Here is a 131,897-nt window from a genome sequence, read left to right as displayed (position 1 = left end):
GTATACTGTTAACTTTTCTTGCATATGCACACCCTCCGTTACCTGGTGATTAGTTCCATCACCTCTGCTGCCATTGTTGCCTCCGGCTGCCATAGAGTCTTATGACAATAAACTACCAACAATAAGTGTAGGATTTATACTTCTTACTCCATTGCTAATTATCTTAGCTTTAGGTTTTGCCTACCTACTGAAGTATAAGTTTTACAACAAGATCACACTTATATCTGATACATATAATACAATCTCACAACCCACAGTTTTTATGAGAAATTCTTGCCAGCTGTGACATTATTACCAAGCCTCATTATGAACCCAGTGGAATTAGTTGCACATGTGCAAACCCTCACAGAGAAGGTAGAAACCATCACATTAGCTCTAAATAACCTTCAGCAAGAAAACATTTCTCTTAAAGCTTACATTAAAGACATAGCAGACAAACAAAAATCTGACTCCCAGCCAGAACCATCTATCAGCCCCCCTCATAAGTTCAATGGGGAACGTAGGCTTTTCAGAGAGTTCAGGAATGCTTGCTATTTATTGTTTACTTTAAAACCAAAAACCTTCCCCACAGACCATGTCAAGGTCCTTACTATTTCTTACCTCAGTGGTGAGCCACGTATTTGGGCTAACTCCTTCTTCGAAACCAATGACCCTGTACTTTATTCTCTAGATGCATTTCTAGATGCAAATCTCACTAGGAAACAGATGATACCAAACCTGTTACACAATTGCACATTGGTCCAGATAACCTACTTTATCAAAATGATCTCCTTTATTTTCCGCACTCCTTACGAGACAAAGTACTACACGCCAACCATGACAGTCCCTTAGCAGGACACCCTGGTTGTCAAAAGACCATTGACTTAATACTAGATCATACTGGTGGCCACATATGTCTCAGTCTATCAAACAATACGTACTTTCCTGCAAAACCTGTATTGTATCAAAACACAGTACCCACCTACCATGTGGACAAGTTACTTCCCTTACTAACACCTTCAAGACCTTGGACCGACATAGCACTTGACTACATTGTAGAACTACCAAAGACCGGTAAAAACACCACTATCCTAGTAGTAGTGGATTTGTTTAGTAAAATGGCACACTTCATACCTACTATAAAGTTGCCAACTGCCTCTGAAACCATTCAACTTCTCATACAAAATGTCATATGTTACCATGGTACACCCCAATCCATAACTTCAGATAGAGGGTCCCAGTTCACCAGCAAATTCTGGACGGAGCTCTGCAAGTCCCTAAATATACAACAAAGGCTTAGCACATCTTTCCATCCCCAGACAAATGGGCAGACAGAACCAACCAGTGGTTAGAAACTTACTTGCACTGCTTTACTAACTCCGATAAAAATAACTGGTCATCCATGCTGCCCTATGCCGAATTTGCATATAATAACACCATACATACCACCACTAAACTGTCACCATTCTACATCAACTTCGGATTCCACCCAACCTTTCACTATGATACTAAGGTAGATACTCTCTGCCCCCTAGTCGATGATCTCATAAATACAGTATCCCAGACTTTCACGCAAGTCAAGGATAACATCGACAGGACTAAGCTTCATCACAAATTCTACTATGACAAAAAGAGGTCTCCACCACCCTCTTATGTTGTAGGGGATAGAGTATGGTTGTCCACACGCAACCTGAAACTACATTTACCCTCTCGAAAGCTTGGTTCTTTATTTATCGGACCATACGAGATCAAATCTATAGTTAACCCTAATGCCGTAACTCTGGTCTTGCCTTCCGAGATGTCCATCCATCCTACCTTCCATGTCTCCCTTCTGAAGCCGTATATTTCCATCCGGGATGTGGAACCCGCTCAGATTGTACCTATGAACCTCACCCAACTGACCGTGGATTATGAGGTACATTCCATTAAGGACTCCAGATGCCGCAGGGGTGTTCTTCAGTATCTCGTCCATTGGAAGGATTATCCGGATGAGGATGACTCCTGGGAACCCGCTTGTAACTTGTCAGCACCTGTTTCACAGGCGCCATCCTGATAGACCCCGACCATGATCCCTGGAGTGGATCTTTTGGAGGGGGCGTTCTGTCACATATGTTAGTTAATTTTAGGTTGGGCAGCTATACCTTTAAGGGGCGGTTACTTAACTTGTCATATTGCTATTTTAATCTCCACCTACCGCTACTCATTACTTGGTAATCCTAAAGTACTCCCTAAGCTTGCTTTGTATGCTGGTTACTTTGCCTCCCTTCCTGAGTTTCGTAGCCTGTAACACTGTTGCCTGTCCTAAACGTTCCGTTGCTACTTTCAGACAAGTGAGTACTGTGTGCTGGATCTAGTGGATCGTCACACGCCGAAGATTGTCAGAACTCAACACTCTCTTTCACCTCGTCTCTGCTAGCAGCACTGCATCGTTACCGGAGGGTTCAGACTTGTACCAGAGACTATCTATAATCACTCAGCTACTGTACAGTAAGTCGCTTACCTCCTTAAAGTATACTGTTAACTTTTCTTGCATATGCACACCCTCTGTTACCTGGTGATTAGTTCCATCACCTCTGCTGCCATTGTTGCCTCCGGCTGCCATAGAGGCTTATGACACTAAACCACCAACAATAAGTGTAGGATTTATACTTCTTACTCCATTGCTAATTATCTTAGCTTTAGGTTTTGCCTACCTACTGAAGTATAAGTCTTACAACAAGATCACACTTATATCTGATACATATAATAAAATCTCACAACCCACAGTTGGGTTCTATAAATAATAAACTTAATCTCCCTCTCTTGTAGGGATTTATGAGAAATTCTTGCCAGCTGTGACACATATACATGCAGACAGATACATACAGGGATAGATACACATACATGCAGACAGATACATACAGGGATAGATACACATACATGCAGACAGACACCTACAGGGATAGGCATACATAGACATGCAGACAGACACCTACAGGGATAGGCATAAATATAGATGAAGACAGACACCTACAGGGATAGGCATACATATACATGCAGACAGCCACCTACATGGATAGGCATACAAATACATTCAGATAGACACATACAGGGATAGAGAGGCAAACACATGCAGAAACACACATACAGGTATGGGCATACATACACTTGCAGACAGACACAAACCGAGATAGGCATACATATAGATGAAGACAGACACCTACAGGGATATGTATTGCACACATATACATGCAGATAGACACATACAGGGATAGAGAGACAAACACATTCAAAAACACACATACAGGGATAAGCATACATATACATGCAGAAGACACAAACAGGGATAGATAGACAAACACATGCAGAAACACACATACAGGATAGGCATACATATATATGCAGACAGACAAATACTGGGATAGGCATACATATACATGCAGACAGACACAGGGATATATAGACAAACACATGCAGAAACACACATACAGGGATAGGCATACATATACATGCAGACAGACACATATAGGGACAGATACACATACAGGCAGACACACAAACATACATAGCTACACACACTTGCATGGAAATGCACACACACATGCAGACAGATAACCAAAGGGATAGGCACACACATATACACGCTGTCAGGGTGCCAGGAATCAGACTGAGACGAGAAGTGCAAAAATAATCACACCTTTATTAATATCAAAAAATAATAAAAAGTCCACAAGTCAAATAACAAGCCAGGAGTCAAAACCAGAGCTGGTAGTCAGACAAGCCGAGTCAGGAGCCAAAGCGAATAGTCAGACGAGCCAGAATCAGGAACAAGGAAAACAGCAGAGTCAGGGACAAGCCAGGGATCAGCAACCAGGAAGTACGTCAGGCAGCCAGGTAATACAAAGGAACTCACACAAACAGGTCTGAGACAACGCAAAGGCAAAGCATACTAAACAGAGGCCCTTTAAATAATAAGTGATGACATCACAATTCTGAGACTGCATCCTGTCTCACATGGATGATGCACACCAGTCTGGCCATAAAAGGAAGTGCAGGAAATGAGCAGCATACCCCACAATGCACCATAGTCAGGAAGAGAGGTGAGTAAAATGGCTGCCAGCAGCACATGGCAAACAAACAGGGAAAAAACCCTGACAGTACCCTTCCCTCAACGACCCCTCCCCCGCAGGAGGACAAAAGGCTTATTGGGGAAACGGGCATGGAAGGCACGGAGGAGGGCAGGAGCATGAACATCAGAGGAGGGAACCCAAGAACGCTCCTCTGGACCGTAGCCCCTCCAGTGAACCAAATACTGTACACGGCCCCTGGACATACGAGAGTCAATAATACTGCTGACCTCATACTCCTCATGGTTGTCAACAAAGATAGGATGGGGACGAGGCAACACAGTGGTAAACCGATTACAAACCAATGGTTTCAAGAGGGAGACATGAAAAACATTGGAGATGCGCATAGCAGGAGGAAGGTCATGAGCGTAGGCCACAGGATTAACCCGTCGGAGTATTCGAAAAGGACCAACATAACGGGGAGCCAATTTATTGGAAGGCACACGAAGGTTCAAGTTGCGGGAGGACAGTCAAACTCTCTCACCAACCTGGTAGGAAGGTGCGGGCAGACGCCTACGATCAGCCTGGAACTTTTGGCGCTGCATAGAATGATGAGGGCAATCCTGAATCTGAACCCACGTGGAACGGAGTTGCCGGAGATGCTCCTCCAAAGCCGGAATACTCTGAGACATGAATGAATCGGGCAACAAGGATGGTTGAAACCCATAATTCGCCATGAACGGGGATAACTTGGAGGAAGCATTAATAGCACTATTACGAGCAAACTCTGCCCAAGATAACAGTTCAGACCAATTATTGTGGTGCTCTGAGACATAGCAACGGAGGAACTGTTCCAGAGCTTGATTAGACCATTCCGCAGCCCCATTGGATTGAGGGTGAAATTCCGAGGAGAAGGAAAGCTGGATCCCCATTTGAGCACAAAAGGAATGCCAAAATCTGGAGACAAACTGGCTACCCTGGTCTGACACTATCTCCTTGGGTAATCCATGTAAACGGAAGACCTCCCGGGCAAAAATTGAAGCAAGCTCCTGAGCGGTAGGCAGCTTCATCAAGGGAATGCAATGTGACATTTTAGAAAAACGGTCAACCACCATAAGGATAACAGTATTGCCATTGGAAACAGGGAGCTCGACAATGAAGTCCATGGAAAGATGTGTCCAAGGATGCTCACCATTAGCAATAGGTTGAAGAAGACACACAGGAAGACGTTGAGGAGTCTTATTCTGTTCACAAACTGAGCAGGAGGCAAGATACGCAGCAACATCAGAACGAAGACCTGGCCCCCAGAATTGTTGAGTGACAGACCAAATCATTTGGTTCTTGCCTGGGTGACCTGCGGCTTTAGGATAGTGGTAAGTGTGCAAAAGTTTAGTTCGAAGATTCTCAGGAACAAAACACTTATCACTGCATTGGTTTGTGCAGCCAGGATCTCCTCTCCCAAGGGAGAAGTCAAATTAGTACGTATGGTAGCCAAAATATGGTCAGGAGGTATAACAGGAGTAGGTACAGACTCCTCCTTGGACAAAGGCGAAAATTGTCGAGAGAGGGCATCAGCCCTAACATTCTTACTACCAGGCAGGTAGGAGACCACATAATTAAACCGAGACAAAAATAGCTCCCATCTGGCCTGTCGGGGCGACAAACGTTTTGCTTCAGATAGATAAGTTAAATTCTTTTGGTCAGTAAGAATGAGCACTGGCACGCTAGTACCCTCGAGAAGATGCATCCATTCCTTGAGTGCCAAAATTATGGCCAGTAATTCCCTGTCACCAATTTCATAATTGCACTCCGCTGGAGACAATTTCTTAGAGAAGAAACCACATGGATGCAAGGAACCGTCAGGCGTAGGACGTTGAGACAAGAGGGCACCTACTCCAGTCTCAGATGCATCGACCTCAAGAACGAAAGGCAGGACAGGTCAGTAGGTGACCAATGGAGTGGATCATTCTCTTTACGGGTCATGTCTGCGATAGGTTTGACCAAGGAAGAAAAGTTTTTAATAAACTTTCTATAGTAATTGGCTAACCCCAAAAAACGTTGAATAGACCGAAGACCAACTGGGCGAGGCCACTGCAGAACTGCAGATAACTTGTCAGGATCCATGGAGAACCCTGCAACGGAGATAACATAACCTAGGAAGGTTACTTGAGTCTGATGGATCTCGCATTTCTCGAGTTTACAAAGCAGGCCGTTCTCACGTAGTCTCTGAAGAACCCGTGTAACATCAGAACAATGAGCCTCAAGTGTGGGTGAGTGTATGAGGATGTACACCACAACACACTGTAGCAACATATCTCATAGGACATCATTAATAAATTCCTGAAAAACAGCAGGAGCATTACATAGGCCAAAGGGCATTACAAGATACTCATAATGCCTGCTCCTGGTGTTAAATGCTGTTTTCCATTTGTGGCCCTCCTTAATCCTAACGAGATTGCACGCTCCTCTCAAATCAAGTTTAGTAAAGACCGTAGCTCCCTTGAAGCGGTCAAAGAGTTCCGTAATGAGCGGAATAGGGTAAGCATTCTTAATGGTAAGACGATTAAGATCCCTATAATCGATGCATGGTCTTAACTCGCTACCCTTTTTCTTCACAAAGAAGAAGCCAGCCCCTGCAGGAGAGCAGGATTTGCGGATGATCCCCCGTGACAGAGCATCAGCAACATACTCCTCCATAGCACAATTCTCTGCAACAGACAGAGGGTACACGTGGCCCCGAGGAGGAATGGCTCCGGGTTGCAGGTCTATGGCACAATCGTAAGACCGGTGAGGAGGCAACGTACTGGCACGCACCTTGTCAAAAACGTCTAGGAACTTTTGGTACTCCTCTGGCAATTGAGATACAGAAGAAGTACACAAGACTTTAACTGGTTTCTAAAGACAAGTGGAAATACATTGCGGGGACCACATCAAAATTTCGGACCTGCGCCAGTCGAGACTGGGATTGTGCTTTTTGGAGCCAGGGATAACCCAGAACAACCATAAAATGCGGAGAGTTTATTACCTGGAACTGGAGGGTTTCAAAATGGAGAGCCCCAACAGCCATGGACAATGGAGCAGTTTCGTAACGAGTGCGGGCTGAAGGGGCCTGCCATCAATGGCCTCAATAAAAAGCGGAACGGACCGAGGCAAAACAGGAATGGAGTGCTTTGATACGAACACGTAGGAGACAACGGAACAGGAGGCTTCTGCAAGCGCTCCTTTAAAGAGGGCCTCTCTCTGAGTCTGATGTCAATTAGGATAAAAAAAGACACCAATGCCTCGAGATCCTCTGGTAAATCTCTGGCAGCAACTTCGTCTTTAATCGCATCAGAGAGCCCATGAAAGAAGGCGGCAACAAGGGCTTCATTGTTCCAACCTACCTCTGTGGCAAGCGTACGGAACTCAATAGCATACTGAGCAACAGATCTTGTACCTTGCTGAATGGTCATGAGCAGCAGAGGAGGAGCGAGCCGGAACATCAAATACCCTTCGAAAGGAGGCCACAAATTCAGGGTAATTTGAAATCACAGGTTTATTAGTCTCCCACAAGGGATTAGCCCAGGCAAGAGCTGTGTCAGAGAGTAATGAGATGAGAAATCCCACCTTAGCTCTGTCAGAGGGAAACGCCTGAGGTAACATCTCAAAGTAAATTCCCACCTGGTTCAAAAACCCTCTGTACTGAATAGGATCGCCTCCATATCGCTGAGGTAGAGGTGCAGAACCGGACATGCTCCTGGTAGGCATAGGTGCAGCAGCGGAAACAGGAGCAGCCATAACTTGCGGGACACTTTGGTCCAAATGTGCAGTGCGAGTCAGCAGGGTTTGCAGGGCTAGTGCAAATTGATCCAGTGAAGCGGTGATCCTGTACATCCATCCTGGAAATGATGGCAGGTAAAGGTGGATAATTAGCACCATCCGGATTCATGGCCTTTGCGTAATATCAGGGTACCAGGAATCAGACTGAGACGAGAAGTGTAAAAATAATCACACCTTTATTAATATCAAAAAATAATAAAAAGTCCACAAGTCAAACAACAAGCCAGGAGTCAAAACCAGAGCTGGTAGTCAGACGAGCCGAGTCAGGAGCCAAAGCAAATAGTCAGACGAGCCGGAATCAGGAACATGGAAAACAGCAGAGTCAGGGACAAGCCAGGGATCAGGAACCAGGAAGGATGTCAGGCAGCCAGGTAATACACAGGAACTCTCACAACCAGGTCTGAGACAACGCAAAGGCAAAGCATACTGAACAGAGGCCCTTTAAATAATAAGTGATGACATCACAATTCTGAGACTGCATCCTGTCTCACATGGATGATGCACACCAGTCTGGCCATAAAAGGAAGTGCAGGGAATGAGCAGCATCGCCCAAAATGCACAATAGTCAGGAAGAGAGGTGAGTAAAATGACTGCCAGCAGAACATTGCAAACAAACAGGGAAAAAATCCTGACACACGCATACAGACACAAAAGGGAAAGATATTGATACACATACATGCAAACACATTTTCAGGGATAGGCATATATAAACATGCAGACAGACACATACAGGGATAGGCATTCATATACATGCAGACAGATACATACAGGGTTTTATATATATATATATATATATATATATATATATATATATATATAGAGTTGAGTTTTTTTTTTCCTTCACATTCCATTTGATGATAGTGGAATATTCAGAAACTAGCTGCCATTGAAATATATCAGGAGGAACTTATTAGAGCAAAATAACCATTTGCAACATACACAGCGCAGATCAAGAAACACCCAAGCAACACTATATATATATATATATATATATATATATATATATATACATACATACATACAGACACATACAGGGATAGGCATATATATACATGCAGACAGACACATACAGGGATAGGCACATACATACATGCAGACAGACACATACAGGGATAGGCACATACATACATGCAGACAGACACATACAGGGATAGGCACATACATACATGCAGACAGACACATACAGGGATAGGCACATACATACATGCAGACAGACACATACAGGGATAGGCATATATATATACATGCAGACAGACACATACAGGGATAGGCATATATATATATACATGCAGACAGACACATACAGGGATAGGCATATATATACATGCAGACAGACACATACAGGGATAGGCATATATATACATGCAGACAGACACATACAGGGATAGGCATATATATATACATGCAGACAGACACATACAGGGATAGGCATATATATATACATGCAGACAGACACATACAGGGATAGGCATACATATACATGCAGACAGACACATACAGGGATAGGCATACATATACATGCAGACAGACACATACAGGAATGGGCCTACATATACATGTAGACAGACACCTACAGGGATAGGCCTACATATACATGTAGACAGACACCTACAGGGATAGGCCTACATATACATGCAGACAGACACCTACAGGGATATGCATACAGATACATGCAGACAGACTCCTACAGGGATAGGCATACATACACATACATATACATGCAGACAGACACATAGGGATAGGCATACATATACATGCAGACAGACACCTACAGGGATAGGCATACATATACATGCAGACACCTACAGGGATAGGCCTAAATATATATGCAGACAGACACCTACAGGGATAGGCCTACATATACATGCAGACAGACACCTACAGAGATAGGCCTACATATACATGCAGACACACACCTACAGGGATATGCATACAGATACATGCAGACAGACACCTACAGGGATAGGCATACATACACATACATATACATGCAGATAGACACATAGGGATAGGCATACATATACATGCAGATAGACACATACAGGGATATATAGACAAACACATGCAGAAACACACATACAGGGATAGGCATACATATACATGCAAACAGACACATACAGGGACAGATACACATACATGCAGACACACAAACATACAGAGATACACACACTTACATGGAAATGCGCACACACACATGAAGGGATAGGCACACCCACATACATGCTGATAGACACAAAAAGGTATAGATATAAGATGAAGTTGAAAATCTTGCGCTCCCTTAAACTATAAATTCTACCCACACAGAAAACCCTTACTCAAAACAGTATACATACCTGACAGTAAAGAATTATCTAAAACCGCTACCACTGACACTAAATAAAGCAATTAACTCCTAAACCCACATAGCCAACACTACCTAAACCTATTAACCCCTAAACCGCAGTTCCCTGACACTAAATAAACCTATTAACCCCTAAACCGCCGTCCCCAGACATCGCTGACACTAACTAAATACTAAATAAACCTATTAACCCCTAAACCGCAGTTCCCCAACATTGCCAAAACTAAATAAACCTATTAACCCTTAAACCGCCGTTCTCAAACATCGCCAACACTAACTAAACCTATTAACCCCAAACCGCAGTTCCCAAACATCGCCGACACTAACTAAACCTATTAATCCCAAACCGCAGTTCCCAAACATCGCCGACACTAACTAAACCTATTAATCCCTAAACTGCAGTTCCCTGACATTGTCGACACTAACTAAACCTATAAACCCCTAAACCGCCACCCCCACATCGCAACAACATACATTAAACTATATTAACCCCTAAACCTAACACCCCCTAACTTTAAAATAGACCTAAATTAAAGTTACAATTATTAACTATATTTTTAAAAATAAATACAAACTTACCTGTGAAATAAAAATAAAACCTAAGCTTACACTAATAAAACCTAACATTACAAAAAAAACTAACATTTCAAAAATAAAAAAACGAACATTACAAAAAAATTTCAAACTACAATTAGAAAAAATAAGAAACATAAAAATTACAAAAAAATGAAAAAACTACCATTACAAAAAATAACAAACAAAATTATCCAAAACTATAAAAATTATTCCTATTCTGAGGGCGTGTCCAGGCGGCGGCCATAACAGGTCGCAATATTTGAGGCTCTAGAGGAGAATCTAGTAATCCGCCGATTATATTTGAAAATTCTCAGTATTATATGCTTTTGACAGCTTGGTTGGAAGGTTCAACATAAGCTCATTAACTCGATACCATCCCCGCTGAGTTTATGATCATCTAGCCCAGATCTGGGCCGATGGAACTGTAGGCGGTAGCCTATCACGAGTTTTATCCCCCCCCCCACTCCGGTAACACGGGGTAATAGCTGAAGGATGGCTTACAATAATATGGAGAACTTCACCACTGCATTACAATCCCTTCTAGCAGATATGGAGCAGAAAATGGATCGCAACTTTGATGACCTCATAACACTCGTACAGAAGGGAGACCATGAGAGCTCTTTGGAGAGAGAAGATGGAATTATCCGTCATACACTGGCAAGCACCCAGATAACAGGGAGTCCACCCGAGCGAGAGTTTCCGCTGGCAGAGACTCCGATTACTGTGCTGATCAACTAGCCATGGAATGGGAAACAGAAAGGGACCGAATCCTGGTGAAAGATTTACCTTTGGCGGTTTCCTGGAGTGGTGCGGCCGGCCCTCCAGATATTTGCTGAAGCTTCTCCCCTAAATCAATCACAGTCTCCTGTTCACCCACTACTGGCTCGTGACTCGTAGAGGCTCAATAACGGGATGGAGAAGTCCCCATTTTGATCTCTCCCTTTGTTTACGGGACTGTTTTGACGTTCCAGTGGTCGAGCTTGTTGGACTCCGTAGAGGCCCCTCTGTTACTGCTACAACATACTTACAGCTCAATGGATAACCATTTTGTTTTAATCGGCTAGCTTACAAGGCTCTTTTGCTTTGTGTGGAGTGAGGTGAAGAGGGGACTTTGCAGCTCTTCTGTTTATTATAGAGCACAGAATGACTTCACTGAGGAAATGTTTGAACTGTTAGATGTGACATTTGTTTTCTCCATATATAATTTTTTGTTAGCTTTACCAGCTTGTACTTAGGGGTAACGGATATGGTGATGCTTAAGTGAGATTCCCAATATCTATGTGTTGTTAATACATCCAGTTTGTTCCTTACCCTTATTCCCAATTATATTCCCCATTATATTTCAGCTCCAACACTTGTACTATGTTTGATTCTCGCATATATCTAAGCAATGTGTTTCTTAAGATATGTTTATCAAAATCGTGAGTTTGGTTTTAATGTAGAAATATTTGGTTGTCTTACTATATTGCTATAGATCCCTGCTGAGCACGTAGTAGATATGTTTTCATGACACTAAGGAACAGGATTGTCGTAGCACTTATCTAATAGTTAACTAGCACTTCCTTTATTTATGATATCTCTCTCCCTATTGCCATATATGATTACTGATACTCTTAGTAGGTCAGAAACTACTTGCCCCCCGTCATACAAATGCCCTCATAGAGCTTCTTCAATGTTCAGCTAAATTTCCACACATGGTTTATTTGTTAGATCAGCTTTATAGAAGGAATTAATATTTGAGCATACATAAGATAAGTGAACCTCCTCCATCAGGTAAATCTAACCTTGATAACTTCTGCTATATATTAGTACACTACTTTTTAAGCTACTTACTAATTATGTTGTCTTTTGAATCTGACATATTTTAAGATACCATAGGTCCAAGAATGACCGTATGTATCATTCTCATTCTTCACTGAATGTATTAATCAATTAAGAACCTCCCTTGTGTCACATTTTCTTAATCTAGGTACAAGAGTGACCATATTTACCTTAGGAGGTTTCCTAGATTTTTCGAAACATAATAAACAAAGACATATCATAATTTTATGTCCATACTTATTATTATAGTTGATTTATATTCATAGACACTTGCTGGAATGATATACTAGTACTAGATACATGTGAGTCTGTTGTTCCAGATAGCACTTTCAAGCTCTAATTAGGCTTGAATGTAGTTTATTTTTGGATTAACCTTCAAATCTATGTTACTCTAATTCTATATAATTATAAATGATCAATGTGAATTCATTTAGAAATATATTTATAGGGGAAGTGCATCTGTATTGGTAATATATGTGAATTTTATAACAACATACCTAAAGCAGATTCATCCCTCCTCAATTGTACCAATTAGTACAGCATCTGTATTTTGTACATTATCCTGTTTCGAGTCTTGCTTGCACTTGTATATGGACATATGTTTGTGTTTTGTATTGTTAATTATCTAAATAAAAAATATTGAAATATAAAAAAAAATGATTCCTATTCTGGGGGGGTGTCCGGGGGCTCCCATAACGGGGGGCTAAACTGGAGGTTCCTGTTGTTTCAAGGGATAATCTGCCAATTATCTATGTAAAAATCAAGAATCCACATATATAGCATATTGGCACCACCTCATGAAGTGTTGCTGCACCTACAGAAGTAAATATTTCAGCAATTGCACTATTTGGAGCTCTAGACCGGACAGTTAAAGAGGTGGCGGCCTAGTAACATCCACCCTAACCCCCCCCAGTTCACCGGGTTGTGCAGGTCTGTCTCATTGCAGAAATAAGATGGTGGAGAGCTACAAGATGCTATGTGCCTTACTCACAAAATTCGAAAGTCAGATGGACAATCGATTCAATGTCCTTATTCAGACAGTAAAATGTGTCTCCACAGCAACTGAAACCAAATGATCTTCTAACCTGGGGTTTGATAATAGTCGCCTATCTAATGGTCGATCTGAAACATTGCAGCTCTACTCTCAAACAGAAAGGCCAAGAGGATTTCTAAAACCTACCTCAAGCGTGGAGAGCATTGACACACCTACGTCATCAGTCAGCACATCAGACAGCGGTGCGATGTAGTCCGAGAGAGAGGAACTGACCCTAGGAAGTGGCAGGGAGCCATGCCTTGATGTACGTCACTAACATCCCAATTTATGCTCGCCAATGTGGAAGAGAAAAGTAACAGCTTACATCTGGCTTCTCATTGGGAAGGTACGGACGACTTCCATGATTGAGCAACAGAGCCTCTACGTCTCTTCGCACATAAGGATCCCGTGGCACAGGAGCTGATTGACAGGAGGTCAAGGGCACGGATTATAATTTCTGTGAGGGACTCATTTGCATCTCCAGATAGATGAATTAATTTGGATCCCAGTCACAAAAGTACGAAGTCTGTTAAGCAGGACTCCCTCTTTCATTTCCCTGTCCTTGAGGGAGAGAGCAGCACGGCTGTCTGGTTGTTTTCCTCTTCCCTTCATATGCCTCTGCGAGAGAGCACTGCTAACGGCTCTAGAGGGCTTCAGATGGAGGCTTGTGAGGTGACCCGTGGTTATGGAAAACTGGAGTGGGCTGATTTATTGGACACAATTTATAGTTTAGACTGCTCTCACTCTTAGCAGTAGTGCCTGAAACCCCCTCCCTTCCCATCTTCCTCAGCTACTTATGAGAACTATTATGTTGGATGTGTTTGACTGAGCACTATTATATGTGATAAAACATGCTTCTATGCTAACAGCATTTACCCTGTCTATAGTATATGCATACTGTGTGAGGGTTCAGCTTATATTTTAGGATTATACCTTTGTTTAAGATGTACATTTGAATCCCATAAGATAGCATTATACCATATCAGCCCTGATACTAAATCATTGCTAAATGGGGTTGCTGTAAACTTATGCTTATGACTTCATACCCTGCATATTATGGCTTATATTGCTTCTGAGTTACTGTCCCTGATCCATAATAAAACTAAAGTGAGCTCATTCTTGCATATCAACAGTGCTGAAAGCTAACAGATATCATAACTATTAAAGATCAGTTTTACCTTCGAATTTTAGACACTCTGGGGGGTAGTTATCAAGCCGTCAACCTCAAATACGCTGGAATTCCGCAGCGTATTTGTGGCGAGGCTGATTCGCCTTAGTTATCAAAGGCTAGAGACCGGCAAAAGTAGAATTTAGTGACGTAAGCTTCGATCCGCCGGACTCAGTCCGACACAGATCGATTCTTACGTCACTCCAGATGTTCCGCACACAAGTGCGGCACAATCTGACTACTTTTGCTAGTTATCAAAAAACTAGCAGGTACGCTCGGCACTTTTACGGCCCAGCGTACCTGATTTTCAAATAGCCAGCCTGGAGGCGGCGGATCCCATAGGAATCAATGGGAGTCTGACCATAGCGAAAGTACAAGTTCGCTGCTGACAGACATCCCATTCATTCCTATGGGAGCTGTCTGCACCTAACACCCTAACATGTACCCCGAGTCTAAACACCTCTAATCTGTCCCCCCTACACCGCCGCAACTAAATAAAGTTATTACCCCCTAAACCGCCGCTCCCGGAGCCCACCGACACTATAATAAATATGTAAACCCCTAAACCGCCGCTCCCGGAGCCCACCGCAAGCTACTCTATACATATTAACCCTTAAACCGCCGCTCCCAGAGCCCACCGCCACCTACATTATACCTAGTAACCCCTATCTTGCCCCCCCTATACCGCCGCCCTCTATAATAAATTTATTAACCCCTATCCTGCCCCCCTACACCGTCGCCACCTATAATAAATTTATTAACCCCTATCCTGTCCCCTTCTACACCGTCGCCACCTATAATAAATTTATTAACCCCTAATCTGCCCCCCTACACCGTCGCCACCTATAATAAATTTATTAACCCCTATCCTGCCCCCTTCTACACCGTCGCCACCTATAATAAATTTATTAACCCCTAATCTGCCCCCCCTAACACTAATCCCCTGAAGATCTCCCTACCTTGTCTTCACTCAGCCGAGCCACCGATGGAACTGAAGAGGAGACCCGGACCGGCAGAAGTTATCCTCCAAGCTTCGCTGAAGAAATCTTCCATCCGGGCGAGGTCATCTTCCAAGAGGCACTGAAGAAGTCTTCTATCCGGGCAAGGTCATCTTCCAAGAGGCGCTGAAGAAGTCTTCTATCCGGGCGAGGTCATCTTCCAAGAGGCGCTGAACAAGTCTTCTATCCGGGCGAGGTCATCTTCGAAGCCGGGTCTTGAATCTTCATCCCGCCGACGCGGAACATCCTTCTTTCCCGACGGACTACCGACGAATGAAGGCTTCTTTAAGGGACGTCATCCAAGATGGCGTCCCTTCAATTCCGATTGGCTGATAGGATTCTATCAGCCAATCGGAATTAAGGTAGAAAAAATCTGATTGGCTGATTGAATCAGCCAATCAGATTCAAGTTCAATCCGATTGGCTGATCCAGTCAGCCAATCAGATTGAGCTCGCATTCTATTGGCTGATCGGAGTAGTCCGTCGGGAAAGAAGGATGTTCCGCGTCGGCGGGATGAAGATTCAAGACCCGGCTTCGAAGATGACCTCGTCCGTATAGAAGACTTGTTCAGCGCCTCTTGGAAGATGACCTCGCCCGGATAGAAGACTTCTTCAGCGCCTCTTGGAAGATGACCTCGCTCGGATAGAAGACTTCTTCAGCGCCTCTTGGAAGATGACCTCGCCCGGATGGAAGATTTCTTCAGCGCCGCTTGGAGGATAACTTCTGCCGGTCCGGGTCTCCTCTTCAGTTCCATCAGTGGCTCGGCTGAGTGAAGACAAGGTAGGGAGATCTTCAGGGGATTAGTGTTAGGTTATTTTAAGGGGGGTTTGGGTTAGATTAGGGGTATGTGGGTGGTGGGTTTTAATGTTGGGGGGGGTTGTATTTTTCTTTTACAGGCAAAAGAGCTGAATTCTTTGGGGCATGCCCCCACAAAAGGCCCTTTTAAGGTCTGGTAAGGTAAAAGAGCTTTGAACTTTTTTAATGTAGAATAGGGTAGGGCATTTTTTTTATTTTGGGGGGGTTTGTTATTTTATTAGGGGGCTTAGATTAGGTGTAAGTAGCTTAAAATTGTTGTAATATTTTTTTAAATGTTTGTAACTTAGTTTTTTTATTTTTTGTAACTTAGCTTTTTTTATTTTTTGTACTTTAGTTAGTTTATGTAATTGTATTTAATTGTAGTTATTTGTAGTTAATTTATTTAATTAATTAATGTAATGATAGTGTAGTGTTAGGTTTAATTGTAACTTAGGTTAGGATTTATTTTACAGGTAATTTTGTATTTCTTTTAGCTAGGTAGTTATTAAATAGTTAATAACTATTTAATAACTATTCTAACTAGCTAAAATAAATACAAAGTTACCTGTAAAATAAATATAAATCCTAAAATAGCTACAATGTAATTATTAATTATATTGTAGCTATCTTAGGGTTTATTTTGCAGGTAAGTATTTAGTTTTAAATAGGAATAATTTATTAAAGTATAGTGTAGTGTTAGTTGTAATTGTAACTTAGGTTAGTGTTTAGTTTACAGGTACATTTCTCTTAATTACTATTTAATAGCTATTGTACCTAGTTAAAATAAATTGAAAGGTACCTGTAAAATAAAAATAAATCCTAAGATAGCTACAATATAATTATTATTTATATTGTAGCTATATTAGGGTTTATTTTAAAGGTAAGTATTTATTTTTAAATAGGATTCATTTAGTTCATAATAGAAATATGATTTAGATTTATTTAATTAATATTTAAGTTAGGGGGTGTTAGGGTTAGTGTTAGACTTAGGTTTAGGGGTTAATAATTTTATTACAGTGGTGGCGGTGTAGTGGGGTGCAGATTAGGGGTTAATAAATTTATTATAGGTGGCGACGGTGTAGAAGGGGGCAGGATAGGGGTTAATAAATATATTATAGGTGGCGACGGTGTAGGGGGGCAGGATAGGGGTTAATAAATTTAATATAGGTTCCGGGGGTCCGGGAGCGGCGGTTTAGGGGTTAAACTATTTATTTAGTTGCGGCGAGGTGCGGGATCGGCAGGATAGGGGTTAATAAATTTATTATAGAGGGCGGCGGTATAGGGGGGGCAGGATAGGGGTTACTAGGTATAATGTAGGTGGCAGCGGTGTCCGGGAGCGGCGGTTTAGGGGTTAATACATGTATAAGACTTGCGGCGGGGTCTAGGAGCGGCGGGTTAGGGGTTACTAACTTTATTTAGTTGCGGGGGGCTCCTGGGGCGCCGGTATAGGGGGTAGAACAGTGTAGTTTAGTGTGAGTGCTTAGTGACAGGCTAGCAAGAAAGATGTCAAACAGCCGAAGAGCAGCGAGATCGGATGTGTGATAACACAGTCCGCTGCTCATCGCCCCGCAGCTTTTTGACAGCTTTACTTGATAACTTAGACACATTTTTTCAGGTCCGCGGCGATGTGAGGCGAGCTTAGGCGGGCGTATTGGGCCGGCGAAGGCAGGAAAGTTGACACGTTGATAACTACCCCCCTCTGCATGAAGCTTCTGGGTGGCTGGTTATCCTTCCTTGAAGCAGAGTCTAACATTATTACGTTCACTTTAGAGACTATGCCACATATGAGAACTTTTTCGTTTAATATTCCTATATAGTTAAAATGTTTATTTTGCATACAGAGTCTTGTGACAGTGGGCATATAATCCAGACGAACCAGCACTGCCCCTAACCTAATACTTTATATATTTGGCTCACTTTTACTATTAGATTTGTTACCAATGCTTTCACTGTACTTATGTAATGTATGTGGTACAAGTACTACTTCCAAGATGGTGAGTCAAGTTATATCACTATGTTTGTTTTTGTACTGCTTTGTTTATTTTGCATAAAGAGTCTTGTGACAGTGGGAATGTAATCCAGACGAACCAGCACTGCCCCTAACCTAATACTTTATATATTTGGCTCACTTTTACTATTAGATTTGTTACCAATGCTTTCACTGTACTTATGTAATGTATGTGGTACAAGTACTACTTCCAAGATGGTGAGTTAAGTTATATAACTATGTTTGTTTTTGTACTGCTTTGTTTAAAATATTTGGGAAAAGCTCACATGAGTAATACTCTATATATACCAAGCTAAACAAGGGTTATAGTTCCACTGAGTCCTTTACATACTACCTATGTTTAAAGGATAACTTGTTGGTAAAAAACATTTCTCTAAACTAGCAACTTTTGCTTTTAGTATACTACACACAATCCCACAATCCCCACCCTATTAAGGCATTTACACTTGACTTATGTTGTATGGGTCTTGCAGAGTTTCATATTGTTTTTTGTAGTCCTACAATATTTAAGGAAATGTTTTATTAGAGCCGACTAATGAGCATGTTAATGGGCTAAGGGAAAAATGAATCCTTGTTCCAGAAATGATATATATTAGATACTAGTCCCTTCACCATTATGTTATCAACCACCTATTTATTCCCTATTTAAATAATACACTTGGTCTTAGTTATAAGTGGAGCTCATATTTCATAGCATTTGCCTACGCAGTGCACATTTTGATAAACTATGGCGAGATCTATTTTGTGAAAGCCCATTTAAACACAGCGCCAAGCGGAGAAAACCCAATTCAATCACCACCATTATATAAGCTTACTTACACTCCAGTATTCACTGTTAACCGCTATAGTGTGCTAAGCCTGGTTCTTGTATCTATAACAATCAATGGGGATAGCTATACTGCTCTCTTTAGTTGAGAGATCTCTCCACTACCTGTCATCCGGGTATAAGGCCCGTACCAGGGTGGCAGGGTTCAAATACTCAAGTTCTCAGAGAGTTACTTTCTTATATTCTACTTCTAGTATAGCTAAAACCTAGATCTAAGCCCACAGGCATCACATTATTTTATTGTCACACAAGTATGCTTAGCTTCTTTATTTACTATGTGACTTCTCATATGTTTCTGCAGTTGCTACCAACTGGCCATTTATACTCTAGACAATAATTCAGATCACTACATATTGTAGATATATGTTCCATAATGGAAATAACAGTTGATGGTTCTATATATCCTTTATAATCCTAAATTTCTATACGGCGAGTTTGCTAAATACTTGTTTGCCCTCTTATTTTACTTTTCATTTGTCTTATGATAAGCCCGAGAGACCTTATTGCTCCCGAGCCTCTTGATAATAACAATGTTACATCATTAATTGCCCGGACGCGTCGTCCCTTGCCAACATCCTGGTTATTGAGGTGTCATACTTTTTGGCTTGTTTATATCATTCCAAGCTATTGAAAGGATGTACGTAACATACCCAGCTCTTTGGCTGGGATTCAGCAAGAGCGGCTTTGGCCCGCTATTCCCCATACAATTACACTGGAATAAATTAAAAATATATTCTTTTAAGATTCCTATTTGCAATTACAAAATCTATCATTTATATGCGTGGCTTACATCCTCAACATTTGATATAACAGCTAACATGTAAGTGGTAAGAAATTCTACCTCTCAAATAAGATAGTATGCTTTTGCTTATGGTAGGTTAGCATAAAGTATCATCCTATTAGGCAGCAAAACATGATACAGAGGTTCTATTGAAAGACGTGTATATAAGGTAAAAATTTAAAGTATCAACGTCAGTCCTGTACCGTTCTGGTTTGTGACATAATTGTCCAATATGAAGATACTACATTTTTCAGTGAAGCACACAGAAGATGTTTATTGATTTATTCTTTTATATGTATGTCAAAATGTGTAACATACTGATGTAACGACATGTATTGTGTGCCTTATCAGTACCTTAACAAAAATTATTGATATAAAAAAAAAAATATTCCTATTCTAATACCCCGTTTTAAAAAAATAAAAAACACTCCAAAATAAAAAAACCTAATCTATAATAAACTACCAAGGGCCCTTAAAAACAAACACCCCCTTACATTACAAACCCCCACCCCCCCAAACCCACAAAATAAAAATAAACCTAATCTACCCATTTCCCTGAAAAGGGCATTTGTATGGGTATTGCCATTAAATGGGTATTCAGCTCTTTTTTGCCCATTAAAAATAAAAAATGCCTAATCTAAAAACAAAAAAAACCCACCCCAAAAATAAAAAAAATCCCATTACAAAAAATAACAAACAAAATTATCCAAAATAATAAAAATTATTTCTATTCTAATACCCCGTTTTAAAAAAAAAAAACACCCCAAAATAAAAAAAAAAACAATCTATAATAAACTACCAATAGCCCTTAAAAGGGCCTTATATAGGGCATTGCCCTAAAATTAAACAGCTTCAATGCAAGATATATATATAAGGGGTACATTGCATTGAATCCTCAGTGTGCGGCGGACGAACGCATGAAGAGGACCTCCACGTCGGACCGATGGACCTCCGCCTCCGCTCATCAACCGCTACGCCTCCGCAGGGATGAAGAAGATGCCGGAACTACGGTTTAGTGGTCAATAGGTTTAGTTTGTGTTGGCGATGTTTGGGAACTGCGGTTTAGGGGTTAATAGGTTTAGTTAGTGTTGTCGATGTCGGGGAACTGCGGTTTAGTGGTTAATAGGTTTAGTTTGTGTTGGCTTTGTTTGGTTACTGCGGTTTAGGGGTTAATAGGTTTCGTTTGTGTCGGCAATGTCAGGGAATGGCAGTATAGGTGTTAATAGGATTATTTAGTGATTTAGTTAGGGTCGGGGAACTGCGGTTAGATGAGAACAATGAAAAATTCCAAATATGAATCAAGAATGCATCTGAAAATTCGGAAACTGATTTATTCATTTTCAGGATTTTAGTTATGGTGCTGATTTGGAAATTTGGATGCATTAGAATATCCAAATCGGGCAAAATTCATCCGAAAACTAAATTCGGCCGAAACGAAATGCACATGTCTAATTTTAAAGAGAGTTTATGAATTTACTTGGGTTGGAAATAGTAGGTACTTTTGATCAGAAAACATTTGATGGTTTATTTATGAGTAAACCAGTTCTGCCTATATTCCACATCTAACTAAAGTGCATAAGGGCCTAAAAGATGTAAAGGGTCGCCCAATAGTTTCAGGTATAGGCTCTTTATTAGAGCTGCTTTTGGATTGTCTAGATTCTTTTCTACAGCCGTTGGTATTAACCCAGTTATATCAGGGATACCACCCATGTTTCAACACTTGTGGAGGATTTCAGTTGGAGAGAGAGGTACAGTGGATATGGTCTCGTTGTACTCCTCTATACCCCATGATTTGGGTGTAAGAGCTATTTCCTTTTTTTTTTACTCTGAGGGGTAATTTATCAACTGTGGAGCAGACATGATCTGCTGTAGCGGATAATGTCCGCCCAACATTGCTAAATGCCGACAGCATACGATGTCGGCATTTATCATTGCACAACCATGTCTTGTGAAATGCTTGCGCAATGCCGCCCCCTGCATATTTACGGCCAATCGCCCGCTAGCAGGGGGTGTCAATCATCAGATGTGGCGGGTGTCAATCATCAGAGGTGGCGGATGGTTTAAGGAAGAGTTAACTTTGCTCGGAAACTGCTGCATTCGGAGCATTATAAATTGGCCCCTGAGACTAGTCTTCCACAAAAGGTCAAAAGATACCTGATTAGGGTTGTTGAGTTCCTCCTGAAACACAATTATTTTGTCTTTAAGGGGAATGTCAATCTGCAGAGACAAGGCATGGCAGTAGGGGTAAAGTTTGCCCACTCTTACGCCAACCTTGCCTTGTCCTATGCAATTGGAAATCCCTTCAGAGACAGGATATGCTTCTATAGGAAATTTATTGATGATCTCCTATTTATTTGGAGAGGAAATGAACATGTGGCTGCTCAATTTGTTGAATTTTTTGAACTCCAGCAAAAGGGGGATAGAATTTACTCAGTTGGAACAAAACTTAGGTGATACTTTTAGATCTCCTCCTTACTATAAGGGTTAACACACATTGTATCGCAAACTTATTTCAGGTAATAACCTCTTCCATGCACGCAGTAGTCATTGTCATCATGTTTTTAAGGGAATTGTAAAAGGACAATTTTTGTTAGCTTAAAGAAATTGTTCAGAAGAACGTGCACTTTTGGAAGAGGGCATTAAGTTAAAAAAGCGATTTAAGAACAGAGGCAACCCTAAATCTTGTGTTGATAGGATTTATAAGGAAGTAACCTCTTTGGCTAGAAATGATCTTTTCAAAACAAAAAAAAAAAATAGACGTGAATCTAAAGTATTAAGATTTGTTACTAAATACTCCAATTAAAAAGTACTTACCCATTTTATATGGTGATGATATCTTAAAGCAAGTAATTGAGAAAGGGTGTGAATTTGTTTATTCTAAACACCTGACTTTGGGCAATATGCTCTCATCCAAACCCACCAGACAGACTTAATGACTCAGTGTATCCGGCACTTACAAAGGTGGCAATCCACGTTGTAAAGCTTGCAACTTTTTAAGACTGGGAAAAAGCTTTTCATCATGTGTGACATTTGAGGATTTTACCATTCATATGTCATTTACTTGCCCAATGCTTAAAACAATACATAGGGTTAAAGACTACGGATGTACGTACCCGAATTAGGAAACACTTGGGTTACAATTCAAATGATATAGCTTGATCAGTGCTATCACAACACTTTATAGAGAAACATCATTTAAAAATGGATACATTCAGATGGAATGCTGTTGTGGGAGAAATGTTTCTTCTGTATATCAAGTAAGTATGTATCCATTTAATACACTGGTGGCCTTGCAATGCTATGTGTTTAACCCAACCAGAGGAGTTAAACTACTGCTTGCGAGCGTAAATCACTGCTGGTCCTGAGCAGACATGAATGAATGCTGATCCAATCACAATCAGAACTGCTTACTCGATGAACATCAGTTTCTGTTCATGACCAGCAGTGCTCTGCATCTGACAAATGGTACATTGCAGGATTGCTAGTGTTAAAAGTACATGCGCTAACAAATTACAGAATTTTTCCACTATAATGTCCCTTTAAAGGGACAGTTTACTCAAAACCTTTCTCCCCTTTAATTTGTTCCCAATGATCCACTTTACCTGCTGGAGTGTATTAAATTGTTTACACATATTTCATTTACCGTTATATTGGCATTTGAAATAGTTGATTTAGCCGGTGGTATCTCCACCTATCCTAAAATTTTCTGGACTTAGGTCCAAGCTATAGATAAGCTGTGCAAACAGAACCAGCAGAATAAATTACACTCCTAGTGGGGTATAGAAAAGATAAGGTAATCGAATGTTAGTTTTCCATTGTTCTCTCCAAGTATTGGTCTTTGCATTACAGAGAGATATAAGATAAAAAAGCATGTATATGTATTCAATGTGATAAAGTAATGAGATCTGATTATACCTACAAGCTCAACCCATTTTATTAGGCTGTGGCTTCAAAAAACTAAATCAGATATTTATTATATCCACAAATAAACCTTAAAAAGAAAATTGTCATACATTTATACTCTGCAGTTGGTAAAAAAGTAATTGGAAACACATTAAGGGATTTTTTTTTACAGTATACTGTCCCTTTAAGGACTGAACTTATTTTAGCTATAGAAATGTACCCACAGACGCTACAAAGGAGAGACCAGCTATTTTCTCTGTAATAGTTAAAATCAACAGGACATCTTATATTTAAACCCTTTAAACCAGGGCTACTTAAAGTTACAATAAACACTAAATACATTTCATGCACCACCCTCTAATTATGGGTGCCACAATTTTGAAACTTAGGTTTCACTGCAGGTATCTGAAGGAGAGTTGCTGCCCATGTGCAAACACGTCAGCCCTGAAATACAGTGAAAGGCAAATTTCAACATTGTGGCTCTAGACTTGAGGGAGGTGTGGAATATCCTCAATATAACGCTTATAAAATGTGCTTAATGTTTATTGTCCCTTCAAACAACAGCCCACATGCCATATCTTGCACTCTGCAGGCAGAAAACAGACCACTGTAATTAGTTACAGAAAAACTCATTCTCCACTTCTCATCAGGAAATCAAATTTGTGTTTTTACCATATTTTATAAATGTGAGTAGTATATACAGTTACATGTAATTCATATATAGTAACTGATCTCCTATCATATGCTAGTTTATATGAAAAAAGGGATTATAATCTAATTTTATTTTGAGACCGTACCTTTAGTATAAGTTTAAATATAATGTAATGTATACAGCTCAGCCATTAATTACCAGCTCTTCATAGGAAAAAAATGATAACCTTTATTTTAAACCTTTACAATTTATCAATTACAACTTTTTTTTAAATAATGTAATTAAAAAAATATATATATATTTCCTGAAAGACATGTCTAAATGTCAGTGTTTCTATAAAACTTTGTATCACACATAAATAATTTACACTTTTTAAAAATGAATTTTATTTATTTGTATAAAATATTAAACTATAAGATATACAGCAAAGCATGGTAAAAAAAAAGTCACAATTCATCATTTTTCAAACTAACAAAAAAATCTTTATAATGACTTTTAATATCCCATAATTTTAGAATTGTAAAAGTATTTGAAAACTACAACACTGATTAAAACTCTATTTTATGATTTCTCAAATCCCTTATAAAATGTATTTTTTTCCATTTGAATAATCTATTAAATAAAATGAAATACATAGAGGTATTTTTTTTAATCCTGTTGTAAAATATATTATATTTTAGATAAAAATATAAATTTTAAGGCATATTTACAAAAGTTTTCTTAAGGCACATAGCATAGCATTAAAACACAATTCCATTTATATAATTATATTATAAAACTTAAAAAAAAACAAAAAAACTTTTCAAATGATTTATCTACAAAAATTCTCAAGAATATAAAGGGAAATTTTGCAGAAATAAAGGTAAGTTTTTCCAAAGGATTAAAATATACCACATATTAAAAATACACTGAAGAAAATGTAAGCTTGCATAGTAAATTGAACATCATAATTCTTTGGAGATGTATATAAAAAATAGCTTTCCCTTATTTTTAGCAAATGTAAAAAATAAAACAAATAAAAATCCATTCCTATGAGATTGCAGAGTTCACAATATTGAAGGTTTATGGGCGCTGTGCTACAAATAAGGGTGTGTTACTTTTTTGCACAAAGGATTATTGTTTGTTGTTTAGGAATGAAGCACCTTTGACATTTAAATGTTGGTCTCTTTAAAACTGGCTGCCTTCAAATATAGGCTTATATCCCTACATGGAGTTCATAGGGAATTCAAAGGACTGGGTAGATGCATGTGAGGGTCCTTTAAATTGGCATTTGCACCTCGTTGTAAACATCCTGTCCCTCCTCTTCTTCAAAGTTCACATTGGCATCACCGGAATCCAACTGAGAGAAAGAGTGAACAGTCACAAGATATTTAATGACGAATGATATAGCCAGACAAATTACATAGGTTATTAGGACAAAATAGGAATATTACGGTTAGGAAAAAAAATCTTTCAAGAGTACTTAAATTTAGAAAAAAGAAACAGGGCAATAATAAGAGTGCCATTTATTTAACTTCAATAGCGCTAATATTTGTTAGCTTCACTTGTGATGTAGGCCTATGTAAGAACTCTAAAGCTAGACAACATCTATGGCCTAGATTACAAGTGAAACGCAAACAATAGCTCAGGGTAAGATATCCATATCACAAGTTACCCTGCGTTAATCATAGCATACAGTCTGTTAGTTGATGGTAAAAAATATTTACCAGAGAATCTTAGCGTGGCCGACATTCTTTAGTATGCCATATACTTTCAATGGATAGGGCAGAGTGCGCTATCATTGCTCAAGTCATGAGGATAATAATAGCGCTGGAATATTTAGCACTCTTGGATTAAAGTGTTAAGATTGTAATATATTCAGAACAAACACATGTATAATTTATTAAAATACAGTATCTCCCACTTATACAAGGTGTTGGACTGGGAATGGCTCAAAGGTGTGTGTGTGTATATATACGTGTGTTTGTATATACAGTTTACATATATATATATATATATATATATATATATATATATATATATATATGTGTGTGTGTGTGTACGTGTGTGTTTATGTATGTATGAATCCACACACATACACACACACACACACACACACACACATATATATATATATATATATATATCCCTTTAACTTGAGCATTGTTAGCACACCATGCTCCATTGTTAGCACACCTCCACTTGTAATTTAAGCCAATGTATTTTAAAATAATTAGATGATTAGCATTGATGAAAGATAAGAGAAATACATTGATAACATATACTGTATCAATGTGTAATATTTATCAATCAGATACATTACTTTTCAGAGTAAGAATACTTGTATAATGCAAGGGACATAATTTCTTTGAAATATTTTCCTGTTGAGAAGTGTTACACTACTAACTATATTATTATTATTCTGTTTCTTTTATGGTGCTGTTAAAGGGACAGTCAACACCAGAATTTTTGCTGTTTTAAAATGTAGATAATCCCTTTATTACCCATTCCCCAGTTTTGCATAACCAACACTGTTATATTAAATATACTTTTTACCTCTGTGATTAACTTGTATCTAAGCATCTTCTGACAGCCCCCTGATCACGTGACATTTTATTCATTATCTATTGACTTTCATTTTAGCCAATTAGTGCAGTGTCTGCCACAATCCACGGGCGTGCTCACAATGTTATCTATAGGGTTTACCTGAACTAGCTCTCCCCTGCTGTGAAAAGCAAATACAAAAGCATGTGACTAGATGCAGCCTTCAAGGGCTTATAAATTATCATATGAGCCTTCCTAGGTCTAGCTTTCAACTAAGAATACCAAAAGAACAAAACAAAATTGGTGATAAAAGTAAATTGGAAAGTTGTTTAAAATTACATGCCCTATTTGAAACATGAAAGTTTTTTTTGGACTTAACTGTCCCTTTAAAATCTAAAAACATGAGAGGGGCGGAGCCGGGAAGGGTAGCGGAATGGCCGCATAAGTTAGGAGCTCCAGGCAACTAAAACAATTTGAGGCGTCTGGCAACTAGTAACAACAGCCAGTTCTGCTAAACACTGAACAGATGTGAGACCGGACAACCGTAGCTGCATAATAGTGCTAAGCGGAGCTTAGCAAGATCTGACACGGAGACAAGCCGACAGGAAAGACACGGCTGAAGGAGTCAGCGGCCATGCTGGATACCCACGTGGCGCAAGCCTGAGAACGACAAGGGCAAGTAGAAAGCCAAAGATTGAGCTGCGGTGTACACCGCAATAAGGCTGCAAGGTGTTGTGGGGACAATGACTGGGAATCGGAGGCTAAGAAACACAGCGCTCGAGAATTAGCGGGCCTGTGAACTTAATGTGAAGTGAGAGGCGAGGATACTAAGGGCAACTTCCCAGTGGAGACAAATGTGCATACGATCTCTATGAGGCATTAATGAGGCAGGGAAAAGAACTTTAATAGCAGACTAAAGAAGCATGTATATTTCCCTGACCGTTACATAAGCCACAGGGAAGCATATAAAAGGGCACATCTACATGGCGGGAACTCCCTCACTCCTGGAGAGATTATCTAGCCTATTAGACTTTTAGATGCTTTGTACCAAAAGGCACATCTGACATAGAGAGGGCCTGAGTCATATGGCAACAGGTTTTGAAGCTACACAGAACCTCGGCACTTAATATAAACCGTTAAGGGGACAGTACATTAGACATCTTACATTGGCAAAAGCTAGTGACAAGCAGCCCTTCTTAGCGGTGACAAGAAATAATAATGGCCTCTAAAAGAAACGTGAAAGCTACACCGGTAGGCAAACAACCCACAGCGCCCATCTTTTTCAAAGCTGCGAGAGGGGAGAGATCTCCAGAACCTCAGTCACCTCAATCAGAAGCAGAACAAGAGAGGGATATGAATTCACAGACAGGTCCTAGGAATCAAGAACCACTAACAAGAGCGGACCTGGATCATTTAGTATCAAATGCTGCAAACTTTGAGAAGCTACTAGACAGAATAGAGGCTTTACAAAACACAGTCACAACCAGTTTAACAGAATTGAAGCAGGAGGTGGGTGAACTGGGGACTCGAGTGAATTCTCTCGAAGAATCTGGTGATGCCCTGGCGGAAGGATTAAACGACATTACGACTCAAACATCAGCACAACAGCAGGAATTGGAGGAGATTCATGATAAGCTAGAAGACTTGGAGAATCGCAGCCGCCGCTGCAATATACGGCTGAAAGGGGTTCCAGAATCAGTGCACCTGAAAGATCTGAATACATATCTACTTAACTTATTTCAGGGCATTACAGGGGAAGGAGGTGAGGAAAAATTCCAGATGGAGAGGGCTCACAGGGCACTGCGCCCGAAACCTAAAGGAGAAGATCCCCCACGTGATATTATAATAAAGATGCTCAGATTTCAGGAAAAAGAAGAAATAATGCCGGCGGCTCGCAGAAATCCAACATTTAAATACCAAGGAAATGTCATCCAATTTTTTCAAGACCTGTGTTTGAGGACTTTACAGAGGAGAGGTGCACTGCGACCACTAACATCACTATTGAAAAAGAATCAGATACCCTACAGATGGGGATTTTATTACAAGACCAGAGACTCATATTTTGCATTCTCTCTCTTTACTACTTAAATGCAGTTATTCAAAGTATAGATGAAAATACAACAAACTGTCAAATTTAAAAAGTAGACAGTAAAAAACAAATAATATATCAGTGACCAATCAGAATAGAGAACTGATTAAACTAAAATGACATAACCAATCAAATTGCTAATAAGACCTATAAACTGTCCACAATACAGCAATACATCCTCTTTCTTTTACTGCTTCAGAAAGATAAGTATTGCTGTATTGTTTATTAATAATAAAAATTATTCTTATTGTTTTTACTGTTTTTACTCATATCGTTTTTAGGTTTTTTGTTTAATCCTTTATTATTATTTGCAGGTACTTTTTAGTTTAACTTTTTTATTTCCTTGAGTTTGCTTATTGATTTTATTTTCTATTATTTCCCATTATTATTTCCTCATTCCGGTGTTCAATTTTACCTGTTTCAACCGATTACGAAGCATCCTTGCTTGTAATCGGCTTCTTTCCCCCTGCTGCGTTATGCAGCACTGTTCCGACGTCCATTTTGAGTGTGGAATCGGCTTCAGTGCGCATGCGCAGCCTGTCCTCACTTACTACGCAGTTAGTTTTTTCAAGTCCGTCCGACTAACAGCTGTTTCAGTCGGGTGATAGCAACATTGTTGCTTTCCGGTTTTATTAAGACATATTTATTGCTGTTTGGTTCCTTGTTCTCTGTCTCCATCTTTTGGCCATAAATTAGTATAACTTTTGTCAAGTTTAAGTTATTTCAAATTCACTTTTTGACTTTTGTTCACATTTTTTGGGGTCAATATATTTTGTTTTATATTGTTAAATTTATTAGATAAGATTTTTATTAGCTTGTTTTAATAAATTTATTAATTTATTTATTTTAAGTTTATTTAATTATTTATATATTCTTTAATTATGTCTCAATCTTCAGATTTGAACCCTCTTAATTCAGAAAGTGTTCAAAAGATGATTGATACATCAATGAATTCTATGTTACAAAAAATTTCTCTTTTAATTGATAAATCGTCTAAAAAGACTTTAAAAAGAAAAAGGCCCATTTCAAGTGGCATTAAAACTAGTAAAAAATTATTAAAGAAATCTCGCCAGATTGTCTCTGGTTCTGTTGTTCCTGACAGGAAAGGAAGAAAAACCCCTGTAACTCCCTCTACTCCCAAGAGGTTACTTATGGGAGAGGCTTTGGCCAATTATGAAGAATCTGAGATTTCTGATACTGAAGTTAATTCCGACTCATCTTTGGATGCTAATAAATCTGAAAATTATATTTCTAATTCTTCAGATAATTCTTCGGCCTCTCCGAAGATTAAAAAACTCAAAAAAGCTTTTAAAAAATCTAAACATTTGGATTCTTCAAAGGTTGAATTTTTTGATTGCCTAGGAAATCCTAGGTTTAATGCAGATGATCTGCACCACCCTAGATCTGCGGAGTGGTGCCCTTCATCTGATATTGCGGAATTCATTGATTACCAGATAAGACAACCCTTAAAGAGAGATTCTAGGAATAAGATGAGGGCCGAATGCCCCAGACCAATTCTTCCTAACAACGCTTGTATTACACCTGAAGTAGATCCAAAAATTTTAAAATTCATAGGGTCTCCAGGTTTTAAGTTAAAGAAGGGCATGGACCGTGCTTGGAAAATTTGTCAAGACAAAATGCTTGATACTATTGGTCCTTTAGCAAAGTTATTTGACTTATCTGAACAAGCGGTATATGATAATTCATTGCTTGATCCGGTCGTAGTCAGAGAATGGCTGCAGAGGATGCTCAGTTTTCTGGGTAACGCCAACTCTGCTATGTATACCGAACGCAGACGAAATATTCTTAGACGTATTGACCCCAAGGTGTGTGATTTCGCCATTAATGAAATAAATTCAGATACTAATGGCCTTTTATTTGGAGACACATTTATAAAGGAACTTAACAGTTATGTTAATACCTTCTCTAATTTGAATAAAGTTCGTACTTCTATGAAAAAGATTTTTCATCAGGAACGTTTTTCTGAACAGGCTGGGAAAGGTAGAGGCCGCTTTCCCGGCCGTGCCTCTTATCCAAACAGGTCTCAGTTTATCAACCAGCAATTTCATTCACAAAGATCATATCAAAATCCAATCTCCTCAAATTTCTTCCCATCCAGAGGGAGATTTTGGAATCCTAGACTCCAGCGCTCGAGGCAAAGATCTCGCCCATCTCAAGGTAAATTTTTATTTCCCTCCTTCTCAGAATTCTTCCCAAAACTTAGTAGGAGGCAGATTGTCTCTTTTTGCTCAAAATTGGAAATTAATAACTTCAGATCAATGGGTTCTTCAGACGGTTTCAGGTCTTTTTATAGATTTTATTTCTCCCCCACTTCAAAAATCTCTTCCATTTCCAATAAAATTTTCTGTTACAGACAAAATTTTAGTTCAAAACGAAATTTTAAATCTCATAGAAAAACAAGCAATAGAACCAGCTTCAGATCCTCAAAATTGCTTCTACAGCAATCTTTTTCTAGTAAAAAAGAAAAATGGTCAATTTCGCCCTGTTATAAATTTAAGAACTCTGAATGCCTTCGTGGTTTATCAACATTTCAAAATGGAAGGTATTCATCTTCTCAGAGATTGTCTTCTAGACAACGATTTTTTAGTCAGATTAGATCTAAAAGATGCCTATCTCACGATTCCAGTAACTTTAGTTCACAGGAAATTTCTTACCTTCAAGTGGGAAGGAAAAATCTGGAGTTTCACTTGCATGCCTTTCGGATTATCTTCAGCCCCTTGGATTTTCACCAAATTGATGAAACCTATAATTACTTGGCTTCGTCTTCGCGGTGTTCGTCTTATTATCTATCTAGACGATATTTTGATTATGAATCAAAATTCAGTTGCTTTGACTTCACAACTCAATTTAACTATTTATATTTTAGAAAATTTAGGTTTCTTAGTCAACAAAGAGAAATCTGTTCTTTCTCCAACAAAATCTCTAACCTTTTTGGGTTTTCAAATAGATACATTGAAATCTACCTTAAGTCTTCCCAGAGAGAAAATTGTGAATATCAAAAAAGAGATTTCAAAAACTCTTTCTTTGTCTTTAGTTCCCATCAGGACTATAGCCAGAATAGTTGGGTTACTTTCATCCTCTATTCAGGCTATTTTCCCTGCTCCTCTTCATTACAGGGAACTTCAACGTTTAAAAATTTTTCATCTTCAGAAAGGTCTGTCATATTCTCATTTGATTCCTCTTTCTTCAGAAGCCAAAGAAGAACTTTCATGGTGGTTATCCCATATAGAAGCTTGGAACGGGAGAGCCATTTTTGGGAAATCTCCGGATTTAATCATAGAATCCGATGCCAGTCGTTCGGGCTGGGGAGCTCGTTGTGGCCCTTCAATCACAGGAGGAAAATGGTCTTCAAGGGAAAAACTTTTTCATATCAATTGCTTAGAACTTTTGGCAGGCTCTTTTGCAGTCAAAAGTTTTGTAAAAGATTCTTTGCCAGTGTCAATTTTACTCAGAATGGACAATATTTCTGCAGTCCGTTATTTGAATCGTTTAGGTGGTACAAAATCAAGAGATTTGTCGATTATTACGAAAGAATTCATTCATCTTTGCTTGGACAGAAATATTTCTGTCAAAGCGGAATATATTCCAGGATTATCCAATGTCGCAGCGGATTGGGGTTCCCGTTATCTGACAGATTCCAGCGATTGGAAACTTCATTATCAAGTTTTTCATTCGCTTCAATCTCTCAGAGGTCCCTTTTCGATGGATCTGTTTGCTTCGAGACTGAATCATCAGATTCATCCTTATTTCAGTTGGCGTCCAGATCCGGAAGCATTGGCGATAGATGCATTTCTCCATCCTTGGCCTCATCAGACAGCCTATGCCTTTCCTCCTTTCTCAATGATTCAGAGAGTCATTTCAGTAGTCCGTCGGGATCTTCTTTCAATTCTTCTCATCACTCCTCTTTGGCCATCTCAACCTTGGTACCCATCTCTTCTAGAATTGTCTGTCAACCATCCTCTTCTTCTTCCCGTTTTTCCTCTTCTGTTGTCAGATCCAGAAGGTCATCCTCACGATCTTATCATTCAAGGATCTCTTCGTCTTATAGCTTGGTCAATTTCGGGCAATCTTCTTCATTCAAAGGTTTATCTCAACAAGCTCAAGAACTCCTCGGGGATTCTTTGGCCCCCGGGACCAAAAAATGCTATTTTTCCGCATGGACCAGATGGACTGGCTGGTGCATGGAAAGAAGTTTGGATCCCTTTTCAGTGGATATAAGTTGTATTATTAATTTCCTTACTTCTCTTTTCGAATCAGGATTAGCTTACAGAACCATCAATGTTTCTAGATCTGCAATTTCAGCCAAACATTCTTTTATTAATAATTTCCCTGTGGGTCAACATCCTTTAATTTGTAAATTAATGAAAGCAATTAAACTTAAAAGACCCCCAACTCCTAAATATTCTTCTTTTTGGGATGTTGATCTTATTTTTTCCCTCTTTAAATCTTGGCCTTCTAATGAATTCTTATCTTTAAAACAGCTTACTGCTAAATTGGCTACCCTTTTGTGTTTAATTTCTTTTCGTAGAGTCTCTGACGTCAGGGCTTTAGATTTTAATTCTAAACGTTTTACTCCTGAAGGTGTTACTTTCTTTATCTCTAAAAGAACTAAATCTTTTTCAACCTCAATTTTCTATCCTTACTTACCTTCTGAACCTCTTCTTTGTGTAGTAATATGTCTTAAAGAGTATGAACGCAGAACTTCTTCTTTCCGTTCTTCATCCTCTAATCAACTTTTGCTATCTTTCATGTCTCCTCATTATCCTGTCTCCTCTACTTCTATAGCCAGGTGGGTTAAATGGGTTATGAGTGAAGCAGGTATTGATATTTCTTTTTCCGCTCACTCTGTTAGAGGATCAGCCGCTTCCAAAGCATTTTTAAAAGCTGCTACCCTTCAACAAATTTTGGATGCAGCTGACTGGTCTTCTGATTCTATTTTTAAACAATTTTATTTTAAACCCATTGAACACGCCTCGCTTAATTTATTTTGTTAGTTGCTTTAAACTAGCAAAATATGAGTCTCTGGTCTTGTAATAAAATTGGGATTATCCTAAGTTATGAAGGTATAATCTAGATTTTATTAAAGACACAGAGACGATTATTTTCCCTCCTCAAATTTATTTTGTTATATTTATTCCCACCCTTGATTGGTTTGTATTATATTATTAACATGATTTATATATTTATTTCAGTTACCAACCAATAATAAGGATATTCTCCTAAGTGGCTTTGTTCCTGCACATCTTCTGGAAAAGTCAGATCTTCAATCAAGTTTTTCATATCTTCAACAGTTTTCCAGTTGTGTTTCTAACCTTCTAGACAAGTTGGATATTTCATCACGGAAGATTCTTCTCTTCAAACTTCTACTCTTCATGATTTTCGGTTTCCTGTTGGTTTGGAGTTATTCCTTCATAATGGATTTTTTGTTTCCTTCTTCAGTTTCAAAGAAAGAGGATGTATTGCTGTATTGTGGACAGTTTATAGGTCTTATTAGCAATTTGATTGGTTATGTCATTTTAGTTTAATCAGTTCTCTATTCTGATTGGTCACTGATATATTATTTGTTTTTTACTGTCTACTTTTTAAATTTGACAGTTTGTTGTATTTTCATCTATACTTTGAATAACTGCATTTAAGTAGTAAAGAGAGAGAATGCAAAATAATCGTCTCTGTGTCTTTAATAAAATCTAGATTATACCTTCATAACTTAGGATAATCCCAATTTCCGTTCGCACTGCATATTACATGGGATAACAAGATCCTTTCTATCAAAGACCCAGAGGAGATTCTGGAAACCTGCAGAAAATTAAAGCTTGATCCACCGACTCTACAGCAGCAGAGAACAGCGATGAGGGTAACAGAAAGCCCCTTCAGAAAAAATGGTCTAAAGTACCTGAAAAAAGAGGAAGACTTGATACAAGAGCGAAGGTTATTTAGAGACAAATACAGTTTGGGCTCTTGGGAGCTATTGGACCACCTAAACACCTCAGGACTATGTGACAAAAGCTGATTGAAAAGCTGAGGTTGGCTGTTCCTAGACCGTCGGACAGATGAGTATATATTCTCATAAGTTGTATGTTTTGCCTTTTCATTTATTCTCCACAGGTTAAACAGCAAGTACGACTTGAACGGGACTATAAAGATAATGTTCTTGTTATAGTGAGATATTGAAATAAATGAAATGCTCCAATGGGTAGGAAATGTATTTAGATTTTCAAGCTATATCTAACCACATTAGGTAGCATCTATAGAGGTTATGTGCGGGTACACTGCAATTACAATATGGGACAAACCAAACTTTTTGTACTGTCATAACTAAAACATAACATAGACTATATGTGCCTCAGAACTTTATACCAAGACGCCACTAATGATATTTTAAGTCAGAATTGTTTAATTGCCTGTTTAATTTTTAATTTTTAATTGTATTCTTCAATCTACAGTAATGCAAAGTTCAACTAATACTGGAATTGTTATTGTTTTTATGTTATTGTTTGTTATTGGTTATTCTCTCTCGGGTGGTGCCGAAAAAAAGTAAGGAATTGGATCTATTAGTCTGGGACGGGAGGCGGGTAGGCTGGGGTGTAAAACACATTAAGGTCCTAATGTTTTCTCATATTAAAAGCAGAATTTTCAGTTGCGAGGAGGATGAAGTGAAAGACGTAAGGTGGAGATAGAATAGGATGTCTAACAACTTAATTGTACTTACACATAATGTGAGGGGCCTTAATTCAGACACCAAAAGAAAGACTGCAATGACGCAATACCTGAAAACTAAAGCTAAAATATTTTTCTTACAAGAAACACACTTTATAAAAGCGACGGTTCCAAAATTCTGGTCACAACACTTCCCACAACACTTCCACTCGACATCAGATACTAAAAAGAGAGGTGTCTCAATCCTAATTCATAGATCCCTTGATTTGGTGACGGACAAGGTAATTACTGACAGAGAGGGGAGATATGTGATAGTACAGGGCTCTATTCAGGGCTTGCAGATAACTTTATGCAATGTATATGCTCCCAATGAAACTCAAAACGCTTTTTTTTGCCAACCTGTCCACATTACTCACACAATGGTTGCAAACTAGAGTAATTCTAGCTGGGGACTTTAACGTAAACATGTCTCCTTCAGTAGAATCGACATCCCAAAAACTAACAAGCAAACAACATAGACACAATAGCATAATAAAATCGATTAAAAGTTCGCTAGAAGAACATAGCCTGGTAGATTCCTGGGAGGCGATGGGCAGGTTATCACATGATTTCACATACTACTCCCCAGCCCATAAATTATACACCACGTTAGACTACATTTTTGTTAGCCAAATACTAACACCTAATTTGGTGAAGGGAAACACTCAATCGTGTGTGTGGTCAGACCACTCCCTGGTAACCTTGGAATTATCGGGACTTATAAATTTTTTCAGACAAAGGTCATGGACATATAATCCAACTCTTTTAAAGGACCCAGAGATGTATGGGAGAATACAGAAGGCCATTAGAGAATATTGGGACAGTTAGGAACCCTCTAGTGACATGGGCGGCTCACAAACCCTATATACGAGGGTTATTAATAAAAGAAAAATCGATCAAGAATAAGCTATTGGCCACCAGGGTAGATACACTGCAAAAGGAAGTTGAACACTTAGAGAAGGAACACCAGCGTACTATCTCTACTAGCACGTACAAATTACTGCGGTCCAAACGGAAAGAATTAGCCACAATATTGAACGAAGCATCTGTTAGGGCTGCATTAAGGGTAAGAGCCCACTATTTTGTTTACGCGAACAAACCAGATAGATATCTAGCATATAAGCTGAGGGAAAGGAATAAATTCTTTTCAATACCCAAATTATACACAGAGGATGGTTCGGTCACCTCGAACCCGCAAAAAATAGCAGATAGCTTTGCCCATTATTATGAGAATTTATACGACGGAAAGAAGGTGGCGCCAGGGAACATCACTGTCCAGACTACTAAATTTCTTGAGAGAGCAAATTTAAATTGTGTCAGGGAGGAAGATCTGGAGGGACTTAATAAAAAAAAACGAGTTTGGAGGTTTTAGGTGTACTCAAAGATCTGAAAATTGGGAAAGCAGCGGGACCGGACGGTCTAACGGGAGAATATTATAAACTTTTTAGGAAGGAAATGCTGCCTCACTTAGTCAACTTTTGTAACGGCATATTGGAGGGGTGGGAATTACCTGGGGAATCATTGCAAGCAAAGATCATAGTGATACCAAAAGGAGGGAAAAATGCTAAACTATGTCAGAATTACAGGCTGATCTCCCTGATAAATTACGATTTAAAATTTTTTGCCAAAATCATGGCGAATAGATTGAAGCCGATACTCCCCTTTTTGATCCATCAAGACCAGGTGGGTTTTATACAGGATAGGGAGGCCCCGGACAATGTGAGACGCGCTATCACTTTATTAGATTATTTGAAGGCCAGTGGCACACCAGCTATGTTCCTGTCCCTAGACGCAGAAAAAGCGTTCGACAGGATAGACTGGAACTTTATGTTCAAAGTCCTAGAAGTCATGGGATTTAAAGGAGCCTTTATACATGCGCTTAAACGAATCTATTCAGGGCCGACTGACGATGTTCTATTGACATTAACCAAACCTTTGAACTCGTTACCACACTTATACCAGATATTGAAGGAGTTTTCAGATATGTCAGGATATAAGATTAACAACACAAAATGTGAAGCATTGTCCATTGGCCTGCCACCACACACGAAAAAAACGATAGAGGTAAATTTTGAAATCACATGGGCTAAAAGTCACATTACATATTTAGGGATTAAATTGAGTGACAATGTATCAAATCTATACAAAATAAACTATACCCCCATTTATAAAACTATTAGAAATGACTTAGGGAGGTGGAAGAAAGATAGTTTCTCGTGGTATGGGAGACTTATGTCAATTAAAATGAATGTCCTCCCGAGGTTAATGTATCTTTTTCGAGCTATCCCAATAAGTATTCCAATGCAGGAACTAGAAGCCCTACAGGGTGACTTAGTGAAATTTTTGAGAGGAGACGGGAAGACAAGGATAGCGACACAGCTACTGAAGCAACACAGACAGGTAGGGGGGGTGGGAGTACCGAATTTAGTTGAATATTACCAGGCATCGAGACTAGCTCAGGTGGTAATCCTAGCGAAAAGGGACAGCAAATTGGTTTGGCCAAAAATAGAGGCGGACTTAGCGGGAAGTAATAAGGCAGCAGACATCATATGGGACTCAGGGTACCTCAGTAAAACAAATGACTACCAGTCACCAATAACTATGGAAGCAGTTCGACTATGGAATAGAATCACGAGAGGGTTGAAACTGTGTGGTAAGGATTCCTTGCTGACACCCATAATATTTTTACTCTCTAGGGAGTTGAGAAGGCAATTGGGTAAATGGGAAAATAAGGGGCTCTATAGGGTGGCGGACTTCCTATGTAACTCAAAATTGCTTACATATAACCAGGTTAAAGAGAGAATTGACCCGGAACACCTACATTGGTACTTATATTTGCAGGTTAGTTCTGTGATAAATGCATTCATGTCGCGTAGGCAGTCTTGTCCACTCACAGACCTCGAGAGATTACTGAATGCCCCGTTCAGAGGGAAAGGGTTGATCTCACGAATTTATTTAATGATTCAAAAAGCTAAATGCCAGACTAAGTCACCACTGATGGAAAGGTGGGAAAGGGATATTGAGGAAGTAAAGGAGAAAGGTGAATGGGAAGACATGCTATGGGACACCAGTAAGGGGTTGGTTAGCGCAGATTTGAGGGAGAACGCTATCAAGGTAGCGTTTCGATGGTACCTGACACCTGTCAGAACAGCACACTATGCTTTAGCGCACAATGGAAAATGTTATAGAGGGTGCAATGAACAAGGGACATTCAGACACATGTGGTGGGACTGCTCGAAGGTTCAGACTCTATGGAAGAAACTTTCAGATTTAATAGGGAACTTGTTGGATGGGAACATAACACTCACAATCACACAAGCACTATTGCATGAAAGGGTGAGACCATTTAACAAGACAATCAACAGGCTTATCAGAACTCTCTGCACATGCTTGAGAGTTTGTATCGCCAGACACTGGAAAGTAGGGACTCCCACCTGGCAGGAAGTAGTAGATAAAATAGAGGATACCCATACTTTGTCAGAAATGGCAGCATGGTCACAAGGACAGTCAGAACAGTTTCAAAAGGTCTGGTTTTATTGGATTTTAAAAAGGGTGGAACTTCGAACAGTGGTAGTACAGGACTGACAGAAGGAGACACGGGGGCGACAGTGACTCTCCAAGAGTAGAATAGAGATTCTATGAGGCAGAAATTTCACCCAGACTAATTCTCGAAACACTTAGCAAAAGAGTTATATTCAGGCACATCCTCCTTACATGATATTAATAATCTTGAAGAGAGTTCTGGAGACACCACCTGAGAGAGGAGGAGGGGAGGGAGGGAGGCTCTCTAAGAGCAGGGGGGGGGTATTTAAGTTCTTGGTTTTATTTTGTTATATGTACAGGATGACAGATGTAGGGGAATACGGTTCCATTGTCACAGATATTCAACACACAATGTAAACTGGAACAAATGCTGTATTGTCTTGCATATACAAAAGATGTGAAATGTTTATATCCGTGTATCCATGTTTGTACAAAAGACAATAAAAATTATTTCAAATAAAATCTAAAAACATGTTGATAATTATCTCTCCCAACAAATTCCAAATCTTTCCTCAGGGGTTAATCTATTGTAAAGTTGCAACCAAGACACTGGAATGAAAAATGCAACAATAAATTGCTGCTATTTTTATTGTCATCATTTTTGTCTAATACAAACATAGACATATTAAAATACCATTAAATGCAGTAGAACTGCATAATCAACAAATGCACAACACATAAGCACTTAGTTTGAATTTTAAATGAGAAGTAGATTTTTTCTTGAAAAAAACAAAAATCAGAGTTTGTCCCATTTTCCTTCCCACTGACAATCACAAACGCATACACGTGTATTCTGTGAATTCTTGCACATGCTCAGCAAGAGCTGGTGCCCCAGAAAGTGAATTTAGACAAGGGAAGTGAATTGGAAAGTTGTTTAAAACTGCATGCAATGGGGCCAATTTATTAAGGGCCAAATGGCCCCTAATGCTGCTGTTTCCGTGCAAGCCTTTAGACTCGCCGGAAACAGGAGTTAAGAAGCAGCGGTCTTAAGACTGCTGCTTCTTAACTTGTCCGCCGCTTCTAAGGTAGCGGACAGCAATCCGCCCGATCGCATACAATCAGGTTGATTGACACCCCCTGCTAGCGGCGGATTGGCCGTGAATATGCAAGGGGGCGGCATTGCACAAGCAGTTCACCAGAACTGTTTGTGCAATGTTAAATGCTGACAGCATAAGCTGTCAGCATTTAGCGACGTCGGGCAGACATGATCCGCTATAGCGGATCATGTCTGTCGGACAAATGATAAATCGGCCCCTTTATCTGAATCATGAAAGTTTAATTTGAGCTTTAGTGGTCCTTTAAGAATAAAGAATAAATAGTATGCTGAGGATAAGGTTATTTTAGTATAGATATGGGATCAATAATTTATCAATGATGTTTTATTGTCATTTTGAGTCTGGTCCACATAATTTGTAAATTCTGACTAGGTACTGTAATTACATTTTTTTTAATTACAAAAATACATTGTGATATTATGTATATTCAAATGTTATAGTGACTATGAGAAACAGGTATAGAGCTACAATCCCAAAGATCCACAAAGACTGGATTTGTCTAATCAGTCTTTCTGCTTTCATCTAATTTATTAGTAAATGAGCTCAGTAGAGTAACACAAGAACTGGTGAGTATGTACAGGCCAGAATATGTGCAAAATTGCATTACATACATTTTGTACACAGTTGATTAAAAGGATTGACTAAATATGTTATTAGACAGAAAATAAGTTAAGAATATGGGCATGCTCTATAGAGCATCCCTGCAACTTACACATTTGAGTTCCAGGTTGCTGAAGAAGCATGGCATTAGGAACATGCGGAGGGGCACTGTGAGGATGAGAATGAATGGCAAAGCTAGGGAAGCTGGAGTAGATTTGACCACCCAGAGGAGCACCAGGCAGAGAATCTGCACCAAAGTGAACACATGCATCCGCCAGGTCTTCACCTGTGGAAATAAAGAATCAACAATTGCTACTCCACACTCCTTCCATTACCCCCTCTTTCCTTCCCTCCCTCTTCTATGCTCAAACATTTTCCCCATACAATCCTCTGCTTCTTCATATCTCTCCACCCTGCTACCTAGAACCTATGTATTAGTCCACTCTATTTTAAAATCTTAGATATCACTCATCTCATCCCTCTCTATCTTCTGCTCCCTATGTCCCTATTTCCCAGGTCAATTAATTTCCATTCCTCTCTTTATTTCTAAGGAAATTAATCCCTTTGTTTTCCACCAGTCTTCACTTCTCCTTCACTACATTCTCTATACTTTCACCCATAGATGGAAGTATCCCATCTTTCTACTCTTACTTCCACCCCTTCTTCTACTAATCTTTCCACTTTCTTTTATTCAAAATTCTTCTACTCCCTCCTTGCCATCCTACAACCTCTTTATCCTCAATTTCCTTTTGCTGCTTCTGTAAATCCCACCACTCATAACCGTATGTTTTTCCCTTCACCTCCACACTGTTCAAATCTACTTTTATTGTATTTACATTCCCCCTCAATTTATTCCATCACATCTCCTTAACTCCTGTCTTATTTCATGTCTCTCTTATTTTTATATTGCATAATTCTCTATTCCCTCCTCACCCGTGTCACAAAGGGCTCATTGGGGTGATATTTTGGAGGTTTCAGGAGTAGTAGGATACGATCAAACATCTGGATTCCATTCAGTGATGTCACCCCCATATACAAGAAGATACCAAACAGGACAGCTAGGGGAATGAGTGTGAGAACTGGTTCCATAAGGATAGAGAGACCTAAAAGGAGACATAAGAGTACATCCCATTAAGGGCATGTAGATCAAAAACTTGCCGCCTCGAGTCTCTCCTTCCCATACAGAACCCTGCATAGTGAGATTAACATCTCTCAATGTAAAATGTGTGCTTCTAAAATTATTTGAAGAACCTTGACGTGCTGACGAGACTTCTTAGATCATCTCGCATTAGAGGAGAGCTTTAGATCATAAGGCCCTGAGAGAGAAATTTGCAATGCGATCAGAAGTCATAGGGCCCAAAGATCTAAAGTTCTCTGCTCTGGCGAGAACATTTAAGATGTCTCGTCACTATGGCAAGGTCTCTCAAAAAAATTTAGAATGGCAAATTTTAGCCTGGGAGCTGTTTTTCTAACTATATAAAGTTCTGAATGTAAGGGAGAGACATACAATATAACAATCACAATAGGGCTCCAAAGATTTTGTGTGATTTCTCTCCATGCCAGCGAGTTTTTTAATATCAGGCCTAAAGAGTGATAGTGTCACTTGTTAAACATGTTAATTTGTTGCTCTTTCATATGCATGATATAATATTTTAGTGCAATATCTCTTTGATTTTAATAATAGCACATTCACACTGCTAGTTTTGGCATGTTCTAATGCAAATTAGGGCTTGTAATAACTTTATTAAACCCTTCAAAAAGTTAAATTTGATCATTTCCATCATGCTACACTCATCAGCAAGGTAAGCCACAAAGCAGACAAAGTGTAGATATATCAGGTAGCGAAAGAGACAAATACATTATGATATGCAATACAAGTTAGTCATTATAAACCTTATGATCTAAAACTCTCTGCTCTGGTAAGATTATATAAGATGTTTGATCAGTACTGTGAGGTCCCTTGAACATTTTTTGAAAGGCAAATTTTATGTTGAGAGCTTTTTAATCTCACTATGCAGGTTCTGGATGTGAGGGAGAAACAATTACATTATACTATAATACTCCATAAGAATCCCAAATATTTTTTATTCATCCCTCTTTCATTAAGGTGAGTTTTTGATCAGTGGCCCAATGTGTTTGTGTGGTGGAATCACAGGACTATGTATGAGAGGATATGTGTGTCTGGTGTAAAGTTAACTAGTGGACTACATCTACAGTGGCAGAAAGGTCTGATCTTCTGTGAAACATGAATACAGATGTCCCTATGCATGCACATTCTGAAATGGGCACACTAACCAACAAGGACGGAGACCAGGAGCCCACTGATCCTCTGCTCGATCACTCGTTCAATTTGAGGCTTTTCTCCTTTTGTCATGATGGTAAGTGCATTGGCATGGCTAACAGTACGTACTGTGGTTGCACTAAGCCAGGGCATCCCAAACATGGCACAAATGCCCCCCATACCAACAATCAGCAGAAGGTCCAAGTGGAATCCAGAGCCCTTCACCATTTTGCGTTCTGGTTTACTGACAATTAATCTGTACAGAAAGAAAGAACATAAATAGTGTCATGAATGCATAAAAAAAGCAAACATATATTGATGTGTCCAAATATGTTATGGTCATTTCTTTTGTATGATGAGAATTAGACAAGAATCACTTAAATATTTAAACAAAACAGAACTAGAGTGTGTTTTGAGCTAGGGCACATTATTAAAACAGAATGCCATGCATGATCTTCCATGTTTGTTGAACAGGGTCAGTAGGGGTCACATCAGGTTAGTGTGTACAGACCAAAGCTATGCTATGCCATATGTGCTGGGTGGTGCCAGGGTCTGTTATGGAATTGTGCTAGGCAACGCCAATGTATGACATGTGTGGAATAGCAGGGTCATGAATGCAGAGTAGCCCCATGTTAGTTTGCCAACAAATCCCATATGTATAGAGGGTTGTCTGAGTTTGTTATGTGTGCAGCTCAGAACTAGTGTGTTATGCATGCAGAAGAAAGCTAGTATCCTATATATCTTCAGACCAGTGACAGGATGTTTGCAGTGTGCAAATAGCAAATGTGTAGCACTGATGAAATTTAATGAAATGTTGACTACTTGTTTGTGGTTTGTCAGTGTGATTTACTTTTGCATGTGCTAGTCAAAAAACAAAACAACCCCCCCCCCCCCGCTCACTGATTTTGCATGACGAGTGTGCGCAAGGCAGGGAAAGACTATACTGTGTGTGCACAACAGGCCTGATAATACTAAGTATTCTGAACAGACCTAGGGGCCAATTTATCAATGTCTGTCCGACATGATATGCTGTAGCGTATCATGTCCGACAGACATTGCTGAATGTCTGCATTTATCAGCATTTATCATTGCACAAGCAGTTCATCAGAACTGCTTGTGCAATGCCACCCCCTGCAGATTCGCGGCCAATCGGCCATTAGCAGGGGGTGTCAATCAGCCCGATCGTATAGGATCTAGCAGATTGAAGACCGCAGCCTCAGAGGCAGCGGATCAGTTATAGAACAGTAAACTGCTGTTTTCGGCGAGCCTCTAGGATAATTCGGCCCCCTAGTGTTTTCCATGTGCAAAACAATTCTTACGTGGTAATCTGGGACTCCATGAATATGAGAATGAAGACAAGCAAAGCCGGGACCACAGAGGCAAACATCATCCAAATAGGGAATGTTTCCTCCAACCCCATGGGGTTAATGAACCAGGTGCGATTCATAGGTTTGGATACACTTAATCCTTTTGGAAGGGAGAGTTTCTGTGAAAAAATACAAAAAAAAGCCATCTTATTATATTATGAGAAAGCTATATGAAGGTGAAGAGGGACTGGAACTAGTGTGAGAGCTATCAAATGGTGTGATAAATTCATGGAAAGAAAGGGGACCGTTTTGGATATGGGGCAAGAAACAGCTGTGACAACAGGGTGAATGTTATTGGAAATAGGGAATGAGGCATCTATGGAATTAAAGGGACATTCCAGCCAAAATTTTAATGCACATGGATGAATTCTATCTTTGAATAGAAACATATTAGCAATATACATGTATTGGGAAAAAACACTTCTAGTAAAAGTTATTACTGTTTTAGTGTTAACATTTTTCTCTTTTTTTTTTTTTTTTTTTTTTTTTCCTTTCTTTTCCCCTGCATCCTTCCCACCCCTCTGCTCTTTTGTCCTATTATATTTTACGGATTGTAATTGCTTGTTATGTTATAAATTGATGGCTGTTTTAAAATGTCTTGCAGTATCTTAGTAAAATTGGATCGGGCATAGGGTCGATTAAAATTCTTTCTTGGAACGTGGGTGGGATTACTTCCCCTATCAAACGGAAAGCCGTAATAAAACTATTGGGATCACATAAGCCTGGTATTGCTATGCTTCAAGAGATTCATCTAAAAAGGCATGAAATTGATAAACTCAAATCTAGATGGGTGGGGGAGGTGGTCGCTGCCCCGTCACAGGTTAGGAAGAAAGGAGTGGCAATACTGATTAACAAAAATTTAAAATATAAAATAAATAAGAGCCAAATTGATCCAGAGGCCCGTTATCAAATTCTTGACATTGAAATAGAGAAGAGCTCTTTTATTCTTTGTAACATTTACGGCCCCAATCAACCTGATGTCAGGTTTTGGGAGGATTTAGCATTAGAATTAGTAGTATACAGAGGACGTAATGTCGTGATTGGAGGAGATTTCAATTTAACAGCGTATCCCAATTTAGACAGACTAAGTAGATCTAAAAGTACTAAGCGAGTTAAGAAAACACGAACACTACAAAAATTCTGTCATAAAGTAGGTGTATATGACATCTGGAGAAGTTTGAACCCAGATGTTAAAGCTTTTACATGTCTATCAAAAGGCCATCAAACGTTGTCGCGCATAGACATGTTTTTAATCTCTGAAAACTTAAGTGGTAAGGAGGTAAAGGCCGATATTAAAGATATAGTTCTTTCTGACCATGCGGTGATAGCTTTAGAACTCAACTCTAAATCTCTTACACCTAGACCGAATAATAATTTCTTTTTTCCCAACCATTTACATAGTAACCTACATTTTCAAAACTGGTTAGCTAACAAATGGAGGGAATTTGAGAGTTATAACCATGACTATAAGGACAAGCCAGAAATACTCTGGGAGACTGGAAAGGCTGTGTTACGTGGGGATATTAAGGCTCACATGTGTGCTCTTAAAAAAAAATTTCTACAGAAAGAAATCCAACTTTCTAATAGTGTGAGGAACGCATACAATGCGTTCATAGCTGTTCCCTCCAAAAAGCTTGGAGAAAAATATACAAATTTAAAAACACAAAGGGATATCTTTCTTAAACAACAAATGATATCTGAAGACATAAGAAAGAAATCACTTTATGGTGGCTACTCAGGGAAAGCAGCAAAATATCTCGTTAAAATCACCAAAAAGAGATCTTCTAATTATATCACGGCAATTAGATCTGGGAAAAACAGATTTACCTCCAATCACAACATTCAACACACGTTTACAGACTTCTTTAAAAATCTTTATAAAGCTGAACCTCCCAATATAGAATCAAAAGAGAGGTTCTGGGATAATGTTAAGATCCCTAAATTGCCACACAAGATAATTAATCAACTCAATGCCCCGATCTCTACACAAGAAATTCTTACTGGTATTACAACTGCCAAACTTAATAAAGCCCCCGGCCCCGACTCGCTCCCTGACGAATTCTATAAGATCCTTGCAGATCAAATAGCCCCTACCTTATATAAGCTATTTAATTCGTATTATTCCGCAGATATCCCATGTTCCCAGTATTTTGCGGCATCTAATATAGCTTTAGTTCTCAAAAAAGAAAAAGATCCTGAAATTCCTTCTTCATATCGCCCTATTTCCCTATTAAATTTTGATTATAAACTTCTTACGTCCATAATTGCAAAAAGATTGGCCCCCCACTTAAATAATATTATACATGATAATCAGGCTGGTTTTATGATGGGGAGAAGCCCGACAAAAAACATCCGTAAGGTTATGCTGGTACTGGACTATCTGCGGAATAACAGGAAAGTATTAAAAAAAGAAGATGCTGCCATCCTAACAGTCGACGCCGAAAAGGCTTTCGACTATATCTGCTGGGACCATCTCTTTTCGGCCTTGGAAAAGTTTGGCTTTTCCGGAAATTTCATAAATTTGATTAAGGCTATCTATAATAATCCATCCTCAGCAATCTTTATCAATGGTACTATTACGGATCGTTTTATTCTACAGAGAGGCACTAGGCAGGGATGTCCCCTTTCGCCTATCCTCTTCAACATATCATTAGAACCATTGGCGATCCTTCTTAGGCAACAGCTAGAAGGTATCCAGATTGGCAAACAAAAATATGTTCTTGCCCTGTATGCTGACGATTTACTCCTTTTCTTAGCCGACCTAAAAGAAAGCCTTCCTAAGCTATTAGAATCAGTGCAAATATTTGCGTCATTTTCTGGTTACAAAATTAATCTTCAAAAATCCGAACTACTATGGATACACAGAACTGCCTGCCATGTACTAGATCACCCATTTAGAGAAGTTACTCAAATAAAATATTTAGGAATAATAATGTCAAAAGCTCCACACGAATGGTATGAGTTGAACTACGTTAAATTGTTCAATTATTGTAAGCAGAAATTGAATGACTGGGCCTCTCTTCCTATTTCTCTCTCTGCACGGATTATGCTTATTAAAATTATACTTCTACCTAAGTTAATATATCTTCTCCAAAATATACCTTTTCTTTTACATAAGGCAGACATAAAATTATTTAACCGAATATCTAATGAATTCCTCTGGAAAGGAAAAAGACCCCGAATTGCATTAAGTGCATTATCACTCTCTAAAGAGTCGGCGGGCCTCGCTTTCCCGAATATTACCCACTACAACATTGCTTCAATCGCAAAACTGGCGGCCGATTGGATTTCAGAGAAAGAATTTTTCACTGTTTTTGCTGGGGAGGCAAACCTTGTTCACCCATTCAACTTAAAAGCTCTTCTACATTGCCCAATTCCACAACTCCCTCCGCTAATTGCTAAAATGCCGACGTTTAAAAACGTGATCCTGGCATGGCAGAAGTTCTGTGTAGAAATTGGCACAACCCCATTTGTTTCGGAATATCTTCCAATTCAGGGATGCCCAGGATTTGCTCCAGGTTTCACATATAAGGTTTTTGAGAGGTGGAAATTGAAAGGGCTGACCTCCTTAAAACAACTAGTTACTTCCAGTACAATAATTAGATCATTCCTCGACATCAGAGCAGAGTACGAGCTTCCTCAAACTGATCATTTTGCGTACTTACAAATAAAGCATTACATTACAGATCTTAAACTTAAATTCGGCTCTAATTGGACATATGCCCCGTTAAGGAGTTTAATGAACCAATATACCAGCGGGGCTTCGTCAATCTCTTCATTTTACCGGTTGATGTCGTTTTCCAAACACGAGGCCCAACTGGAGAAAATAGTATCTATTTGGAATAATACTTTTCCAGAGCTTAGGCCTCAACAAATCCAAGTAAGCCTGAACTTGTTGAACAAAACAGGAAATGCCTTAGCATGGCGCGAAAGGCATTTAAAAATGATTTATGCGACATATATCACCCCTGACAAATTGTCTAAATGGTATAGAAAAACTATCGGATGTTGGAAATGCCAGGCTCAACAAGCAAATCTTTTACATTGTATCTGGTTATGCCCTAAAGTCCACCAGTTCTGGCTGAAAATAAAGTTCTGGTTGAATAAAATCTTAGATACAGAATTCAGGTTAGAGGCCCAAATGGTCATTTTCTTAGTTAAATTTTCACAACAGCAAAAGAATTATAAGCTAATTAATACCGTAATTTTATTAGCTAGGAATGCGATTCTGACATCGTGGAAGCTCTCCCACCTTCCTTCTTTCATAAAATTCAAAAAAGAAGTATTGAAACAATGTATGGTGGAACAATATGCAATATCTAAGTATAATGAGGTCCACATAAAGAGATTCCTAGAAAAATGGGGCCTAGTAATACTGTCACTTCCCTTTCAGGCTCAGCAGCAATTAATTAAGCCACTTAGCCAATCGGCCTACATTCTTGAATTGATTAATGCGGGCAGATACCCAGCATTCTGGGCCGAATAGTGAGAGAGCAGAGAGGGTTGGGGGGCATTGCAGGTTTTTTTTTTTTTTTTTTTCCTTTTCTCTTTCTTTCTTCCTTTTTCTGTGTCCTCCTTCCCCACCCCCTTCCACTTCCCTCCCCCCCCCGTATTGACATTACTTAAAAGTATGTTTAACCCACCCTAGGTCAGATATCTATGTATTTACGTCCTTACAGAGATTAGCTTTATATATTCTCCAGGATAAATTCAAATTACGTGATACACAGGCTATAACTTTCTTTGGCCATATCCCTTCTAATACAGAGTTCTTGGGTCATCATTGTATCTCCTACTGTTAAGCTGTGCTTTTTTTTTCTTTTTGTTTCTTATTTAAAAATCATTGTTATTGGCTTAAATGCTCTATAATTTGTTAAGACTTGTCTCTCCTCTGTAAAGAATATTGTTTGTAATTTTGTTTCAAGGCCTGTAATAAGACGACTGTGTGTACGCTAACAATAAATAAATATTTAAAAAAAAAAGGAAAAAAAACAAAAACATTTTTCTCTGCATGTGCATCTGAAGCATAGCTAGATATTCTCAGTGCATCAGCATTTTAAGTACTGCAGTTGCTCAGAGCCCCAGTGGGGTTTGTATCACCAACAATTAACAAATTCAGTCATTACCAGATGGTAGAAGCACCTTATGCTCTCTGAGCAAGTGCTGTGTTTAAAATGCTGGTGCACAGTGCATACTTAAATACACTTTTGAAACACCTATAGCTTTTATTAGAAGCATTTTTTTTCTTATACATGTATATTACAAAAATGCTTCTGTGCAGAACTTAAATACATCCATGTGGATTCCAATTTTGGCTGGAATGTCCCTTTAAGTCAATTCATGAAAAAGGCAGAACCATGGGAAGAAAATGATTGGAGAATGCAGGATGATAAAGGGAATTAAATACAAATAGTCACATATAGATGCAGAGCCATAGAAAAAGAAAAGAACAATGACAGTTATACATTTTGTCACCATGGTTTGAATTACAGGTGTATAATCATACAGGGAGTGCAGAATTATTAGGCAAGTTGTATTTTTGAGGATTAATTTTATTATTGAACAACAACCATGTTCTCAATGAACCCAAAAAACTCATTAATATCAAAGCTGAATAGTTTTGGAAGTAGTTTTTAGTTTGTTTTTAGTTATAGCTATTTTAGGGGGATATCTGTGTGTGCAGGTGACTATTACTGTACATAATTATTAGGCAACTTAACAAAAAACAAATATATACCCATTTCAATTATTTATTTTTATCAGTGAAACCAATATAACATCTCAACATTCACAAATATACATTTCTGACATTCAAAAACAAAACAAAAACAAATCAGTGACCAATATAGCCACCTTTCTTTGCAAGGACACTCAAAAGCCTGCAATCCATGGATTCTGTCAGTGTTTTGATCTGTTCACCATCAACATTGCGTGCAGCAGCAACCACAGCCTCCCAGACACTGTTCAGAGAGGTGTACTGTTTTCCCTCCTTGTAAATCTCACATTTGATGATGGACCACAGGTTCGCAATGGGTTTCAGATCAGGTGAACAAGGAGGCCATGTCATTAGATTTTCTTCTTTTATACCCTTTCTTGCCAGCCATGCTGTGGAGTACTTGGACGCGTGTGATGGAGCATTGTCCTTCATGAAAATCATGTTTTTCTTGAAGGATGCAGACTTCTTCCTGTACCACTGCTTGAAGAAGGTGTCTTCCAGAAACTGGCAGTAGGACTAGGAGTTGAGCTTGACTCCATCCTCAACCCGAAAAGGCCCCACAAGCTCATCTTTGATGATACCAGCCCAAACCAGTACTCCACCTCCACCTTGCTGGCGTCTGAGTCGGACTGGAGCTCTCTGCCCTTTACCAATCCAGCCACGGGCCCATCCATCTGGCCCATCAAGACTCACTCTCATTTCATCAGTCCATAAAACCTTAGAAAAATCAGTCTTGAGATATTTCTTTTGCCCAGTCTTGACGTTTCAGCTTGTGTGTCTTGTTCAGTGGTGGTGGTCTTTCAGCCTTTCTCACCTTGGCCATGTCTCTGAGTATTGCACACCTTGTGCTTTTGGGCACTCCAGTGATGTTGCAGCTCTGAAATATAGCCAAACTGGTGGCAAGTGGCATCTTGGCAGCTGCACGCTTGACTTTTCTCAGTTCATGGGCAGTTATTTTGCGCCTTGGTTTTTCCACACGCTTCTTGCGACCCTGTTGACTATTTTGAATGAAACGCTTGATTGTTCGATGATCACGCTTCAGAAGCTTTGCAATTTTAAGAGTGCTGCATCCCTCTGCAAGATATCTCACTATTTTTGACTTTTCTGAGCCTGTCAACTCCTTCTTTTCACCCATTTTGCCAAAGGAAAGGAAGTTGCCTAATAATTATGCACACCTGATATAGGGTATTGATGTCATTAGACCACACCCCTTCTCATCACAGAGATGCACATCACCTAATATGCTTAATTGGTAGTAGGGTTTCGAGTCTATACAGCTTGGAGTAAGACAACATGCATAAAGAGGATGATGTGGTCAAAATACTCATTTGCCTAATAATTCTGCACTCCCTGTATGTTGAGAGGTTTATTTGCATATCATCAGCATAGAAGTGGATATTGACTCCACAGTAAGTAACAAGGTCATCCAGAAAAAGTTTAGAGAGAAAGGAGTAGAGAGGCCATAGAGATTCTTGAGGCAAACCAGCACAAACAATATTAAACATTGGTTAATTTGTTAACTTTTTTGTTAACTGAAAACCAACTGTAGATAGTCCATAGAAGTAACACAGAATATTTACCAAGGAGATAGATAGCAGTCATCAAAGTAGTTTGGTCGTTCAAAGCAAGACAACAGGGTTGGTGGTAGCATATCTAAATTCAAATCTGACCAATGTTTAAGGACCCAGTGGACAGAGGGGGCTATGAGTGTTATAAAATAACAAAAAAAAACAGAGGCAAGAGTCTTTAATAAAAGGAATGCCCATAACTTAGAAGAGAGCGTGATTTAGCACCTATAGTTTAATTGAAGTCTTGTGTGGGATGAAAGATGGACAGTTGGCAAAAGGGACAGAGTTGGTCTTTTTGAAGTTGAGAAGAGGAAATCTAATTTTAACTTGTGTGTGTTAAAATTTGCCTACCTGTGTGTAGGTGTCTTTAATAAACATATCAGCCAACACCATTATGAGGATAGCAATAGGAACTCCAAAATCACCAATGATGCGACGTAGCTGCAAGATAGAAATACTGGGATTAACTGAATGGCTAAAAGGATTATAGCAATATATTAGCAGGGATCTTTCACAGTACTGCAAACACTCTGCAGTTGAAAATATTGCTATTAAACATAAAAAATCAACAACATAACTATGACATGTGCAGAAGTTGCATTTCCCAGTCAGTTAGGGGTCATTGATATTTAATCTAATAGTGTCCACACATCACCAGATGTGCCTTTACTGTTAAGTAACCTTCTAGGGTCCTTGTATGCTCAAGGGGCTCAGGATGCTAAATCACTAATGACACTGGGCTCCCAACCTATGTACTATCTTAAATATGACTTTACTGCTCACTCTGTGGCTAATACAACTTGTACTGGTGAATGATTATCACAGAGGTCCTATTGTGGTAGCCCCTCTCACTTATGTCATGAATGAGCTACCATTGGATTTCCTGAATCAGACAGTCTCAAGATATGATAATCTGAATAATTTATTATTTAGATTTAATTTTCACTGTCCATTAAGTCAAGTTATCCTAATGTCGGCCAACCCCTGCCGTAAACATTTAAGGTATGTATACATATTTTGTATGTATATCTATAGTAGGCATTTGACAGTTTCTCCCTATGGGGCCTATTTATTAATGTGCGAGCGGACATGATCCGATATTGCGGATCATATCCGCTGCACATTGATAAATGCCGACAGCATGCACTCTCGGCATTTATCATTGCCCCAGCAGTTCTTGTGAACTGGTGGTGCAATGCCACCTCCTGCAGATTTGCGGCCAATCGGACGCTAGCAGGGGTGTCAATTAACCCGATCATATTCGATTGGGTTGATTTCTAGCGATGTCTGTCAGAGTAGGCGGACAGGTTATGTGATTTATGAAGATGCTACTGCAGCCCTATATGACTAACCAAGTGCAATCCATATTTTCAGATCTGGGTTTGTAGTCACTGCCTTTGTTTCCTACACAAGATCATTTAGTCTGTTTTCTACATTGGAATCCAGTCAATTAGAAACACAATCTCAAATTTTAATGTTCAGGCCAATTTATGATGGAATATATTTTAATAACCACGTAGAAACTAATTTTGTATAGCATTCATATACTATGTTCTCCCCTTATGACTTTATTCTAATGATTGAAATGTATCCACACATATAAATTTGTACCCTTTTCCCCCACCAAAAAAAACAAAGAAGTTGGTTCTGACCTTGCCAGGAAAGAAGCTGCTGTTCTTAAATTGTCGAAGGAAGTATGCAATGAAGAAGGTTCCAGCCATCAGAACAAGAGACAGCAAGGCAGTGTTAGGCTGAGGATTTCGTACTTTATCAATTGTTAAGTTATAATGTTCCTGGAGTGGGTGATTGTTGAAGATCTAGGAAGAATAAAGAAGACAATGGATCAACTAACTGATGAGTAAATGGATTGTAGAAGAGTTTCTGATGGGTGTTGGGGGTCAAGTAAAAAAATAAACTTTTAACATGTGAGGCAACAATAAGGGATCAGGGTTTGGAAATGCAAACCATTTTTAGGGTAGATATTCGTCCAAGAGTCTCATTACATTAACCTCTAGAAGTGCCTCTCCTCACCGTTGCAAGCTTGGAGAAGGTCTCATAGATGAAGATTATGGAAATGAGGAAGGAGAATATTTCCTGCGTAAACCTGGAGATGAAGCGGACCAGGAAGCTGCCCTCACAGGCAACAACTATTATCACTATGAGGATAAGCCAGAATCCAATCCATACACGACCCACAATATATTCAAAACCATTTGATGCACAGAACTGAGAGAGAAAAAACAGATAAATAATAACCTCCATACTCTCCCCTATACTTTATTAATGCAGTATTTTTAATACAGTTTAATTTCCCAATTCTTCTCACTTTTTATTATCCTCCAACCCCCACAATTCCATAATAGAGATATCAATGTAACATTCATAATTGTTTGAGGATCATGTATAACCTCTAACATACAGCATAAAAGGCCTCTTCAAACACAAGGAGCGGACCAGAGAATCCAAGGATGAGGATAGGTTGGGCACCAAGAATACAGAAGAGAATGCCTTGGGCAGCAGTGGACACCATCAGTTCTGATACTCCCATCCAGTTGTCTGTTTTTTCAGCTAGAAAGGAAAGAAAGTTGATGTAAATGTACATCTTTTTCCTGCTTTAAAATATGGTAGTGTTGTCTAGGCTGCGCTGTAGGATGTTGTAAGTATCTATTGTATGCATCAGTTAGATTATTTAGCATTTGTGTTGTGACCAAGGATGCACTAGTAAAGAAGATTCCACACTTTATAAAGAAATATATAACTATGTATTGATAATAAACTGGCACTCTGCTTTTCTACTCATAATTTACATATCCATCTTAAGAACTCCTTATTCCATAGTGACACTGAGGATCAATAAACTGATACTGAATATGCAGCATTGTATAATGTTGTTGAAAAAACACACAATAAAAATTAACATATGTATACTGATACTATAATGCTATCTATCTAAATGTATTACTTCCATTCTGTAAGTGTTGGTACTGATATAAGACTAAAAACGGAAGGAAAAAAAAGCCCTCACCCATTAAACCTCCAAATGTTATAGCTGGAGAAAGGGCAGCAAAATAGATGAAAATAACAGCAGCCAGGCATTGAGGGCTAAGGGCGTCTGTGATATCACTCAGGTACTTGGGGTACCGCCGTGTAATGTCACGAACAAGGCCCCCAAAGATTCGACCAGTCCGACGCAAAGGATCATCAGCTTCTACTGCGGTTGACTTTGGTTCTGTGGTGAAGATAATGGTGACCAAAAAGAATGATTATACAAGCAACCACTTCATATTAAGAAGAGGAAAGAGAAGGATAAAGGGTTAATTGGACACTCTGTTGGACTAGCTTGGATTCTTTGGGAAAAGGCATTAGGGACATTTGATATTTGAATATTCACATGGAAGTCTTGATAATGTGATGTTTTAAGGGAAGGCTAATATTGTGATTGTGAATGTGAAATGTTTAACCTGTCACTGTATTAAGTTTTGACGATGTAATATGTAATAGGAAATTTAGACTGATTCAAAAATGGGAATATTGATTATGATGTTGAATTGCCAATTTTTATGTTATAAGGCTGACTATGGATTTTTAATATTGTTATAATTAGTAAGATGTTATTTATATTTGTATATTGTGGTGATACACATGGGCAATTGTTATTGAAATATAGAAGAGACTAATAAGCGCAGAGTGTAATCACTAAACTCCTGAGTCACCTAGGGGTCCCTCTCAAAGGTGTAGAAAATTAGCATAAATAGTTCAAATTGACCAGGAAGGGAAAACCTTTTAGCTTACCCCCAGACAATTGACGGAACCCGGCAGCTTGGAAACTTGAACCGGGACCTAAGGACCAATCGGATCATAGATTAAGGACAACGCCTATAAGAGTGACGTCACTCCGCCATGGCGGTAATTCCAAACTGACGAACTGGTCTGACTGAACTGCTGGGGGTAAGCTAAAAGGTTTTCCCTTCAAAAAAGCAAACTATTTATTAAGAGAAGTGACTCTTGCACTAAAACTAAAAGCTTTTTCAACTGACTATACGCATTTAGATAACTTGTGTGGTGGCAACCTAACTTTTATACGGAGACGTCCATTTTTTTGTATATCATTTTTTATTGCATATAATGTTTGCATATTTGGCCATGTACTAATACATTTTCATGTATATTCCACATTTGCATTATTTTAGATAATTATCTTTGTAAGTACCGTTTTGGTTTCTACACACACTTTGGTCAGAGGACCATTTCTACACTCATGCACTTTATGAAAGTATTTCTAGACGCATTAGTATTCTACATAGGCATATATTAAGAGATATATATACCTGTTTAGATTATTTTCTACACTTGTGCACTTTATGAAAGTCTTTTTTAGACATATCAGGATTATTTAAATACCACTTAGGCATATATTAAGATATATATACCTGGCTGAACATTTTTTTATATTTTCGAATTTTTGCACTTTATGAAATAATTTTGCACATTATCTTTTGCACTTACACTTGGCACTTTATTATTATTAGGCTATCATTACCCTATCACTTTTAGCTTGTTTTAGCGCTCCTGGTCAATTTTAACTATATATTGTTATTGAACATGACATTTTGATATTCTAATATAGAATATGTAATTTGTAAATCACAGACAGATAATTTTTTTTGCTTTGTCCATATCACATATGATATTCCTATAAATCAATGAAAAAGAGCATAAAGTATTTTTAATATATGCATAGCATTTTTCAGCAATTAAGCACTACAGTGCAAGATATGTCTAAATATTATAGCCCAGATTATAAGTGGAGCGCTAATAATCATTATCGCTGGACAACACTAAAATTGGAGCACAAATTGATTTTACAAGTCCATGGTAAAACAGAGTTACAAAAAAAAGGTTTAGCGCAGCTGACATCACTCCAGTGCACCCTATACTTTCAATGGATAGTGTGCTAAATATCTCTCAAGCTAAAATCCAAATAGCACTAGAAGAATTAGTGTGACTTGAGACTGGAAGTAGAATACATACAGAAAGAGAAACAATCTGCCAGGAATGAACAACAGCTTGTTCAATGGCCTGGTAACCACTTGGGAGTAGCTTCTTTAGCCCAATTCTGCATTTCACAGTGGAGAACTTTCCTGAAGTACATCAGTCTGATCCCACCCAACAAAGTCAGTCCAGCCCCAAAATACCAGGCAATTCTCCTCTGAACAAGGGCAATTGAAACCTAGACAATAGCTTTGGCCTCCTTTCGGCCTGGTTAGTGAGGTGTAGCCATATCCCTCTAAGCACCTTGGGCAAGGAGTCCACGTCTGGTTTCCTCCATCAGTATTCCTAACGCACCTTTGGCGTTAGCACAGTTGGTCTAGTGCAGTTTTGGGTTAGCGTGTGAGCGATAAAATGAAAGGGCTTTTTTAAGCGCGACCTATAGAAGTCTATGGGGAGATGGACTTACCGTGGTTACCATATCTGAATTTCAGAAGTTAGCACACCTGAATCTTTTGCTCACACACTTTTTACTTTCAACGTGTAATACCAGCACTAACATGGGAGCGCTATTGTTTTACCTTGAGCCCAGTTAGTGCTCACAAGCGATATAATATTATCGCTCCACTTGTAATCTAGGCCCATATATTTTAAATAATTAAATACTGTCATTTTGTTATCACATCTTACAAGGTCATATAAATCAAGAGCAGTTTAGTCTCCTTTATGGTTGCAGTTTTGGGACAGGTATCAATGAGCTTGGGCTCTGAACTGTGTGGTATGTTTTGGTGTCAAATTAAATTCCACAATGCATAAGAATGAAGGAGGCATTTCAGTTTCTTTTGACGTTTGTGAAACAAGCACATTTTTCAGTGGTGTTTTACAACAAAAGCTGTCAAAATAATCCATTAATGTATATTACAATGGTTTATCTGCCTTAAAGGGACATTGTACACTAGATTTTTCTTTGCATACATTTTTGTAGATGATCCATTTATATAGCCCATCTGGGAGTATTTTTGTAACAACTTACAGTTTTGCTTATTTTTTAATAGCACTGTGCTGATTTTCATATGCGGGGGGGGGGGGGGGGGGAGTGTCTGCTCTTGCTCTTCCTGTTTTCTTATCCCCTTTCAATGGGTGTCCCAGCCTAACTTTGTAAACAATGCTAAACTGGGAGCTTCTAAGTAAGTTTTTAAAAGATTTTATACTGGATGTTTAGATCAGTAACTGTGCATATATTGGTGTATACTGTCCGTTTAAAGGGATACTGAACCCAAGTTTTTTATTTCAAGATTCAGATAGGAAACGCATATGATGTGAGAGTTATCAGTACTATGTACTAACAACTTTATTTTTTTTTACCATTATGGTGTTCTGTTTTTAACACGTGTTTCAATAAATATGTATATTCTATTATCAGGACGGACTCTATGGTGATTTCTACTGATTCAGATAATGCAGCAATTTTAAGCAGCTTTCTAATTTACCCCTGTTATCAATTTTTTTTTGTTCTCTTGGTATGTTTATTTGAAAAAGCAAGAATGTAAGCTTATGAGCTGGCCCATCTTTGGTTAAGCACCTGGGTACAGCTTGCTGATTGGTGGCTAAATGTACTCACCAATCAGCAAGCGCTATCCAGGGTTCTGAACCAAAAATGGTCCGGCTTGTAAGATTACATTCCTGCTTTTTAAAATAAAGATACAAAGAGAACGAAGAAAAATTGATAATAGAAGTAAATTAAAAAGTTGCTTAAAATGGCATGCTCTTTCTGATTCATAAAAGAAAAAAAATTGGGTTCAGTATCCCTTTAATGAATTATTTATTTTGAATTATATTTTGAGCTTAATGAGACAGTAAAGTCAAAATTGAACGTTCATTATTCAAATACAGCATGCAATTTTAAAGAACTTTTCCATTTACTTCCATTGTCAAATTTGCTTTGTTCTCTTGGTATTCTTTGTTGAAAGGTAAGTCTAGTTTAGCTCATAGGAGCTCAGGAACATGCACATGCTTTTGGCATTCTATGAAAGCAGTATTTTAAAACATTGTATATAGTAGTTATATAAATTGTTACAATCACTGCTGCTATAGAGTATAACGATGCATGCACACTCCTGAGCTCATATGACCCTACCTAGATTTACATTTCAATAAAGGATACCAAGAAAACAAAGCAAATTTGATAAAAACAAGTTACATGGAAAATTTGTTAAAATTAAATGTTCCTTCTGAATCATGAAAGTTTTGATGTAATTTTAAATGTATTTTTTATATTCTTATTCAACAAAAATTGGATATTAAATGAACTTTTGGATTCTGTGAGAACTTATTGACTTTTCTCTTGTTACACTAATATACACGCACATGCATTTATCCAGTTGAAATGCACAAGAAGAAACAAATGAAAAAGAAAGTTGTGCAGACGTGCATGTTTAAAAGATGATACAATGGAAGCGATAAAGGAGTTCTGACCATTATTCTGTGCTTTTTACCTTTTTTGTGCAGCTCTGATGCTGTCTTGATTCCTTGATATCTCTTTCTAAGAAGGTTCTGCTGCACTGGGACCAGTTCCTTGAGTAACTGCTCACTAGGAGAGTCACAAGGAGGCAGAACAATACTGTAATCGAGAAATTGGTCCAGGGCCTGCAAAAGGTCCTGTCGACCCCCAGCAAGGTACATATCAGTGCGGAAGACCTGTGGTAGACATAGAGAACAGAAGGAAGCACTTGTATTAGGAAATGGTAATATGAGATAATAATGGTAACAGTTATATGACGCAATATGTAGAAATATATGATATAGTAAGAGAGGAGTTGTGTTGTATAGACAGGGGGTTTATCGTTCTATAGGCCAAAGAAATTACAGGTAGCCCTCAGTTTACGCCGGGGTTAGGTTCCAGAAGGAATGGTTGTAAATCGAAACCGTTGTAAATTGAAACCCAGTTTATAATTTAAGTCAATGGGAAGTGAGGGCGTTAGGTTCCAGGCCCCTCTCAAAATTGTCATAAGTAACACCTAATACATTATTTTTAAAGCTTTGAAATGAAGACTTTAAATGCTTAACAGCATTATAAACATAATAAAATAATCACACAACACAGAATATATAATTAAATAAGTTAAATGAACAAAAACATTTGCTAAACAGCATTATAAACATAATAAAATAATCACACAACACAGACTTTACTTGCATTTTTCTGCAAACAGTTCTTTCTATGCATTCCAATCTGGACTGATTTATAGACAGGAAGATCTTGTTCCTTTGAAATCTGCTCGATAGCTCAGGTCTGGTTAAAATGATTAATTTCAGCTTGCTTGGCTTTGCTGCAACACAAGCAGACAGCTCCACATACTGGCTATTTTAATCAATGCACTGCTTTTCAATAGCAGTCACATGACTGGAAAAAAAGGTTGTTATTCTGAAACGGTGTAAATTGAACCGTTGTAAACCGAGGGCCACCTGTATATGAAAGCATCAATGAAATGGGGCCAACAAAATTATAGGAAAGCATATGGAGTTAAATGCAGAGAAGGAGATAGCTCTATAACTCTTCTTAAACTCACCCTCTCAGCCATCATGCTGGACACAGCACGTCCCACTTCATGGTAACTTGTGTGTGGGGTCTCTGGACCCAGTAGGATAAAAAGAAACCTGATTGGCAGAGGAACCTCTAGGACAGACTCCAGCTGCACTGCTTCTTTCAGGCGTACAAAGGCAAGAGTTGGGTGCTCTAGGAATCGTGCACATCCTGTATAAAAAGTAACACTTACTGGCCTATCCAATGTAGAGGCAAATATTGGCACCCACTCTTCAATGACAGAAACAACAAGTATATATGGGCAGAACTTTTTCCGGATATGTTATTACAAAAAAAAACACCTAATCACACTACAAAGGTTTGCTGTTTCTGGAGTACTCTATTGTATACAATGGGCAAACAGAACCAAGAAATCACCACACACAGAAAAAAAGTATCTACATTTGTTTCACAGGCTTGATTCTTCAGTGAAGAGGAAAATACTCTTACAGCAGTAGAGAGAAAGATAATGAAAAAGCAATAACGTTGCAAGCAAACACAATGTAATAGAAACTGAGAGAGAAAAAATGTGTGTTAGATTATTGCGGAGAAGCAAAGATGAAAAAGGCAACAGGGGTCTGTCAGGAAGTAAATTACATAGATCAAGAGAAAGAGAGAGAGAGAGAGAGAGATAGATAGATAGATAGATAGATAGATAGATAGAGAGAGAGAGAGAGAGAGAGAGAGAGAGAGAGAAGAAGAAAAAACTGGAGAAGGAAAGAGAGCATTGAGTAAAGAGGATACTGCAAGAGTACTTACCCACCAACACCACAGAGGCCTCTGCATCTTCTGGTATTTTCTCTGTGAGGTCTCCCTTGAGTGGCACCTGTAAAATAAATAGTCAGTCAAACCTGCAGTGTATAGTAATTCTTACAATGCCAGTGATGGTGGTGGTGGTGGGGGAATAAAAGATTTTCATACATTTTAACAATTATTCAATTTTAATATCTTCATGTGTCTTTCTTTTTTTTTTTTTATTTGAATTGTGAATTGAAACATTTTTGCACTAGAATTAGCAAAAAGACTTTTAGTAAAAAGTATTACTGCTTCGGGGACATATGCACATATGCTAAGAGTGCCCTGTGTACCAGCATTCAAGCACTGAGCCTGCCCAGAGAGTCAGCTTGTTTGATACAAAACGAGTCATCGCTAACACAAAACATGCTGCCTCTTACTCTCTTTGCAGACACACCACTAGATTAAAAGTAGAGCGCAACCAACATCACAAGATACATTATCCTTAGCGCAACCTTACACAAAGGATAACACCCAAGCTGGTATTACAATTGTATAAAAAATGTTAACCAGAGAATATTAACGCAGGTGACATTTTCTTAGTATGACCCTACAGTGTAGGGAGCTCCCTCAGCGGCACTCATATTACACATATTAGCGCTTATATTACAAGTGGCGAGGTAAGTGTTGTGCTCAAGTTAGGGTTGCCACCTCAGCCATGTTTTCCTGGACACTTATGAGTTACACATGCTGCAGGGTGTGCAGAGAAGAACATGTATTGTGTTTCTGGACAGCACTATTCATATTCCTCCCTGCACACCCTGCAGCATGTGTAACTTATAAGTGTTCTGTATTTTAAGGGACGGGTGGCAACCCTAGCTCAAGTGGGACTCAAAATACTGCTGAAACATTTTGCTCTTTTGGAGACCTGACATAAAGTTTTAAAACCTGAAAATTAGCATAACAAAGCACCTGATTAATATATATTAAATGCAAAATAAAGGTTTATTATGATTTAAGGGATATGGTATATGACAAGGTGTCGACACAGAAGGACTCACTCACATATTGTGCAAGTTCTCCCACTTAAGAAGATGAGAGAGGCCTGTAATTTTCATCATAGTTATACCTCAACTATGAGAGACAAAATGTGGAAACAAATCCAGACAATCACATTGTCTGATTTGGAAATAATTTATTTGCAAATTATGGTGGAAAATAAGTATTTGGTCAATTTCAAAAGTTCATCTCAATACTTTGTTATATATCCTTTGTTGGCAATGACAGAAGTCAAACGTTTTCTGTAAGTCTTCTGTAAGGTTGTCACACACTGTTGCTGGTATGTTGGCCCATTCCTGCATGCAGATCTCCTCTAGAGCGGTGATGTTTTGGGGCTGTCGCTGGGCAACACGGACTTTCAACTCCCTCCAAAGGTTTTCTATGGGGTTGAGAGCTGTAGACTGGCTAGGCCACTCCAGGACCTTGAAATGCTTCTTACGAAGCCACTCCTTCGTTGCCCGGGCGGTGTGTTTGGGATCATTGTCATGCTGAAAGACCCAGCCACGTTTCATCTTCAATGCCCTTGCTGATGGAAGGAGGTTTGCACTCAAAATCTCATGATACATGGCCCCATTCATTCTTTCATGTACACGGATCAGTCGTCCTGTTCCCTTTGCAGAGAAACAGCCCCAAAGCATAATGTTGCCACCCCCATGCTTCACAGTAGGTATGGTGTTCCTTTGGTTGCAACTCAGCATTCTCTCTCCTACAAACACGACGAGTAGTGTTTCTACCAAACAGTTCTACTTTGGTTTCATCTGACCATATGACATTCTCCCAATCCGCTTCTGGATCATCCAAATGCTCTCTAGCATACTTCAGACGGGCCCGGACATGTACTGGCTTAAGCAGGGGGACACGTCTGGCACTGCAGGATCTGTGTCCCTGGCGGCATAGTGTGTTACTGATGGTAGCCTTTGTTACGTTGGTCCCAGCTCTCTGCAGGTCATTCACTAGGTCCCCCAGTGTGGTTCTGGGATATTTGCTCACCGTTCTTGTGATCATTTTGACCCCACGGGGTGAGATCTTGCGTGGAGCCCCAGATCAAGGGAGATTATCAGTGGTCTTGTATGTCTTCCATTTTCTAATTATTGCTCCCACCGTTGATTTCTTCACACCAAGCTGCTTGCCTATTGCAGATTCAGTCTTCCCAGTCTGGTGCAGGTCTACAATTTTGTTTCTGGTGTCCTTCGACAGCTCTTTGGTCTTCACCATAGTGGAGTTTGGAGTGTGACTGTTTGAGGTTGTGGACAGGTGTCTTTTATACTGATAACAAGTTCAAACAGCTGCCACTAATACAGGTAATGAGTGGAGGACAGAGGAGCCTCTTAAAGAAGAAGATACAGGTCTGTGAGAGCCAGAAATCTTGCTTGTTTGTAGGTGACCAAATACTTATTTTCCACCATAATATGCAAATAAATTGTGAGTATGTGTGAGTGTGTATATATATATATATATATATATATATATATATATATATAATATATAATAAGTATGTGTGTATATATATATGTGTGTGTGTGTACATATGAGTAAGCATGCGTGTGTGTATGTGTATGTATATATATATGTGTGTGTGTATGAGCAAGTATGCATATCTGTGTGTACATACTGTATATATGTATGGACATGTATGTAATATATATATATATATATATATATATATATATATATATATGTGTGTGTGTGTGTACAAAAGAGACACCAATAAAATCTTCACCTTCTCTAAAATTAAAAAAAAAAAATAGCAAGGGAATTAGTGAAGGATAGCCCAAAAGAAATTGAGATTACATAGAAAAGGACTGTGTTAAAAAATGGGTGAGACAGTAAGAGGAAGGGAAAGAATAAATGAAAATCTGAGATGGATTAAGATATTGGGAAAGAGAGAGGATTGAAATGGTAAGAAAGATGTAGTGAACAAAATGATTGAATGTGTATTTATATAAGAATTTCAGCATGAGAAGAACAAAGAAAAAGACAAAGAGAAAACATGAGATCAATGGAGAGACTTACCACCATAAAGTGAGAATCTACTAACAATGGACAATCAACTGAGGAATGAGGAGCAAGGAGGGAGTGATGAAGTGAGACAAAGAAAATGATAGAAAAACAGGAAAAACTACACATATTCATTTTAATACTTATTCCAGAATCTTACCTTCTCTGGGACAGATGTCATTTCTATCTTTTGTAGCAGAAGTTGACCACTTTCTGGATCTCCCTTAATCACCTTATCATCAGGTCGGCTGCAAAAAAAAAAAAAGAACATTAGTGTTATTGTTTAATATTTGTATAAAAAGTCCATGTTATTTTTCTAACATTCTCTTGAAGACAATAGGAATATGGAAACTCGACTTGGACATAACAAGACAAATGAACAAACAGTTCCAACAGTTCACAATTTACTGAAATCTGAATGGATTAGAAGTGGTATACGAAGGGGACATTAAAATAACCACAGGTTGGATAGGAAAAAATATGAATATCAGAGTTAAAGTATTTTGTAATGGTCATATCTGTATGCATTCAGTACCAATATAAAGGCAGCACATTATCATGTCAGAATCATGCAGCATTGCCTTTCTATCTAATGCAGGGTGATTGCCTGGCATGACATTAACAGGACAGGTTTAAACAGTGTAAAGGCTTTCTATCTTTTGCATGTTGGCATCCTAAAGGCACATTATCAGAACATACTTAGTTTTTAGGTGGCCTTTCCCTACCTATGTTGCAGTAGAAGTGCTCGCAAGACCTCTTCCCGGTGATCAGGTTTCAGCTGAGCTTCATAAATCAGCTGATCGATAACTTGGCTGGCAATCCCAGGGAGAGTCTTTTCTGGGAGATCAAGGAGGACTGTACCTATAAACCAAAGCCACATGTATCAGAGAGAGTGTAGAACATTGGGAGATACAATTGTTTGGGAAGATCACTAAGCTCTAACCTTTATGGAAAGCTTTACGTATCTCTAGGAGACTACGGAAGGTGAGGTAGGAGAGCTGCGGTTTTCCCCACTGCCTGGTATCCTCTTGGTAGTCTTCTTCTACCTTCAACCAGCGGGCAGCCTCCACCCAGCGCATCTCATTATTGGAATCCATTAGTAATTCATGTAATTCTACGTAGGCCTTGGTAATGTAAAGAGAGGAAGAAAATAAGCAAAATCATTGATTGCTAATCTACCTATGTGTTTATAAGGCATTCTATGTAACAATCTAAGAACGTAGGAAAGAAAGAGATGAAAATGTAGAAGAAGGGAAATCATGGGATGGGAAAAAAAGGTCCTGCAAGACAGGGAGACATATGTTGGAAAGGTGGAACACCATAACCACCATAGCAAGAGTATTATAGTGGTAGTATTGTTGTTATAGAGAAAGATTGAGCCATTGGAAGAGAATAGAAAGACAGTCAATGGAAAAGAAGAAAGTGACAACCATGACTGGAAGGAAGTAAAACATTAATGGATCGATGCTCTAAAGCTCATTGTAATGTTGCAAAACTATCAGCTTCACAGCACAAAATTACATGTGTAATGTTCTAAAATGTTTAAAAAGTGTGGAGGCTGTTTCACAAAGAAGCGTATTTGGAGCATTCTCTGTGAGAAGCAAGGTTTGGTTGATCCTTGAGTAATGAAAATAGCCTAGACAAATTCAATTTAACACATCCCAATGTGCATGAAATTGGCCTTAAATGGGCATAACAAATGTTTCATGGGCATAAGAAGTATTACATGAGGTAGCTAGGCGTTTATGTTATAATGACCTAAACATAATACAACTCCACTCTTTTATTATCAAGATTCAAACTTTCATGAAATATGCAAAATTAAAATAGTAAATTTATTTAGAAAAATGCATATTGTGATGTACAGGCACACATAAGCCACTTTCATATTCCGAAACTGCATATTGTATCGACTGTAAACATATTTTGTATTTATGCCTGCTCCATGCCCTTGTCCTTTGCATTCAATAACAATGTTGTCAAAATAATCTAAGATAAAGCCTATAATTTACAATAGATGCCTCAATGTATCATCTATATTGCAGGGATAACCCTACTTTTTTGGAACATTTTGCCTGTCATGAACATTGCAAGACGAAATTGGCGATTTCTCTCCATCCACAGGGAAGCTTTGAACATTGGGCCCTTAGGGAGAAGCATGAGGATGATACAAAAGGGAAGGAAGGAGGTTAACAAAGATACAAAGGAAGCACCTTATTTTTAAAAGTGGTATTTTAGATTCCTGGAAAAAGTCTTAAAGTAGATATGGTAAGGACAAATACAAAGAAATACAAGACAAAGAACTATATACAGAAAATAATTAAAATGACATCAGATTCAAAACTTTGTTTTCCTGTAAAATGTTTTATTGCACATAATTAAAAACCAAAGCACTTGTAATATTTAATGTGCAATGCCTGCTTTTCTTGTTATTTAACTCTGAAAAATAGCAGTATCTGGGCGTCATTCTGTGGAATGCAGGACCCTGACACTCCTACGTGCTGTACTGTGATTGGTTGATATGTGCAAGAGCTTATTCATATGGGTTCCTAAATGGCCAAAACAAAACAATGGAAGATAAACAACATTAAAGAGGTTTTTTTTAATGGGTGTGTTCTGAGACTGCACAAAATGCATATATTTTAACATGACTTTTAAACGTGTTTAAAACATTTATTTCAAACAAATATCTTTTTTAAATGTATTGATTAATTTCTGGTGCATGAATAAAAAAAATGCTTTAATGTCCATTTAAAGGTATGTGAAACCCATAATGTTTATTTCATGATTCAGATGGAGCAAAACATTTTTAAACAACTTTCTAATTTACTTCTATTATCAAATTTGCTTTGGTTTTTTTTATATCTTTTGTTGGGAAGTAGGGACTTAAGCTCAGGAAAGTACACGTGTCAGGAGCTCTAAATGGCAGCTGTTTTGCAGGAATTTTATACATTTGCTAGAGCACTATATGGCAGCACTATTTCCTACCATTTAGTGCCCCAGATACCTAACAGTACCTAGGTATCTCTTCAACAAAGATTACCGTGGGAACAAAGCAAATTGGATAATAGAAGTAAATTGGAAACTTTTTAATTTTTTTTATAAAATTGTATACTTTGAAAGAAAAAGAAAAAATAGGGTTTGATATCCCTTTAAGACTATCAACACATAACAGCTTAACTGTAACTGAAGGCAATGTTGCAACATAGATTTCATTCTCTGCTGAGGCCAGATAGGGACAACTATAAATTAGACACTAAAGTGTGCAGCCAATGAGTTTTCAGAAAATAGCAGTGTTAAAGGGACAGTCTACTTAAAAATGTTTTTTGTTTAAAAATAGATAATCCCTTTACTACCCCTTCCCCAGTTTTGCATAACCATAAACTGAGTTAGGAATACTTTAAAATCCTATGTTCTTCTTATTTAAATAGATATTTAAATATTCATATAATTATTAATATATATATATATATATATATATATATATATATACCTATCCTGCTATATGAATATATACAGATAGATAGATAGATAGATAGATAGATCTAGATAAATAATATGTATATAGATACATATAGAGATATCTATTTAAATGAATAAAAATGATATTGCATGTTTCAAGGTATTTGAGTGGGAAGGGCTTAAAAGTATTTATGTATATGTGTATATGCAAGTAATAATTTATTTTAATGTGTTTTACATGTATTTTATGAAAAAATATTTATAACTTTCAGTTTACTTCAGGTCTGAATCATACTAAATATTTTAACACAGTTTCTGGTATTGCTCAAACGCAAACTATAACTGGCAACTTTTAATTCCAATGCAAGTTAGCACGTTCACGCTATCCATTAAAAGTATAGACTGCTCTTGAGCGAAGTTGATCACACTAACCCTTCTATGGTTAACGCACTTTGCCATGCACTTGTAATACCAAAGTCGCACGCTAATTGTAGTGCAGTCCTGCGATATTGGTTATCACGTTCACACTATCATTAGTGCGCTACTTGTAATCTGGCCCAATGTGTTCTCAATTACTTGTACTGGATATTTCTTCTTTATGTTTATATGCCCATTCGAAATAGCTGGTTTTGCTCATTGACAGAAACCACCACTGATAATGAAAATTTCAGTAACTATGTTTTGCCCTTTGTGTACCGAGCTAATAAGATAAGATAAGCAAGTCTATTTTTCCTACAGAATTATACAGTTTGAATTGGCATATTCTTGAGAACAATGAGTTGATAAATACAAAAAATACAAAAAATAAACAAGTTTTACACTACAGTGTATTTTTACAATCCTGACAAATATCATATTTGCCGGCTTCATCAAATGATGTAATACAGTGTCAATTGACTCTGTTGATTTCCATTGTTCAGTGCTATATAACTACTAACAATCTCTCCAACCACTTCAGCTTTTTTAGTCTCTTCATTTCTTATACTTTTCACTACTAATGTTTCTATACCATTCAATTATCAAGTGAATGAGCTGTATAAACTATAGCACCTAGACAAACTGGAAAGACAGGAGAGGCTACAGAGGTTGGGTAGGCTGTTAGTGAATCTAACCTAATGGCAAATAATGGGGTTTAGTTAATGTAACAAAAAGTAGTGAGACCAGTGTCTTGTCAATATTATAATGCAAATAGGCTGTTCTAAGGGTAGTCACTTAAACTAAGTAATTAGAACTCACCTCTCATAATGCCTAGCCTGTCCTCCTGGAGTTTAGGGAATCTCTCCCACTGATTCACATGCAGATCCGCATCAATACAATTGCAAGTAATCCATTCATATATGTTGCAACATACAAAGGGGCTCATACTGTGCTAGTATGTACAAACACCACGTTACACAAACTGCAGTTAGCTATACAAATATAATATACATGCACTCCAATTAATGTATGAATTTATTAATTATTTGCATGTACAACAATATATATATACCAATAGTTACAGGTGTGTGTGTGCATGTAAAAAAAGGCATATGTACTTGCTGTCTGTATATAAGTGCATCCAACTGCTTGTTTTAATAATAAACAGTCAATCCACCTGATTACCTACAGATTTGTGTACCTCCTCCTTATTCAAAAATGATACGGGAGGAAGAGCAGAGATCCAGACCACCACTATTCCCAACATATTTGCTGTAAAAGGGGAGTCTGGAACACTGAAGGAATATTCCTTTCTGTTGTAGCAGATATACTGGTGGGGTTGAAGGGGGGGGAGGAGTGTAACAACATTCTTGTCAAACCTGAATTTCAATTTACTTTACTTGGATAACAGAAGGGTAATGCGGGTCTGGGTAGTGAATGGTTAATTCATTGTTACATTATATTGACAGCTACATAGGTGGATGACACTATATGTTTAAAGACTGCATGTACTAATCCATTGTTAGAGCAAAGTGATTGGTCAAACTTCACAGATTTCAAAAGTCAAAGGGTCTATCCAATGTAAGAGCAAAGGGACCTAATAGCAGAGACATTTTTAATGGATTAAAGAATCATTCCCATGTAGGAACAAGTGATCTAATGACCATAACATATATAATAGGATTGATTCCACTAATAAGCAAGTGTTAGGAAGTGTCCCAAGATAGTGACAAACTTATTGGGTTAGAGTGTCAGTCATTGGTGGACAAAATGGCTTACCAATAGAAAAACTCATCAATGATACAAATCTCTTCTATTCCTATTTTATCATATAAAGGATCAGATTACGAGTGGAGAGCAAAATATCGCTTACACAGGCGCAATATTTGCACTCCACTCAGTAATACCAGCACACGTAAATGTGTGCTAGTATTACAAGTTATAAAAATTAATTCCCAAAAAGGGAATTAAAGGGACACGCTTAAGAGTTTTTAAAGGTGGCAACAGGTGCGTTGTATGTTATTCCATAGTGTGAAAAGTAGCTGGGTTTGATCCAACTGGATAATGCTTACAATTTTTTCCCCAGAAGAATGTTTAAAAAAAGGTATGATAGCATCCATATCCCCAAAAATTCACACCGCTCCTCTGGTTCCTGGTGTGTGGGACAATCTAAGTATTCAAAAGAGAAAGAAAAGAGGGCGCCTCATGGTGTGAGTAAGTCCAAATATAACCACTTGTGTGTAAGAGGGATAAAAGGCTTACCGGAATATGTTGCACCATACTTTGACCGGTGCTTGTGAGCGGGCTAGCACTTAACAGTGGCTAGTACACTGAACAGACCCCTTGGCCGGCTGCGTTTCCAGACTCCTGGGCTCAGTTGTAATTTCTCTTGCTTGAATTCAGCTTTGTTCCAGGGATAGCCACACCTATGGCTGGGTATTCGATATATCAATGTTCCTTGGTGAACAAATGAGACATAACTTCCGAAAAGTTCCAATTAAAAAGAAACGTAATTAAATATAAATTTTCTTTTTAATTGGAACTTTTCGGAAGTTATGTCTCATTTGTTCACCAAGGAACATTGATATATCGAATACACAGCCATAGGTGTGGCTATCCCTGGAATACAGCTGAATTCAAGCAAGAGAAATTACAACTGAGCCCAGGAGTCTGGAAACGCAGCCGACCAAGGGGTCTGTTCAGTGTACTAGCCACTGTTAAGTGCTAGCCCGCTCACAAGCACGTGTCAAAGTACGGTGCAACATATTCCGGTAAGCCTTTTATCCCTCTTACACACAAGTGGTCATATTTGGACTTACTCACACCATGAGGCGCCCTCTTTTCTTTCTCTGTTGAATTTTAGTATTGCAAGTTGAGTGCAATGTGAACACAATATCGTGTTCGCATTGCAGGAAAGCTTTGCACTCACGAGAGCACGCTTCCATAGGCTGAGACACGGTTGAGAACGTAGCACAGCGAAGGGTGTAAGTCGAACAGCGATTGGCAGCAAAAAAAATATATAAATATAAAAATATATAAATATATATATGTATATAAATATAAAAAATATATATTTAAGTATTTACATGTGTATATACACATATTAACACATAAATATATATGTATATAAGTATATACACATATTAACACATAAATATATATGTATATAAGTATATACACATATTAACACATAAATACATATGTATATAAGTTTATACACATATTAACACATAAATATATATGTATATAAGTATATACACATATTAACACATAAATATATATGTATATAAGTATATACACATATTGACACATAAATATATATGTATATAAGTATATACACATATTAACACATAAATATATATGTATATAAGTATATACACATATTAACACATAAATATATATGTATATAAGTATATACACATATTAACACATAAATATATATGTATATAAGTATATACACATATTAACACATAAATATATATGTATATAAGTATATACACATATTAACACATAAATACATATGTATATAAGTATATACACATATTAACACATAAATACATATGTATATAAGTATATACACATATTAACACATAAATACATATGTATATAAGTGTATACACATATTAACACATAAATATATATGTATATAAGTGTATACACATATTAACACATAAATATATATGTATATAAGTATATACACATATTAACACATAAATATATATGTATATAAGTGTATGCACATATTAACACATATATATATATATATATATATATATATATATATATATATGTATATAAGTATATGCACATATTAACACATAAATATATATGTATATAAGTATATGCACATATTAACACATAAATATATATGTATATAAGTATATACACATATTAACACATAAATATATATGTATATAAGTATATACACATATTAACACATAAATATATATGTATATAAGTATATACACATATTAACACATAAATATATATGTATATAAGTATATACACATATTAACACATAAATATATATGTATATAAGTATATACACATATTAACACATAAATATATATGTATATAAGTATATACACATATTAACACATAAATATATATGTATATAAGTATATACATATATATTAAGAGTGAACACACAGTGATCCCCATAGGCCACAATGTAAAGGCACTTTTCAGTGCCGTTTGTTTCTAAAACCCCAGACCGACTCACTTTAAGCCGTAAAAACTGCTTCATGCAGTTTATTGTTGGTGATTTAAAAAAATAAAAATGCTACTCTTTTTTTATTTATAAAAACAACATTACACTTAAAGGGACAGTTTACACCAACATTTTTATTGTTTAAAAAGATACGTAATCCCTTTATTACATATTCCCCAGTTTTGCATAGCCAACACAGTTATATTAATACACTTTTTAGCTCTGTTATTGACTTGTATCTAAGCCTCTGCAGGCTGCCCTGTTATCTCAGTTCTTTTGACAGACTTGCATTTTAGCCAACCAGTGTTGACTCCTAGGTAACTCCATGGGCATGAGCACAATGTTATCTATATGGCCCTCTAGTTGTGAAAAACTGTCAAAATGCATTCAGATAAGAGGTGACCTTCAAGGGCTAAAAAAATTATGTATAAGTATATACACATATTAACACATAAATACATATGTATATAAGTATATACACATATTAACACATAAATATATATGTATATAAGTGTATACACATATTAACACATAAATATATATGTATATAAGTATATACACATATTAACACATAAATATATATGTATATAAGTGTATGCACATATTAACACATATATATATATGTATATAAGTATATGCACATATTAACACATAAATATATATGTATATAAATATATGCACATATTAACACATAAATATATATGTATATAAGTATATACACATATTAACACATAAATATATATGTATATAAGTATATACACATATTAACACATAAATATATATGTATATAAGTACATACACATATTAACACATAAATATATATGTATATAAGTATATACACATATTAACACATAAATATATATGTATATAAGTATATACACATATTAACACATAAATATATATGTATATAAGTATATACATATATATTAAGAGTGAACACACAGTGATCCCCATAGGCCACAATGTAAAGGCACTTTTCAGTGCTGTTTGTTTCTAAAACCCCAGACCGACTCACTTTAAGCCGTAAAAACTGCTTCATGCAGTTTATTGTTGGTGATTTTAAAAAATAAAAATGCTACTCTTTTTTTATTTATAAAAACAACATTACACTTAAAGGGACAGTTTACACCAACATTTTTATTGTTTAAAAAGATACGTAATCCCTTTATTACATATTCCCCAGTTTTGCATAGCCAACACAGTTATATTAATACACTTTTTAGCTCTGTTATTGACTTGTATCTAAGCCTCTGCAGGCTGCCCTGTTATCTCAGTTCTTTTGACAGACTTGCATTTTAGCCAACCAGTGTTGACTCCTAGGTAACTCCATGGGCATGAGCACAATGTTATCTATATGGCCCTCTAGTTGTGAAAAACTGTCAAAATGCATTCAGATAAGAGGTGACCTTCAAGGGCTAAAAAAATTAGCATATGAGCCTACCTAGGTTTAGTTTTTAACTAGTAATACCAAGAGAACAAAGCAAAATTGATGATAAAAGTAAATTGGAAAGTTGTTTAAAATTACATGCCCTATCTGAATCATTAAAGTCTATTTTTGACTAGACTGTCCCTTTAATTTTGGGGGAATTGTAATTTATTGTGCTCCCGTAAACGGGGGAATTTGCCCATTTAAGGGCACACAATAAATTAGCGCTCCACTTGTAATATAGCCCAAAGTTGGATCATTAAAATCACAGTAAATCAGTCCCTTATAATTAGAATTGGAAAGATCTGCCTTGCTGCAAAATTATTTGGATTCTTGCTGATTATAAAATGGTGACAGATATAATGGGTTAAAATGGTTTTAAATGTGATATAATCATGATGCAAAGTCTAATTTGTATATAAACAGACCAGAGCACATATTAATAGAAATACGAGACAACTGTTTTTACACTTTACTCTTCCTGATACAGACACAGAGCAGCTACATCTGGTTCTAAACTGCAAAAGGTCATCGGATGAGTGAATATATAAGTGAGTGTTTCATCTATAAACACAACCTACCATTCCTGCTTACACCCTAGTAGAATAGAAAGAAAAAGAGGTAGAGTGAGAACTAGAGAGATTATATTGTATATCTCTGTCAAGTTTACATTTTGATTGACCTGGTTTATTAACTTAATACAACAGGGTCTTTCCTTTATAGGGGTCTTACCTCGTGGGATGTTCGGTTGGAAGGAACGTAGGATGGGAGCACTGGAGGGAATGAAGGACTGGGGGGTTCCTCAGACAGACCTTAAAGATACACAGGTACATACTTATAAATCCATATATTTTGTAAGAAACAGGCAAAAATGTTTCAAAATACATTTTAAGTTAACACAATTACAACAGGACTTATCATATATTTGATTAAATACTGTCAGTTTTAAATAAAACATCAAAATATATTTGATTAAATACTGTCAGTTTTAAATAAAACATCAAAACATCTTGGTTAACATTTATCCCCCCCCCACACACCACCACCACCATTTAACATTTAACCCCCCACATCCCACCCCCCCCCCCCATTTTTTCATGACATTTTTTAAATGGTTCTTTGAAGTATCATCAGTAAAAGAAATCTAGTGAATGTATTACAGAAGAAAGAAAGAATAGGTAGCTGTTCCTCTCATGCAAAAGTTATCCCAAAGTTTTGCAAAAAGTGGAGATTTGGACAGATTCCTTAAGAGAAAATAGTTTAGCATAAGCTTCCCTAATGTCTGTCCAGAAAGAATACAGAGGCGATCTCTTTAGACTGCTGTAAGAACATAAAAGTAGAACTGTAATATTTAGTGGGTTAAGCATAAAACTAAAATTTTAGAGTTTTTAACAAGACATTTTTTTTTAATCAAATTTAGAATCTTGGGCTAATTCTATAACACAAATAACAAAGAAGTAATAAGAAAGTTTGAGATGTCGTGAGGGCATTTTGAGATGTCCTGATTTTATTTTTGTTCACCTCTGTAAAAATAGAAATGTCAAAATAGTTTATTAATCTTTTTTGTGTTGTATTAATTCTTAATTATTAAATCCCACTGTCACTTTAAAGGAACAGTCAACACCAGAATTGTTGTTTAAAAAGAAAGATAATCCCTTTATTACCCATTCCCCAGTTTTGCATAACCAACACTGTTATAGAAATACACTTTTTACCTCTGTGATAACCTTGTATCTATGCCTCTGCAAACTTGCTCCTTATTTAAGTTCTTTTGACAGACTTGCATTTTAGCTATTCAGCGCTCACTCCAGGGTAACTTCACATGCATGAGCTCAATGTTGTCTATATGAAATACATGAACTAATGCCCTCTAGTGGTCAAAATGCATTCAGATTAGAGGCAGTCTTCAAGGTCTAAGAAATTAGCATATGAACCTCCTAGGTTTAGCTTTCAACTTAGAATACCAAGAGAACAAAGCAAAATTGGTGATAAAAGTAAATTGGAAAGTTGTTTAAAATTACATTCCCTATTTAAATCATGAAAGTTTTTTTGGACTTGACTGTCCCTTTAATTCTTTTTTTACATTTAACAAAACCATTTGTGGTAAGAGAGTAATGGGGAGAAGGTGAGAGGGAGAGACAGGTAGCAGAGAAAGAGGGAGAGAGGCTGAGTTAGAATGGGAGGATGAAAGAAAGAAAAAGGAAATAAGCAATACAAGAGAGATCAATAGGGAGAAATGGAGAGATAAGAAAATGGAACGAGACATGAAGACATTGGTTGAGAAGGAAGATATAAGTTAGAGAAAGAATGAGATGGGAATGAGAAAGGGAAATTTGGAGGAAAAGAGGGAGAAGAAGAAAATATATGGTAAAGGGAGAAAGTAGAATTAGTGGGGGAGGCTGGTCATACATGAAGCTGTATGGTTAAGAAGGTCTCTCTTATCGTGCAGGAGGGAAATAGGAGATAAGGAAAGGGAAAATGAAGAGGAATAGTGTGTGGAGGGAGCGGGGGAGAGGATAAACAAACAATAAAGACAGAAGGTGACAAAGAAGAAGTAAAGTGAAATATGAGAAGCGGTGAAGGGGGAAACAGGAATGATAACAGCAGAGGTGGAAAATAATTTAAGGAGAAACTTGTGAATAGGAATACAATGGTTGTTCAACTACAAGTAGTAAGAGAACAAGTCCGGAAGAATTGGGGAGAAGAGTAAAAAAAGAAAGCTGCAGAACAGAATACAAGAGAGAGATGCGATGGAGTTGGAGGAAGGAAGGGGGACTGTAATAAAGAAGAAAAGCTCAGTTATATGAAACAAAGAAGTAAATCAGAGGGGAAAAGGACAGCAAAGATGCAGCCAAGAGGAATTATATTTTCCAAAACACTAAGGTGGAAAATTAAATTTCTTTTACAAATGTTTGTCACTACCAGAAGCTACAAGATACCTCTGTCAGCAGTGGAAGCGTAAGATCTTACAATCTAGCATAACGGAGAAGAGACAGACCCCTCACCTGTCTAGTGTTGCTTCAGAAATGGGGAGAAAAAGATGGGGTGACAGTGTCTGCTTCCTTTATGTGATGACCCCTCCTTCCTCTCTATATGACACTGGCCAATCCTGTCCTGAGCCTGAGTTGTCCCCAAAACTTGTCTCAGTGTCACCCTTGCAGCAAGTGAGTGTTTACACTAAATTACCCAGCAATTGACTTTTGCTGACTGTAAACACTTAAAGTAAAGTGCATACAGTTTGTGTCCTGTAACCCTCTCACAGCTGAATTGCTTAGTTAATACATCATGTCACAGTACACTGTATCTTATTATATATATTTATATATGGATTCATTAATTAATTCATTGAATTCAACTGTTCGTGTGAAATAGACATAACAAAATAGACAGACAGATAGACATACAGATATACAGACAGACAGAGATACATGAATGACTTATGTTTGCAAATTTATCATAATTTTTTTCTTTCAATCATATTTTTTTTCTTTCAGATACAGTTAACATTAGATGAAATACACTAAAGGGGTATAAAAGTCAGATCTGAAATAAAAAATAATGCATTTAGTTATTACACATTTTCTGATACCTTTATTTCGTGCACATCCCCTAGAGAATAAATGTAAATAATTGAGTGTATTTGCATCTGACACACACACACATACACAACTTGACTGGCACTCAGTCTGAGCATGCACAAGTAGGTGTGAGTACATGCAGGATTTTAAAACAATTTTCGTGATACACTTTAGTTGCAAAAATGATTCTGTAATAATATTATCTATTAAAACTTTTCTCACACACATTTTGTAAACAAAAGTGCTTTGCAAAAATGCTTCTTGTTAAATTTTAAATGCACTACTCCATCTCACTGTCTCTCCATTTCCCATTAAAAATGACTGAGTAGTTCAGTCAAAAGTCAAATCATCACTGCCATAAAGATTTCCTAGGATCCTTAAAATGCCTGAGTTGGCTGCCCTGGGAATCAAATGTATGTAGGCATGCATGTAGTTTTACTTAGAACACGTCCTCTTTATTACCAAATACATGATCTTAATCCTTGTTTTAATAAAATCCCATATCACCCTCAAGGACATGAGAGCTGTACTTTGGAGGCCACCATGCCTTTGAGTGGAGGGTTTCATGTGTATTTAGTAAGTAGAAGAGACAAGTTAAAGGGACACTGAACCCAATGTTTTTTCTTTCGTGATTCAGATAGAGCATGACATTTTAAGCAACTTTCTCATTTACTCCTATTATCAAATTTTCTTCATTCTCTTGGTAACTTTATTTTAAATGCAAGAATGTAAGTTTAGATGCCTGCCCATTTTTGGTGAACAACCTCGGTTGTCCTTGCTGATTGGTGGATAAATTCATCCACCAATACAAAAGTGCTGTTCAGCGTCCTGAAACAAAAAAAAAAAACTTTTGCAAATAAAGATAGCAAGAACAAAGAAAAATTGATAATAGGAGTACATTAGAAAGTTGCTTAAAATCGCATGCTCTATCTGAATCACAAAAGAAAAATGTTTGGGTTCAGTGTCCCTTTAACGACTCCTATAGGTCTTCCTTCCCATAATCCATGTGATACAGTGTTCAACATTATTACAATAAAGAACAAACAGTCCAGCCAAGGAATATGTCTAAAAGGACCTTTGCCCATATGGTCCCAAACAATAAGACAAAGTTTCAAGCCACTACCTGGCCCTTAGTCATGTCCATGTTCGGGCCATGTAGAGGCTTAAAATGTTGTCTTAGGGCTCCATGTACTAAGCAGTCAGCGAGCTACCCGCAACAAATCTCGCGCCAAAACTCGCAAACTGATATGTACAAAGTCGTCAACTATGTTCAAACTCGCATCTTTAAAATTGCGAGCGTACTTATCCGCCAAACCTCGCTACCTCTCCATTTTTCACTGTAATTAGACACATTTGACCACCAACTCGCCAAAAACGAATGTACTAAAAAATCTATTTGCCCGCTCGCTACAATTTCCGGTCCCACCTCGTTATTTTTGCCTCGCCACCTTTTAGGTGGCGGGCAAGGTACAAAACAATAGGAAAGTCAATCTAGACGCCAGTCTAGACATATATAAAAGGCAGTAATATCAGCATTGTACAGCATAACTGGCGTCTAATTTGTCTCTCATTTCCATGTACATAAATTGCGCCAAATTTGTCGACTGTAATTAAAGAGTAATCTATATTTTAAATTTGTATTGTATAGTTGTCAATCTTTATAATTATTTTTATATTAATATTTATATATTATCAGATCCAGATGAAGCCATATCCAAATTGTAAATAAATATTACAAAAATAACGCTCTGTTATCACTCTTCAAAAAATTTAGAACAATAATAAAGTTGTTTAGATAAGTTGAACTTTTATAGGAGCAAAATTCTATTCCCGCGACTACTATGATGTTCGTGACACCTTGCATGTCACGTGTTAATAATTGGCCAGACAATTCAACTGAAAGTTAAGTACATCAGCTTAGTCGCGGCGAGCGAGACGTCAAATTTATCAATAATCCGCCACTGCTCGCGGCGGGCTAGACTTGTCTATTTATTGGGGGATTATTAGTACATAGTGACAGCGGACACCATTTCGCCCGCGGCGAGTAACGGCGAGTTTATCCGTGTCTAAAATGACGGATGAATTGACGGCTTAGTACATGGAGCCCCAATTGTTTAGGACCCCAATGGACAAATACATGTATTTTTAGACATTTCTTTGCTGAGCTGCTTTGTTCTTTAAATTCACTAAGAAAGTGACATCCCCTGATTTATTGAAAAGGGATATGGTGCTATTTATTATCTCAATATATTTTAACTATAAGGACAGCATGGTATCTATGAATAAATGCAACATTTCAAACAAGCAGTCCTCAACAGCCTTGGATTGATTTACATTGGATACTAAAATCACATACAGGGATCCAATTAAAATACAAATATGTTGTGCAGGATGAGGGCAAGGTTGGTGTTGACAGTAACAATATTCCAGTATAGGTGTGTCATGATCATTCCATGGCTGAAATTCTTGGGCTCTCCTTTTTATGCATTTTCTTCTTTTATTTTTTTTGCTTTTTAGTCTTGTATTTCTGTGTTCTCTCCTCTTCTCTGTAACACTCTTTCTCAAAGTTGTTTAGAATAGAATCTCCTGTACAGCCCCTCCCTTTCCTATGCATCTTTTAAACCTTTAAATTAAGCTCACACTTAATTAAAACAATAAATTTACTTAGGAAGTGATGAGACTATATAGTCTATAAAGATTGAGATTCTAGAATCAAATTGAAAATTAAAATGTACTTCTCATATGTTCCTCAAAGACTAAATGGAACATGAAGTAACCATTCTCCAAATATTTATTTTTTTACTTTAATTTTTAGTCTAATTAGATGCATCTTAGACTTTGATGAGTCTAATATGCCATAAAATACAATATAATATCATTTTTTTATATTTGTAAGAATCTCTGGGTGAACCCAACTTAAAGGTTTCTAGATTTGGTTTCCAGACTACAGGTCACCTACTTTGCTTTATGCGGTATGTGCCTTCTTTCCGTTTATCTTCCATGCGCCTCCTCCTGTTCAGATCATACGACCCTTGCAAATCCCAGTACGCCGAGTGTCTGAAAAACAGACACGCAGGAGGAGGAGAGTGGAGAGATTTAGTTAAATTGACCCGCTAGTTATCCGTTGGAAACAAAAAATGTCTGTTTTTATTGGGACACAACTGTCTGTTTTGGGGAAGATGCACTTATATAGAACAGATCCTGGACTTTGTGCTTTCTATTTAATAATTTGTTTAGGCATGTGACATACAAACTGTACTTTTTTACATATCCCCTTATTCACTTATTTCCCAGAATTGTGCAGGTTTACTTGCAAAAATGTGAAAATGTTTGGATCAGCAAAGTGTTTTCTGATCAGCAATAATGAGCTGTAAACGATTATTATATTGCTTGCATCATCTCATATTATATTAATAATATGTATAAATCAGTCTAATTTTTGTCAATATTTAAACTAGTTAAGAAAATGATAGGGATACTACAGCTAGTGTGTGCCGTCTATTTATACAGTTTGTCCCTTCTTGACTGATCAAATCCTCATGAATATGTTATCCAACTCCTGCTGTGTCTACTAATGTAGATAAGGCACAGGCTGTCTATACCACTTAGGATTTATTTTTTTATTTCTAACATGTCAGCCTGATGCCGCCAATGACAAGTCATACTGCCTGACCCACTGGAAATAGCAAGGTGTGCTCCTGCGTCTTTACTTCACAAACACAACATAAAGTGAAAGACTGTAGCGCAGCCATTACCTGTGACACTGACCTGCAGGACTGCCCCATTTCCAATGGGGTGGTTGTATGACTCCTCATTAGCTGTACTGCTCAGCTTATTACAAATGATAAAACTAGCTTACAGTATGGGTGACCTGTGTGCTAGGCACATTAGTGGCCATAGGTTGTGTAGTTAAAAACGTATATGTGCATCAGTTTGATTAGTCAAGAAGGGACACACTGTATGCATAGACTCCAAGGTTTAAAGTACACTTTAAACCTTGAAGGCTATGCTAGTATAGCTTAAGATGCTCTTTAAATGGTGTTTAAAGCCCGCAAAATAGTTAAACGCATAGTGTTGTTTGGGACTTGCAGAGCACTGCTGGTCGTGAGTGAAACTGACGCTGATCCAATCATCAGCGCTAGTCTTGTAACCTAGGTTTGAGACTAGCATGGCTGATTAGATCAGCAGCAGTTTCTGTCCTAAGTGATATTTTAACTTAGCGTTTAACAATTTTATGGCGGTTAAACACATTGCTTTGCAACGTCGCCAATAATTACAAGACATGCTCTAAAAATTAGAACAATTTATTTTATCACTATAATGGCCCTTTAAGTAGACTTTTAATATTATAAAATATAATCACTGAAAATATCTTCAAATGAAAAATGTGATGAGGAAAGAACCTAAAAGTAATGCATATAGGTTAAGTATAGTGCATCTTCCCCTTTAGTAATTTAATAAATAACAAGAGGTAGACAACTTACCCTGTTCTACCTAATATAACTACGCTAGTTAATTCAGTGAAAAAGCCAAATTAAAAATGGTTTTATTGAGCTCTGTTAATCAGTTCACATCTCAACGTTTATTGTTCGCTCGTCTTACTATTTCAGATCTCATGATGTTGAGGGCTGTCTGAGCCTGTCCCTGTATGTTTCTATAGGTCTCATTTTTATAAAGTGGAAATAATAAAATATAAATATATGTCTTATTAGATTAGATTAAACAGTTTTTTAAAAAAATATATAGATTTTTTAAATGTTAATTTGCTAGTGCCCTTATCTTTTAGAGTCAGAGGTGTACAGCACAGCATAAGGAAAAAGATTATCATAATAGATTAAAGGGCCACTAAACTCAAAATCTTTCTTTCATGATTCAGATAGAACATACAAATTTAAACAACATTACAATTTTATTCTTTTATTTATTTTGCTTCATTTTTTAGATATCCTTATTTGAAGAAAAAGCAATGCACATGGGTGAGCCAATCACATGAGGCTTATAAGTGCAGCAACCAATCAGCAGCTACTGAGCATATCTATATATGCTTTTCAGCAAAGAGAATAAAACAAATTAGACAATAGAAGTAAATTAGAAAGATGTTTAAAAATGCATTCTCTTTCTAAATCATGAAAGAAAAAATGTGGGTTTCATGTCCCTTTAAGTAAAATAAAGTACAGCGGGTTAAAGGTTTCTCCATCTTCTGTATAAATTTAAAGTAAAAATAAACAAAAAATTATTTTACCAACACACTCATAAAAATTCCTGAAGCAAAGTAATAAAATATATTATAGCTGTAAACACACCAGATACTAAAGTTTCTGTATCTCCTGTACCCTTGATATTTTAGTTTTGTGGTTAACTTTTTGCATCAGCAGATTGTATGGCCTAAAACAGGGGTATTCAATGCCAATCCTCCCACCTCCCTAATAGGCCAGATCTTTAGAATATCTGAACTGAAGCACATGTGAAATAAGCTTATTAGTAAACATGCGGCTAGATTACGAGTCTTGCGTTATGAGTAAAAAAGCAGCGTTAAGGCTCATAACGCTGCTTTTTTACTACTGCTGCTATTACGAGTCTTGTAGGTACAGCTGTCCCGCAAACTTTTTTGGCCTTACCGCAAATCAACTTACGCAATTTGCGTATAGTCTTTTTTCAATGGGACTTCCATTGCGCCGGTATTACAAGTTTTTTTTTTTAGGCCAAAAAGTGAGCGGTACAGCCTATCCCGCAAGATTCGTAACGCATTCTAAAGTCAGTAGTTATGAGTTTTACACTACAAAGCCGTAGCATAAAACTCATAACTAAAGTGCTAAAAAGTACACTAACAGCCATAAACTACCTATTAACCCCTAAACTGAGGCCCTCCCGCATCGCAAAAACTATAATAAAATTATTAACCCCTAATCTGCTACTCCCGACATCGCCGCCACTATAATAAACATATTAACCCCTAAACCGTCGAACTCCCGCACTATAATAAATATTATGAACCCCTAATCTGCCACCCCTAACATCGCCGCCACCTACCTACATTTATTAACCCCTAATCTGCCCCCCCAACATTAATCCCTAAACCTAAGTCTAACCCTAACCCTAACACCCCCTAACTTAAATATAATTTAAATAAATCTAAATAAAACCTACTATTAATAACTAAATAATTCCTTTTTAAAACTAAATACTTACCTGTAAAATAAACACTAAGCTAGCTACAATATAACTAATAGTTACATTGTATCTAGCTTAGGGTTTATTTTTATTTTACAGGCAAGTTTGTATTTATTTTAACTAGGTAGAATAGTTACTAAATAGTTATTAACTATTTACTAACTACCTAGCTAAAATAATTACAAATTTACCTGTAATATATAATCTAACCTACGTTACACTAACACCTAACACTACACTACAATTAAATAAATTACCATTACCTAAATTACAAAAACAAACAAACACTAAATTACACAAAATAAAAAACAATTTACAAGATATTTAAACTAATTACACCTAATCTAATAGCCTTATCAAAATAAAAAAAGCCCCCCCCCAAAGAAATCAGCTCTTTTACCTGAAAAAAAATACAAACAACCCCCCCAACAGCAAAACCCACCACCCACACAACAAACCCCCCAAATAAAACCATAACTAAAAAAACCTAAGCTCCCCCATTGCCCTGAAAAGGGCATTTGTATGGGCATTGCCCTTAAAAGGGCATTTAGCTTTATTGCGGCCCAAACCCTAACCTAAACATAAAACTCACCCAATAAACCCTTAAAAAAACCTAACACTAACCCCTGAAGATCCACTTACAGTTTTGAAGAGCCGACATCCATCCTCAACGAAGCCGGGAGAAGTCCTCAACGAAGCGGCAAGAAGTCCTCAACGAAGCCGGGAGAAGTCTTCATCCAAACCGGGAGAAGTGGTCCTTGAAGCGGGCAGAAGTCTTCATCCAGACGGCATCTTCTATCTTCATCCATCCGGCACGGAGCGGGTCCATCTTCAAGACATCCGGCATGGAGCATCCTCTTCCAATGAAGTCTTCTTCCAGAATTAATGTCTCTTTAAGTGACGTCTTTCAAGATGGCGTCCCTTAGATTCCGATTGGCTGATAGAATTCTATCAGCCAATTGGAATTAAGGTTGAAAAATTCTATTGGCTGATGCAATAAGCCAATAGGACTGAACATCAATCCTATTGGCTGATCCAATCAGCCAATAGGATTGAGCTTGCATTCTATTGGCTGTTCCAATCAGCCAATAGAATGCAAGCTCAATCCTATTGGCTGATTGCATAAGCCAATAGGATTTTTTCAACCTTAATTCCGATTGGCTGATAGAATTCTATCAGCCAATCAGAATCTAAGGGACGCCATCTTGGATGACATCACTTAAAGGAACCTTCATTCGTCGGGTAGTCGTCAGAAGAAGAGGATGCTCCGCGTTGGATGTCTTGAAGATGGACCCGCTCCGCGCCGGATGGATGAAGATAGAAGATGCCGTCTGGATGAAGACTTCTGCCCTTCTGGAGGACCACTTCTCCCGGCTTGGATGAAAACTTCTTCCGGCTTCGTTGAGGACTTCTTGCCACTTCGATGAGGACTTCTCCCGGCTTCGTTGAGGATGGATGTCGAATCTTCAAAACTGTAAGTGGATCTTCAGGGGTTAGGGTTTTTTTAAGGGTTTATTGGGTGGGTTTCATTTTTAGGTTAGGGCTTTGGGCTGCAATAGAGCTAAATGCCCTTTTAAGGGCAATGCCCATCCAAATGCCCTTTTTAGGGCAATGGGGAGCTTAGGTTTTTTTAGTTAAGGTTTTATTTGGGGGGTGGTTGTGTGGGTGGTGGGTTTTACTTTTGGGGGGTTGTTTGTATTTTTTTTTACAGCTAAAAGAGCCGATTTCTTTGGGGCAATGCCCCGCAAAAGGCCCGTTTAAGGGCTATTGGTAGTTTAGTTTAGGCTAGGGTTTTTTTTTATTTTGGGGGGGCTTTTTTATTTTGATAGGGCTATTAGATTAGGTGTAATTAGTTTAAATATCTTGTAATTTGTTTTTTATTTTGTGTAATTTAGTGGGGGTTTTTGTAATTTAGGTAATTGTATTGAATTTATTTAATTGTATTTAATTTAGGTAATTTATTTAATTGTAGTGTAGTGTTAGGTGTTAGTGTAACTTAGGTTAGGTTTTATTTTACAGGTAAATTTGTATTTATTTTAGCTAGGTAGTTATTAAATAGTTAATAACTATTTAGTAACTAGTCTACCTAGTTAAAATAAATACAAACTTGTCTGTAAAATTAAAATAAACCCTAAGATAGATACAATGTAACTATTAATTATAGTGTAGCTAGCTTAGGGCTTATTTTACAGGTAAATATTTATTTTTAAATAGGAATTATTTAGTTATTAATAGTAAGTTTTATTTAGATTTAATTTAATTATATTTAAGATAGAGGGTGTTAGGGTTAGATTTAGATTCAGGGGTTAATAAATTTAGTATAGTGGCGGCGACGTTGGGGGCGGCAGATTAGGGGTTAATAAATGTAGGTAGGTGGCGGCGATGTTAGGGACGGCAGATTAGGGGTTAATACTATTTAACTAGTGTTTGCGATGCGGGAGTGCGGCGGTTTAGGGGTTAATATGTTTATTATAGTGACAGCGATGTCTGGAGCAGCAGATTAGGGGTTAATAAGTGTAAGATTAGGGTTGTTTGGACTCGGGGGTTCATGTTAGGGTGTTAGGTGTAAACATAAAATGTGTTTCCCCATAGGAATCAATGGCGCTACGTTACGGAGCTTTACGCTGCTTTATTGCAGGTGTTAGGCTTTTTGTCAGCCGGCTCTCCCCATTTATGTCTATGGGGAAATCATGCACGAGCACGTAAAACCAGCTCACCGCTGACTTAAGCAGTGCTGGTATTGGAGTGCGGTATGGAGCTCAATTTTACTCTACGCTCACTTCTTGTCTTTTAACGCCGGGTTTCTGAAAAGTGAGCGGTGACAATAACGTGCAAGTTAGTACCACACCCCTCATAATGCAAAACTTGCAATCTAGCCGATGGTTATTAACCTGCCCTCATCCAAGGTAATTCTGAAAATCTAGAATAGAATTGAAACCCCCTGTTTTAGAACCAACCCTATCTACAGATATTTTTAACCTAGAAACAAGCAAAAGGTAGTGGACCAGGGTGAACAATGGGTAGAGTGGTATAAGCATGGTAACAAATGAGAGTCTGGGTAATTTGAGAGTGGTGTGTTGACATTCCTGAGCTGAAATCTGGGGAGCTTGCGGTGTACATCCAGCCTTGCTGACTTCTACATTTCATGCAGTCACCTCAAAATGCATGCGGCTGCCACTACTTTTATTTACATATTAAAATATCTTTAAAAAATTCTGATATGTTTTATATAAACTTTTGAGGATTTGTGGACATACCGCAGGATTTGTACTAAATAGGTGCTTGCAAACAATTGACATAAATGATTGAATCCATAATAATAGCAATCTAATAGTGAAAGCAAGGGATAAATGTGTTTTATGTAAATCAGGATGGCACTAGAAGAAATTTATTATAAGTCGCTGGTATATAAAAGAGTGGAAAGAGGTCCCCATCCAATAGGGATGTATGTGACCCATTCCCTCTCCTTGCTGTGTGTAGAGTAGTAGACTTGCACATTTTTGGGGATTTTAGTTAGAGGTGCTACAGAAGTGAATGAAGACACATAGCACCCTATGCTCATGCTAGTTGCAGGCTATTTTAGATCCTCCTCACACAGCCCCAGGGACAGTTGGGCATTTTGTCATAGACCAAACAACTGACCCCAGATGAGGGCCCAGGTGGTTCCCATTCTTCCAAATGTCATGATTCTCATAAGACTTTATACATTTTTGAATTTTACAACCTTGCAACTGGCCGCAACCATTCAAAAATGACAATGAGTATGCACAGCATTTCTGTCACATCTCACTGCGGGCATGCTGCTAAGTTGCTGCCAGATTTGCATTGGAGGGTGTGCATAAGGGAACTTGCAAATATTGATTACTACAATTACTCCAAATTATATATTATATATGTATATATATATATAAATTATTATTTAAAGTGTTAAGAAACAATTATTCATAATCGAGGAAGGAAGGCTACAATTACAAAGTAATTTGGATTTTAACTTATATTTATCTTAAATTTTAACTTAATTCATATTTTATAAATATTTGAATTTAATATAATATAAATATAGAAAATCTTCTATCTATCTATCTATCTATCTATCTATCTATCTATCTATGTATCTATCTATCATCTATCTATCTATAATATATATAATATATAATATTTTTAAGTAATATAATATTTTTTTATATAATTGCAATATATATCTATATTTTAACTTATATTTATCATTACAAAAGTTTTTAAGTTAACAAAAATATATTATAGCAGTAGAAGACTGTAATCTGCTGACTATACCAGACTGACATAAAGTTTTGGGCTTCTATGTAATGCAGAGTGACCTCAAAATTGTCCATTATGACATGCTCAGAAAGTGTTGGATTTTTAACTATTTTAAAATGAGCTCATGAACGTCCATTATCAGGACAAGCTTAAAAAGCCCTGGGTTTTTAACTAATGCAGAGTAACTTAAAAAATGTCAGTAATCAGGATAGGCTCAGACAGATTTGGGTTTTGATATAATGAAGGATGATTTCCTGACTTTCACCTTATCAAAACAGGCTCATATAGCATTAGATTGTTATATAGCAAAAGAATAACTTTCTGACTCTAGATTAATAGGACAGGCTCAGTCAGTGTTCACGAGTTTCCTATAGGATTGATTAAACTGAGCGCTGACTCACCGAAAGACTTTGTACAGTAGGGACTTCCTCTTCTTCTCATGACCTACGTAAAGCAAAGACTGTGCTGATCTTACAGAAGTAGTAGATAAATACATTTTCCTTTTCAAATTGAGTCTTCATGAGGTGCAAATGGTGTATCACTGTCACTTCTGTCGTAATATTGTTGAGTCAAAATATAATTATGTTATTTATAAGATGCTCAATAACATATGTCATCAGTTCTAATGCCCAATGTATTTATTAAGCCCACTGTTGTTACACATTTATTGTCATTCATATATTCATTATTTACCTTAGGCCCAAGATCCTTCCTCATCATGATACGGCATATTTGTGAGGTTTAACATCGACATTACAGGAGATAAATTGTATTTCTTTGCTGATTCATACACCATGTTCAGTAAAATAATACCTTAAAAAGGGACAGTTTACCCAAAACATTTCTCCCCTTTAATTTGTTCTCAATGATCCATTTTACCTACTGGAGTCTATTAAATGCATATAAGTAGCTTGATTACCCTTATTTCGGCATTTAAAATAGCTGATTTAGCCTGTGGTATCCCCACTCCCATTGGGGTGTAGTCTAGAAGAGATAACTAATAAAATCATAACTTCCCATTGTTCCATTGACAAATATAAGATAAGGAAGCAAGTGTGTTTACACAAAGTGATAACATAATGAGATCTGATTTTACCTGCAAGCTCAACCCATTGTAATAGGCTGTGGTTTCAAAGCACACAATCAGCTATTTCATATACACAAATAAACCTGAAAATAAATGCAGTCTCTAATACATTTTATATTCTGCAGGTTGGTATACCAAGTCATTGGAAATATATTAAAGGAAAAACTATTTTGCAGTATACTGTCCCTTTAATGTACAGTGAGAATCCACATAGGGTAAAGAGGCAAATACCACCTTGGCTTTTATTTTATTTGTGGCCAAAGGCAGTAAAAAGAGCATAATTCATCCCCACTCCATCATAAACAGACACATGTCCCATCAATGAAATTTAGAGAATCTTCTCTTTCAAACTGAGGAGCATTTGAACCTGTGTATATCATAAGCTGAAGTAAAAAGTAAGTTTTTTTTTACCCTCTAGAAAACCATCTTAGAGAAATAAGTGGAAAGGTTCTGAAACAATTCCTCTCTCTCAGCCAACATTAATTAGCAAACATCCATATAACCACCTGTGACACCCATTTGTAAAGAGGAGAATATCCCATTTAAAATGAGGCATTATATTTTCTTGTCAATGTTAAAGGGACGACACTGTACTATAATATTTGTTTCCCCTTAGTGTGTTCCATATGACTTGTTAAATATATGGGAAATTGTTTCTTTGTGTTTAATTTTGTATTTGAAATAGCTGTTTTTGCTCATTAAAAACAACACCTGTTGTTCCCCAAAATATGTCCATAACAATTGGCTGAGCCTGCAAGTAAATTAGATATGCTAACTTTATCTATTTTAGGTATTGAAATGCTAATTATGGCTGGGGGTTTAATGAGCACAACCAGCTATTTTAGATACAAAGTATCGCTGCCTCCTACCCCCAACTGGGATATCAATTAGTGCTATAATATACAGTTTACATAGCATTTCTGCAGAGAAAACTTTTGTTATTCATATTAAAATTAGCTATTTTAACTAACAAAATAAAGCTAAAAGGAGCTGTTTATAAAAAAATAAATACACTCCAGGGGGTAAAATGGACCATTGGAATCACATTAAAACTTTAGAGAACAATGTCCCTTTAAAAGGGAAATTACTTGCATTAGAACACATCAGCTGAAAAGTGATAAAAGGTGTGTGTGGGTGGGGGTGTATTGTACCTGTGTTGCTTTATCAACATATCATCTATAGGCCCTTAACTTGAAAGATAATTCATTTATTTTTCAGACGAGGGGTAGCATGAGCTTCTAGATATTACATAAAGTATTGACAATGATGAATCCTTAATCCTCTAGACCACACATTTTAAGGAATAATTTGTGTGTGCCTTTCTATAAAGACTAAACACATACGTCAAAGCTCACATTTTTAGGATAAAAGACGTTTCTTTATATGATGCCATTTGACGCTGGAGATATCACATAGTTAATGAAAATTAAATCAAATTGCTAGGTACTTGGTTTAGAATTAAAATACTTGCTATATAATTATGTGTATTTGTCTGCATTAATATTATTATGGCTAAAACATTTTAAACCCCCATGAAAAATTCAGTTATCTGTGCATGAGTGAGTTAAAGGGACAGTCAAGTATAAATTAAACTTTCATTATTCAGATAGGACTTTTAATTTTAATTGACTTTCCAATTTACTTTTATCATCAAATTTGCTTTTTTCTCTTGGTATTCTTAGTTTAAACTAAACCTAGGTAGGCTCATATGCTAATTTCTAAGCCTTTGAGGGCTGCCTCTTATCACATGCTTTTTAAATCTCTTTTCAACACAAAGAGACAGAAAGTACTATATAGATAACACTGTGTTCAGGCACAGAAAGTTATTTAAGATCTAGCACAATACAATGCTAAATTTAAGACAATAGATAATAAACAGTCACAGTCATGTGATCAGGGGGCTGGAAGAAGGTTCCTAGATACAAGGTAATCACAGAGGTAAAAAGTATATTAATATAACTGTGTTGGTTATGCAAAACTGGGGAATGAGTAATAAAGGGATTATCTATCTTTTAAAACAATAACAATTCTATGGTTGACTGTCCCTTTAAGTCTATCTATTGCCTATGCTAATCAATAAAGTATAATCACTGTTTTAGTAGGGCATAAATCAATAAAAGTAGAAGAGAAAATAGAATACACAGTTTTGTGTTTTATATGACGGCTGTACTAAGGTTGAAGCAGTTATCTAGTTTTTCCTTTCTTAAAAGCTAGCTTAATTTCGCTTCAGGGAACACAATTGTTCCCTCTGAATCTAAAGGGTTAAGGATTTTGAGTCCCCCAGGGCGACCTCTGGTGAGTTCCAGTAAACTTCCAATGTCACTGACATTCTTTGCTTCTCAGATGTGTATAAAATGACAACATGACACAGGCCTTGTTTACACAGCTTTGATTGAAGCAGAATGGGTGTGGCAGCTCACTGCTGCTGTGCCTGTCCTGTCCTCCTGGAAAGGGTCTAATTCCTTCTATACCTCCATCTGGCTGTTTCCCAGTTTAACTGAAAGGAGTGTCTTAAAAATAAGTGAAAATATGTGTCTCTGCACATCACTGTTTTCAACTCATAAAACAAGTGGCTTTGCCTCTATCACCCTTGGTGAGTAAAAAGAGATTGGCTGCACCCTAGCTGCTTCCTCTATATGTCACTCAACTTGAGTAGGGACAGACTCTATATTCCAGAAATCTTATTGTTTGTGTCTTTTTATTTAGGAAAACACAAATTAAATGGCACTCTATGTGCAAACACTCCTGATATATGTATCCTATATTCTAATCCTAATATATGCATATGTACATATGCTTACAAAGCAATCTGTCATAATACTAGGAGAGGTGCTGTGTACAACCTTGTGAGGGTGTCAAGAACTGTAGCCAAACAAGCTTCACTGGTCACTTTCTTAGTGGAGTTAATGGGATGATGTATTGAAAGTAAAGGTTAGCCTGAGAATAAACCCCATAGACAGCTATGTAATGTGCCGTTTTTTTACTCTAACATCCCACACCTGCAATCTTTAACCCTTAAAAACTGCTTTGTGCACTTATTTTTTTTTTTTTTGTAAATTAAAGATGCTACAATTTTTTTTATTAAAGGGACACCAAACCCAATTTTTTTTCTTTCATGATTCGGACATAAAATTTTAAGCAACTTTCTAATTTACTCCTATTATCATTTTTTCTTCGTTTTCTTGCTATCTTTATTTAAAAAGCAGGAATGTGATGTATAGGAGCCGGCCCATTTTTGGTTGAGAACCTGGGTTATGCTTGCTTATTGGTGGGTAGATGTAACCTCCAATAAGCAAGTGCTATCCATGGTGCTGAACCTTAAATGGACTGACTGCTAAGATTTACATTCCTGCTTTTAAAATAAAGATAGCAAGAGAACAAAGAAAATTTGTTAATAGGAGTAAATTAGAAAGTTGCTTAAAATGTCATGCTCTATCTGAATCATGAAAGAAAAACATTGGGATCAGTGTCCCTTTAAAACAGGAACCTAACACTTAAGTTTGGGGGCGATTGGGACACATTTTGAAAAATTAACCAGTGATCTGATCTCTGGTTATCATTTGGAGTGCTTATTGCTACCTCGAGCTAACGATAGCAATAACCAGCCACTTATAATCACTGGTTAATTTTTCAAAATGTGCAATAAATTAGCACTTTGACTCCACTTGTAGCCCAATAGGTTTAATATTCCTGATTTCAAATAACAATAGAACTGTCAGTTTGTTTGTTTGTTTTCTACAGGGGTACAGTGGTACCGGCAGATTAAATACATAAATGACAATAAGATGTCAAAATCTAAACATGTGTAAGGAGATCCTCATTTGGGTGAATGAACCAAGGCTTTGAATGTTGGTGAATACAGATACTCTGACAGAAAACATAGTCATGAAAACTCCTAAAATGAAACATGAACATTCCCAAACCTATTTATATTATTGAAGATGTTACCCTCTACCTGCATTGCTCCTTTGAGTGCACTTTACCTTGTTTGGGTCAATTTTATTAAATGTATCCAAAGTTGTTAATTGCTGCTAGACTTGTGCATGATCGAAAAATTTGTTTCGTTTCGATTCGGATTTATTCAGATTTTTTAGAATTTTGGTTCGGATCGATTTGAATTCGGAAAAATTCCAATGAATTTGTTTCGGATTCCTTTCGGATTGATTCGGATTCAAATAAATTCAGCTGGATTCGGTTCGATTTGGTTCGGTTTGGAAATTCGGAATTTCGGTATGTGTTAGGTTAGGTGTATTAGACTAGTATTATGTACTGTATATTAGGTGTAACCCATAGCAGAGTGATATAACCTAATATACTGTACAATACTAGTGTAATCCATTGCCATCCGAATCTACCGAATAAATCCAAACTAATTCGGATTTATTCATAAATTCGGCACTATTTTAATTCGGAAATTCAAATCGATACGAATCTCCGAATTTACCGAATTCGGCCGAATTTCCGAATCGATCCGAAACGAATCGCACATATCTACTGATAACAGAATGTTGATACTTTCATACAGATATTAGCTATACCACACGTTTACCATGCTGGTTACAAATTTTACTATTTAAAAGCCACCCAGTATTAATGAGTTCATTATAGATGATAGTAAGTTTGCCAGTGTTGGTTGATATGTGCTGTGCTAGTCAGTATTAAATTATGTGCTTATTACTGATGTTTGCTGTGTGTTCAGTGTTACCTGGTGTGTGATTGCTGTGCCACAGAGTATAGGTTGCATTGTACCTGTCCGTGTTGGTTCAGAGGTACTGTCCAGCTTAGCGTTGGTTAGTTGCAGTAAAAGGACATGAAATTAAAATGAACATTTCATTATTCAGAGCATAAAAAGAAAAAACTTTCCAATTTATAGTGCAGTATTTTTTATGTTTTTGAAACGTGGCTTCATGTGCATGAGTACACAGTATACTGTGAATGGCTGGTGGTTGTCACATGATTCAGGGAAAGACAACTTTTACATTTGTCAGAAAAAAAAGTATATATTATTGCATAGTATTTTCTTATACATTTGTTAGTTGGTCTGCATTTGATGGTCTTGTGTGTTTTGTTCTTGCCAGTGATTCAGTGATGTTTAAAGTAATGATTGATGTACAAATGCTGTTAGTCTGTGCTGGTTACTGTTTTGTATGCAGTTCTGGTCAATGCAAAGTGCTAATTAATATGTTGATTTATGGTAACAACCACCATTGTAAGGTAATCGAATAATGCCTGGTGTATGCATAAGGCTGTCCTGAGAATTAAGCTTACACTTCAGAGGAGAATACGGATAGTCTTTGGTTTTTATCTGCCACTAAAATCTGTTTGCGTTTCTAGTCAGTGATGTTTATTGTGCTGTACTGGTCAGTGTTATTTGATGTTATAAACTGGTCAGTGTTGTTTAGATGCAAAGAGCTAATTAGTGTGTTATTGGCAGTAATGTTTATAGTGTTGATCTGCTAAGTGCTATTTAGTGTGATAAGCTGGTCAGTATTGGTTGGTTTGCTCTGTGCTGTGTTTTGTTTTATTAGTTATGGTTACTGGTTATGGTTATTGCATTTGGCATGCTGATTAGTACTAGTGTTTTGGAGTGATGTGGTTGGTGTGTACGTCACATTTGGTTGGTTATATGGTAATGCTAGTCCCTATTGGTTGGTTTGTGTAGGCGGTATTGGGAACTGCTGGTTTGCATGTAACGTGTTGGCCACTGTCTGTATGTGTGTTTTATAAGATGCTGCATTGGTTAGTGTGTGTTGGTCAATGTGGAATGGTTTATGTGTGTTATAGTGGTTAATACTGGTGTGTGCTGGACTGGTTAGTTCTGGTTGAAACTGTATAGATCAGTAAAATTCAGTATGCACATTGGTTTGAGCATTCACAAGTGTCAGATGTATGTGCACATGGCTACCTGTGTATGGCATTGGGCAGCATGTTCAAGAGTAAATGTTTTTGCAAACACAAGCACAATGTAAAAATACTTCTAAATCTATTTATTATGCACTGCTGTGCAATTCAAATTAATTGTTGATGTCCGTAATACCCTAAAAGGTATTTCCATCTAGATTGTAAGTTCCCACAGGAATAGGGCCCTCAATTCCCCCTGTATTTGTCTGTAAAATTTGGTCTCTTATTGTATTGTTTCTCCGTTGTACTTTTATCCTTGTACCCATGGGCAGCGCAGCAGAATCTGTTTGCGTTTTATAAATAAATAATAATAATAAAAATAATAAAATAATTTAGTGACACATTAAGTATTCTTGCCTATTTATACAGTTAACTTCACAGTGTTGTATCCTATATTATAAATGGCCAAGTGTGTTTGTCTGAAGCCGTCATGCGCAGTAGAGACTGCGCACAAGGACAAACACACCTGGCCTTCTAACTGTCTTCCCCCGGCGTCGCGTGTGGTGGAGTGGGCGTGGCCGGCCGTGGACGGCCTTGACATGGGCGGGGGCGGGCGGGGCCAAGCATGACGCGGGCGGGGCTAGGCGGGGCCAGGTGCCCGGTGTGTGGCTGTGCACAGTCAGTGAGTGAATCATAAGACAGAGAGCTCTAAAAAGCAGAGGGGGATAAAGAGAGGGGGGAGAGTGAGCAAAAGAGATTGGGGAGAGTGAGCAAAGGAGAGGGGGGAGATAGCACAAAAGAGAGGGGGGAGAGAGCACAAAAGAGAGGGGGGAGAGAGCACAAAAGAAAGGGGGGAGAGAGCACAAAAGAGAGGGGGGAGAGAGCACAAAAGAGAGGGGGGAGAGAGCACAAAAGAGAGGGGGGAGAGTGCACAAAAGAGAGGGGGGAGAGTGCACAAAAGAGAGGGCAGAGAGAGCACAAAAGAGAGGGTGGAGAGAGCACAAAAGAGAGGGTGGAGAGAGCACAAAAGAGAGGGAGAGAGCACAAAAGAGAGGGAGAGAGAGAGCGCAAAAGAGAGGGGGGAGAGAGCGCAAAAGAGAGGGGGGAGAGAGCGCAAAAGAGAGGGGGGAGAGAGCGCAAAAGAGAGGGGGGGAGAGAGCGCAAAAGGGAGAGGGGGGAGAGAGAGAGCAAAAGAGAGGGGGGAGAGAGAGAGCAAAATAGGGAGAGAGACAGCAAAAGAGAGGAGGGGGAGAGAGAGAGCAAAAGAGAGGGGAGAAAGAGAGAGCAAAAGAGGGGGGGAGAGAGAGCAAAAGAGAGCGGGGAGAGACAGCAAAAGAGGGAGAAAGACAACAAAAGAGGGAGAGAGACAGCAAAAGAGAGGGGGGGAGAGAGAGCAAAAGAGAGGGAGAGAGAGAGAGAGCAAAAGAGAGGGGGAAAAGAGAGGGGAGAAAGAGAGAGCAAAAGAGAGGGGGGAGAGAGAGAGCAAAAGAGAGGGGAGAAAGAGAGAGCAAAAGAGAGGGGGAGAGAGCACAAAAGAGAGGGGGAGAGATCGCAAAAGGGAGAGGGGGAGAGAGCGCAAAAGAGAGGGGGAGAGAGAGAGTGCAAAAGAGAGGGGGGAGAGAGAGAGCAAAAGAGAGGGAGAGAGAGAGTAAAAGAGGGAGAGAGACAGCAAAATAGGGAGAAAGACAACAAAAGAGGGAGAGATACAGCAAAAGAGAGGGGGGAGAGAGAGCAAAAGAGAGGGGGGAAGAGAGAGCAAAAGAGAAGGGGGAGAGAGAGAGCAAAAGAGAGGGGGAAAAGAGAGTGGAGAAAGAGAGAGCAAAAGAGAGGGGGCAGAGAGGGAGCAAAAGAGAGGGGAGAAAGAGAGTGCAAAAGAGAGGGGGGAGAGAGCACAAAAGAGAGGGGGGAGAGAGCGCAAAAGGGAGAGGGTGAGAGAGCGCAAAAGAGAGGAGGGAGAGAGAGAGCAAAAGAGAGGGAGAGAGAGAGCAAACGAGGGAGAGAGACAGCAAAATAGGGAGAGAGACAGCAAAAGCGAGGAGGGGGGAGAGAGAGAGCATAAGAGAGGGGAGAAAGAGAGAGCAAAAGAGGGGGGAGAGAGAGAGAGCAAAAGAGAGCGGGTAGAGCGAGCAAAAGAGAGGGAGAGACACAGCAAAAGAGGGAGAAAGACAACAAAAGAGGGAGAGAGACAGCAAAAGAGAGGGGGGGAGAGAGAGCAAAAGAGAGGGGGGAGAGAGAGAGCAAAAGAGAGGGGAGAAAGAGAGAGTAAAAGAGAGGGGATATAGAGAGAGAGCAAGGGGTGGGACCGCTGTACTGCAAAAAATGGCCCGTGTACACAGGCTTTAGGACTAGTTTTATATAAATAACTGTCAATAATGTCATAAGCATATAAAAATAAATTAGGATGTCACATGAATTTTAAAAGTATGCAAAGAGGAACTAAAGCAAAATAAATAAATAAAATGCTAGAAGTCAGTGTCTAGAACACATTCAGCTTCTTTGACCTTATCAAAGCAATATTTGATATATTCTGATGATGTTGCAAACAGAAGTAAATCCTGCATGTCTGTGTGTCTGTCTGTAGAATAACACATCTATAAGTACAGTATATAATTTTTCTATGGATTAACATTATTTCTAATTTACATTGTGGTCCCTAATGTAAAAAGGACCAGGAACACCTGCTGCAGAACATGACATGGTTACACTGATCTAAACATTTAATTTATGCATCAGGCATTACAGCTACAAACCTATATAAGGTCATTAAAATTACAATTCAGTGACATTACATCTACCCTCCCACCAAGACTTTACAGTTAAGCCATTCAGGACTCATCTAGGACCTACTCCTGTGGCAGTTATATACCCTGCAGTCATATGCCACCCCATTTAGGATTACTACAGTTAAGTGCATCTCGCTCTCTGTGTGTGTGTGTGTGTGTGTGTGTATATATATATATATATATATATATATATATATATATATATATATATATACTTTACACACACATACACATATTAACCTCAAGGCATCACATTTACACTCAGTTCTAGGACATTTTAGCTGTTCAACTATACAGTCACTGCTCTAGGACATCACAATTACACTCTCTATCATCGGTCTAGGACTAGAACTGCCGCACTTACATGTCACCTCTCTAGGACTTTTAGATTTGCGCACACCACTAGGATAACATATATACAGTCCCTCTAGGGCTGATGTTTGATGGCATTTAGATTATCATATTTTTTAGTAGCCAAAGCCTTTTAAACATCTAAAACCTTGATACTACTATATCGTACCTAAAATTCATATATTATAGATAGTGTTGTGTTATTATGCATGTCTGAATGGTTTAGCTTGTGTAGCATTTTGGCAATAGTTAGATCTACTTGAAGAGAAGCAACTGTTCTTATGTCTGAGGTATTCCTCTGTACTCCTATCCTTGGCTCATCTCACAACCTTCCCACTTGACCCTATTCCTTCACAACTTCTTCCCTCTCTCTCTGCTTCACTAACCCCTACCCTAACTCATCTATTTAAACAATCTCTCACCGCTGGCACATTTCTTGATACCTTCAAGCATGCGTCAATCATACCAATCCTAAAAAAGCCCTCGCTTGACCACTCCACCCCTTCTAACTATTGACCGGTCTCCTTACTTCCCTTTGCTTCAAAATAATTGGAATGACTGGTCTATAATTGGCTAACTCAATTTCTCACAACTAACTCCTTACTTGATCCACTGCAATCTGGTTTCCGCCCTAAACACTCAATAGAAACCGCTCTTACTTAAGTAACAAATGACCTTTTATCAGCTAAAGCAAAAGGCCACTTCTCCTTACTAATTCTTCTTGATCTGTCCGCTGCCTTTGACATAGTTGACCATCCTCTCCTCCTAAAAATACTACATTAATTTGGCATCCTAGACACAGCCCTCTGCTGGTGTGCCTCATATCTCTCAAAACGCTCGTTTTCAGCTTCCTTTAACAACATATCTTGTGATCCTATGCCTCTCTCAGTTGGATTACTGCAAGGCTCTGTCTTGGGTCCCTTGCTTTTCTTTCTCTATACATCCTCCCTTGGAAAACTTATAGCCTCCTTTGGATTCCAGTACCACTTATATGCTGATGATACCCACATCTATCTTTCCTCTCCTGATATCTCTTCCTCTTTACTCAACCAGATTTCCAACTGCCTCTCTGCAATTTCCTCTTGGATGTCTTCATACTACCTCCAACTAAATCTGTCCAAAACTGAGCCGCTTCTTATTCCCCCCTCTTCAAGACATTCAACGCCTGACATTTCTCTGATGGTTGGAGACTATATTCTCAACACCTCACCCCAGGTCCGCTGTCTTGGGGTTACACTTGATTTAGAACTCACATTCAACATACATATACAAGTGCTTACCAAATCCTGCCATTCACACCTACACAACATTTCCAGAATTCGTCCCTTCCTTACTCAAAAAACTACAAAAATACTTATTCATTCCCTCATTTTGTCACGCATTGATTATTACAATCTACTTCTAAATGGCCTTCCAAAACACTGCCTCTCCTCCCTCCAATCTTTTATGAATGCTTCTGCTAAACTCATCCACCTAAGTCGCTGATCTACATCAGGTGCTCCGCTCTACCAGTCTCTACACTGGCTCCCCATACACTCCAAAATACAATTTAAAGTATTAACCCTAACTTACAAAGCACTCAATAGTCTAACTCCCAATTATATTTCCTCTCTCATCATGATATATTCCCATCCCGTCCTTTTCGATCAACCTCTGACCTACGTCTCTCCACTCCTGTTATCTCTACGTCCCACTCCCGTCTCCAAGACTTTGCACATGCTGCTCCTGTCCTCTGGAACTCTCTACCCCGCTCCAAAAGACTGTCTCCAACCTTGTATAGCTTCAGACCACCTATTCAGAGAGGCTTATCATCTCTCCTCCATCTCTCATCCTAACCAAACTAATACATGAACTGCCTGACTCCCTGCTGCAACTACAACCGATGTGACAAGCTACCCCCAACCTTATGTCTCTGCACCCTAAACCTGTTGGCTGTGAGCTCTCCGGAGCAGGGCCCTCTTCCTCCTGTACTAGATTTGTTTTATATTTTATCACAAATCCTTGTTATTGTATACCCCTATCATTGTACCCAGCGCTATGAAATTTGGAGGCGCTATAGAAATAGATAATAATAATAAAAATAATAATAATAATATTCTTACCTTTTGCAGTGAGGGCTTTTATACTGTTCTGTTCACCTAGCAAAACCTAGATCACATTCCAGTTGTAATCATAACAACTGGAAGTAGCTAAAAAATATTTATAGGTCGTAATGGGGATGATCTAGACCAGTGGTTTTCAAAGTGTGAGACGGGCTTCCCCAGGGGGGTGCTAGATTATGTAAGAGGAGGCACTAGATCACTGACACTTCGTACTATCAAAACCACAAGAAGCAGTTGACTTTGGCAAAACATAAAACGTTTTTTAAGAGCTGACAATGACACTTGCCATGTTGTAGTAAATAACGGCAAAGGGCAGGAGGTAGGTGGAAGAAAGTCACTGAGGTTGAATCACGTTGAGTTTGTCGTCTTGATCAGTAACCTGCATATAACACAGGAGTAACAAAGTGCAAATTGACCCGTCAAGAGCAGAATTAGCTCTTGAGAGCTGTGTGTGAATCCAGGATCAGATGTAAATTCCCCAAATTAAAACTAAAAATAAATATTACAATTTTCATGAAAGAGAAAAATAAAGTAACACCTATTATGGGGGGGGGGGGGGGGGAGTGTTGTAATTCACAAGAGGGGGGGGGGTCCAACTGCTAAGACTTTGAAAACCCCTGATCTAGCCCAATGTTATCAGGAGAAATTGACTTTTTTTTTCCAAAATATCATCATATGGCTTTAAATTAATTTAAACAAAAACATGTTTAAAGAGCCATCTAAAGATTACCATACATCAGTCAAATATCTGTTATTTTGTCAAACCAGATGGGTTTTCTCATTCATTTAGGAATTGAGTATGATATGTGTGTAAACTGATAGCTCATATGACCAATATCACTTACGGTCATCTTCTTCTGTCGTTGGACCTGGGTCTCCGAACCCCTCAACATCCAGTGTTACATCCATGTCTTTATCATATTCAAACTGTGATAGGAAGAACAAGATTAATGTGGAGCTTATATTGTGTAACACAGGACACTTTTACAAAATAATACTGCAGGAGTATCACTACATAGAGAGTGATACCAGTGTATGCATAATAACAATATAGAGAGAAACAGCATTGGGACACATAATAACATGCAGCAATAAAATTAAGATATAGGGGTTGATTTATCATTTGTCGAGCGGACATGATTAGCTATAGCAAATCATGTCCGCTCGCTATTGCTAAATGCAGATAGCATATGCTGTCCGCCTTTATCATTGCACAAGAATTTCTGGTGAAATGCTTGTGCAATGCGACCCCCTGCTCACTGGCGGCCAATCTGAGGCTAGCAGGGGCAGTCAATCATCCCAATCATATCAGATCGGGAGGATTTCAATTCGCCACCCAAAAGGCTTGTGAAGTCTCGGCCTGAGACGATGGGCATCCGAAGCAGCATCCGCTACTTGATAAATGGAGCCCATAAAATAATGCAAATTTATATTTAGAGAGCACTAGCATAACATGTAGAGATAACATGATTAAGTAATATTAAAGGGACATAGTAGTGCAAAATAAAAGTTCCCATGTGTAAGATTATCTTACCATTGCATTATTGCATGTATATAACTTCCAATCTTTCTGATTTTTTTCCCCGTTTTTTTTTCACCTTGAACAAATGATAATGGATACCGATCATTAAATCTGAAATGGGTTCATGGGGTCAATGGAGTCCGAGTGTGTGTTAACCATTTTGATAAAGTGGTGTTTCTGGTAAGTGTTAATCTGAATGCCATTTATAACTGGGCATAATGGGTATACTGTGCATATTTTCTCAACAATATTTTTAAAACTTTTAATATTTTTGAAGTATTTTTTTTAATTCATTAAGAAAACCTTGTTTCTGTTTTTGCAAGATTTTCTTCTAAAATCAAGAAGATCAGTGTGGGATATTAATATCCATGACATCTGTGGTCATTTTAAAGTGTATTGAATATGAGCAACATAATAGATCTATTACATGTTGAATAGGCTAGCTGTGCACTTTATAAATACCCCTTGTTTGTTGAAATTGATGTGTCCATTTTGTTGTCAAAATATAGTGCAAAACTCATGATTCAGGGTATTGTGACTGCTAAATTCCATGGTGTCCAAACATTATTTTGCTGACTTTCAACTATCTGCTCAGATCTTATCCACACCTTTACCAACACAGAAATTGTGTTATTGTTTGCATTATGATTGCTATGAAAATGACAAATACGCACCGGGAGGCAAAAAACAGAAACACAGGAATCAACTTCTATGAGTTTAACCCCTGAAAATTGATTAAACATATAGATAAAGTCAGAGCAGCAATGCACTACTCACAGCTAGCTGAACACATCTGGTGGGAAAATCACAAGAGACAATTATTTGTAGCCACCAATCACCAGCTAGCTTCCAGTATTCATTGCTGCTGCTGAGGATATGTAGATATTATTTTCAACAAAGGATACCAAGAGAATAAAGTAATTTTTGATAACAGACGTGAATTTACAAGAAAGTTTAATTTTGAATTGCAGGTCCCTTTAAACAACACAAAATCACTACCTTTATTGTTACTCTCCTGACTTTATAATCCAGAAATCTAATGTGCAACAAAAAATAACATGTGTTTTATGGGTTTTGAAATTGGCTAATAGCTTTCAAGCACTTATTATGTTTTAACTTTACTTGGTTGAGCAAGTTTGTGTCTCCTTTATAATTAAAAAAAGTATTGTCTGGGTGGTTTATCAATTCCTTTTACCTGTGGAATTTGATAAGTGATAAATGGCCTTCAAAATGTGTTGCTGATTATCAAGAACTAGGATTGTGATCAGCCAAACAGGACTGGTTTTAGCAGGTAATGAAAATGGGTGATTGTGCTTTCATCAAAATCAAAAAGAGCTCTTTTGCAGCTCTTAATAGATAATTATTAAGTAATAGTTTGGGTTAATCCGTATGTGTAAAACATATATATGTTTATTTGTGAACATATGTATTTATGTATTTATACTTGTATATATGTATTTACAGACACAGATAAACACATAAATACATAGGTATACATATATAGACATATATATATAAGTGCAATGGAGCCCTTTGCAGTCAAGTAGCTTAAAACATGTAAATGCATATTTATGCAATATTCATATTTAATAAAGTGTTATAATGTGTATTTACTGTAAATATTTCACATCCCAATGTTCTGCACATAGCAGAATATGTTCTAAGTAGTTCTAAATAGGTATTCCTATATATATCTGTATATATAATCATGTATATATATACTGTATATACTGTAGGTATAGATATCTATTGTACCAAAATATCATCAGATATATTTAGAAATATGTATTTATGAATAAATAGAGCATATTAGTCTATGAGAAGAAGATTGGAATGTGAAATATTCATATTTTCATGCCGGGTTAGCGCACTTGACAATATACGCGAGTAGGGTGTTAGGGTTTTTTCCACTAGCAGAATTAACGCTCTAGCGGGAGCATTAAATACCTCTCCACTTGTAATCTAGCGCTATGTTGGAAAATGGCATATATATACTTATATTTATATGAATATATATTTATATATACAAAACATTTTCTTACATATCAACAGTACAATTAAAAACAATTCATTTAACTGAATTGCATAAATTGAACAATTGCATAAATGCAATAAAAATAGCTTTGCATTTTAATTTTGTTGCATTACTTTACTTATATTATCTCCTTTGCTAAGGCCAGTTAGGGAGAGATACAAATAAGCTAATACACTGATCAAACAATCACTGTGTACAATGTAGCACTACTGGGCTTATGAAGTCTGATGTATTCACTTCCAATTTTCAGTTTGGAACATTCACCTCCCCCCCCCCCCCCCACAAATTTACATAAAAATTAGGCAAAATAAATAATTAAATATGTCAAACAGTGCATAATTATATAATATAATAATATATTTTTCTACATTAGATTCCAGCATCATCTGCATGTTTTTTCAATCTATATCTGTGTTTTATGCATATCTGTAGATTATTTTATTTAGCTGCATTTTAACAGTTCTTCTTTTTTCCGCATATATTTGTAAAGCGAAGCCAAATTCTGTAGTGGTGGGAACACAACACATAAAATATACATATATAAAAGTACAGACTAAACAAATTAATGCAGGAGGAGGAGGATGGTCTTGTGATATTGAGGAGTGGCTAAAGCTTTACCCACCTGTCCTTTAGATGTCATGATGATGCCAACTGGTTATATACCTGTCTGTACCAGCACCCAGTGAGTGATGAGCATAACACTAAAACGGTCAGCCCTGTGCAGAGAAGAACAGAAGGTTACAAGTTAAAGGAACCTCTGGAGCCTCATGTTGTCATTTTGTTTAGGTGTAATCTATATGTTCATATGCGTCAATCAAATTCTAAAGAGCTTTATTGCTATGAAATATCAGGATAATCCTACTCTTCATTATTTGCCATCCTTGTTACAGTAACCCAGTGATTCTCTCATCTCCTAGAGTTCAGAGATGGAGCCAGGCCAGGCATCCCTGGGGCTTGTCAGATAAGAATATTTAGCAGCGGGGGAACTCCCATCTAAGCATGACCAAAGATAAGGAAGGAAAAGAAATCTCCAACCAACTAACCCCTCCACCACAGCAACCATGCCTCCCTCCTCCCTGCACCCTCTCTCTACCCACATTTCACCCATTACATTCATTATATTGTAATGACATAAAGGCTTTAATTCAAGTGACATGTTTTTTTATGGGTCAAATATCAGGAGAATACTGACACGATGGCAGTGATGTCCTGGCGGGTTAGACACATTAATCATCAATATATTAGTAAGTGGAGTGTTGCAGAAACTGCAACATTTGAGGTTTCCCTCCACCATTCCTACAACACTTTTTAAACTAAATAAATATAGTAACAATCATGCACAAGCAAATGTATTTATATGTATGTTTGTGTATTTGTTTAACTATATATGTGTATATATCTAGGGACAGAAGGGTGCTCCAACTGAAGACAGCCACACCTATTAAGTACTGGTTATTACTTCATGATTCATATGACATTGCACATTGTACAACAGCAAACCCAGGGTCTGCACATTTATTTAGCAGTTCAACTAATCACCAAATTCTCTCTCTCCACATAACTTGCAACTTATGTTAGTGGCAAATGTATCTGAAGGCTGCAAAAACACTGGGAAGCTAAAAGTTAAAAGATTTAGTTTCACTGAGCTTAGATGTCGATGAATTATTTTATAGAGCACATTCACTAAAGAATAACAAGAAGTGAGAGCAGAAGAACTTGGAGAGGATGTTAGTGAATTTACCCCATTAATATCTGGGTTAAATGTCCCGGCTAATGTAGTACAAAACTGACCTAATGATAACGACATGCTTAATGAGCTAAAGGTTCAGTCTAATTTAAAGGGGCACTAAACCCAAATTTTTCCTTTTATGATTCAGATAGAGCATGCAAATTTAAGCAACTTTCTAATTTACTTCTATTATCAATTTTTCTTCGTTCTAAGCTCTTCTGTCCAATCAGCAAGGACAACCCAGGTTGTTCACCAAAAATGGGCCGGCATCTAAACTTACTTTCTTGCTTTTTAAATAAAGATACCAAGAGAATGAAGAAATTTTGATAATAGGAGTAAATTAGAAAGTTGCTTAAAATTGCATGCTCTATCTGAATCATGAAAGAAAAAAATTGGATTCAGTGTCCCTTTAAGAGCAAAGGTGCCAAATACATGTTTTATATTTTTCTGAGAGACAATCACAAATACCCTATGCTTCAAGTGTGCACTTTTACTCACAGAGCACACTTGCTTAGTGACCGTGCTTGCTAACTGTTTTGTAAGTTAAACACAACCTTCTTAATGGAGATTTTGGGTTTAGTGCAAGAAAAAGGCTTTAGAATGTTGAGTTTTATCAGCATATAACTTATTGTAATTGTAGCATAAAATAATCTTACTGCACATGAGACATTCTCAACAGGCTGACACACCAAAGACCCTTTTTCTTATTTACCATAAGCAATTAAGATATGGATATAAATACATCTATTACTACAATGTCACTATACATTTCTTTCCTAGAAGAAAACTCATTGTTTTAAGGATGCAAATAAGTTTTAGTTGAAAATAATATTTTAACATAAAATGCATCACTGTTTAGAATCACCTTTCTGTATATAAAAAAATAATTATGTTTTCTGTACAAATTAATGGGCATCCTACTAAAATGATAAAGCTCAAAGGTATTCTATAACTTCATAATCTTCTGTGCATGATAAACTTAAAAAGATTTGATATGTTTGGAGCATCATATTAAAGTTAAGACCAAATATTTTAACTTGTTTAACATACTGACCAATTTAGCACAGAGCAAACTGTAATGTTGCACAGGTTGGATTCATTGCAATGCATTTGCTAAGATTGTCATTTTATATATTGTATGCTCAGTGCATTATATGCAATATATATAGAACAAATTGGCATTGCTTTTTCATATGACAATTCTAAATCCCCTTAAAGCCAAATACTAAAGAAAACATTTGCATCACAATTATGTCACATACAACATTAGGTTCACACTACTTATAAACTTAAGAAAAACCTGAAAACTTCACACTTAAGGTTGACCAATAGATTTGTGCCACAGTGGACTGACCCAACATATCAGATGGTTCCATCACAAGCTATTAACCTGACACACACAGACACATACCTGGGTGCCCACTTAGTTTTCTCCAACTTCTTTGTCCCACTTAGGGTGATAGTCTCTTGGGTCCAACTGTCACTTGCAAAACCCTGAGTCACCAAAGTCAATGTGATCTCCTCCTTCTCCAAGTACTCACCTTATCTCTCCATCCACATGTCCCCAAAGAATCTATCTCTAGCTCATAACCCCTCCTCCACTAAACCTAGTATTGGTGTTATATTGCTTCTCTATACAAGATGACTCTACAGGAGTGGGGATTCCCTCTTTCGTAGTGCGTCATTGTTGGGGGGCCCCAGGGAAGGGGAGGTGCATTTGTGAAGGGGGACTAAGAATTCAAACTAACCAATGACATCCATGCTGAAGTCAGTAATTGCGATACAGTTATCAATAACAATGTGCAAACAGAATAGCTTTGATGATGACATTTGCAATTTATCCTTACTATATAAACTAACATTCTATATTACTAATCTCTTTCTTGCCTCTCCCTGTTTTCTTTGTCTTTCTCATTCCTACAGTTGTTTTTGTACCTGTTTGCCTGTACATTCTCCCTTACATCTCCCTGTATCAGCTCCAGCTCTCACATTCCACCTGTTCCCCCAATAATCCTCCCTGTATCTCCTCTCCTCTACACTTCTGCACCTCTATTGAGTCCAGTCTGTGTTATATGTCACTCCTTGCACATTCTCTCTCCCTCTTCACTCCCTGTCTTCTGCCCCATATTTATTTGTTTCTTTCTCCCCTATGTCTCTGTTCTCCATTTCTTCTCTCTTTCCTCCCTTTTTTATTTTTTATTTCTCATCCACTCTCCCCTTTGCTATATTCTATATTTTCCCTTTCTTTCCCTCTCCCCTGCGCCCACTCTTCTTCATTTCCCTGCACAAACCTTGCAATGACAGAAGGCAGAACCTTTGCCATGTGCGACCTGTTTGCATATGAAGCCCATGAATAATAAATGAGGGTATTGTCTGTGCCCACCTGAGCAAGCACCTTCTACATATTCCCCACAGGTAGACTCACTTCAGGTATTCTTTCTTTGACATTGGAAACTAATTCTGACACAATTGCTAACACCAGATAGGATATATAGACACACACACACACAAATATATATATATTCTTTGCAACATTTTAATTAATTCCATACCATATTACTATTCTCTGAGTATAAGAATTGTAACACATTTTAAATAAATATTAAAACCACTTACAGCTTATTTGCAGACACAATAGGTAAAACATGCCTCCGTCTGCCCCAAGGGAATAAAATAAACAAAAAACCCACAAATCAATCATTCAAATCACCTCTGTAACACTCTCAAATCTAATCCAATAAGAAAAAAGTTTGACCTCCCCTAAATCAGACCAAGAACAGAACTTGCCCCCTTTAATAGACTTCTACACTCAGATCTGACCTGAATGTTCATTTGAAGTCAGAGATATCCAAATTAAAATAATGTGTCCATCTTATATCCCTTAAACTACGGTAAGTTATTGGCCAGGCAAAGGACAACCTCTCCCAACTGCATATGTTAAAGGAACATTAAAGTATTTTTTATACAAGCATAGCACACTGTATATCAGTAATACTGCATATAAAGTCAATATATATTTTTAGAAACATTTAAAACTGTTAATTTGTTAGTAAAGTTTGAAATGTTTTGCAATCCAGGTAAACCCCTTTAAATAAGATCCTGCACTGATGAATCATTAACTTTGTAGCATGTTACGGGATCACATGTTTGGTTCCTGCAAGATGCTGTTCAGCCTACATTAGGTAGAGGGGACAACAATGTTCAAAAGCAAACTACAGGAAAAGAAGACAAACTAAATAATGAATGAACTTTGCAAATATTTCTTACTTTGCATAATTAAACATTTTTACTAAGAATAACATGGTTTGGGGCTTGTGTGGCTTCCCCCAGTGATCTAAAGTCTTATACAGCCATGCAATAAATGCAATAAATGCACTGGATTTATCAACCTCTCTTTTTTTAATAGTAAGGAAATGTTATTAAGAAACTAGTTATTCAAATCTTTTCTCCATCTTGCTGTAAAATTATAGTGATTATATAAGGTAGCTAGATTATTTGTAGGACTGAAAAATGGATATATTAGGGTTCTCAGCAGAACTATATATTTGTATCAAATGCCAATTATGATAGAATGCTCAATATAATTAATCAACAAATTATATTAGATGGAGAGTGACCAATCTGGCCCTATATAAAGACAGTCCTGTTTATCAGATGAGCAAATCCCGATTTTTTCAGTAAATAAGCGCTGATTATAACCTACAGACCACAACCTACCATTAGAAATGGCCAATCCAAGGACAGCTGATGTCTGTATGCTTGAAAATGAAATTGGAATATGACACTTGATACCAAACATTGGGCTTACGTTAGCGCACAATATTAAAATATCGCACCCGCGCTAACTTGCGTTCATATTACAAGTTGAAAGTAAACGTGACCACACGAGCGCAAACTAAATTTGTGCTCTTTGGGTTAGCACGACTAAAGACCTTGCATAAAGGGTTAAGGCTAAAAATACACTATATGATATAAATTATACAAATAAATATTAAAATTAAAAAGTTATAAGGGATTAAAAGTGTATGGTATCTGACAGAAATGAAATGGATAGGGTTATAATGTGTATATATATATATATATATATATATATATATATATATATATACACATGTGTATTTATGCTTGTATATGTGTATATATGTATATACATACATATACACACATATCACATATATGCACATATATACATATTTATATATACTTTGGAGCCCTTTTCACTCAAATACCTGAAAATCTGAAAAATCATTTTTATTCAATTTTATTATTTTATAATGTGTTTTACTGTGAATGTATATTTTACATTCCAATGTTCTTAACATAAGGGAAAATGTTCTTAGTATTTTTAAATAGATATTGCTATATATATATATCTGTAAATACCTATATACATTCATATATGTATATATAGGTATATATATATATATATATTTTATTTAAATCATCCGATACAGTATATGTATAGAAATATATATTTAAATAAAAATAGAACATTTTATCCCATGTAAAGAACATTGGAATGTAAAATATTCATAACTACCTTTGGGTTAGCGCTGTAGGTTTAACTCCTGTCGGGATAGCGTGCATGTGATAAATGTTAGTTTTTTTCCATTTTGCACGCTCCATTGAAGTCTATGGGAAAAAGAAATTAACACTATTGCAATAGCCGAGGTCTGGAAGTTAGCGTACGTCGGCTTTCACTCGCACGCAAACATTTTACTTTCAGCTTGTAATACATGCATGTTTAAAGTTTACTTCTGCCAGTGTTTGCACTTGAGTGAAAGCTCTAAATAGTGCACTACTTGTAATCTGGCTTATTATTGGGTGACTGTGATCTTCGTCTTCTCAGTTTGTCTCCATTTTCAAGTAATTAGGAATGTAGTCCTGACCTTCACACACCATAATGTAGTGTCATAAGATACACAGATAACCTTAAAAAAAAAGAAAAAAACATTTTAGAAATGGCCCCAAGTTCGAAACCTCCACTTCACAGACAACATACACAAGAAAGCAGCCACCAGCGTAAAAATGTAACGTGAGAAAATTGTACTTACTGAAGAAAGGAAGCTTGGTTCATTGAGGGAGGAATTTGGTTGAAGTGGGCAGACATTCAGTTCTATCTGCATACTGTCCTTTATCTTGAAAATTCTGTAACAACTGATCAAGCAGACAACACTAATTTTAGAATATGTGGAACATAGGGAAGCTTTGAAAATGACCTACTATACAGTGCATCATTCTCCTAATTTCGCTATACAATGCAGTATGATTTTCATCAGAATCTGTATAATGATAAACCAGTCTATATCCTTTTTATAAAATGTTAAAAGCAAATCAGGGGTTGCACTAATTGTAGCCTTTATTGTATTACTTAGAATCTGTCACGCAAATTGAATGGGATTATTAGTAAAAAAATATACATTTCTCCAGATACTTAACAATTATTATAAACATAGAAATATTTACAGGGTTATAGAGCGAAGAAAAAAATAGAAACAAATGGTTTAGGTAAGGAAATATGATGAATGGACTGAGAAGGAAGAATGCACTTAAAAGTAACACGACTAGACTGAGAGATAATGGAAGAAGTACCTAAAAATCGATTATCCGTTCAAGATCTCCTATTTGGAAAGAGGCAGAAATGGGAGAACATCTTGTAAAAAATAACTTCTTTGTAGTAAGATTCTCATAAAGGGTAGACCATAGTCCTTATATGAATTGTGCAAGCAAGAAAATGGTTGCCATCACCACAAAAACAGGCACATGTAAATGTTGAGTTTTAAATAATACTCCTCTAGAGGTCTACAAATGATTTCAAGCTGCAGGGGTTCAGTATGTAACACATCATTTGCAGAATCAAGAGACATTAAAGGGCCACTATAATCTTGTGCAAGGTTAATATTTGAATGGTTCTCATGAGAACATGCTCTGAGTTGAGGGATGATTTGTATCATACATTGAACAAAACCCTCTAGAGCAGGGATGGGGAAACTTGGCCCTCCAGATGTATCAGGACTACATTTCCCATGATGCTCAACTGGACTTCAGAGTGCCTAAGCATCATGGATAATGTAGTTTTGAAACATCAGGAAGGCCAAGGTTCTCCATCTCTGCTCTAGAGCATCTGCGAATCCAATGCTAAAATTCAAACAGTCCTCCATAAAGTGATAAGTCCAGGTTAACCTTTAATGGAGAGATAATTATACACACTATGATTAATTCAATATGATTTGTATATTGCTTTAGTTGTAAAAGGAGGTTCCAAACCAAGACAAAATATTTATACTGAAGAGCTTCCACAAAATTCTAGATTATGGGCCCAAGCAGGTAAACAAACAACATCACTTTCACATGGGCTAGAAAATCCTACAAGGTTGCAGCGTAGAGATACTCTATATTTGTTTGCAAATGTGTCAAACCTTCTTCAGTTGTGACCGCACGGTCACCTTTGAAATAACTAAACAATGTGCTAGATTGAGAGTCCCATATGAGTTTGTAAAAGTGAGATTGTATTAAAATATCAGTGAGCATCAATTCACCTGTCTTTTCCAGCATTACACTACTAGGTGTTTGTGCTATTAACATCTATAGCTGTTTGAGTTGTCTAATAAATGATATTGCCGTCATCAAATAAGAACCCCTTGTAACAACAAAGAACAGTAAATACAACCACAACACTTCAGATACAAACTTACAAAACTGTTTATGTAAATGTAATTGTAAAATATTCTAATGTCCCTAGTGACTGCACATTGGAGTTCCAAAGCGTTCTAGAGGTACGGTGCAATTTTTCACTAGCACCTCGGCCTAGCATGCTGAAGATTCTATTGCCCCTGTGAAGCATCCTTATGTAGGGGTTAAGCACATAGTTATACGCAAGCAACAGTATAGTAATAACACATAAGAGCATTTTATTTTTACATTTTTAGGATCCTTTAAAGGGACAGTCTAGTCCAAAATAAAATGATTCACATAGGGCATGTAATTATAAACAACTTTCCAATATATTTTTATCACTAATTTTGCTTTGATCTCTTGGTATTCTTAGTTGAAAGCTAAACCTAGTTGGTTCATATGCTAATTTCTTAGACCAGTGTTTTTCAACCAGTGTGCCGTGGCACACTAGTGTACCGTGAGAGATCCTCAGGTGTGCCACGGCAGACTGACAACAGTGTGACATATTTTTTAAACTTTGCTTGTTTTTTACTCCCAGTGCAGGGGTAGTTTGTAGGAGGCATGGCATAACAGCACAATACATACAGTATGTGTGTGTTTGTGTGTATGTGTATGTATATATGCTGTATTACGCTACAATGTGTGATTTTTTTTTAAATTTTGGGATGGTGGTGTGCCACAGGATTTTTAAATGTAAAAAAAGTGTGCCACGGCAAAAAAAAGGTTAAAAATCACTGTCTTAGACCAAAAGGCCACCTCTTATCTAAATGTATTTTGGCAGTTTTTCCCCACTAGAGGGCGTTAGTTCATGTGTGTCATAAAGATAACATTGTGCTTACACACGTGGAGTTACCTAGGAGTCAGCACTGATTGGCTAAAATGCAAGTCTGTCAAAAGAACTGAAATAAGGGGGCAGTCTGCAGAGGCTTAGATACAAGGTAATTACAAATGTAAAAAGTATATTAATATAGCAGTGTTGGTTATACAAAACTGGGGAATAGGTAATAAAGGGATTATCTATGATTTAAAACAATAAAAATTCTGGTGTTGACTGTCCCTTTAACCAACTTTGCATTGAAAAAATTCAGCAGATTTATTCCAATCCATCAGCTTTGTATTTACCCGGGTTTAAATATAATACATGCAAATGTAATGAGGTATATAGTCCATGTGCTAGTGACACCTAATAGCATAACATACACTACTGTACTCTAAATATATACAGGAGTAAGTACCAAAGAGAATCAGTATTTGTTGATTTTGATCTGATGTATTTATTTTATAGTGAGGACAGCTTATACTTCATTTAGCACTATATGTTGCCCTAATATAGGAGATTTTAATAAAATACACTCAAAGTCCCTTAAAGTCACATAAAAGTCATTATATTATTTAGCTATTCAAAGCATATTTATTTGTAAACATAAAACATACCTCTTAGACAACTTCTTTAGCACTTCTTTTGAAAGCACCAAAAGCATAGCTGGGTGGGGGGAGGGGCATAGCTACGGGTCAGGGCAGGGAGAGGTGGACTCAAGGACAGAGCCTTGTGGTCTGGGGGTGTGGTTAGATAGTTGTGGGACGTGGCCTAAAAAGACAGGGGCAGGGCGTAGTCATTTCTATAAGTTTACTTATCCTCAGGAACAAAATGGATGTTCACAATAGAAAATTAGGGGTGTTTTGCACCCCTTGCTTACCCCTAGAACCTCACTGGGGGTGAGTGCAAACCAGCAAAACTACAGTTGTCCAAAACTGAAAGAGAAATTACCTGCATGTCAAAATATGACTTGAAAATGTAATTTATTTTATATTTATACAGTGCCATAATAAAGGGACATCATAAATATGCTTCTCTGTGTTCCTTTTATAACAAAGTAATTCAGATGCTTCTGTGCTGAATAAAGCTACCTTTTTTATTAGTTGAAGAACCTTGCGCCTCTCTCAGCAATGGTGTTTTCATGAGACAAAAAACAACATTATATATGGACAGGGGCATATTTTGGCCAAGACTTGTGATTAGAGATTTTTTTTTTTTGGGGGGGGGGGACATTTTGAGGGTTTGTTTTAAATAATGATTCCTTCTACAAGTTTTTTTTTTATTAATTTGATCACAAATCAATTACATATATTACACAAAACAGAGGCTCTTGAGTTTTCTGACACAACTTAAATTATGCATGTGATGTGACTCATTCTATAACTGTAATATTAATACTCAGCATCCACTTAGTGCACATTCATTGGTGATGACTAAGCAGATGTCACATATATGATTTGGCCATTACCACAAAAATGTAATAACTATGGTAAAGATATGCCATTTACAGTAAATGGGCATTAAAGTCCCTTTTTCTTTGTAGAATCGACAGCTAGGTATTTTAAAATATTTTCCTTTTCTGCTTTTGGGGCAAGTTCCTTTCCCATCATATAATTGAGAGAGATGTCCTTATCACCAAGTAAAGACCTGTCCTAGGGATGAGCAAATGTAAAAAGCAGCCCTATAAAAATGTTTTTATGCTTGCGAGGCATGTTACTGTCTACCAATAAGGCAGTGGGGAGTTATGTTTATCAGCCAATGGACATTCATTTTTTTTTATTTTGCTGCATATACAAAAAGATAATTTTAACAGGTTTAACTTGCGAGCATGTGAAATTATTAAAACTTAATTGCAGTGTCCCTTTAAGAAAGCAAACTTAAAGGGACATGAAACCCCAAAAAAATTCTTTATGTTTCAGATAGAGCATACGATTTTAAGTAACTTTCCATTTTAATTTTATCATCTAATCTGCTTTATTCTCTTGATATAATTTGTTGAAAAGAATAACTAGGTAGACCCAGGAGCTGGGAGGTTGCTGCTGATTGGTGGCTGCACATAAACACCTGTTCCTATTGGCTTACAGATGTGTTCAAATATCTCCCAGTAGTGCATTGCTGCTCCTTCAATAAAGGATACCAAGAGGATGAAGCAAAATGATAATAAAAGTAAAATGGAACATTGTTTAAAATTGTATCCTCTATCTGAATCACAAAATAAACATTTTGGGTTTCATGCCCCTTTAAGACAAACTACTCACATGTACTGCAAACTGAATTACAGCTCTTTACTGTTAATGCAGGGGGGACAACTCTTCTACAAATTCTGATTTCAGCTAAAGAGCCTCTGGAATAATGTATTATATGAAGTAGAAAGCATTGCAAATGATGCTTATAATACATACCAATTATAGAGTGGGTTTCTAATTACAATGAATCGGTTGCACTGAAATGTGTATGGATTGTAATGTTTTAATGGAAAGTAGGTATAATACCATTTTGGGACAAATGATTAATATTCATGAGTTTTCCCATTTTATTTGGATGGTGGAACTGTCTTGGTTAATGTTACTATTTTGAACAGTTAACACATTTCCTTGATTTGTTAACTGATATAAAATATAACATGCAATGCCCTTTATTAGTGCTGAGGAACCACCATGTAGTATATTTTATATCCTTCATTACATACCTTTACCATATAAAAATTGCAGCTCAGCAATTCTGTTGTGACATGGCGCCTTCACATATCTGTCACTTGCTGATATTGATAGACACAGCTTTAGTGTTTCAGATATGACTTTTACTGGTTTGTACTTACAGAATCTCCTCCTAAACCTGCATACTGCTCTACTTAAAACCCAGCTCAGGAATAGCTCAGTGGACTGCAAGGACCTTGGTGGTCTACTGATAGATTTTAGTCTAGCAATAAAAGTCAGCTAGGTACATATTAGTCTTGGCACTCGCAGAGATAGTGTATCAGTGGGCACAAAATAGCACAAGGCAGAATTGTTTGTGTGAGTGTATGTGTGAAAGAGTGTGTAAATGTGTGTATGTGTTTGGCAGTGTTTGTTTGTGTGTATGTGTATGACAGTTTGTGTTTGTGTGTATGTTTATGTCAGTGTGTGTGTGTATGATTGTATATGGCAGTGTGTGTTTGTGTGGATGTGAATGTCAGTGTGTGTTTGTGTGTATGTGTATGACAGTGTGTGTATGTGTGTATGTGAATGACCGTGTGCATATGTGTGTATGACAATGTGTCTTCGTGTGTATGTGTATGACAGTGTGTTTGTGTGTGATAGAGAGTGTGTACATGTGTGCATGTGTATGACAGTGTGTGTTTATGTGTATGACATTGTGTGTTTGTGTGTATGTGTATGACAGTGTATGTGTATGTGTGTATGTGTATGACAATGTGTGTGTGTGTATGACAGTGCGTGTGTGTTTGACAGTGTCTATATGTGTGTATGTTTATGACAGTGTGTCTTCGTGTGTATGTGTATGACAGTGTGTTTGTGTGTGATAGAGAGTGTGTACATGTGTACATGTGTATGACAGTGTGTGTGTATGTGTATGACATTGTGTGTTTGTGTGTATGTGTATGACAGTGTATGTGTATGTGTGTATGTGTATGACAATGTGTGTGTGTGTATGACAGTGCGTGTGTGTTTGACAGTGTCTATATGTGTGTATGTTTATGACAGTGTGTGTTTGTGTGTATGTGTATGACAGTGTGTTTTTTTGTGTGGGGGAGAGTGCGTAAGTGTGTGTGTAGTGTATGACAGTGTGTGTGAGAGTGATTAAGTGTGTGTGTGTGTATGTATGTGCATGACAGTGTATTTTTGTGTGTATGTGTATGACAGTGTGTGTGTTTGTGTGTATGTGTATGACAGTGTGTGTGTGTGAGAGAGCGTGTAAGTGTGTGTGTGTGTATGACAGTGTTTGTTTGTGTGTGTATATGTATGACAGTGTGTGTTTATGTGTATGTATATGACAGTGTGTGTTTCTGTGTGTGTGAGAGAGTGTGTGTTTATGCATATGACAGTGTGTGTGAGTATGACAGTGTGTGTTTGTGTGTATGTGTTTGTCAGTGTGTGTTTGTGTATGACAGTGTGTGTTTGTGTGTATATGTATGGAAGTGTTTGCTTGTGTGTATGTATATGACAGTGTGTGTTTGTGTGCATGTGTATGACAGTGTGTTTGTGTGTATGTGTTTGATAGTGTGTATGTATATGACAGTGTGTTTGTGTGTGTGAGTATGCAGAGGCGTAACTAGAAACCACAGGACCCAGGTGCAAGAATCTAAGAAGGGCCCCCCCACTAAAAAAATGTGAATTTGATACATATCATTTTTTATTATTATTTATTTTTAACATTTAATACAGAAAAAAAAATGTGAATCAGTTTACATGTCTGCAAAAGGAGGTACCCTGTGCCCACAGTCTGTGAGATAATCTGACCCCCTATTACTGTATATAGTGACACTGTTTAACCCACCAGTACTGTATATAGTGAGTTAGTGACACAGTCTGTAATCTGCTGGTGAGATGGCTGGCCTGACCCTACCCGCCCCAGTACTTTATAAAGTGACCACAGTAATCTGTGACATGGTCCAGCCCCACCCTGTACTGTATATAGTGGTACTGTATAGTGACACTGTTTACCCCCGCCCCTCCATGCTATAGTAACCATGGGCCCAATCTGATATGCAGCGTCGCCCGCAAAAGCCGGCGACGCCGAAATTTGCGCTGGTTTGGTATCCTATATACGGCGTAACCTAGAAGTTACGCTCGTATATTTCTGCCTTCGCCCGTAGTTTTTTGGGCCATAGACAGGTATACCAAACCAGCGCAGTTTGGTATCCAATATACAGCGTAAGGACTTACGTGGCGAAAATGGAGAAATCTTACTCCATTTTCACCTCGCCACAAATTGCAGCCGTAGTAAGCCTTACACTGTCTATTGGAGCCCCGTAACTCCCTAAACTAGCTGCTAAATAAACCTAACACCTAACGCATGCGCAATGTCTATCTACCTGTCAACCGCGATCCCCCACCGCGATCCCTAATAAAGTATTTAACCCCTAAACCGCCACACACGGACCCCGCCGCCACCTACATTAAAAGTATAACCCCCCAATGTGATCCTCCTTCACCGTCGCAAGCTACATTACATACTCCCTAATGTGAGTCCCTTACACCACCGCCATCTACCTTACCTACCCCCTAAAGTGAGCACCTACCCCGCCGCCATCTACCTTACCTACCCCCTAATGTGAGTCCCTTACACCGCCGCCATCTACCTTACCTACCCCCTAATGTGAGTCCCTTACACCGGCGCCATCTACCTTACCTACCCCCTAAAGAGAGCACCTACCCCGCAGCCATCTACCTTACATACCCCCTAAAGTGAGCACCTACCCCGCCGCCATCTATCTTACCTACCCCCTAAAGTGAGCACCTACCCCGCCCCCATCTATCTTACCTACCCCCTAAAGTGAGCCCCTTACACCGCCGCCATCTACCTTACCTACCCCCTAAAGTGAGCCCCTTACACCGCCGCCATCTATTTTAAAAATATTAACACCTAATTTAATCCCCCTACACCGCCGCCAGCTATATTAACTATATCAACCCTAATTATATTAGGGTTAATATAGTTAATATAGTTATTATATTATATATATATATTAAGTATAATAACCCTATCTAACTCTAACATCCCTAACTAAATTCTTATTAAAATAGATCTAATTAATATTAATATTATTAATTAAAATATTCCTATTTAAATCTAAATACTTACCAATAAAATAAACCCTAAAATAGCTACAATGTAATTAATAATTACATTGTAGCTATTTTAGGGTTTATATTTATTTTACAGGTAACTTGGTATTTATTTTAACTAGGTACAATAGCTATTAAATAGTTAATAACTATTTAATAGTTACCTAGTTAAAATAATTACCAATTTACCTGTAAAATAAATCCTAACCTAAGTTACAAATACACCTACACTATCAATAAATTAAATAAACTACAAATATCTAAACTAAAATACAATAAAATAAAATAAACTAAATTACAAAAAATAAAAAAAATATTACAAGATTTGTAAGCTAATTACACCCATTCTAAGCCCCCTAATAAAATAATAAAGCCCCCCAAAATAAAAAAATTTCCCTGCCCTATTCTAAATTAAATAAGTTCACAGCTCTTTTACCTTACCAGCCCTTAAAAGGGCCTTTTGCGGGGCATGCCCCAAAGAAAACAGCTCTTTTGCCTATAAAAAACCCCACAATACCACCCCCCAACATTACAACCCACCACCCACATACCCCTATTCTAAACTCTTCATCCGATCCGGGCGATGTCCAATCAAGCGGCAGAGAAGTCTTCTTCCATCCGGGCGATGTCTTCAATCAAGCGGCAGTGAAGTCTTCTTCCATCTGGCAATATTTTCTTCGATCCGGCGATGTCTTCAAGCAAAGCGGCATCTTCAATCTTCTTTCTTCGCTCCTCCGCCGCGAAGCGTCTATCCGGCACGAAGACTAAACGAGGAATGAGGTACCTTTAAATGACGTCATCCAAGATGGCGTCCGTCGAATTCCGATTGTCTGATAGGATTCTATCAGCCAATCGGAATTAAGGTAGAAAAATCTGATTGGCTGATTCAATCAGCCAATCAGGTTCAAGTTCAATCCGATTGGCTGATACACACACACACATACATGCATAAATACACACACAGTCACATACATGCATACACACATACACACATAAACACCAATGGGTAAAACAGAAACACTAACCCCTGTAGTCAGAGACAAAGACACTAGTGAAGCATCACATCACACTCACATGATATCAGTGCAGGCAGTGGCAGGTCAAGGTTTTTTATTTTAAAAGAATATTATTATTTTTTTAAGCTGGGCCCCCACCCTTGGGGGCCCAGTTGCAATTACGGACTCTGCACCCCCTGTAGTTTCGCCCCTGTGAGTATGACGGTGTGTGTTTGTGTGTATGTCAGTGTGTGTGTATATATATATATATATGACAATGTGTGTTTGTGTGTATGTGTATGTCAGTGTGTGTGTATGACAGTGTGTGTTTGTGTGTATATGTATGACATTGTGTGCTTGCGTGTATGTATATGACAGTGTGTGTTTGTGTGCATGTGTATGACAGTGTGCTTGTGTGTATGTGTTTGACAGGGTGTATTTGTGTTTATGTGTATGACACTGTGTTCTTGTGAGATGGAGAGAGTGTGTAAGTGTGTATGTATGTGTATGACAGTGTGTGCTTGTGTGTATGTGTATGACAGTGTGTGCTTGTGTGTATGTGCACCATAGTGTGTAGTTGTGTGTGTGAGTGTATTTTAGTGTATTTGGGTGTGTATTTGTGTGTTTGTCTCTTAGTCTGTGTGAGTGTTGTTGTGTGTTTGTGCAAGAGAAAAAGTGTGTGTGTGCGTGTGAGAATGTGTTAGTAAGCATATGTGTGTGCATATTTGTATGTGAGAGTGTAGGTAGGAGCAGAGCCGTACTGTGTGACTGTGTGTGAGTTTGTGTGGGCGCAAGTGTGTTTCTGAGAGTATATGTGTTACTGTGTGTTTGTGTGTGTGTGTAAGCTTGTGTGAGTGGGGTTAATTGTAGTTAGCAGCTAATATATATGACAAGCTCACTTTGGTGGAAGCTCTAATTATTTGACCTTAGCTCAAGAATAGCAAATTTGATGACATTTTTGTGTATTAAAAACTCCTTTAAATAACAACCCCTGTTAGCTGCTATAACATGTTGCAGCAATACTTGGTTGTAGTTTGAAAACAAAAGAGAATGAATTTCATTGGTTAATTTGATTCCCGCTTTGTCACTCGTTGGAAACTCTCCATCTGTAACTGCACCACATTTTATCAATCACATACAGATGGGCACGGGGCGTTCCCACCCTACAGACTTAACAGTGTTATTTCTCTGCTAGTGCAAGAAAAAATAACTAAGCTGAGTCTCTCAATTTATTAAAAATTCTATAACTACTCCTATTGCTCTATATCACCCTTTATATAACATTGTTGGCCTCCAATATTCTCCTTTATATAATAATTTATTTTCTTGGTTTAAAAACAACCCTGTAACTTCCTCTTTGTAAATAACCTTTTACTACACTTCCTTATATCATAACAAATAATTATTTCCAATAACTCCCTTCCTTCTCCTTCTGATAGATACAATGCGTTGCAACTAGACAACCAGCGACTGTTAATTTATAATAAAATGAATAAATAAAAGGATATTGTGCAAAATGTGCTGGCCCCCTTCCTCAAATTATGCCTAAGTCAAAATACAACCCTGTTGAGATATAGTCTGTATTTATAATTCTGTCTATTGCCTCATATAAACATTAGTGATGTCGCGAACCTAAAAATTTCGGTTCGCGAACGGCGGACTTGAACTTCCGCAACTATTCGCGAACGGGCGAACCGGGCGAACCGCCATTGACTTCAATAGGCAGGTGAACTTTAAAACCAACAGGGACTCTTTCTGGCCACAATAGTGATGGAAAAGTTGTTTCAAGGGGACTAACACCTGGACTGTGGCATGCCGGAGGGGGATCCATGGCAAAACTCCCATGGAAAATTACATAATTGATGCAGAGTCTGGTTTTAAGCCATAAAGGGCATAAATCACCTAACATTCCTAAATAGTTTGGAATAACGTGCTTTAAAACATCAGGTATGATGTTGTATCGATCTGGTAGTGTCAGTGGCGTCACTAGGGGGGGGCGGGGGGGGGCGGGGGGGGCGGGCCGCACCCGGGTGACACCCACCAGGGGGTGACACCAAAAAAAAAAAAAATTTTTTTTTTTTTTTTTTTTTAATTTTATTGAAATTCAAAGAAATACAATGTTGAGATGCATAGATTTTTTTATTAGAGGGGCTGGCATTTGTGAACATTGGTGGGACTGGGGAAGATGTAGACACACAATTTTTTTGCCCCTTGAGCCAGTGCTGCAATTTCAACAAATAGTTTTCCCGGCTGCTTTTGCTTGTTTGTACTTTGCTTCTCCCCTGCCCAATTTCGCTATGAATGTTGTGGGCATGCCGTGGGGCTTGCAAAGTTGCGCTGCTAGCCTAAACCTGCCTGCCTATCTGTGCTCACTGCTCAGTGATATGTGGAGCAGTTGAGTCACTCACTGCTGTGCTGTCTCTCTAAACGGGAACTGGCAAATCATGAGGGGATGCCTGGCACCTGACCGCATGACTGTTTGACACTGTCTTTAAAGTGAAGGAGCCACGTATGATGCCCACCAGACCAGTACAGTTACGGTACACTAAATGCACACTGAAGAGGTAGGAGAGGAGGGCGGGCGGGGTCTGGGGGTGGGCAGAGTGCAGAGTTGATTGGCCATAAGAAGCAGTAGGCACGCGGCCTGGGGCTGTGCACTGACAGACTTGGAACAGAGTCAGAGAGCAGAATTTTCATAGTTTGCACCTAAAACTTTTCTTTAGTGATTTATTTTAGAGTGCTCTGTTTATCTTTCATTTGATGCTCTGCTGAGCCAGGGAGCAGCTCTAGGCATGAGCTTTATAATTAATGCAGTGCAGTTTACATATTTTGTATGTGTGTGTGTCTGAGTTTTTGTGTGTCTCAGTGTTTTTGTGTGTGTGTGTCTAAGTGTTTTTGTGTGTGTGTTTTTGTGTGTGTGTCTGAGTGTGTTTCCGAGTGTTTGTGTGTGCATCTGAGTATGTTTTAAGTGTGTCTGAGTGTTTGTATGTGTGTTTGCCTGTGTTTTTGTGCGTGTCTGCTTTCTGGGGGGGGGGGGGGTGACACCATAACTTACCGCACCGGGTGACACCAACCCTAGTGACGCCACTGGGTAGTGTAAGGGTTAGGCACGCTTCACAGTGACAGACCAAACTCCCCTTTTAAAGGGACAGTCTACAACAGAATTTTTATTGTTTTAAAAGATAGATAATCCCTTTATTACCCATTTCCCAGTTTTGCATAGCTAACACATTTATAATAATATACTTTTAACCTCTGTGATTATCTTGTATCTAAGCCTCTGTAAACTGCCCCTTTTTCAGTTCTTTTGACAGAATTGCAGTCTAGCCAATCAGTGCCTGCTCCCAGATAACTTCTCGTGCACGAGCACAGTGTTATCTATATGAAATACGTGAACTAACACCCTCTAGTGGTGAAAAACTGTTAAAATGCAATCTGAAAGAGGTGGGCTTCAAGGTCTAAGAAATTAGCATATGAACCTCCTAGGTTAAGCTTTCAACTAAGAATACCAAGAGAACAAAGCAAAATTGGTGATAAAAGGAAATTGGAAAATTGTTTAAAATGACATGCTCTATCTGAATCACGAAAGTTTATTTTGGCCTAGACTGTCCCTTTAACGCACCGCAAACAACCGCAAAAAGTCCATTTGCACAACCGCAAACTCCCCATTTGCACAAGGTTGGATACCAAGCTAGCCATGTCCCGTTCCTTGTCCTCACTGATGTCATTGAAGGTCTCTTCCTCCACCCAGCCACGTACAACACCAAGGGTCCCCGAAAGGTGACAACAAGCCCCCTGGGACGCCTGCTGTGTTTGGTCTTCCACCTCCTCAAAGCCACCTTCCTCCTCTGACTCCTCTTCTTCAGACTCCTCTCTCTGCGTTGCCTCTCTCTGCATTATTATAAGGTGTGTTGAGTAGTACTATTCCTATCAGTTTAATCCCTGTTATGTCCCCTATCAGGGGACGTGTATATGGCATGGATTTTAGGAACCGGGAGATAGAAAAAGATGCTTGGTCGGTCCTCCTACTTCAAATTTGGGGCACTGCGCGTGCAATCTACTGTGCCACCAGATATGAGTGGTGTGTTAAGTAGTACTATTCTTATCAGTTTAATCCCTGTTACATCCCCTATCAGGGGACGTGTATATGGCATGGATTTTAGGAACCGGGAAATGGAAAAAGATTCTTGGTCGGTCCGGCCATGAGATAGATAGATTTGATAGATAGATACATAGATTAGATAGATAGATCAATAGATGCAATAGATACATTTGATAGATTCAATAGATAGATTTGATAGATAAATAGATAGATTTGATAGATAGATAATTTCCCAGACAGAGAATTACAAGACGTGGGCTGGGACCCATGGTAAGGTTCCCAGAGGCAGTTGCGGAGCCAGGGGACGTGTATATGGCATGGATTTTAGGAACCGGGAGATGGAAAAAGATGCTTGGTCGGTCCTCCTACTTCAAATTTGGGGCACTGCGCGTGCAATCTACTGTGCCACCAGATATGAGTGGTGTGTTAAGTAGTACTATTCTTATCAGTTTAATACCTGTTACGTCCCCTATCAGGGTACGTTTATATGGCATGGATTTTAGGAACTGGGAAATGGAAAAAGATGCTTGGTCGGTCCAGCCACGAGATAGATAGATTTGATAGATAGTTACATAGATTAGATAGATAGATAGATCAATAGATGCAATAGATACATTTGATAGATATGATAGATAGATAGATTTGATAGATAAATAGATAGATTTGATAGATAGATTATTTCCCAGACAGAGAATTACAAGACGTGCGGGCTGGGACCCATGGTGAGGTTACTTCCTTTTGCACAATCGAGTACAGGTTGGGGATTGCCTTTTGTGCAAAGAAATTTTGGCCGGGTACCTTCCACTGCGGTGTCCCCTAGGGGGACGTGTATATGGCATGGATTTTATGGCATGGATTTTAGGAACCGGGAGATGGAAAAAGATGCTTGGTCGGTCCTCCTACTTCAAATTTGGGGCACTGCGCGTGCAATCTAATGTGCCACCAGATAGGAGTGATGTGTTAAGTAGTACTATTCCTATCAGTTTGATCCCTGTTAAGTGCCTTTTTTTTTTTGTTTGGTTTTTGAAGCCACGGTGCAGCACCAGAGGCCAGAAAAATTTGGCATGTACACATGCCTGAAAAATTAGGTATTGTTGCTGTAGCAGCGGCCAGAAAAATTGATGTTTGTTTCCCAGGCAGAAAGTGCCCTAAAACATTGCGGCTTGAACCCTAGTTGGTGGCGGATAAGTCACGCAAGTCATCCGGCATTCAAAGATAAAATACAGCAGCGTGTGGACCATTTTTAGCCCAAGGCAGCTCATCTCATCAGGCCTTTTTTACTCAAATGTATAGCCCAATGTCAGTCCCTTCGGGATCCATCCCTCATTCATCTTAATAAAGGTGAGGTAATCTAGACTTTTTTGACCTAGGCAACTTCTCTTCTCAGTGACAATACCTCCTGCTGCACTGAAGGTCCTTTCTGACAGGACACTTGAAGCGGGGCAGGCCAGAAGTTCTAGTTCAAATTGGGATAGCTCAGGCCACTGGTCAAGCCTGCACACCCAGTAGTCAAGGGGTTCATCGCTCCTCAGAGTGTCAAGATCTGCAGTTAAGGTGAGGTAGTCTGCTACCTGTTGGTCAAGTCGTTCTCTGAGGGTGGACCCCGAAGGGCTGTGGCGATGCATAGGAGTTAAAAAGCTCTGCATGTCCTCCATCAACAACACGTCTGTAAAGTGTCCTGTCCTTGCCGGTGTGGTCGTGGGAGTCGGAGGATTACTTTCACCTCTTCCCCTGTTAGATTCCCGTTGTGCTGTGACATCACCCTTATACGCTGTGTAAAGCATACTTTTTAATTTATTTTGGAACTGCTGCATCCTTTCCGACTTGTGGTAATTCGGTAACATTTCAGGCACTTTATGCTTATACCGGGGGTCTAGTAGCGTGGACACCCAGTACAGGTCGTTCTCCTTCAGCTTTTTTATACGAGGGTCACTCAACAGGCACGACAGCATGAAAGACCCCATTTGCACAAGGTTGGATGCCGAGCTACTCATGACCCGTTCCTCATCCTCAGTGATCTCACTGAAGGTATCTTCTTCCCCCCAGCCACGTACAACACCATGGGTACCAGATAGTTGACAACAAGCACCCTGGGATGCCTGTTGTGGTTGGTCTTCCTCCTCCTCCTCAAAGCCACATTCCTCCTCTGACTCCTCTTCCTCACAATCCTCTTCCAGCGTTGCCGCTGGTCCAGCAAGCGATGCTTATAAGGCTGTTTCTGGTGGTGATGATGACCACAACTCTTCCTCTTCCTCTTCACGCTCATCTACGGCCTGATCCAGCACTCTTCGCAGGGCACGCTCCAGGAAGAAAACAAATGGTATGATGTCGCTGATGGTGCCTTCGGTGCGACTGACTAGGTTTGTCACCTCCTCAAAAGGACGCATGAGCCTACAGGCATTGCGCATGAGCGCCCAGTAATGTGGCAAGAAATTCCCAGCTCTGCAGATGCTGTCCTAGCACCCCGTTCATACAAATACTCGTTAACGGCTTTTTCTTGTTGGATCAGGCGGTCGAACATTAGGAGTGTTGAATTCCAACGTGTCGGGCTGTCGCAAATCAAGTGCCTCACTGGCATGTTGTTTCGCCGCTGGATATCGGAAAAGTGCGCCATGGCCATGTAGGAACGCCTCAAATGGCCACACACCTTCCTGGCCTGCTTCACGACGTCCTGTAAGCCTGGGTACTTATGCACAAAGCGTTGCACGATAAGATTACACACATGTGCCATGCACGGCACATGTGTCAACTTGCCCAATTTCAATGCCGCCACCAAATTACTTCCGTTGTCAGAAACCACTTTGCCGATCTCCAGTTGGTGCGGAGTCAGCTACTGATCCACCTGTGCTTTCAGGGTGGACAGGAGTGCTGGTCTGGTGTGACTCTCTGCTTTCAGGCAAGTCAACCCCAAGATGGCGTGACACTGCCGTATCTGGGATGTGGAATAGTACCTGCGGAGCTGGGGGGGTGCCGTTGATGTGGAGCAAGACGCAGCAGCAGAAGAGGACTCAGCCAAGGAGGTTATGGAAGAGGATGGAGTAGGAGGAGTAGAGGAGGTGGCAGCAGGTCTGCCTGCAAGTCATGGTGGTGTCACCAACTCATCCTCTGCAGAGCCACACATTCCATGCTTGGCAGCCATCAGCAGGTTTACCCAATGCGCAGTGTAGGTGATATACCTGCCCTGACCATGCTTTGCAGAACAGCTATCAGTGGTCAGATGGACCCTTGCCCCAACACTGTGTGCCAGACATGCCATTACTTCCTTTCGCACAATCGAGTACAGGTTGGGGATTGCCTTTTGTGCAAAGAAATTTCGTCCGGGTACCTTCCACTGCGGTGTCCCAATAGCTACAAATTTTTGGAACGCCTCAGACTCCACCAGCTTGTATGGTAAAAACTGGCGGGCTAACAGTTCAGACAAGCCAGCTGTCAGACGCCGGGCAAGGGGGTGACTTTGTGACATTGGCTTCTTACGCTCAAACATGTCCTTGACAGATACCTGACTGTGGGCAGATGATGAGCAGGAACTGCTCCGGAAGAGAGACGGAGTGGCGGATGGTTGAGAGGGGGCAAGAAGGACAGCAGTGGTTGACGTGGCTGAAGATGCTGGACCAGGAGGAGGATGGCGGCTTTGAGTTTGTGTGCTGCTTCTACTCATGTGTTGATCCCATAGGAGTTTGTGATGTGCGATCATGTGCCTTCGCAAAGCAGTTGTACCTAGGTGGTTGTTTGACTTCCCACAACTCAGTTTCTTTTGGCACAGGTTGCAAATGGCATTGCTGCTGTCAGAGGCAGACACAAAAAAAAATGCCACACTGCTGAGCTCTGCGATGACGGCATTCTGGTGGTGGCAACAGCATGCGTTGATTGGCGTGCTGTCTGGCTGACCCCGGGTGCCGATGCATGCTGTCTGACTGTGCCACTAGCTCCTTGCGACGACCTCCCCCTGCTTCCAACTCGTCTCCTCCTCCTCTCTGTCTCCCCATCTGAACTTTCCCCCTGTTCTTCTTCTCTTCTAGCGGGCACCCACGTGACATCCACGGACGCATCGTCATCATCAACCGCTTCACTTGTATCTGACAAATCAACAAAGGAAGCAGCAGCGGGTACAACATAATCATCATCACACCGTATGTCCATGTCTGTAATGCTGCCTGACTGAGACATATCACTGTTATCTACATCCTCTGTCAATGATGGTTGCGCATCACTCATTTCTTCCAACTGATGTGTAAAAAACTCCTCTGACACATCAAGTGAAGTGGCTGTGGTGCTAGTGTTGGTGGTGGCGGCAGGCGGGCGAGTGGTAACTTGAGAGGTGCCCGAAGATAAGCTGGAGGAGGATGGTGCGTCAAGGTTCGGAGCGGAAGCTATAGAAGATTAGGTGTCCTGTGTTATAAAGTCAACTATTTCCTCAGAACTTTTCGAGTTCATGGGACGTGGCCTCTGAACACTGGGCATTATTCTAGTGCCAAAGGGAATCACAGCACCACGACCACGACGGCACCTGCGGGGTGGCCTGCCTCTGCCTGTCATTTTTTTTTAAATGTACACTTACACTACTATTAAACAAGATATGAGTGGTGCCACTGGGCAAGTGGGCCCAGTATAAGCTGTGAGCCTGACACAAAAAAGCAGACTGATGTTTCACAGTCCAAAAAGTTTTTATTTTTTTACATGTACACTTACACTACTATTAAACAAGATATGAGTGGTGGCACTGGGCGAGTGGGCCCAGTATAAGCTGTGAGCCTGAAACAAAAAAGCTGACTGATGTTTCATAGTCCAAAAAGTTTTTTTTGTTTTTAAATGTACACTTACACTACTATTAAACAAGATATGAGTGGTGGCACTGGGCAAGTGGGCCCAGTATAAGCTGTGAGCCTGAAACAAAAAAGCAGACTGATGTTTCACAGTCCAAAAAGTTTTTTTTGTTTTTAAATGTACACTTACACTACTATTAAACAAGATATGAGTGGTGGCACTGGGCAAATGGGCACAGTATACGCTGTGAGCCTGACACAAAAAAGCAGACTGATGTTTCACAGTCCAAAAAGATTTTAATTTTTTAAATGTACACTTACACTACTATTAAACAAGATATGAATGGTGGCACTGGGCAAGTGGGCACAGTATACGCTGTGAGCCTGACACAAAAAAGCAGACTGATGTTTCACAGTCCAAAAAGTTTTTATTTTTTTAAATGTACACTTACACTACTATTAAACAAGATATGAGTGGTGGCACTGGGCAAGTGGGCACAGTATAAGCTGTGAGCCTGACACAAAAAAGCAGACTGATGTTTCACAGTCCAAAAAGTTTTTTGTTTTTAAATTTACAATACTGTTACACCAGATATGAGTGGTGTGGCACTGGGCAAGTGGGTCTGGCACACACGCTGGCAGGCAGGCAACTGCAATTATATTACACAAGCAGACTGATGTTTCACAGTCGAAAAAGTTTTTTTTTTAAATTTACACTACTGTTACACCAGATATGAGTGGTGGCACTGGGCAAGTAGGCCTGGCACACACGCTGGCAGGCAGGCAACTGCAATTAGATTACACTAGCAGACTGATGTTTCACAGTCAAAAAAGTTTTTTTTTTTAATTTACACTACTGTTACACCAGATATGAGTGGTGTGGCACTGGGCAAGTGGGTCTGCCACACACGCTGGCAGGCAGGCAACTGCAATTAGATTACACTAGCAGACTGATGTTTCACAGTCAAAAAAAAAGTTTTTTTTTTTAAATTTACACTACTGTTACACCAGATATGAGTGGTGGCACTGGGCAAGTGGGCCTGGCACACACGCTGGCAGGCAACTGCAATTAGATTACACTAGCAGACTGATGTTTCACAGTCAAAAAAGTTTTTTTTTTTAAATTTACACTACTGTTATAACAGATATGAGTGGAGGCACTAGTTGGCAAGTGGGCCTGGCACACACGCTGGAAGGCAGGCAACTGCAATTAGATTACACTAGCAGACTGATGTTTCACAGTCAAAAAAATTTTTTTACAAAAATTTACACTACTGTTACAACAGATATGAGTGGTGGCACTAGTTGGCAAGTGGGCCTGGCATACACGCTGGCAGGCAGGCAACTGCAATTAGATTACACTAGCAGACTGATGTTTCACAGTCAAAAAAGTTTTTTTTTTTAAATTTACACTACTGTTACAACAGATTTGAGTGGTGACACTAGTTGGCAAGTGGGCCTGGCACACACGCTGGCAGGCAGGCAACTGCAATTAGATTACACTAGCAGACTGATGTTTCACAGTCAAAAAAGTTTTTTTTAAATTTACACTACTGTTACAACAGATATGAGTGGTGCCACCAGTTGGCAAGTGGGCCTGGCACACACACTGGCAGGCAGGCAGGCAGGCAGGCAGGCAACTGCAATGAGATTACACTAGCAGACTGATGTTTCACAGTCAAAACATTTTTTTTTTTTTAAATTTACACTACTTTTACAACAGATATGAGTGGTGGCACTAGTTGGCAAGTGGGTCTGGCACACACGCTGGCAGGCAGGCAACTACAATTAGATTACACTAGCAGACTGATGTTTCACAGTCCAAAAAGTTTTTTTTTAAAAAATTTACACTACTGTTACAACAGATATTAGTGGTTGCACTAGTTGCCAAGTGGGCCTGGCACACACGCTGGCAGGCAGGCAACTGCAATTAGATTACACTAGCAGACTGATGTTTCACAGTCAAAAAAGTTTTTTTAAAAATTTACACTACTGTTACAACAGATATGATTGGTGCCACTAGTTGGCAAGTGGGCCTGGCACACACGCTGGCAGGCAGGCAACTGCAATTAGATTACACTAGCAGACTGATGTTTCACAGTCAAAAAAGTTTTTTTTTTAATTTACACTACTGTTACAACAGATATGAGTGGTGGCACTAGTTGGCAAGTGGGCCTGGCACACACGCTGGCAGGCAGGCAACTGCTATTAGATTACACTAGCAGACTGATGTTTCACAGTCAAAAAAGTTTTTTTTTTAAAAAATTTACACTACTGTTACAACAGATATGAGTGGTGGCTCTAGTTGGCAAGTGGGCCTGGCACACACGCTGGCAGGCAGGCAACTGCAATTAGATTACACTAGCAGACTGATGTTTCACAGTCAAAAAATTTTTTTTAAAAAAAATTTACACTACTGTTACAACAGATATGAGTGGTGGCACTTAGCAAGTGGGCCTGGCACACACGCTGGCAGGCAGGCAACTGCAATTAGATTACACTAGCAGTCTGATGTTTCACAGTCAAAAAAGTTTTTTTTTTTAAATTTACACTACTGTTACAACAGATATGAGTGGAGGCACTAGTTGGCAAGTGGGCCTGGCACACACGCTGGCAGGCAGGCAACTGCTATTAGATTACACTAGCAGACTGATGTTTCACAGTCAAAAAAGTTTTTTTTTTAAATTTACACTACTGTTACAACAGATATGAGTGAAGGCACTGCAGGCAGGCAACTGCAATTAGTTTACACTAGCAGACTGATGTTTCACAGTCAAAATTACACAGGCAAAAAAAAAAAAAAAAAAAAGGGCTTTTTGGGGTGCTGTCCTTACAGCAGAGATCAGATGAGTCCTTCAGGACTGTAGTGGACACTGAATACACTAGCCTAGCTATCAATTTCCCTATGAAATCAGCAGCAGCTACACTGTCCCTCCTCTCACTAACAATGCAGCTTCCGAATGAATCTAAAATGGCTGCTGTCCAGGAGCTGGGAGGGTCTTGGAGGGAGTGTCTGCTGCTGATTGGCTGAAATGTGTCTGCAGACTGTGAGATACAGGGTCAAAGTTTACTCAATGATGATGAATAGGGGGCGGATCGAACATCGCATATGTTCGCCCGCCGCTGCGAACGCGAACAAGCTATGTTCGCTGGGAACTATTCGCCGGCGAACAATTCGCGACATCACTAATAAACATA

At 38.2% G+C, this 131,897-nt stretch overlaps 1 protein-coding gene across 3 annotated transcripts; it reads right to left on the bottom strand.

The window, feature by feature from the left end:
• Positions 1-25,376: 25,376 nt before the first annotated feature.
• Positions 25,377-107,119, bottom strand: SLC4A1 (solute carrier family 4 member 1 (Diego blood group)). 3 transcript variants are annotated; one of them, XM_053700004.1, is made up of 22 exons: positions 106,973-107,119; positions 104,455-104,548; positions 101,121-101,202; positions 88,513-88,555; positions 80,622-80,719; positions 74,817-74,896; positions 65,513-65,693; positions 65,295-65,430; positions 64,730-64,817; positions 61,537-61,603; positions 60,764-60,948; positions 59,690-59,891; positions 55,231-55,434; positions 54,625-54,773; positions 54,237-54,431; positions 53,858-54,022; positions 52,557-52,646; positions 44,874-45,040; positions 43,569-43,810; positions 42,207-42,376; positions 41,386-41,559; positions 25,377-26,085 (listed from the first exon to the last, which is right to left on the bottom strand). In XM_053700004.1, exons 2-22 carry the CDS (start codon positions 104,470-104,472, stop codon positions 26,005-26,007), a joined length of 2,817 nt encoding a protein of 938 aa, XP_053555979.1. In that variant the 5' UTR covers positions 104,473-104,548; positions 106,973-107,119; the 3' UTR covers positions 25,377-26,004. The 3 variants fall into 3 exon arrangements, with proteins under 3 accessions (XP_053555979.1, XP_053555981.1, XP_053555983.1); XM_053700006.1 differs by lacking the exons at positions 80,622-80,719; positions 88,513-88,555; XM_053700008.1 differs by lacking the exons at positions 80,622-80,719; positions 88,513-88,555; positions 101,121-101,202; positions 104,455-104,548; positions 106,973-107,119 and adding an exon at positions 77,090-77,128.
• Between the last annotated feature and the right edge of the window lie 24,778 nt (positions 107,120-131,897).

Source organism: Bombina bombina, chromosome 1, assembly GCF_027579735.1.
Source record: "Bombina bombina isolate aBomBom1 chromosome 1, aBomBom1.pri, whole genome shotgun sequence".
NCBI lineage: Eukaryota > Metazoa > Chordata > Amphibia > Anura > Bombinatoridae > Bombina > Bombina bombina.
The sequence above is the reverse complement of the archived record's forward strand: the minus strand, read 5'-3'. Positions and strand labels throughout refer to the sequence as shown.

What these genes read in the sequence shown, in the direction of transcription:
- SLC4A1 (XM_053700004.1), bottom strand. An exon ending in AACGACAGAAGAAGATGACC is followed by an intron (nt 88,556 to 101,120) that starts GTAAGTGATATT and finishes TGCTTTACGTAG; the next exon opens with GTCATGAGAAGAAGAGGAAG. An exon ending in TTAAAGACACCTACACACAG is followed by an intron (nt 45,041 to 52,556) that starts GTAGGCAAATTT and finishes ATTTTTTCACAG; the next exon opens with AAACTCTCCCTTCCAAAAGG.